At 40.9% G+C, this 131,460-nt stretch overlaps 4 protein-coding genes across 9 annotated transcripts; 2 read left to right on the top strand and 2 right to left on the bottom strand.

Annotated features, from left to right (window-relative positions):
• Positions 1 to 337: 337 nt before the first annotated feature.
• On the bottom strand, positions 338 to 35,520 carry ets1 (v-ets avian erythroblastosis virus E26 oncogene homolog 1). 2 transcript variants are annotated; one of them, XM_004543946.3, is made up of 10 exons: positions 35,448 to 35,520; positions 33,720 to 33,796; positions 30,128 to 30,275; positions 11,210 to 11,329; positions 10,431 to 10,631; positions 10,068 to 10,145; positions 9,342 to 9,590; positions 7,414 to 7,674; positions 3,676 to 3,794; positions 338 to 3,495 (listed from the first exon to the last, which is right to left on the bottom strand). In XM_004543946.3, exons 2-10 carry the CDS (start codon positions 33,786 to 33,788, stop codon positions 3,280 to 3,282), a joined length of 1,461 nt encoding a protein of 486 aa, XP_004544003.1. In that variant the 5' UTR covers positions 33,789 to 33,796; positions 35,448 to 35,520; the 3' UTR covers positions 338 to 3,279. The 2 variants fall into 2 exon arrangements, with proteins under 2 accessions (XP_004544003.1, XP_004544005.1); XM_004543948.4 differs by lacking the exons at positions 30,128 to 30,275; positions 33,720 to 33,796; positions 35,448 to 35,520 and adding an exon at positions 22,105 to 22,495.
• A 12,026-nt stretch (positions 35,521 to 47,546) lies between these two features.
• fli1 (Fli-1 proto-oncogene, ETS transcription factor) lies at positions 47,547 to 77,854 on the top strand. Of its 5 annotated transcripts, none has more exons than XM_004543943.6 (10): positions 47,547 to 47,749; positions 49,448 to 49,534; positions 58,470 to 58,681; positions 59,409 to 59,560; positions 60,423 to 60,626; positions 67,177 to 67,245; positions 72,978 to 73,037; positions 73,436 to 73,495; positions 74,337 to 74,384; positions 74,539 to 77,854. In XM_004543943.6, the coding sequence occupies exons 2-10, from the start codon at positions 49,496 to 49,498 to the stop codon at positions 75,066 to 75,068; spliced, it is 1,374 nt and encodes a 457-aa protein (XP_004544000.1). In that variant the 5' UTR covers positions 47,547 to 47,749; positions 49,448 to 49,495; the 3' UTR covers positions 75,069 to 77,854. The 5 variants fall into 5 exon arrangements, with proteins under 5 accessions (XP_004544000.1, XP_004543999.1, XP_004544002.1 ...); XM_004543942.6 differs by having other exon boundaries at positions 47,548 to 47,749; positions 59,406 to 59,560; XM_004543945.5 differs by lacking the exons at positions 47,547 to 47,749; positions 49,448 to 49,534 and adding an exon at positions 53,563 to 53,794.
• A 2,221-nt stretch (positions 77,855 to 80,075) lies between these two features.
• kcnj1a.1 (potassium inwardly rectifying channel subfamily J member 1a, tandem duplicate 1) lies at positions 80,076 to 83,718 on the bottom strand. Its single transcript, XM_004543941.3, has 2 exons — positions 83,626 to 83,718; positions 80,076 to 82,006 (listed from the first exon to the last, which is right to left on the bottom strand). The coding sequence occupies exon 2, from the start codon at positions 81,966 to 81,968 to the stop codon at positions 80,847 to 80,849; it is 1,122 nt and encodes a 373-aa protein (XP_004543998.1). The 5' UTR covers positions 81,969 to 82,006; positions 83,626 to 83,718; the 3' UTR covers positions 80,076 to 80,846.
• A 7,718-nt stretch (positions 83,719 to 91,436) lies between these two features.
• On the top strand, positions 91,437 to 115,155 carry kcnj5 (potassium inwardly rectifying channel subfamily J member 5). The gene is made up of 4 exons (XM_004543938.3): positions 91,437 to 91,711; positions 101,565 to 101,644; positions 103,769 to 104,642; positions 113,007 to 115,155. Exons 2-4 carry the CDS (start codon positions 101,582 to 101,584, stop codon positions 113,390 to 113,392), a joined length of 1,323 nt encoding a protein of 440 aa, XP_004543995.1. The 5' UTR covers positions 91,437 to 91,711; positions 101,565 to 101,581; the 3' UTR covers positions 113,393 to 115,155.
• The last annotated feature ends 16,305 nt before the right edge of the window (positions 115,156 to 131,460 follow it).

A 131,460-nucleotide genomic window follows, 5' to 3' on the forward strand; every position in this document is an offset into this window, starting at 1 on the left:
TCTGGAAATGCAAACAGCAATATTAATAACACTATGATTCAATTTCATCATTTAGTTGTTGTTTGCTGTTCAAGAACAGTATTGAAGCCAAAGTATGAATATAGGGAGCTGTAAAGAGACTCTGCAAATCAAAGCACGTTACTTATATACATACAATATTTCCATATATTTTATTTTCAATAATGGCATGTAATCCCTACATTTCCCATCCATACTCTCATTGAACTGTGACAAAAATCTATATTTAAACTATATAGAAAAGTGAAGAAAATCACTAAGTAGGCAGATGGTTAACCTTTCATGTGAACTTTCACAATAAAAACACCACACACAGTGATAAAATCTTTCTTCACATATATTTTATAACATTTTGAAGTACATTAAGTACATTTTGGAAATAGAAGCTACAGTTTATAAAACCTTTCCAGCAGAAATCATTGATGGGCCAGCATCAGCCTTTTTACCTCTAGCAGACAGGTCTATTTTCTATATAAAAAATGAATTCAAAAACAAAAACAAAAAGAAATTAGCTACATTATTTTGTCCTGCGCTACCTTTAAATTCCCATGAAAGCACCAGCTGTCTGCATCTCGTCTTTTATAAAATATAAATTATTGAAAAATATTCAAATGCTTGTGAACTAAATACAATAAAAATGATCTCATAACAAAAATACAAAGACACTATAAAATATACAAAAAAACATCCAAAATAACAAGTTTTCCTTCTGAATCCATTCCGAGATATGCATATGCCACAAAATATTGTTAGGTGTACACTTGCCTGACTAGGTTTCATTAATACATAAGACCTGCAGTAGACTGTAGACTCTGACATTTAACAACAGTATAATTTCCTGACAAAGTAAATGTCAAAATATTAACATTTTAGGTAACAGAAATGTTTTCTCCGAGCACATTGATCTTATGAAGCCAACCATACTAACATTATGACGTTTGTGTTGGGAGGAAAAAAGAAAACATTTTTTTAATACAAACAGATAAAAAATAAGTCTTTTAAGCTCACTTTAATACAGAACACTGACATCAGAAAAATACCTGAACAATACCAAAGAAAAAAGAAAAAAAAAGAGAGAAAGAAGATTTTCAAAACACTGGTGTGAACATATGCAATAAAGGAATGAACATACAGTGCAGCTTATTCCTGAACCAACTGTTTAACTTCCAATTCTTTATCTTGGATAAGGAAACACTAAGCCAGTGCTGAATAACAATGGACAAGCTTGTTACCAGTTACACAGTATGAACGTATACATCATCTCTTACCTAAACTCAGCCGGTATCCAAAATCAAAAATGAAAAGAAAAAAAAAAAAACATCAGCAAAGACGTTACTCTTTGTCCTTAAGCTGTGTGCTTTCTGACGTATTAACAAAAGATAAAAGACGACATTTCACGAATACGTGAGAGGTTTCTGGTCCCCATCTCCTAACGTTGTGGGTGCACCGTGGCCAAAGACCTCACATGGGCTTTGGTTATTATTCCTGCTTTGTCTTTTGCTTATTTGTGTAATCTGGGTCTCAGTAAAGCATTATGAAACAGAATCTGTACAAATAGACATCTCAGAAGCTATTTTCATCCATATGGGTAACTTTCAGCTACTGTAAACAATAACATTGTATTCTAATATAATACTCAACTTTGGCATTTCCCATAAGGCTAGTGTACAGCCACTGTTCCCACTGTTTGGGAGGAAACTGTTGCCAATTTGCTTGTAACCAGTCATTCATTTCTGAACTGAATGTAGATAAGTTGCAAAAGAATGTAAAATTGAAATGGAAGCCTCTGCCATCCGTCCTATATTTCTCAAGCAAGTTAACTTGCATCACTTGTATCAACCTGTCGTCATCAGACATCACGAGAGATCACCTACATTATCCACATCACCCATCACCTTCATCTATCCTCTAAAGTTTCAGATTCTCTATAGTCAACATTTATAGTCAGTTTTCCTATTACCTGACCTGCTTTCCTACACTGTACCTTCACACTATACTACCCTTCCTTATGGCCAAAACGTACAACACATTTGAAAGAGAATTATGCAAGATAACATCAGCAAACCAACTTGCAATTTTACTCTCTAGGCAATTAATATGGAAACGTGTCTAAAAGTAAGCTTACATGGGCAGTGAAATGAAATTATGCATTTAATCTGCACATGAAACAGCTCCTCTTACTCCTGAATTTCCCCATATAAGATTGTCTACAGTTTGCTAATACTGGTGGTATATGCAAAAAAAAAAAAAAAATGCACGACTTTCAGTCACAATATGCGTCTCTAACGAGGTGGCAAACATGTACATAAAGGTGAACGTGTCAGTTTCAAAAGCAACGGCTACTTTCAGTTGTCTTTCAGACACTCTTGCTATGAGTAACCTCACCAGGTCTTCACACTCTACAAAGCAAGGGGCCAGTGTCTATAGTGTTGTCTGATAACGCATCAGCACATTTCAGTTGAAAGTTCCTTGAGAACAGACGAGTAAAACTTGGCATCTAATGTTTGGTTCCACTGTAATACCGTCACTGAGAACAATGTGAAAAAATACCCTTTACAACACTTATCCAGAAGATGTACAGCGACTGTTTTGAGAAATCGGCATTAGTATGGTGGCACAAGCATAAACAGCAATTTAAACCAGACACTTTTTTTTCCCTTTTGTTTTTTTTTTTGGTCCTAGCTGAAAAAAGTCTGTCACTGCCAAAGGGAAAAACAGTAAGCATGTATGCAAGTATGAGATTATACCTTCCTCAGTTCAGTTCAGGTTTTTTTGGCAACCGTTTTCTTAGCAGGAACTTTCCGCTTCGTTTAGCCCAACATTTTTATTGTCTCTCTCTCTCTCTCAGTTCTCCCCCACTTTGCTACTTAGTCAGAACAGAACCTGAAATCTACCCGGTAACGCTTTGTCTGCTTTGAGCTGCTAAATGACACCAGTATAAGTCACTCATACACACATACACACATGCGTGCACACACACGCACCTCAAATGCAACAGGGTAAGAATACAGGTTTTAGGCTTCTGCCTTCGGTTTTAAAATTATGGTCTGAGAGACAGGAGCTCAAAGTTGACAAAGACCACAGTTATTTGTTTAAAAAAAACAGCAAAAAAAACCCAAAAACCAAAACAAAACATTTTTGGTCCCCAAAATAATTGGTTTACCAATTCTATTAAACAGTTAAGACCACTTTATGAGCCTCAGTCCAAGTGACTCCTTAACTTTTTGTCTTCACTTCCTTTTTTATTCTTTCATATCTGATTCACTCGTCCGTATCAGGCTTTACATCCAACATTGCATGCAGCTCCTCGGGAGTGTACCCCAGCAGGCTTTTCAAGTCACAGACAAAGCGGTAGACATAGCGTTTCCCAGATGTCTTGTGGATGATATTCTTGTCATAGTAGTAACGCAGGCCACGGCTCAGCTTCTCATAATTCATCTTAGGCTTGTTTTTTCTTTTGCCCCACCTTCGAGCAACCTGAAAAAGCACAGTGAACAAGCCTGTCAAGATGTGCCAGAAACATTAGAATACATACTTTTGTTGAAACTTGCAATTAATTGAGCTACATGGAACAAGCAGCCATCTTGTTCATCTGGCTAACTACTTAAGACCTCCCAGCACGTGTGCTAGATGACCAGTGGGGTCGCAACCTCTCACCTCATCTGGGTCAGAAAGCTTGAACTCCCAGCCGTCGCCTGTCCAGCTGATGAAGGACTGGCAAGACTTGTCGGTCAGTAGCTCCAGAAGAAACTGCCACAGCTGGATGGGGCCACTGCCTGCAGAGCAGATGGGGGTGGAGGGGGAGAAGGTATTCGTTTAAGAAGAAGAGCTATACACACTGAGAGGACACATTGTTGTTTGTGCAGATGCCAGTTGCTGTGGGGATTGATTGAGGTGAGGCTAAGTTCAGAGCAAAAGAGCTCCTGTTGTTGGAAAATGCTCCCAAGTCCCATAGTCTGCTCAACATTTTATCGAACTAAACTAGTATATTTCACATAACAATACGCCGAATCTAGGAGATATATTCCCATCAGTCCATGTGCTATGCAGAATGCGTTGAGGAACAGCACTGTCTGTACAATGTCCTGTCTGTGATAAAAGTCACGGCCAGAAGAAGCACGACACTAAGTACTTATGCTATATATGAAAAGTGTTACATATTCATGCTAATTATTCACTTAATTTGAAAAGAGGAACAAAGTAAAGCTTCTAATCTGGGTCAGACTGAAGTACAGCAGTGGAACTAAATGTCGTCCCAAGCACAGAAGTCCCATTCATCATGTATTCCCTTGTCTGCCAGTTGCCCTGTGCAGTATGTGAATTTAGAGTGAGAGGCTGTGTCTGCAAGAGTTCCACACTGATGAAATCACTATTTTAAAAATAAGAAGGGCTGCATTTAGGCTTCAGCAGCACATCTACTGTACTTGAATAGAGTCTGTTTTAAGAAAGAGAGCAGTTGCCAAGTTCAATGCAAAGTTAAGAGGGTGCATTTTTCCAAGAGTAACATTAAATGAATAAACTAGTAAAACATCATTTCAATGTCAGAGCAAAAAGTGTATTAGAGTTCATGGAAAAAAAAAAGGAGGGAAAGCAGAACAAAGGCGATAAAAAAAAAGCCTGGTTTTGTCTCTGAACTAGATTCACTGCAGTGCACTTTGATCGTGTGGTTTTTTTTTTGTTTGTTTTTTTTTTTTCAGCATACACATGAACCCACCCACTTTTGAGGCTTGCGTGTTGAAATCACACCTGCCAGTGCAGCACACCGCCTAAGCAAAACTGGAGCTAAGCAAAAGTCACCTCTCTCGAGTGCCTCAGAAAACCAAACGTAGCCTTTTTGTAACAAAAACAAAAGCGTTCAGGGAAACAGACGTGTGGGTTGAACAACTCGAAATTTAGAGCCCTCTAAGGCCTTGCAGGGACTGAAGAAGAAGGTGCATGACAGCAGCCATTCCGAGTTTGGAAAATAAGTGGCTCCGCAACATCGGGTGTCACTCATACAGAAAGCTTTGACTCGTGTTCCTGCTGCAGTAACTGTGAGCCCACATAAGGGTAATACCAGAATCTCGTGCTTTCACGCCACAATGTAGGCAACCCTTTTTAAAATATGTTAAAATCTTTTCACAATGGGGCTCACTGAACAAGCATAAGATTGGGGCTCGTCTTCATAACGATAAGTATTGAATCCATGGCAATATGAGTCTAAAACCTATATGGCTATTTAAAGGACGATAATTCAAAGGTGTGGATAAAAAATTTTAAAGGCGAGACCAGCTAATATTGACTGGCGAATTACTATTTTTTACAACGTTGCAATGCAAAAGCCCTCTGTGTGTACGAGCAAATACATGCAATAGTGAGACAGAGAGCGAAATATCATGAGCCAAAATGAGAGTTCGCTATGTTGTAAGGTGGCCTGATGTTATTGCAGACAGAGGTGTAAATGATGAATTGTCGCAGGAAACCACGCAGATGGCAACTGGAGCCTTATCTCCCTGCAGCCTTATCAGGTCCCCTGTCCTCGTTACAAGTGTCACCTGTCACCCCGTGACTTAAACAGGAAGTCGAGCAAGAGCAAGCTGTCGAGCTGTCATAAACACTGTTTTGGAATTGTACAAGAGGTTGTTTCTTTATTTTGAGGGATTTCTTTTTTCCAGATAGAGGTCTCTTTCTCTCTCTTGCTCCCCCGATCCTTTTTTTTCTTCTTCTGTTTTTATTCACCCACCCACACATGCACATGGGCAAACACAAAAATGCTTCCATCTTTGAAAGACCACAACTCTCTTTGCACTACTCTTTAAAATAGCAGGGTCCAGAGCGGCAGTTAGAAGTTTTTGGTTGTTGTTTTTTGTCTTAAAAACTGGAGTGTTGTGGCATTATTACCTTCATGGTTATAGTTTCATAGTCAAAACAAGTCTCTTCTCACATTAGGCCGAAAGCAGCTGCCATGCTTTCCTTACAAGTACACAATTTGGAGTTGAAACATGCAGTACATAAAAAGACAGATTATGAAACTATGCAACTATGACTCGTTTATAATATGTTTACGCCGCGACTGCTTGCAGCCAGTTTGCATTGCCTCTGCTGGTTTAGCGTGCAGGGAGAAAACAGATTTAGATCATTCTAGAGATGCTCTGTGCCTTGGTCTAATCCATTTGGTTATAAATTCATAACTATGTCGTTCCAACATTTCATAAATGACTTATTGTTCTAAAAGTGGCTCTTGAACTAATGACCATACAGCTGACCAATTAACTTGTGCATACCAACTTTGGGGCACTCTGCAGAGATCTGATGTATGCATTGTTTGTGACGTTGGAAAATATGCTTGGATTTCCCCCTTTTTCCAATACTGGCAGTCTTACTGCCATGTGACTGTAATTTAAACAAGACCGAAAAGGTCCCAAACACTCTGTGAAGAGTCGATTCAGCGTCAGCGTTCAACTGTGTCAGTGTTCAGCTGTGTTTACAGTTCAGCTTTAAACTAGAATAACTTGAATTAAACCCCTTTGCAGGGATTTGACTTTTCTCTTCGTATGTTTGGCAATTGACATTAAAAGACAGCTAACTTGAGGCCAAAAAAACAGAGCTATTTATGTCATCTTTCTTGATTCAAATTAACTTAAAAGTTGTATTTATGGCTCAGTGCTGATAAACGGTTAAGAAGTAGCAACAGCAGCAGTTGGGTTTCTTTTTTTTGCACCCTTTTGAAACTAAAAGTCATGCCAGATGCTAAAATAGTGCATTTGCTGCACAAGAGCCTTTAAAATATCTCTCCATCTTACTGAACTTGAAGAACATACATAAAGGAGCTTTTTCAGCATGCATGAGTGAGAAGATGCCTCATGAGATGAAGAGATAATTTTACTCTGCTCTGGTGTTATGTGCAGGGGCAGGCATAATTTCTAAGTTTCACGAGCGTTGCTAGGACGACCTGGAAAAAATAGGTTGAGATGCGGGCTGCCGATAAGAAGAAGGTAGATGAGAAGACAGAAAAGAAGAAGAGAAAAAAAAAGCGAGAGAAAAAGAAGTGAAGTAAAAGGAGGCATGAGTAAAATCTGTTTTATTTCCTGTGATGTGCATAACTTGGGTTGCCTGGGTAAAAGGTGTGCTTTTTTTCCCTTCTTTGGTCTAAAAGTGTTGCATTCAGGCACCACAAGATTTGGCACTTTTGCAGAGCATCAACAAGTTTGTTACACCACATTATACACTGCATTTTGTGCCCTACAGAAGTGTTTATATTAAAATTATATTCACAGAAATCAACAATCGGACTGGTTTTCCATAAACGTCTACCGTTTGCATGCACGCGATCAGAAAAAATACATATAGACCAATATTACTCTTTTACTGTAATGACTGCATATAAATATAAAGTGTGATTTCTAGACATCTTACCTGTGTATCCTGCCAGTGCTGCTGCTGGGATGACGGGTTTGTCCTTGCTGAGGTCTGAGCGCTCCCTCACATAGTCTTTAAAGGTGCCCTTGGGCTTGTGGCCATGCAAGGCAGCGGGGTAGTCTTCTGAGTCAAAGCTGTCATAAGACGGTACCCGCTGCAGGCTGCTAAATGAAGACTGGCTGCTCCAGGACTGGGTCAGTCGGTCGCAGCTCTCATAGCTGTCAATGCTCTCAAACGAGTCCTGGCCACCAAGCTTACCTGGAAGGGAAAGGGCGAAAAAAAATTTAAAAATTGGCAAGAAAGCCATTGTTATGTAGGTAGAAACTCTAAACTCACATTACTGTGATTTCAAACTCTGACATTGTTTGTGGACAAGTTATATGATATTAAAATTTTAGCATTTAGGCCAGTTTGATGATGGCAAAAATCTTAAGATGATTCCCGTCAATGTTGCATTGATGTTGGCATTGCACATTAGTGATTACTCAGTTTTATAGCATTATTCAATTTGTCACAGTCACACACAGGCTATGTTTTTTTAGTCATCCCAAAATGAACCAAGTCTACCACAGCCTGATGGAAAGTGACTTTGGACTTTCGGTAAGAGCCAAAGTTGAACCGATGGAAAAGAAATAAGTGCACTCGCTATATGACACAGATAGATTCTATGACAAATCACTATTACCTCCAAAACTGTCGGATGGCGAAACTTGAACAATAGCAAATAACTCTGAATTAATTGCGAAAACCTTGCTGAGATTTGACAAAAGGGACATTAGCCACACCTTAGAAGTAAATTGTTTTGCTCCTCACTAAGCTATAGCTTATTGCTCTGTACAGTGCCACGTCCCTCCATTTCACACCTCATTTCACTTTCACAACCAGCATTTGGGTTTGATTTTAAATGGAAGACATTCACAGAAATTGCCCTGCTATTTTTGGCCTTGATGACGATAAGAGGAGTCTTTCAGTGGTAAGCCATTAACAAATGACAGATAATGCCATGCCGCTATTGATGCTGAAATCTTCAACTGGTAAAATTGGAGCCACATGTGGATATCAATTGTGCTACAAGATACTTTCCCACGTCGGGAGAGCACAGTTCAATGCGCAAACACTTGGTATGTGTGATGCATGGGGATTGGATCTCAAGCTTTGCAGGCAAATGCTTAAAGCACTGGATGGAGGACTCGTATGGTTTACATGGCACTTGCTAATAATTTATACAGCTGGGGATTTGGGAGAAGAAAAACCCTAGCTTTATGGGTAACGGTCTAAATCATACCGCTAATTCCTCTGTTGTAAACTATTGCTGGGAGAGAAAACAAGCTCGAGCATTCAGAAAAGCAAACAGTTTCATGAGAAAACCCCACGCTAACTGAGGATGACACCTCTATCTCCTTACCCAGAACCCTAAGGTTGCGCCGAAGAAAGGAGGCCAAGAAAAACAAGAAAGAGAAAAAAAATACCTTTTTTTTTAAGGTTACACCACTTGAACAGTTTTACATAAGGGACATGCGGCAAGAACAGAACACATTGTGGCTTTGGTTCGTGTATCGCTCTGACAAAAACAATAGAGTTTTTTTTTCCCCAACCCAGTCTAGAGTGTACAAGTCGGGTTTGCTTGAACCACAAGCCAACCAGAAGGCCTGCTTTTCTTCTCTTCTAATACTTGCACACTGATGTGGCATGACAAGATTCTGGTAGCTTCAGCACAATCACACGCAGGCAGACACCCATAGAAACCTTCAACTTTTACATGCATTCAGACAAACTCAAGCAAGTGCATGTGGTAAGCAGGTAATTAGAGCAAACCTTCTGAGTAAAATGTAAATGCACCACATTTTCACTGCAAAGCTAGTCCCACATTCTTTAATGTCTCCTCAAATCTCAGCCACATACTTATGCATTGTACGATCGCTCACCTCTGCTGAGGCGTCCCACGCACATGTTGTCAGGTGACACCACCTCTTGCTTGACAGAAAAGTAGTCTCCCGGCATGCCGTTGAGGGCCGTGTCCCGGAGGATGACCGCAGCAGGGTATTCACTCTCATATTTGAGGGTCAGCAGTTCTTCTGAGCTGATGGGATGAAGTGTCTGGTAGGACTCTGTGATGAAGCCGGGCTCTGAGTATTCAGAAGGAGGGACACACTGAGCGTGCTCAACACCATAGCCTGGAGCAAACAAAGGGAAATGAGTGTAGATAGAAAGCAGAGAAGGAAGGCAAGCAAGGAGCAACACAGAGGAGGAAGATCGATCTTAAAAGGAGTGGAGTCATTATCCCTCTTGTGCTGAGCCGCCACCGAAGTTCTCGGCACGTGAATAGTCCAAAAGAAAATATAGCCCTGAGCACACGGGAACAATTTTGTAGATTTTCAGCAAGACATATTGATTGAAGCTAAACTCAGCAAAAAATTCACAGTGATGCCACTGTACGTGTGGTCACTATTCATCTACAGCTGCAAAGATGTACTGAGGATCTATATCTAGGAAATAAATCCAAGAAAAAAAATGTGTGTGGGGGGATTATTTGCTAACGCTAACCAACTTGCCACACTGAACCACCTTATCTACTTCCTCTATTTGGATTCCCTTTCATATTTTAATATTTGTTTTCTTATGCTATCAGATTGACTGTGATGAATACTTACTGACAAAGTAGTCTGAGGTAAAGCGGGATTCCTGGAAGTTAGAGTTGAGTCCATTCATGGGGTAATGCTTTGTATCCTCTTCATGAAAAATAGATGGAGAATGAGAATCAGTGACCTCATCATTGATTTTATGTATCGTGTAACTGCATCCTGCTCTATCAAAAATTAATGATCTGAGCTAAATCGTGTCTTCCTGTTTGGCTCCTGTTACAAGAGCAAATACCAACAGTCCTAAACTGGAGTAAGCAGTGATGTCAGCCTGTGTAGTGAGAGCTTTCTTATTTGACTCGCATCACAAAACTGAGACTTTTAAATCTCTTAAACTCATCTGATAATCAGAGGATAACCATCTTACGCCGTTACCTTTTTGAAGCATTTCCAAATGCTCCCAAAGGATGTCGCCCACAAAGTCAGGCGCCAAGTCCAAGAATCGCTCCTTCCCCATCGCACACAGGCTGGCTCCGTTGATGCCAAACTTGTCAAAATCGACGTTCTTCAGACTGAATTCGTTCACGGTCCACGTTAGCCACTCGGCCACGTGCTTTTCTGTCCACAGTCTAGGATCTGCACAGGATTGCAAAGAGTGGCAGTTACTGTTAAACGTCGACAACACCATCCAGACACATTTACTCAAATATTCAGGTCAGCTTGTGAATGATACAACAGGACAGATTCTCATTTTTTGCAGTCTGAGCTGGAGCCAACTTTCACTTAATAACCTACAGCAAAGTGGGAAGCTGAAGTGACTGTAAACCACAGTTGTAATGAAAAGCTAAAAAAAAATCATAATTTGCAGATCACATGGGTTGCTGTAATTGCTTCAGTTTTCAATGCCATCTCTTTGCTGTCTGTCTCTGTGTCTCAATTCTTGGGATGTTGCAGTCAGTCAGTCTGCCTGGACTGAATATATATAATGCAACGCCATTTCTGGAACAACTGGGCGTTTCCTTTTCAGTCAGTCTTTCTAAGAGGTGCTTTCTCAGAATCCTCTGAAGAAAGCCGAAATGTGAAAGAACTGCAGATGTGTGCGCCTGATATGTGACACACTGAGGTATTCTTAGAGGGCTGGTGCTGCAATTTGAGTTTTCAAATGAAAACATTAACAGGAACTAATGACAGCAAAAAGCAGCTGGCAGTCTTACCTTTGGGAATACCCAGTCGCTGCTGTTCCTTTGTGAAGCCACTAAAGGTAGCCTTCAAAGCCTGGGACATCATCTCTTTACTTCCTGGAGTTAGCAGGGGGACATCTCCACACTCGGGATCTGCAAATCACAAAGAAGAATATTTATTTTGAGTAACACCAGCATCTGTTAGACTTGAAATCCAAATGACTAATATTACATGCTCCTTTCACTCCTATTGACAACTGAGGCTGCGGCAGTGCATCCTGTATTATATTTCATGCCGATAAAGCTCGCTGAATGGAAAATTTAATTGAGACAAAGAGGTGGCGGGAAGAGTCCTGTGAATGTGCGCTTCGGTTAGACATTGACACAGTTACGTGCGCGTGCATCCACGTCCACACAAACACAGCAAACATTTATATCTACCGTGATCAACAACATGGTTCAACAATTACATTCCGTCTAGACAGACACTGTCTCCATATCGGCTCCAATCTATTGAAACAAGGACTGTCACAGCTTTGGCTCGAACCTGTTTAAAAAGTAAGGGAGAGCCATGTCACTGTGTGTATACTGTGTTGGTAAACCCCACATTTATTATCTTCTACCTGTACATCCTGGGTGGGAGAGTGGTCAGTGGCCAGTGCTGCCCATCAGCGACACTATCACCTCTGCTAGCCCTCCTACCACGTCGCCCCGACACAGTGGGCCTACTGTCACAGGACCCAGCGCGGGGTCAAGCATTCTCACAGGTCAAGGGTCGAGGGATGAGGTGATGATGTCACCGCGGCTGCTGGCGAGTGACTTGGAAAGTCGGGGGTGGCCCGTCTCGAGGGGATTCAGTTACACACTAGGGTTACTGTTCTCGGCTCACAGCCAGTGGGCAACCAGTGGGACACAGAGCTCCCTTTGATGGCTTTAAACAGTGCCTGATGACTCGCACTCATCTAATTAGATTTACTGGGCTGCAGAAGTATGGCGATAAGGGGGCAAAACAGAGGATATGATGAGGAGGAGAGAAGGGGAAAGACCCTCTGGCCTCTAATATAAAAACAGACTAGTTAAAAAAACAAAAACAAAAAAAACCCCAGCAACCTAGGCTCAACTTGTAAACAGCCACAAAAAAAGGAACCTAGAGTTTCAGTTAGGGCATATTTTATCGTTTAAATCTCCAAACCGTCCACACACATTTGCACAGCACACAATTACATCTGTTATTGTCTGTTACTGTGCAGTAAAGCTTAATGTCACTTTCTCGTGTACTCAACTTTTGGGGGGGGGGGGCAACGTGCATACGGCAAAACTTAAAAACACAGCAGGTCAGCTTAGGTCTCAAGTAGGTTAACATGCAAACACATAAAAAAATCAAAGAGTCAGCCAGGTCTTGATTTTGGTGGTGAGTCTATTTCTTTAGATCATTTTTTTCTTTGTCCATTACATGCAATTTCAAATCATTAATCCTAGATCACAGAAAGGCTTGTCTTCAGGGCAAACAAGCTGTGAGGAGTGGGTGTGTCACACTTGCAGCACCGCCATGTGTCAAACCCAGATGTTCTGGCATCTCCACTGGCTGGTGTTTTATCTGCCAGCAGTATACTAGAGCAACATACAGTTCATGCTTGTTTTCACCACTGACGTCGCGACCTTGTCTGGAATGCACAGCAGCTTACCCCCCCGTCCCTACTTCGCCCATGTAACCAATGTCTGTCTGGCTGTTTGTAAAATTAGGTTTCCCAGTTTCTGTTTTTTCGGTCTTTAGGTCGTTTTTTTTCCCCCTTTTCTTCCCCCTCTCAAGCTTTTTTGCAGCAGACTGGAGAAAAAAGACAGAGGAGCTCTTTGCTTCTTCCTGTGATTCAATTTGGGCTGTAATAATATAGTCTGAACAAACAGAATGTAACCATTTCAGTCAGAAGTGAAGGTAAAAGGTTGAAGAGTTGAGAACAGCCATTGTTTTACAGTCTCACACAAAAACCCAGTTTAACTACTGTCAGACATGGCTCACACATCAAAATAAAGCTGGTTTCTCTATTTGACAAAAAAAAAAAAGACTGCAAGGTTGTCTAAGTTTCTACTGAGCTCGTTTTGCTTTTAAGTAGTGTTGGTAATGCAGAGAGGTACATGTTGCAAATGGCTGCAAACTGAGATGTGACCGGGGCTCAGACAGTCTGTGCTTTGATGTGAAAGCAAAGGCAAAATGTGGCAGTTTATTTAAGCTGGCTCAAGTGGAGTTTGTCTGCACTTTCAAACCGCTTACACCCCTCCCTCCACACCGCTTTTATCAACCCATCCGCACCGCGTACTTGCCCACACAGACTTGAACCCACTTTAGCACTAAATCTTCCATCAAAGACACTTAACACTACAGTGCATGAGAACTAACATTAGACACTAGAGAGAGTAAAAAGAAAAATGTGAACCCCGTCTACAAAGCATATCATTATTGGGTTGTTTTAATACTTCTTGAAATCCTGCTCAGGCTCTAATTCAAACCACAAACACAATTTAAAAAAAAGAAGAAGGTTGACTGTCAGGTGACAGTCAAATAGTGTGTTTTGTGTACATACACTACTTTGTTGTAAATTTTTCTTTTTGATCTGAGCTGATCTCCTAAAAACATGATGCAGAATGTTCAGCAAGGCTGAAAGGAGAACGCTAAACGTAACAGTGAAGTGATAATAGAGCAGTCTCCATGGTGAATGATCCATATGAAAGTTATCTGCGGCAGTGCTAATGTACAATGTGCATCCATTAGCGAGAGAGGCGAGCTTGGATCTAGACAGTCTCGAGTAAATGATGAAGTCCTGATACGATTTCAATGCCTGCGAGCCCCATTAGATAGAGAACGGTCAGTATGTACTGAGAGCTAGAGCATCCACTAGTCATCACTTTCCACATTAGACTGTGTGGGTCTGTCCGCAAAATGAGTCCCATCCACTTAGCTCATGAAATGTGGGAATGGATGTAAATCACAGGCAACATTATGGCATTTCACTGACAAGTATCTGACTTAAAAGAAGAGAAAAAAAGAAAAAGAGCTTCTGCAGCAAAATGTACAAAATGAAACCAATTTTACTAATGAGGTAAAAACCATATTAAGTTCATCTATGCTAAGAATCACTGACGAATTGAGACTGATGTTTAGTCTAGATTACAGTAAAAGGTATTGATTAGCCACTCTCCTCTTGCCATGAAATGAGTAATGGACAAGCTACTGAGTGCGACGACGATATTTCCCCCAGGGGTTCTCGCTGAGGCTGTTCCACCTTTACTGCTCTGCCCTTGTGAGCAAGGCCCAACCCAACTTTAGACAGAGGTACTTCTTTGGCACCTCAGGCTGTTAAAGTGACTCACATAAACACACATATACATATACACACCAAATTAGTGGCCGTCTTTGCCTGTGCGCCAGAGCGTGGGTGTGAAATTGGGATTTTCACAGCCAGGGCCAAAGTCTATTGGGCTGGAATAGGCACGGATGGGCAGGGCGGGACAGGGCTGGGGAAGATAGCAAGAAAGCATCTTGGGTGGGTGATGGGTGACTGAGTTGGGTGAGGGGTGGGCAAAAAAAAAAAAAAGAGCGAGAGAGAGAGAGCGAAACCAATGAATGGGAGGTTTCATAAAGCTCCCTCTCTTCTCCTTGTCTGTGGCATGACATCACAGTGGGATCGGTGCCATCTCCCAGCCTCTGGCGGAGAGTCAGTTCATTCATAAAGCCTGGACTGCTGCCTCTGCTCCGAATGATGCAATGATACAACAGAGCAGGCAACCAGACCCAACAAATAAGGGACAATATGCTTTCTATCATGCGATTGAGCTATAAATAGGCCTATAGTTTATGAGTGGGTGTGTGTTGGTGTGAGGAAGCAAGATCGGACTGTGAATAAAAAAATAAGGACAAGATCTGAAAGGTTAAATCAAAGCTGGGCTTTTGATAGCCTTTGTCAATAGCAAGGAGCCAGTACTTAGGACGGCATAGCCGTTTATTTATATCAGATTGTGGCAATTTGGGTATCCCGCTATTCGCACATCTTAGCACATTGGGGGGGGGACGTCTTTATAAAGATCTGCATAAGTCCATTTCCTGTGGCTGAGTTGCCACTTCCTGTGGGAGGTGAGGTGAATTGAGGGTTCGGGTGAGGGTTAAAACATTTCATAACAACCACTATGGGCTTATACCCTTCTTGATTATCCCTACATGCACACACGTACATATTAAACAGGATTACGGCAAGCTGTGAGGAAAAAAAACAGGAGCTCCTGGTTAATAGTTAAGAGCTTATAATTAGTTCTTCAAGGCAGACCAGCCCACAGCTGACCAGAGGTGACAGGAGTATGTGAGAACGCCTTTGATGGAGATACATATCTAGACCCCCGGTCTGCAAAAGCAGGGTCATAAACTCGGCTGGTATGAAGGGGACCCATTCAGCACCACAGAGTGATAAAGTGGTGACTGAAGGCTGCAGTGGAGCAAAAGGAGAAGAACGGGGTGGCGGTCTGGTTTTAAGAGGGCTGCTTGTTCAGTCAGCCAGACTGTTTAAATTTCCATCTCAATGCCAAGAAACCAGGAATTGAAGTGTATGCAAGGCGATGAAGCCGGCCAGACCGGCAGCAGACCTTAGCATGCTTCGAAGCAGGACAACGTCAGGCTGAAGTCCTCCCACGCGCAAACCAGTACAATCCCACCATCACAGGCAGCAGTGCTGAATAACTAGTTTTATTCTTAGATCTTCACCACTGCCTTCTGGCTGCCCTCCTGAAACACAAGCCTGTGGTGGTGTAAAGCTGCTGTACGGGACAAGCCTAGTATTGCTGACATCTGTCTTTGGCCATGAAAATAGAGTTGCCCAGGATCATCACCACCACAGACACACTGGCTACTGAAGCAGACAATAAGTCAGACTAATACCCCATAGCTGCCTTTCTGTCTTTCTTTCCTCCACTCCCTCCTTCTCTGAAATCATATTAGCCCATGATGTGAAAGTGCATTAACGCTACTGTTTATGCTATGGCCTCGGTGCTTGATATGACATTCACTTTGATCCACGCCATCACCAAGAGACACTTAACATTATTTTTCTTTTTTCTTTTTTTTTGCTAAAAGCTTGTTAGAAATTCTGTCCTAGAAAAATAAAAAATAAAAAAATAAAGAGCTTTCAGCAGGATTTGGCTCCTTGCTGCAACTTTAACTGGCTAAAAGCTGCACTGGTCTGTCTTTAACAGTGTGAAAAGGTCTGTTTTTACTTACTTAGTCCAATAAGATCAGTTCATCTTGTTTTATGCATCAGTGCATAGTGGAGAAAAAAAAAAAAGGGGGGGGGGGGGGGGGGTGACAGGGAAGTGCTACAGTCCAGAGTGCAGGTGGCGCTAGCCTAGCCATGTCCAGGCTCCATTGCTGTTATAAACAGACATGGGATGCTCTGGAGGAACTGTTTAGGCGTTAAACCAAACACACGACATATCTGACAAACAGTTTACTTTCTGTGTTGCATTTTTTCCACAAAACATGGTGCCTGCCCCATTTTTAGTCCAAATTGATACATTCTGCAATCGGGTTCCTGATACACGCACGATTCATGTGGGACAGTATAAAGATGCACGTTCACACACTTGGATGGAGCCGTCTGCAACACAACCATGCTTACGGTTTGCAACATGTATGCTTGTAACGGTTGGGTCCAATTAGACATCATACATATACACATATAAAAAGACTGTTGCTTGTTAGACGGCGAACTTTGGGCGGCAGATGGATACTTCATAAATAAATTCTCCCAAGACCGCCATGTTTTCATGTTGCATGCCTCGCATTCCACCTCTGTTTTACAATCGCCAATGTGCTTCTCACAGCTTTCTTGTTTTCCTCTAATGCGACCAAAAATGACTCGCGGTCTGAGTGGCAAAATGGTCTCAGCTCAAGAAGATGAATCGCTCTTCTATTTTGGGCTCCGTGTCAGCTCCGCAGCTAATAGGAGCGTAAAACATCTGGCCACATCTTTCTTCCTTTATCTTTTTTATAAAGATATGCACGCTTTTCACGATGCTGTGAAACTTCTCAGGTTTGGCTGACTGTACTGATTGAAAGATTTAAACTAGGATTTTGATAGCTGGAAAGTTACAACTCAGGGTTTTGCAATACGAGATGGAAGTGATTTCAAAAAACATGAGACTAACGTTGCAGTTGTGTAAACTGGTGCTCGAAATGTCTTATCTCACTCTCTTTAGTTCTCTCTCTTAAACACACACTCACATAGACAAGCATACATAGACAGGGTGTGACTCATTTAGTCAAAGGATGACTGGACGTACGGGGATATCGTGCTGCTTCATTTGACAATGTGACTGGTCATGATTAGAGCAATGACCAGATCTTGTAAAATTCCTGCTGGTGATTCAAAATGTGGTCACAGTTACCTTGAAACCACACATAAAACAAATACACGTTGCAGAGCAACAAAGAAGTGTCTGCAATAAGAACTTACGTGAAGCAAAAATAACAATGGTCTACACTCCCAATTTCTACGACAAAATAACAGTGATGAAATGTTTAATACAAAAAAAAAAGTACTCTAACTAACACAGCCCATAAAACACACACTCTGGACATATGTCTTCCATTTGACTGTGTCGCTCATTACAGGCATCGCAGAATCATACTTAAACGCCAAGCAAACACCACCCCTCTCTGTCATCTGTTGCTTTGGCGGGCTGGTCGATCTACATACATCTGACGCTGTGGGTCTGATATGGGCACACTCGGTGGCTGTGCCCCATTTGCTCACCTGATTACAAAAGCAGCATGCTATGCACACCAACTCCGAAAACAGGTGTTGTGAAGCAAGCATAGACAAAAGAGAAGAAAGTGAGCACAATGTAGAGCACACGCCGAGCAAAATAAGTTATCCGACTTCGTTGTGGACAGCCGAACATCTGCACTGAAACAAACCGACTACCTTTAAAGACAGTGGACTGATCCCCAAAGCAGGCGTGTTCCTAAACCGGCCAAGTTTCCATTTTATTATAGGAAACACAGCTACTAAATGTGGAAATATAAAACAGAAACTCTGTGAAAAAAAAGATTTTCACGACAATGTAGAGATCCGTGGGCAGTTGTTGAAGGCCTTTCTGGACAGTGAAAAGCTAGTCAGGGTTCCCCGTCATACTAGTAATGAGGGGCAGAGGACTGTGATAGCTGTAAGCTAATCAACACCGGCGCATAGCCAGTGGCGTGTGGTGTAGCAGGCGTCTAGTCCCATGACTCAGGGATTACAAACTAGGAATGACTGGGGATGGGACAAAGTGCATTCACCGGGAACTCACTACAGTATATACCACATCAAGGGCATGAGAGAAACTCATGTGGCCAACAGAAAGACATTGAAACAGAGGGAGAAAGGGAAAGGAGGGGGGAAGAATGCTAGTGGAGGAATTGAGTCAGTGGGTGGGTGAATGACTGAAAAGAGTAACAAAAAATGCTTGTTAATGCTTTCTGTTCCTCTCTCCTTTGCTTTGGTTGTCGGTGTTTTTATGTAATGCAAATAAAATCAGAAGCTGCGAGAAAGGCATTCTAGCCTTTGTGATCTCTTTTGCTTTTATAGCCATTTACTGTAGCCTCATTGGCCACACCTTGGTAGCTCCTCAACCCCTTACTCACCATATGCTTATTATTTAGTCGACTGCTGTCTGTGGCGCTAGCACGCCTTTTTTATGACTAAGCTTTATAAGCAAATATTAAGGTGTGTAGTCACGAGGGAAGCATCAAGAAAGACCCACGCACCATAACGGTTTTATGTTTCTATGGGCAACGCAACAGATGTAGGAACCAGTGAATGGTTGGCTGACTGGATGCGGGAATAACCCATTTAATGAAACAAAGTGGCACCACTGTGCAACACTGAAAAGAAAGAAAGAAAGAAAGAAAGAAAGAAAGAAAGAAAGAAAGAAAGAAAGAAAGAAAGAAAGAAAGAGTCATTGTGAAAGCCAAATTGTCACAGGGAGTCCCATTGAGCAAACTGATATCTGTTGCCCTCTAGGGACAGTCGAATCCCATTCAAATGAAACCTCATGTTAAGTAGGTGAGGCTGGACTAAAGTTTTGATCTCACAAACTAGATAGTTCGACACGCCAGACATCAGAAGAAAAACTGACCCGTTTGCTCTGTTTGGCCCAGTTCATTGACAGACCACATCAAGAGAAGCACAGATCACCCAAACAGTGTTTGCACAGCTGCTAGCCAGCCACGCACACTCAAACACTGGCATATATTACACTGTGCTACTCAAGCAGTGCTGTCACAAACGCACTAAAGAAAGAAAGAAAAAAAAAAAAACTTATGTAACTCCCTTATTCCTGACTCAAGCTACTACTCCTCTCCACAGTGCACCAACATGAGAGGAACCATGAAAGAGAAAGTAGGTGAAGTCCTTCTATGAGTCTACTGTTTTTGCCATGGCCTGTATGTGCTTGTGCATCTGCTGCCTTTTTTAAAGTGTGGATTTGGATGCCATATAAGGTCTCTCGGAAGAAACGTCAGAACTGCCAGTTACAACAAAGTGCAGCATTTTTGATCAGATAAACCTGAACCTTGCCAAAGCTATTTCTATGCTTCTATGCATACCACCCAGCAGGGCATATTCACAAAACATTCCTGTCTTTCACTGAACCTCGACCTTCAGGCCTGGCAGAGACATAAACAAAACAGGGACTGCTCATTCAGGTCTAAAAACTGTATTGTAAATAATTAACTCTGTTGAATATTAAATCCATCACTGGGCAGCCATAATAAATGTTTCTCAAATGTACTACAATGCGCCTGGTGAGGTAATGTTCTACACTATCTTTCAAATTAGTCTCTGTAGAAGTTTCCTCGTGGCTAGAGAGTGCTTTCAGCAACAACAACCCCACCGGCTGGGTCACAACAAAGTAAGCTTGGGGTGCTTCGAAGTGAATCCCATAACAGTGAAGTAAGCAGTGTTATTTTGGGTTTACCTCTGCGCGAATGACTTTTAAAGAGTTACCTCTGCTGTCACTTCCGTCAAAAAAAGAAAACAAACAAAAGAGCAAGGTGGGCTAGAAACCACTTAAGACTGTTAGCAGGGTGTGCATGCATGTGCAGTGTGTGACTGCAGGTGTTATTCAAAACAATGCCATAGACCTGACGGGGCTAAAGCTGAGCTGCCATCACCACTTGCTGCAGAGGTGCTTCTCACAGTAACAGTCCAAGAACTTGACCTGTGTGGACTACTTTCTTTCAGTAAGCTGTAAGCAAAGGGCAAGTGCAACTTGGTCATGCCTTTAAATTTGTTATTTCTTATCAGGCTGAAGAACAGCCTTGGCCATTGGTAGTACATCTATCTTGCGACTATGGTAACACCAAGAAGTAAACAAGAACAGTGTGCGTGAGTGTGTGCGTATATGCATGCGAGAGGGAGGTGAAGAAAGGATGTGTTTGTGTGAAGTTGTGAACTGCTCCTTGGCAGGCTTGGCTTGACCTGAGTGCACCCAACTTAGCGTAAGTAGGAGCGAGAGTTGCGAAATGCTTTTGCAAGATTGTGCTACGCTTTGGCAACAATTCTGCAGCTGTCAGCAGAATTTGCGACTTTTGTGTGATGTGCATGTATGAATCTATGCTCTGCAGGTATTGACAGCAGGGAGAAGGCGGTTAATGTGGTGAGTCACAGCCCCTTAGTGGGTCAGCACTAGCAATTAGTATCAGATTTCCATGATGCATCACTGCTGCTTGCTACTCTGCTAATAGGTTCTCTGCACCTGAACTGCAAAAGCACAGGGGGATTGGTTAATGTAAAAAGCTGCTGAATGCAAATCCTGCAAACGTGCCACCATATGCTATGAAAAAAAAAGATAAAGAGAGAAGTGAAACCACGCAAAGGTTTAAACCCCAACACGAAAACAGCTTACAGTTGCGGCCTCCCCTGCCTGCGCCCTGGACTACCCCTGGAGCGATCCAAAGGGTTCTGGGCAGTGGAGTTAAGAGAGAGGCAAGCCTCAGCACTGCAGATTCATCACCTCAGCCTGCCTCTCCTGATTTCTGGAAAGTCAGTTTCAGCCACTAAAGGAGGAGGTGGTGGGGAGGGAGGCAGAGAAGAAAGGGAGAAAGAGGAGGCAGTTTGGTTGGTGGGTGAGGGGAGGGGAGGGGGTTATTAGGCACCACTGCCTGTCTCCCATGCCGGCTGGGCAATATGCCTTGGATTTCTCCAGCATGGCATGGAATATATGGGTCAGTGTTAGGTGAGATCAAAGCAGGATTAGAGAGATAGGGTTACCATCTGTACAAAAAGAGGAAATGTGGCAAAACTTAACTCGGATAGCTGTTCATGCTTGAGATCATCAGAGAACTGTCATAAAACATACAGCGTGTCTTAAAGTGGCAGCTACACACATGCATAAACAGTAAAAGTCACACTGCTGTTTGCATGTACTAGTAAAAATTGCCAATGCTATGCAAAGCAGCATGCTTTGTGATGACTGATCATAAATGTAAAAAGTCCAGTGTCCTAACTTTTTTTTCATATTAGCACATCATCACATCTGAAACAGTCACACCTGTCAGAGCCGGATTTCTAGCAATACGGAGCACACACACACGCACGCATGCATGTATGCATACAGTACAGTCTATTGCAAGACTCTAGACCCTCAGGCATGATTTCATCTTTCTCAAGTCTTGCCTGTAGAGTCCAATATTGAGCAACCAGCAGCGCCTTCATCAAAGAAATGCGTTCAGGACGTTATGTCCCTCTCTCAGCTCATCTACTTGTTCTCGAGAATTAGCAGCGTGCTTTACTGTGAGCGTAATCCGGAGACAGCCGCTTGTGTTACAAAGAAACATTGAGGAGTAATGTACAGTAAGTCTCGTGTTAGCTGTCAAAGCGCTCAGAAGAGTTGAGATTACTCACCGTCCATTTTTTCAGCCTTTATGATTGTTAACGTCGGTTTCATATCGACAGCTGCCGTCATGATCATCAGATCAGCGTGAATTAATAACGCCGCCTCCCTCTTTAATTCTAACACCTCCAAAAGCGCAATATATTTCAAAGGAAAAAAAAAATCTTCTCCTCCTCCTCTGGCGTCCCGATCAGTTCTTGGTTTTGTAAAAAAATATATATTTATATATATATATAATATTCTCCTCTCACACTAAAAAAAAGAAATGGAAAAGAAAGAAACGATTCAGATTCTTTTACTCCTAACTTATCTTTCTCCCTCTCCGGTACACACACTCCCTCTTTTCCTCGTTCTTTCTTACTCACTCACTCACACACTCACTCACTTACTCCCTCCTCTGTATCTGTGGCTATGGGCGTTGCATTTGTGAAGAACCAGAGTGCGACGACAGAGAAGGGGGCGGTGACTGGGAATAACTTGCTAGCTGATTCACAATTCAATTACAAGGACCCCCCCACCCCCACCCCCCACCCCACACCCACCTCTTCCCTCTAGACACCCCCCCCCACACACACACACACACACACCAGCTCATGTGAAAGCTGTTACCTGTGACCCCGAGCAGCCTACATACGTCATCGTACGCACTCGGCGCCTTGCTCTTGATGTTGAGAAACACGCTGGTGATTTGATGATGAACATTTTAAATATGTAAACACATATTTTTAAGAGAGAATAACGGAAAAAAAACGTCTTTATCACCTAATTTAGCATGCCAAACCATTAGGAATGAATTAATGTTGATCTATGAATCAGAGTCTGAGTTATTAAATCAGAGTTATTAAATAACTGTGTGGAAATAGTATTTCTACTAAAATCTCAAAACAAATAAGCTATATAGCTGAGATGAAGTTACTAAGAGCTAAAAGAACCTGGACTGTCTCTGTCCTATATATTCTGTGGGTCCAGGCATCCTCATAACTTGTAACTCACCCTCATAAACACCTCAGAGTATTTCCTGTTCAGGTTGCAGAGATCAATAAAAGTCAGCCACGTCTGTGTTCTTTATGCTGCTGCAGCACAGTCATAACAAAGTTTGTCTTTACAAACAGTTGCCCTATTAACCTTTATTGAAAATGAAGATATAAAAATAAAATAAAAATAAGGCACAAAAGTAATGCGAGGTTTAGTTGTCTGGATGTTTAAATCGATCTGCATTACCGAGACCGTCAATGAAAATCTAGTTTGGGAAATGCAAACTGCTTTTTCTTTAGTTTTCTGCTCGCTTTTTTTTTTTTTTATCTGCCAATAATCAGGAACAATGACCATGCCTCACTGGAAATTGAATCACGTATTTGTTCTGCTGCTGAAAAAGAATAAAGACAAAAGAAAGACTGGGCTTTTGCCACAGTAGGACTCCACTCTTCACAAGCTACTACCATCAAGGAGCACCTCCCATGGCAACAGAAGCTGTAATAACAGATGATTCATTTTTAAACCAGGTTTTGTAAGAAATTTAAAATGCAAATAATTTTCTTTAGGGCACATATCCCACAGCCAGCCCCATCGTAAGAAACCTAGTTAGAATGAATCAATGGTACATCCTATGATGCACATCCACACGATACATCTGCATGTCTTGTACACTTGTACGTCTAAATGGGACGATGTGGGAGGAGGCTGGGGAGCCAGGGATATTGATCATGCATGGATTTTTTTCAACTGGTGGTACTTCACCGACTCCATTAGCAGCCCTGGATCGGGTTTCATTGCCCTGATAGGAGCCTCATCTGTGAGGAGTGCTGGTGGGTTCTGCGGTGAGAAAAGCTGAGGGAGGGGGGCTTTAAAGTAGAGGGGGTGATGGAGGAGAAGAATGGAGGAAGAAACAGTAGCTCTCCAGCAGTCAGCACGTCGGTCTCTCAAACGCTCTGACTGAACCTCTTTGTCTTCTGTTAATGAACTCCCTTGTATCTGCTCTTAAAAGGACAGCCTGGGTCCTTTTGTGCCTAAGGGCAGCCATTTAGAGTTTAATGGTGTTGCTGACTAATATCTGGGCTGGTGACACTCTGGATGATTTTCACTTTGTTCCTGTCCATCTCTATTGATTTACATATTTTGTTAATATTTCATTTGATTTTAGTGATGAAACGTGCATACTAATTGGTAAACTAATATCTTAATAATAATCCTGTTAAAAAGTGATTACAAAAGCTCTTGAAATTCTTGGCTCCACTATGCATCTGAATATATTTATATTATGTTAGTACATTGTTGAGCTGTTTCTCAGAGCAGTGGCCATTGCCTGGTGTACAATGACCCTTAAAAGCAAGGCGAACAGCACTCTGACATGAGGAAAGGTTAAATGCTAAACAATCAGCTTCTCATCATCAGTCGTACAAGCTTATTATAACACAGTTTTGAACAATCTGAATTCCATAAGCAACTGCTAAAACAATTGTGTCATTTTCTTTTTAGCAATAAACATGAAACGATCGTCTCATGCATGTACAGTACCCCCAGGACACATGTCCTAGATCAAACAAGTTTTGGTTGCAGTGTCTCTTTTTCTTCACCTGGCAAATGCTGTTTCCATGGTTTTGACAGTTAGCTGCCTTCACTCATTTGTGTTGCTGTATAGCACCCCCGGCAAAAACAGCCTTCTCTCTCTCTCCTCGCTGCTGCTTGCTGTCAGTCTCTTACTGGCACATCTGTGCTTTCTGCCTGTCTATAATCCTCAGATGTAACCGTTGCACCTGCTACTTTTCACAGAGTTAACTGAAAGGTTATTTGATTTAGAGCAATCCATACAGCTGTCAAGTGATATTTGTCTTTGATGGCGGCACCCTCGCAGTAGTTGCAGGAGCCTTGGATGCTCTGAGGCTTTACAAACGCGAAGCCTTAAAAGATGACTGGGATAAAATCCCAAAGTCCCAGAGAATGTCTATGATCTGATGGGTATGGTATTTGCGTGAATAGAAGCCATTTAGCATGTAATCAGTCAGTCATTTATTTACAGCCACTCAAGCACACACACACACACATATGGGACACGCACACACACACACAGGGCAGACAGTCAAACAGTAAAACAGTGGGGTCCTTGTGGCTTCTGTCTAACAGCTCAGTCTCAGCTCTATCTGTGGTGGATGCTGTCTGAAGGTGCCACAGGCTGGATGCACTCCTGCTGAGATCAGAGGGTTAGCTGGGACAGGAGTGCTGTGTCCCTGTATGTGTGAGTCTGTCTCTGCTCATAGATGTCTACTGTGCTTGTGCACATCTCTTTCTTATGCCTCGCATTCCAAAATCTTTTTCTTCCCGAATGTGTTTGTGCGCGTGCATGTGTTTTTGTGTGTATGTGTGTGCGCACACGCCACTAAATTGTGTGGATGTAAAGTGCACTGGGAAAGTAGCAGGGCCTCCCTGAACAAAGGCTCAGCTCTTTTCTGAACAATTAGCTCCGCTAAAAAGGACATCTCTTCCTCCATTAGCGGCACCACGTGCCCCCCATCACTCCATTGTGCAGATAATTCAATTATCCCCACCCCCCTCCGCGTCTCTTTGCCTCCCAGACCTCCCTTTACTTGTCTTGCGTTCTTCTCCCTCCCTCCCTCCTCTCCATTATTAGCACAGTCTCGCAGTCTGCTAGTCCTCACAGCTAAAGGGATCATACATCAGTGTTACTCTATGTTTCATATGAAAAATGAAGGTTGTGTATCATAGTAAATAGCAACGCCCAAAGGAATGATCCACTCAGTTAAGAAACAAGCAGTTGTTGGATTCTTTTTTTTTTCCTTTGGTTAATTGTTGTATAAATTCAGTTTATATTAAAATGCTAAAGTGAGCAACTGACCATTAACTATTACAAAGAGGACTTGACTCAACAACCAACGCAAATTACGGGATACAGTTAGAGGAATTCACTTTTACCGCTACTGGTAAAGTACGCTCATTGTTATTAAAAGCTCTGCATATTGCTATGCTCACGACATAAACATTAAAACAATGGGAGGTCTATCACAGGATTCATTAAAGCACCACCTTTCCTGGTGAGCTGGCATCTGTTGCATCATCACCCCCGTCAGTGATTGCATGTCTTTCAGAACTGCATGTTCTCCTACTGAAGTGGTTTGTAATTAGTCACTGCGCTATCAAGAGGAACTTACCACACGAACACTTCCTAGAAATATGGCCTGTAGAACTCTGGGAAAGGGAAGTTTAAAAAATGATTGGTACTTAAAAGCAGAGCGTTTCCAAAAAGAGAATAAATAAATAAAATTACAACACTAACAGAGAAGAAAGCAATCATTTTTCAATCAGGGTACAATGCCAAAAGCTGTAGGTGAAAAGGGGAAAAATGCATTTCTGACGATCTCAAGTGATATTTTTAAAAAGCATTGGAGAAAATGGCTCATCAAAGGAGAAGAAGCAAAAAAATAATTTCAAGATTTCAGTTAACCAAAGCAGAACTTTGAATTATGGGATAGAGATTCCAGAGTGGCTCTATTGTAAACCGTGTCTCAGAAGCCTAATGTGGAAACTCATTCAAACGGTTCAGACATCTAAAAATAAAACTACAAATGTGCAGTGTAGTAGAAGCAGATGAACTCTTCACTATTTTTATTGACTTGCATTTCTTGCTTTAGCTCTATCACCATGCCATGCGCTTCAAATGTGCACAGTTGTGTAGCCCATTCCCCCGCAGTTGTCTGCCGCTTTTCCGTGTTTCCACTCTTGTTTTGTTTTATTGTTAGAGGGGGAAGTGTGCGCTGGCCTGATTAGTATCAATGTTTCCTCCTTTCCCATAACCCTCCAGACCCCCGCAGGCTGCCTGTTTACTTTTAGAAAATAAAAAATGGGCCTTCGCCCGTGAGGACGTGCCCCTCATCAGAGGCGAACCCCCCCCAACTCCACTCAAGGCCCCACATCTTAGATCCTCCTCCCCTCATCTCTTCTCCTCCCACCACTGCAGTCCCACTTCTGTGACTTCTCTTTTTCCCTATCCATATTCTCTCCTAAAATTGTACTCCACCCCCCCCCCCACCCCCCCACCCCCAATTCCCCTCTTGCAACTGTCCAGCTGTCAAATCACATCATATAAAACACAGGCCAATGGTCTCTGAGTGCCAGATCACAGCTGTGTCTGCGTGTACTAAATGGGAGTGCATGTTTAAATGTACAGTGAACTCAGGAGAGCCTGGGAGTGAATGTATGTGTGTGTGCGCCTCCCTGTATGTGTGTGTGTGTGCCTGTTTCACTGAATGGAAGGATGCTGTAATACAATACACACAAGAGTGCAGGGTGTGAATTTAATGAATGAATACGCGAGTGTGTATCACTCCAGGATGTTGGTGGAGCGTGTTTGCATGTGTGTGATTTCTGTGCCTGGATTTTGGTGAGATTGTGCAGAAATGCACCCTCACTCTTTTATTAGCACACACACACACACACACACAGACACACACACACACACACACACACACACACACACACACACACACACACACACACACACACACACACACACACACACGCATACTTAACTCACACATGCACATAAAGTGAATTTCCTCAGTGGGCGTTTGCAACAGATCCTTTGGTGTGAGTGTTGGAGAGTATAGAGTAGAGCTGGGTTAGTGTAAACATTACCATGTCATGGCTGTTGTCAGGAAGCAGTGTGTGTGACATTGGGCTCAGGGCCAAGCATGTAACATCCTAAATCCCTGCCTCACATCTGCTCTGTATCTTTTCTTTCTCACAGTAACACGTTTCATTTTAAACACACCCAGTCCATTCACAAGGGGAAAAATAGTGACTTCAGTTGCAAAATCAGGCTCTAACCACCTTAAAAGACACACAAAATATTTCATCCCAAATATCCAAGACAGACATGACATGTTTGTGTTTATATTTATAGCGCCAATGGATTTGTTACATGAATATACATAAAGAGGGGGGTTTACAGATGTGAAAAAATAACAGAATTTAAAACTGGCAAAACCTCAGTGGTCTGAAAAAGAACAAGTATGCGTTCAAATACGAGAAATCTCTAAAGCTCTGCTTGCACAGCACCAGAAACTTAAAATTGTTTGCACCTGTATTTCTAAGTCTACACAAATCGTTTGCGGGTATTCAGAATTTGCAAATGTGAAATTATTAAGAGAAGTTTCTCTTTGTTTTTTTCAGTTTGAAAGAAATGAGTCAAATCAACGGCTCGGGGTGTGGAGACTGTGTCAGAGATTATTGAGCAGCTTTTTGAGGTTAACGGCAACTCATAACAGCGTATGGTGGTAGGACAGAAACCAAAGCAGTTCTTATGACATTGCTGTTAAGAGCTAAATGACTCTAACCGCATCTCCAGGTGGCTCAAATGCTCTGAGACCTGCGGTCTCCATGGATTTTGGAGACGAGAACGAGAAAAGAAAAAAAAAAAAGAAGGTCAGCACTCGGTCATTTTTTTCCACTTAGCAATGTTTATGTCAATGGTTTAGCGCTGGGAGGAATGAAGTGAGTGCTCCAAAAGAGTGTGTCTCTGTAACAAACATCAGCAAATCCCATCAAATCCTGACTCCCTCTTGTACTGGCGTATGCAAGCATATGCACACACACACACGTACAAACACACACACACATACTCTCTCTCTCTCTCTCTCTCTCTCTCTCACACACACACACACACACACAAACACACACACACACACACACACACAAGCACTTAGCCCCCCTCCACCTCTCCAGAGACCAAACCAGAGGCTTGGGAAAAAGATGGCCGCCCTTTGGCCCCCTGTCTTGCCCCTGCATCCAGCTCAGGGAGGTGACGGAAGAAAGCCTGTGCCCCCCAGCACCCCTATCTTACTCCCGTGGCGTGTGTCCCAGTCCAACAGCATCAATCACTTTTGAGAAGTAGAAGAGGCCAGAGTCAAACGCAGGCAAATGCACTGGGAGGAATGTTCCAGTTTAAAATAAAACTAATTTGAAAAACAATGAACGAAAAAAAAAAACCTAGAAAGAGAGGGCTGTTAGAAGAAAAATGAAGAGCATTTGCCCCCAGAAACAGAGTGGGAGGAAGATAGAGAACGTAAGAGAGGGGGGTATGAGGGTATCTGGTAAAGGCATTGCCCTCAGGGTCAGCATCACCAACATCCCCCGTGCAGCAGACGCAGAACAACAGGCCAAGTTGAGACTCTGCACGCGTGCATGTGTGTGTGTGTATGTCCTTAAATGTGTGCAATACTGAAGTTGTGGAAACATAAATCTGTTCCACTTTGGGGTCTCTATTAATAGGAGCAACGCATGTCCACAGTGTAAATCATCACATTTTACTTTTGAAAGCTTGGTTTAAGGTTAGGTTGCGGGTTAGGGAAGATGACAATCAGGTTAGACCCTTGTCCTGAGCTCCCCTTTTCCCCATCTAGCATACAGCAGGGACTTTTTTCACATAACTGGAAATACTCAGTTTTATTTAAGCATTGATGCCTCCTTCATAGAGCCTATGCAGGCAGCTAAGCACAAGATGTCCACTCAGCTTGGTGTGAATTTTCCAGACAATTACCTTCACTATTCTGTACCTGGAAGATGATAAGTTAAAGGCTGTCAGCTCTGACTGAAACAGGCATCGGGGTTTGACATTCATGGTGACAATACATGTGTTAAAATAGCTTTATTGTGTTATAACAACAAAATGAGCAAGATTTGGTGTGCCACGATCGAAGAGATGAATCCATTTAGCATACAAACTCTTTTGGTTGCTCTTTGTTGTTGTAGTGCCGAATCACATACAAGAAGGAATAAAAAGGAGGCAAATTGTAATCTCTATTTTCTGACAGATTACCACTTCTGCATCTTGTGGTTTCATACAAGCTATGACAATGTTTCTATCAAGCAACTAAGGGTCTATTAGGAACATTAACATTTGATTGTAAAAGGTTAACTTGATCAAAACGCTATCACAATTAAAAATTGTTAAATTATGGGTCCTGGTTGAGAATCAGTTCATAAATACTACATACACTTGACATCAGACTGATGATTTCTTACCTGTAGGGCACATTTCACGTCCGTCCGGAACCTCCTGCAGGGGTATATCGTGAGGGTAAAGGGGCTGTGATGGGTAATACTGCTGATGAGGGTGAACCACACCTGGGTGCTGGGTCTGTGGGCCCATTGCCACACCTCCACTCTGCCTCTGGAGACAAAATGAACAATGGAGACAAAATTTAATTTGTAATCATTTATCCACAAGATGACAAACAGAATGTGCAGTTGCATGCATTCTCTGCATGCAACTGCTCATTCTTTCTTAAAAGAAATCTTTTTAAAAATCACCCAAACTTCACAAACGAGGGATGGGGACTTTTTATTTGATAAACATTAAATAAATCAGTTAGCAACACAAAATGTGGTATGGACTTAGTTTATGCCTCTAACATTAAGTTATACAGTCTTCCTAATTGGGATTTTGGTTATAGTGAGCTCAGATAGCATAGCTAATGAGGATGTATGTGGAAAATGCTCCTTTTAAAACTTCTGTAGTGTGTGAGTGTTAGAATAAAAGATATGGTCAGGGTTTAAAATCACCCAAAATCACTTGAACCCTTGAAGAACAAGAGGAAAAGCCTGTTGGTTAGTGTGCCTTTCCATTGAATAATTATGCAGCTAAATTTGATGTGTTAACCAATGAAAAATGTTAACGTATGAGCTTATCAATATAGCTGTCCGGTGGCTTTGTCCCAGAGTGTAACCTTGTATTTTGGAAACATTTTTTCATTGTACTCACATACAGATAACCCCTGCAGCTAAATTTGACTCATTCAGTTTATCTTTGCTCTGTTGTTTTATCCTGCTTATCGCAGAACTGTTCACGTAAGAGGCTGCACTGGGGGGGAAGTCTAAAGTCAGCACTTGGCAGCAGGGCTAAAGAGATATAAAATTCTTTGAGGAAACAAGAGACAGTGGCGAAGAAGATAGCCATTTTTAGTAAATCAAAATCTAACTTTGACCACTCATGAAAAACATCAGGAAATAGCATTCTTTAAAACTGGCGTTTTTCTCACAGGCACATGACGGCTTATATAACTGGATATATAATTGGATATAACTACAGCATCCTATGATTTATGTCACATGTGTAAGTGACAGCCCCAGCAGACAGAGTGACTGGCAATCTGATAAGCAGCTCCTGTTTAAGCACTGCACCATTTATCAGTAGCTATCTAGTTTTATGGATGACTAACATGACCAAAGAATCGAGGAGGCCAGTTTACAAGGTTCTTGAGAGATTTGCATTTTCTATCAAGTCAGTCAGCAAAGGAGGGAAAGTTAGATAGGGAAGAAGGGAGCCACATGGAGGATTTATGGAGTAGACAGGCTGTCGCAGATACCAATGCAGATACCATCGACACCATAATATTCAGCTCATTCAGCTCATGTAGAACAACTTTAAATGTCGGGGTCAGCCTATATTTGGAGGAGCCTGCCTTTATAATGCATGCTTTTATATGGCCTACCTGTTATTTTAGGGACTAAAGTATTGGGAAATCTAATAGAAGTTTAGGGTCAAGTAATTTCTCAGGGGGACGACTACTGTCGACTACTGTAAATGAAAATTCATATATTTTGGATGTGGGGCTTGCAATGCTCACCATTTTTGAGTATAAGTATTAGCAGCATCCTGTTTGTTTTAATAATCTATGTGAAGCACATTGAGTTTATGTGTAGTGGAATGTGTGAAAATTACATTTTTTTTCAAAACATTATACCTATTAATCAGTGAGAGCATGACATGCTTACTGTTGTTGCAGAACTGAATAGTCTTTGGTGTATAGGACTTCAGCATTCTTATATAGCATGTATGTGACGCAGTTAGATGTATTTTTGTGTTTGGCCTCACTCCAGTAATCCAGTTAGACCATTCCATGTACAGAAAGGCATAACTTTAGAATATTGCAACATATTTTGCAATATGGTGAAGAAATCTTACAGTGCACATGTAAAAACAACTGAAACGCCCACTGTTACAAGACGCTACATTTGTGTCACAATCAAACATATGCGCACAAACACATACTCAATTACCACCGAGTGGTTTTAAGAGGAAAGCCCTTGTCTATTGCTAGCAAACCAGGCAGATTTAATTAAACATACCTTTGTGTTACTTGAAATGTGGTCTATAAGGGTTCTTAATATACTTAATACAAATGATGTGTTGTTAACAGGTTATAATTTTTTGCACTTTTGCTTTTCTGCAAAGACAAAATGTAAAGTTCCAAAAATAGCCGTGTCTGAAATCATACATCCATATGTCCACGCAAACAACTTGGAGTGCAAGAAAAGTGAGTTGCAAATTTAGATCCAAAATCTAAATTTGCAACTCATTTTTGAGTAAAACAATGAGTTTTCTTTGTACATTGTGGAGGTAATGAGTGATTCTGGGTACAGCCCCTGCAACCTGCTGCTGTTCACTCCATCCTTCATGTCTGGGGTTCTTTCATTGTGTTCATTATTTGCGTGAAAAAGATATGTAAAGAAAAGGATTAATTCAATGCATTACAAAAGGTAAGGTTACAAATGAAACTATTTGCATTTGTATCAATTTCATTTTCAACAAGCTGTGTGATTCTTTGAGTTTTTCTTTTTCTTTTTGCAGCTGTTTTCTGAATACTGCCTTTGTGAAATACATAGAACTTAGATATTGTCTTAAAGAGAGAAAAAAATATCAGAGCCTTTGCTTTTTGCTGATAATTTATGTAAATTCAAGAGAATAAAGCTACCGAGGTGACATGGGCTCACCTTTTGACCAAGCTGCCCTTGTATACAGTAGTCTCAATTTCAAAGGCAAGCCCCACCACCTGAGCCAATTAGGAAACAGGGAGAGGCATCATTCTGTGTTTTGTATTAGAACGGGGTGGGGTTGCCATTTGCATGTAACCTCAGTCTATTATCCTAATGTGCTGGCGCTCTGCATACAAATGGAGCCATTTATTTTGCAGCACACTGGCCTTCACCCTTCAAATGCTCACCTGACAGGAATCCCAATGTTCCCAGCAACTGTCTCTGACTTTGTATTCAGCACTACCATTTGGAAAGTGTTAAGGGTTCTTGCAAACACACTGCTGCAAAGCACAGTGCGGGTGGCTCAGCTGAGAAAAGTGCTGGTCTGCTGGGGTTGCCTGACTCCAGTTTGATTGGTTAGTGCCAAGGCTGGAGGCCTAGGTCTCATTATTTACAATATTACTTGCTAAAGAGAAGTACACAGTGCAGGCTTGTTGTGCAACACAGAGGAGCTCGAAAGGGCAATTTCACAGCCGTGTAGAGAATTGTCTTGTTCAACAGCTCTGTTTCCTAACTTTTGATGAAATCATGAGGAACAGCATGTACAGATACAGGCGCTTTTACTGCAAACCCTGGTGGAGTGAACTGAAAAAGAAATAGAGTATCCTCCTGTAAGGTGATGGAATCCAGAGTTGCTAATACACTGACAAGAACACCACTCTAATGCTCCTGCACACATTCCTGCACTGAGCAGTTTGCACACACACACAAACGCTCATTCGCTCACACTCGTGGACGGCTGTGTGGTAGGTAGCCGAGGCAGTCTTAACACAGAGATAATTTACGAGGGAGGTCTTACCAGTGTGCCCAGACGGTCACAGGGGTGAAGGGCTGGGTAGGAAGAAACTGGATCCATGTAGTAACTCATCACGGACACTGTGGACAGGAGAAGCAGGGCCTGCTGAAGGGATCAATGTACAAACAGTGCAGGCAGAGAGAGGCAGCCTATCCGTCACACGCTGTCTACACTTTGTGTGTGCAGGTCCGTGGTATATGTGCATGTATGCATAGGTGTGTGAGAGAGGAAAAGCTGGGAGAGGGAAGGGGGTCAAGAAGGAGACAAGATAATACAGGGAAATAGAAATTTGAGCTGTTTTTTTAATAATAATAATAATAATAATAATGGATTGGATTTATATAGCGCTTTTCAAGGCACCCAAAGCGCTTTACAATACCACTATTCATTCACTCTCACATTCATACACTGGTGTAGGCAAGCTACAGTTGTAGCCACAGCTGCCCTGGGGCAGACTGACAGAAGCGAGGCTGCCATATCGCGCCATCGGCCCCTCTGGCCAACACCAGTAGGCAAGTAGGGTAAAGTGTCTTGCCCAGGGACACAACATCCTGTTTTCATGCCATTTTTTACATTTGTTTTTGATTTACAATATATATTTGCGTTACTTTATTTCTATTGACACGTAGTCAATCAATCAACATCTCACATTGCGCTACTTCATGGTTTAAGTCTGACAGGATGTTATTTTTTTAAGAAAATCTTGGTATGTTCTCAACAAAAATGAATTTCAGCTGATGTAAATCCATCCACTAAGGAACATTTCCACCACTTCTTCCACTATCTTCCTCCCTCCCATTACACCAGTCTGCCTCCTCCTTTCATCTACCTCGCTTCTTCCTCCTCTTCTCCTTCACCCTCCTTCCTCCTCCTCCTCTCCTTGCCGCCCTCCTCCACGCTTCTGCTTATCACTTAACATTGTTTACTCAAAGCAGCACCAACAAAAGAGACTGAAAAGTGAACTGAAGGACTGCATTAGAGGTGGGTTGTGATATGGGCAGTGTTGTGTTTCATACAGGTCTCATCTTCGTCACATTCATATGTTAAGCAATTTGGCATTTCTAGTCTGTGGCAGCTGCTGACAGAAAGATGTGCAGCCGCTCAATGCTTGCAGATGTTCGGCATATCAAAAATAAATAAATAAATAAATTTAAAAAAAGATTCAAATGCTTTTATTCCCGTAGAAAGAAAAAAATAGCACAAAGTGAATAATTACTTCTGTCAATCAAACGCATGCCTTACTTTTAGCCGTTCAAGTCTCTCTGATTTATTGAGAAAAAGGCAAAAAATCAATAAAAAAAATCAATAAATCACTGCTAGATAAAACATTCATATAGGTCTAACTCCACATTTAGTCATATGAAGAGATGCTATTTATATATGAAGCTACATTTCGGAGCTCTGTTAGAAATCAGTTTAAAGCCCGTTAATTGAAGGCAATTAGCAATCCTGAAGTTTCTCTTGTTCAGAGAAAATAAAATAAAACAAAAACGTGAAGGCAACTTTTTATGCGCAAAATAAGTAACGGTGGAACAGGTCGGAAACAACGCGTCATGCATTCGGAAGAATTCCTGACGGGAAAAAACTAAAACTTTAAAGCCAACACTTTCCCTCTCGTGGATCAAAGGAGCGACGAGCGCAGATAATAACAGCGTCTTCTTATTCTACCACTGACCTGTAAGAAGATGCAGAAAGAAAAGAAGAAGAAAAAAACAACAACTTTGCACTTACCGACTGCGGTGTTTAAAAGTTTCCTGTGAGCGCTGGACAGCTGAGTGTGACAGCTGAGCGGTGGACTGCAGAGATGCTGTACCTGCCTCGCAGCGAATCCCACGGAGGAAGAAATGATATGCACACTTTTAGTCCCTCCCTCAGTCCTACGGTGATCCTCTCCAAATCCAATTTTTCCTCTGTATGTAGTCTTTGGACTTCACATGTGGTTCACATGCAGCCACAGTAGGTGTAAACTTGTAGAGAACCTGTGCTGCCATGTGTAGCTTTTCCTCTATTTTCAGTCAGCTTGTGTTTCAAAAGATTATAATATCTATATTCTCTTTCAGTAAATATAACAGTGTCATTTTTTTTTAGCTAAATTAGATTTAGGTTTGTTTATTTCCTTTTTCTTTTGGTTTGTTTGTTCCTCTTCCTCCATCAGAGTCATGACAGGGAGGAAACAGCAGGGAGGCAAAAAACAAAGGTTTTGACTATCATTGCAACTGTTGACTTTCCTGTGATGTTGTCCTCTGACACCGTTGTTTGTCTGACATGCAATTTTTTCTCTCTCTCTCTCTCTCTTTAAAACAAGGATCTCAGATGTCTGAGCATGTGTGTCAAGCAGCAATTTTACATTCTTGTATTATCGTAACCTGGCACAGTATCCCAGACTTCTTAGATCTGGCATCGGCTGAAATTACCTTTTAAAGGAAACTGTGGCTGTTAGATCAGTTTGTCTTAGCAGAAAGCACCTGCATATTTATTTACTGTACATCACTGACCATCATATCATCCTCCAACCTTTAACTGCAAGCGTCGGCCGGTGCATGCGGGACACTGATTAAAGCAGTGGTAGGAACACTGACTGCTCTTCTGCGAAATGAGAAGCCCCCCACTACAAGGCAAAATCTACATCCACATGTTCTGATAGAGGATAGTGATAAGTAATCGAGATTGGGCAGTGTTATCTGTCTATTTGCTTATTCATTGCTGCATTTGTTTGCTTATTTCCACGCTGAAAACTCACAAGCTTTCCACAGCATTGCTCCCTAACAGCACCCCCCCCCCCCCCCCCCCCCACACACACACACACACACACACACATACTGCTTCTTCTCCCCTCTTCTCTCTCTCTATCAGCTCAGCACTCAACACTTGCGAGGCATCTGAAACACCTTGTGGCTCCATGATAATAGCGTGACCTCAGTGCCGCATTTGTTTGAATTAGAAAGTGCACGGTCCAAACCTCCTGACAACCACTGCTCTTACCAGTAAATCTTAAGTCTGGGGGGTAAAGAGGTGTGTGTGTCTGTGTATGAGTGAGTGAAGAGCTGTGGGGATGTGGGGTGGGGGTCAAGTCCAAGGTGAGAGGCGTGAAAAAGTACCATAAGGGGCTTTCTCAAGACCTCATCTGAATCCCTTGGCGTTCTCAGGGCCTCAGCACTCTGGGCCCCCAGGGGACACAGATGGGCAACACGTCGAGGGCAAAAGGCGAGGGTATGACTTATTGCCATGTGGAGAGAAAAAGCACGAGACGCGCCCCTGTGATGAAACCAAATTGAATAAAAGCGGGGGTGAATGAGATCCAGATCTTCAGCCGATGCCCTGGCAATGCTGTTTCAATTAGCCGGCTCACCAGTTCAAAGGCGAGGCCCCAGATACACTTCTGCTCTGCATGAAGCTACTATCATCGCTTTGCCCCTTGCCTTTCACCTCCCCATTACGGTGCCATCTTTTTCCGCTCAGAGCCTCAGCCCGTCTGCTGGCTTTGCTCATGTTTTACATTAAACAGATAGTGAACGGCTTGCCATCGCAGTCGGTGAAAACCATCAGTCAAACAACCTGCAGGATTTTACGACCTTTACAATCACTCTCTTGGTTTGAACTGCATCTGCATCAGCTCTGAATTAAACTTATGTTGGGTTATTTTTACCAGAAGAACAACATTTAATACATTTTTTTCTTGTTTTTATTTTATCTAAAACCATGTGAACTTAAGGTCATGACAGCATTATGCACAGCCCATATTGAAACACAACCTCTTATATAAAATATGCTAATATTTATACTGAAATTACACAGTTCTCAAGCATCACTTTAAACTACGTTTTTCCTTTTAGTTACGATACATAGGAATATTCATCATCCTTCTTGTTTTCTTGATGGTTTCCTGTCAGCTCACTGCTCAAGCGCTGCAGCCGTTTGTCCTCCACTGGTATCCCACATCTTGTTGAGCAGCTCCAGACTGAATCCTTTTGTCTCATTTTCTCGTTTTGGATCTTCCAAAGATAGCACTGACAGGTGATATTAATGGTCTTTTATTAGCATCGTCCTGATTGCTACAGATTTTTTGGAAGCGCAAGATAAAAAGAGCGAGGGAGGAGAACAAAAAAAGAAGGAGAGAGACAGAGAGAGAGGGAGAATATGGAAGTCCTCCACCCACCACTTCTCACAGGAGATCGCCTCTCTTTGATAGCCTGCCCGAATCTGTTCCCCCCATAGAAACTGCCCTGCAGATGTTGTTGCTGTATGTCGACTACAAAGAAGGAGCCCTTTATGAGAGGAACATCTATTTTGGGCCTCAGCGTTTCCGAGTTGTGGTGCTCAGCGAGAGAAGTGCAGGCCTAATCTTTCTGCTGTTGAAAACTCTGTTTTATTCTCTGCCCATGATATTTTTAGATTAAAGCGCAGTTCTAATGAATAAAGCAAGAATGTAATGTTTTATGACAGTATCAATATGCCATCACTGTGGTGGACTTGGGCCTAGAACAGCCTACGTTGCTATTGGCATCAGCAGACAGAAAAAGGGGTGGGGTGGAGGGGGGGGGGGGGGGGGGGGGGGGCACATGGGACAGTAACCTCAGTGAAATCACAAATGTGGAGAAGCCTTTGTTTCGGGCCTGACTATACTCGTTTAGAAGTGCTTGTGGCTCAGATTTTCATCTTCAGCCACAGAACCGTGTCTTTGTTGCACTGTTGACTGCGAGGCAAAGGTCTCGGGGGCAATATTAGCTCTTGATATTATTTTTAATTAAGGCACCAATCCTTCAGCCAAGTTGTCCAAACAGTTCTAAATAGGCTCTGTAAATCAGACAAACATCCTCAATATTTGATGGGTTGAGAGTGTGCACTATAGCCTCCAGATGGTTTGTGTTTCTCAAGCGTTTCACGAGGGATGGTACGGGACAGCAATCTTCTGTTCGAGTGTGCCTCTTGACAGAGCAAGTTCCTCCAAATCACATGCTGAGTCGCTGGACTTCTGCCTAGGTCTTCTCTCTCTCTCCCTCTCATGCTCTCTTTCCCCACTGGTCTTCTGACTCCACTGTGTGTGGATTTATTAGTAAGCTATGTGTGTGCACGAACTGTAGCTCTTGCTTTTTTGCCAGTCAATACTTTGTTTAATTAATTCCAAGACAAACTGATTCGTGCTGAAGCTAACACTATGAATTTTGGCTTTTACACCCCCCCCCCCCCCAAAAAAAAAGGCCAGCACAGCTCGCGATATCAGGATATCAAGCAGTTGTGTGTGTCATAGTCAAAGCTGTTCAAAGCTAATGCATTCTTTGATAAGTGTAAATGTAATGGTGCTTAGGAAAAACAAATCAAAACACTGATGTTCTACACTAAAAGAAAAAAAAAAGATGGGAGTAGAGTAAGATGAAAGGCAAGCAGTCTGAAGATGTAGGGAGAGGACTAGATGCACAGTCCAACTTTCACTGGTTGATAAGCTGCTGGCCTGGCGCCAAAATCCCCATCCCCACACCCCTCAAACACACACATACTCACACACGCATGTTCAAACACCCCACCCAGTGGTGAGCACTGACCCTCACCACCCTCACAACCACCACCACTCCAGTGGCGTCTCCAGCTCGCTATCCCTCTTCATTAGTGTCCCAGAACGAGATGCTTGTCATGTAATTAACAGAGGTTTTCTGAATGCCTGCGTAACGCACGCTCTCATTAGGAAAGCGGAAAAAAAAAAGGCTGGAGCGAGAGAGGAGAGGTGGGGAGGCAGGCCTGGGAGGCACGTAGAGGGAGAGCAATCGGGGAGACAGATGGGGAGAGAGACGGACAGAAGGACAGGGAGTACATGGGGGGGAAATAACGTGCTTAGAGCAGCAAGAAAAACAGTGACTTACATGTCGAGGGGCAAGGTTTCTGACTTTCCGCGTGCCAGCTAGGGACACAACTGACAATTACTGGGGTCTGGACTAAATTATAACGACTTACCTCAGTCAACTGCTATTCTCGTTAATATTCAAAAAGTCTTCTAGAGGTCGTTTAAGCCAAGCCCTCCTCGGTTTTCTCTCAGGGTCATCGTATTTAAATGTGATGTAAAACGAAACAGATAAGTCAAGTATGAATAATGAGTATAAGTGTAAAGGGAAAGTTACCATAGCTGTTGAAAAACATGTAATTGTGCTTATGTTTGAATGACTATTGGCTCTGGTGACCTGTCCTCGGTCTCTATGATAGCTAAGATAGGCTCCAGCCCACTTATTAGTCAAAAGAAACAAATGAATACTGCTGTATATTTCCCAGCACCTAATTTAGCAGAAGTCTGGAGAAAGTCTCTAAAGTATAAAATGTTATGATTCTTGTTGAAGCCATATCAGGTATGAAGCAAAATTGTACATGTACCTGGCCAGAGAGGCTTATACACTGAACCATTCAGAGATGTACTGAAGGGCCAAATCACTGAGACCTTTATGAACTAATCAAAGGATTTTAAAGGTAATTCTTTATTGAACTGGGAGCCAATGAAATGTCCTCAGTACTGGGGTAATATGTTCAAATTTCCATGTATGACTGACTCTGCTTCATTCTAAATATGCCGGCAATCCATGGACCAAGAGCCAGGCTGAGAAAAGAATGCTCTAACTTTTGACACATATTTTTCTAAGTGACAAAAAGCTGTTCTGGTGACTTTATTAACATGATCATCAAAACAAAAATCACCGCCCATGCTTCCTTACTGTTTTAGAAATAATTGTGATATATATGAAAAAATATTTCTGTCTTGGCTAAAGGTCTAAAACGTTTCTAGTCATCCAGCAGTTAGTGTCATCAGCGGAGTTTATAGATCTTGAGAGCAAAATAATAGGTACAACTGTATATCATCTGCATAAGAGTGAAAGGAGATGTTTTTATATATTACAGTACCAAGCAATAGCTTGTAAAAGTTAAAGAGCAATGAACGAAGAGAAGACCCTTGAGGAACACCTGTTTTATTTGCGCAGTTCTAAAACTACTTATTGAAACATAAAAACCGCTGCCCTTTAGGTATGAAAGCGGTCGAGAACCTGACTGAATCATGAAGCCTTTGAATTAAAATGTCAAGATCAGCAGAGTCGAAGGCAACAGTGAGATCAAGCAGAAGTCAGAATGAAACTCTGTGAATCACTGTTGCTCTTCAGGTCACTGATGACTTTGGTAAGAGCTGTTCCAGTTCTATGATTTGTTACGAAACCATACTGGTATTTATACATACTGTCAGTTCAAAAATATTTCTTCTATATTTTAAAAACTTTTTCTTTTTTTTAAATTTGGCAGAGGAAATAACGATTAGAAATATATCTGTAATTATTAATTACCACTGGATCAAAGTGTATGATCACAGCACAGTTACAAGAACCAGGAAAATTGCCTGTCTGTAAAAAATTTAATGATAATATTTATTACTAATGTTATTAATGATTATCTTAATATGAGAACGTGGGTTGGAATTTGGTGCTCAGTGCTACCAGAAATAAACACAGAGAGATTACACGATTTTCATCCGATAACTTGAGATTTGCACATTTGTCCTGAGCTGTTTATGAGTGCAACACTATGCATTGTATATTAGTGTATATCAAGGCAAAGCAACCCAATCAGGGATATGGGACCATTAACCAGCTTCCATCTGATTTAAGAGGAAAGCTGTGACATTAAAAGCCTCATATTATGCTGTATCATAGTGCTGCGTTACAATGGGCAAGGCTGTGAAGCCATGTTAAGGGTCATGATGGCTGTCAAAGTGTCTCTGAAATGTTGTCTCTGAAATGCTATTTTACGTGTGTGACTAAGCACATGTAAAACAGCATGGGCTTAGTCACCAAAGGAAATGTCATGTTGTAGATAACCACTTTGTTAATCTGCTTCCATCTGTTAGGTAACTGAGTCTGCAAATCTACCTTTGTATTTTGTGGCCACTTTTTGACCACAAAATCCTCATTAGAGTCTTAATACTGATAATAATGCAGCCACTAGTAGCATTTCTGTTCAGCATATATTTAGCCAGTGATGGGCTGTGGAGTAACCTGCAGAGGAGGGGTTATCAGGGTGATGAGAGCAAAGAAAGAGCTGCTTTTCAGTGGCTCGTTTTCAAGGGGTTCTGTGCTGTTTTCAGTCCTTCCCTGAATGTGTGATGTAAATCAGAAACACAGGTGTCATTAATTCTCTCAGTTAAAACAAAACTTGCTAATTGCACCAAGTTCCTTGTATGCCACAGGTAAGCAATGGTTTGATCCCAGCCAATTTCACTTGACTATTTCCAGAACCAAAGAGAGTTTTACAGGGAAGTCTTTCATCTCAATCGGGGTCGTCTCTCATCCACTTTCACTCTTTCAGTCCTGCACACTTAGTCTCTCTCTCTATCTGAGGCCTCTTATTCTCTGACCCACTGCTTTTCACAGCTGTCTTGCAGGTTGGTGTTTCTTTGTTTCTACCATTTCCAACTGCCAGACGCCACCGCTCACCCTCACCTCACTCATTCCTACTCCTACTCCCACTTCCAACTCTTACTGTGCAGAAAAAGGGGGCTATTTTTAGAGCACCGTTGACGGTTTAAGGATTTCCATATTGTGCCCTGGATTTTAAGTGAGGAAACAGACTGTTTCTCTTTTTGCCCCCCTTCACTTCCATTCATTTCCTTCTCTGCATCCTCTCGTTCCCTCCCAGTTACCCCTCTCTGCAAAACGCCCTTGAACCAACACACTTTCTTTTTCTCTCGCCCTCTCTGTAACCGATTGTCAACATTAACACCATTACCGCTCTCTCACCTCTCTCCTCACACCTACACCGTTCTCTCGTTTTCTCGTCTTGGTTTGTGCTCTTCCTAGCAGTGAGCTTTTTTTTCCTCTGCATGTAAACTGGGCCTGTCATCTTCAGACTTCTCAAGCCACTCTGCTGTCTGTATGTTGAGTGAAGACACTTTCAGAATTAATACTAGCTTCTTGTATGCGCCAGTTTTGCCACGTTGTGAAGGATTTTAGCTAAAACTACAAACTAGATACAAGAATACACCTCAGTTCACCTACCTAGAAACCTCTGGAAACCTGTGTAACATCAGGGACTAGCATGGCAGTGCTAGCAAGGCAGAAATACTGGTTGTGTAGTTGACCTTCTGGTATTTTTTTTTTAATTTATTATTTTTTTTGGCAAATCTTAAATCAAATCTTTGTGATTGATACAGAAAAAGTTTCAAACACAAGCCTGCCTCTGCTCGTGTGTGGAGCTCTCCTCTCCTCGCACTTGTTTCACGGCTCAACTCTGCCCTCTGTAGTGTCTCCGAAATGTAGCCACAGTAACCTGTGTTTTTGTCCCCTTTTTCTTTTTTAGCTGTAGCAAGACACAAGCCACAAGTCTGTTTGGATTTCAATCAAAAAGAAAAAAAGAGTCCAATTTTAGTGAAACTAATGTGAAATTTTAAAAAATGCATAAATCTGCACTTTCTCAGAGATTACCTGACACCCAACTTGAATGCCATCGTAGTGCTGGCATAGCCACCTACTGATTCTGCGCCTCTCACCAGCTGTCTCAAATAGCCCTCTCCATATGTTAACGCTTTACGCCCCAGATACCCACGATGACAGCGTCGCTCTGTCTCTTTAAGACTTACATGGAATGCTGTGGTTTTGCCTAGGCGTTTGGGGTAGTGCCCTCACCGACACGTAAACACAACCCTGAAAGTAGCTCTGACTCATTCTCCATGCGTCCTATTTCATTCTTAGATGCTTCTTCTGGCTTTTCTGTCAGTGTGAGGATTTTCCCCGTGCCTTCACTCTGCTTCTCTCCTAATATTTAGAATGAAACGACCTGGAAACGACATTATCGATACATAATACACTCATGGGTTATTTTATTTATTTTTGATTCTACGTGGTTGTTTGTGTCATGGCTGGAAAAGGAGGAGACTGTTGTTATCTTTGGATTCAATAACCCCACAAGTTCTGTTTTTAAAGTTTCAAATAGTCCAGAACAGGAATGTCTTATCTTGCAGATGTCAATATCTCTTTTTTATCTGTGCTAACACACTTATATAAAATGCTGCCTTTAGATAAAAGACATTTAAAAGAAAATCAATGTGAAAAAAGTTATTAAGACAGGAATAGATGCTGTTTCAATAACAAATCACATCAGTTTACTTAGAAGATTTCGCCCTTCCTATCTCCTATGATGAGCAACTGTACCAGAGTGATCAAGAAGCCGTCACAAACTTGAGCTACAGAGCCCCCAAGTGGTAAGAGTTTGCACTGCCGTCCCTTGTAAATAGGATCAATAGGCAGGCTCCCTTTATTAGATCCAGATTTGACCGTCTGAAGCCACAGATGAATGATTTTTGTAGTCTGGTGAGCAGCCCACATCGAGTTCAGCCTGTCAGACATGTCTGGGGGGACGTGGGGGAGGAACGAGAGAGACTTGGGCCTCAAAGCATTGAGAATGAGGGACAGGGGTAAACCCTAAACCTGAGAGCTCAGCTCAGACTAGCAGCCTTCCAGGGAACAACACTTTTCTTATTGAGCTAGTGGGCCAGACCCAAATGAGAGGTGACAGCATATTCATTTCACTCAGTGTTTTTCTTTAAGGGGTTTTTAAAATGCTGCTGAATGATGAGTGGTCACAGGATTTATAGTTCAGGGGATGATTTAGGCTTTCTAAATGGCACTGCTTTCCTCCTGCTCTCACTCTCCCAACTGTTTTTTTTTTTCCACAGGAGCAGTCATTTTCTGGGGCTTTATTTCAGCCTCGTGTTGTTCGTGTAGGGATGACTCCCCCCTTGGCAAGTGAGACTGATTTAAAATGTAAAGCGAGCACCTTGGTTTCCCATGTCCTGTCTGGACTATAGAGGCAGGGTGTGCCAACACTTACGGCTGAACTGGCATGGGATAGGTGGTCTGGAAGACCAGTGTGTATGAGGTTGTGAATTCAGACCAATTTGTGGTGTTGGGGAAAGCAATTATGTGGACAAGGTGTCTCACAAAAAGACACCGACCACTCTTCTTTTGATTAAAGACATACCAGAACACACTGTGTGAAGTGGCAGCGTGCGTTTTGTCTCAACACCCCTCCCAAGCTCTGGTCTCAGCATTATTCCCGGGAGCGAAAATACCAAGACTGAACAGGTGGGGGTCAAATAGTTGAAGTATCAGTGCTTTTCTCCGGACCTGACGAAGGGGAAACACATTAAGAGACATCGGGAGGTCGTTGATTTATAGGGACGCTATTACCTTCATAAATGCTTGGCTCATAAAATGACTGCTTTGCTTTAATTTAATACTTCCCCTCTCTAATTATCACTACACACACGTGCACAGAAGTGGGCTGCTGTCTGCTATGGACCTACAGAATGCAGCTTTGTGATTGTTTCTTTGTTGTTTTCTCTCCACACTCTGGTGCTGGTTTAGTGTCTTTGCCCTTGCAAGCAGCTGAAAAGAAACTTTTACTTTCTCCTTCCTTCAGCTTGTTTTATTCGAGAATTCAGAGAGGGTAGATGGTTGAAGTCTTCCCAAAAGAACCTCATCTGTCACTTTTTACATTTTGCCATCTCCTTGCTGTTGTTCAGCGTACTCACACACACACAGGCATACACACACATACACAAGATACATATAGTGGCTTTCACTCTTTTGAACATGAGCCCAGTGCAAAAGCACCGTTCCACGTCTGGATCATAAGTGCCTGGGAGCTTGCGTGAAAACATTTGAGGTTCTGCCCTGCCTTCCCTGGTGCCACACTGCCATTTTCTCTCTCCCCCAGGAGCTACAAAAGAAAGGTTTGGATTGGACCAATAATCTCCATCTTCAGATCATCTCTCAGTAGCCTCTTCAGCTAAATAAATAACTCATTACAGTTCAGAGCGAGGAGCTTCATTTACTCTGAGCGATGCAATCACAGATGTCTGCAGGTTTGCCCGCATCATCTCAAATAAAAGTGTTTCTGTTGTGAATCCCAAGAGAAGAGGCGCTCTCAAATGTTAACATAGCAGTGCAGAGCGAGGACTAGCAGTCGACTGCTTGTGGCAAAACTGCTGATGGCAGATTGCTCGGCACCGGCGGCAGAGAGGGGTTACGTCTGCTTGCTTAAGCACACAATGAGATTCTGTTTGCAACATTAGGGCTTAGATGCTAAACAATATTAAAACAAGACACATAAAGCTGCCAGCATGTTTGCCTGGACCATTAGCAGGAGGCATAATGAGCCACATTACACATTTACTATCAGTCTCAGGGAAACCCCCCCAAAAAAACAACAACAGTGAAAAGTGCAAGATAGCGCAACACTATAGGTGTAAAACTGTCCCCCAGTGTTAATATATGACAACTTCTGTTTCCTGTTGTTCACAAAAATTAGATTTCAGTAAATATGGGAGGCATTCAGTGTTGATTTGAGAGTGAACAAAAATAAATAAAAGCCTGGGCTTTCTTTGGACTGAGACAGCTGGATGTTAATAAAACCCTGCACTGTGCAGCATATAGATGAACATATACTCTGTCTTCGTTGTTGTTGTTGTTGTTGTTTTTTGTCTATTTCTTTTGTAAAACTGTAGTAGCTGCTGTTCAAATGTGTTAGAAAAGTCTTCTGCTGTACCCTGAGGAAGGCAACAAAGCAGGCGCATGAATGCCATTTTTCAGTAAAAAGGATGTTGGGATTTCCGCCAATTGTTTCATGCTGGGAACACTATTATCAGCGTTGTTGTTCTTAATCACTGCATTAGGAAACGGTGCAACAAACAGAAGGTCTAGCCGGTGATGAAAGACGACCTTTTTACCAGATGACCCCATCACTGTAAAAGAATGAGTGAAGGCGCTCGGTAGGCCATATCTTAGCGTTTTAAGACTGTTTTCGGACGCCTGTCATTAAAGACATGTGTCAGAAAAAAACATAAATGTATTTATTTTCTTGACCTCGTTTTATAGCCTGAAGCAATCCCATCACAAAAGTAGGCTATGGAGGCGGACATTACAGCTCTGCTCTGACAAGTATGTAAGTATGTTACAAAGTATGAGAGGTCTTAAAAAAGCCGCATCAGATCCAACATTTCACACTCATTTTAAGCATATCTTATAGGCTCTCGCACGCAACAAGTTACAACCAACTTCTCTGTTTCACTTTGGTTGCCCTGCGTGAAATAGCAACCTTGATGAGGCTATAAAATGCTATGGTTGGGCGACTTTCCTCACCGTGAATTGCCCCCACACCCTTTGGAGGACTACGAGTCGAAGATGAGGGCAGAGACGTGAAGGAAATGAATTTAGTGAAGCGAGTGGGGTCAGAAGCAGGAAAAGGAACTCGTTTTGCTGTTTTATTCCTGCGGGGACTGTCACCGTGAGGACAGAGAGGAACATGAACGGAAAAGCTACTCCTGAGAGATAATTGATTATTAATATTAGCATCAGTATTAATAACTGGAGGGGGTGCTTGTTTGCGTGGCAGAGGGAGATTTCCTCACTAAGTCAGTTTCTTGTGGATAACACTTTTAGGCTTGCTCAGTATCTGTCATATAAATTGCTTTATGTTTTAATTACACCCACGAACGAACTTTGTTTACAACTTTATTCTGGATAGGTAACAACAAGTTTGTTGAACACAAAAGGTGGCTCTGGTTTCTTTTTGAAGTTTGCCCAATGTGCCATCTGTCTGATATTTGCCTGCTCGTTGTAATAAATAATAAAGCTGTTCAAAATATCTTTTTTTTTTGCACTTAAAAAATATATCGACACTTTCTTTCAACAGGCTTTATAAATCACCTTTATGACGCTCTTTCCCTCTCTCTGCTTCTCCCTTATTTCATGGTTCAGTGGCCTCACACCGCCGGGCGAGGGGAGGTTTTTCTCTCTCTGCTCATTGGTCGCGGCTTTTCAATCTCTCTAACATTTCCATTCATACAGCCGGCGCTCCTTTTTGCCCCTTTCAAAATAACTCACTGTCATCATCATTCGGAAAACGGTTTTGCCTGGACGGGACTAATTATTTAAAATTGGGGGAGTGATTAGCTGCAATCGGAAAAAGGAAAGCAAGAAAGAGAGATCAAGCGTCTGGCACAACAACGACAGGTGAGTGAGGAAAAATAATCCTCAAAATACGGAGTCGTGTAAACTGTGCACAGCGTGGGTGAGAATGCGGGAGGATAATAAATCACTTCTGCTTGTTTTATTGCTTTTATTGATGCCCAGTCACGTCGTAAACGGATGTAGAGTTTGCACCTCGAGCGAGAGTGGACGTTTCGGAATGACTCCAAAAGTGAAATGAAACTGCAGCAGCTACATCTTAATAGTTGCGCTAATCTTCGTGTATCGTTGCATCAGACTTTTATTTTTCCCACTTAAGGGTCGAATTATATCGAAAAGCAATAACCTGATAATCTTTTGTCAAGCCACTTCTTCACAGTCTAACTTTGGGGAAGGTAAGACAAACAAAATGGAATGCGTATTAGCCGAAAATCAGTTGGCTCTCGTTTGTGATGGATAACAGCAAGGTAAGATGCTTAAAATGTAACACTAGAGGGGTCCCGGCCCACGGGGCTGTCTCGGAGGAAGGTTCACGCCGTTATTCACCAGTCCTCCTCTGCCTAATTGGCTGCAGATGCGGTATCCTATGGTCTTTTTACCGCGTAGAAATTGGATGCATTTGGGGAACTTTATGAGGCGAGCTCTGCTTTTGCCCGAAGGAATCGAAAGAAAAAAAACAAACTTCAAAATAAAGGGATTTAAAACCGTGCCACGTTCATGTATAATGCACTCTTCCTTGGTCAATTTATCACGACGCACGAAAAAGAGACTCGAAATTGCGCTGCACATAGAGAGAGCTTGTGTTGCTGTGACTCTCTGGTATAAACATGTTTTTTTTTTCTTGGATTTTTTGACAGGTGTTTTCTACAAGATGCCAAAGGCTCGTGGTCTGGAGTCAGCATCAAAAATAAAAATGTGTACAGCAGGGGGAAAAAAATCGATTATCAAAATATGGCCACGACTGCATGCTTCTAATCATGACACATCGCAGCATAGCTGCTGAACAGGACGACGATGTCCCGTACGCCTTGTTAAAATATGTTAAGCTTTAATGGTGCGTCCTGCAAGTCCATATACATTTATTTGCTTTATCACGTAGCACAAGAGCCATTTCTGGTGCCGTGTGCCGTTGCCTTCCTAATAATTGCAGAGGGAGGGAATGGACTAAAAAACACCGTCCTCTAAGTGCCCTTTCACCCTAGACTTTGTAAGCTGCACTTATTAAAGCGAAAAGTGTTTCAATATGTGGTAAGCTTTAGGGGGAAAACGTGATGGGGGTTGGGATGGGGCCCTCCTTTTTCTTTTTTCTTTTTTCTGCCCAACTCCTATTGGGCGACATGAAGTAATTCATCCATGTTAGCAGTAGGTCAGTGGTGTAATTTCCGTCTAATGGTGTTTCTGAATGTCAGCTATGGACAGCGGTAATTAAAAGGTACCCGTATCTAATACCGCTGACCACTGGTGAAAAAAAAATGAGAGCTTTATGAATGAATCCAGCCATTATGCGTGGAGTCTGACGTGCACGGGGGCCATTAAGCAAATTTGACTTTCTCTTTATTTTGGTGGAAGTGGTAACCCATGTGTGCACTACGCCGGACTTCTCAAAACACGTGAAAACACGCGGTACTCTGTGGATGTTTGCAGTTCAGCAAGTGTAAATAACGTTTAAATGAAATAATAAAATCAATAAATAATGGTGAAAGAAATCTCGATAATTGTTTGTCTTCTTTTCCTTTTTCTCAGGGCCCATTGGACACTGAGCACCCTTGGGCCTGTCTCTGTCAAGTAGACATGTTTCAAACTGTCCCTGACACGTCGTCTTACGTCAAGGTAAGACACCACCGTCTCTTGGATCAGGTAATGTTTGAGGGACAATTTGGGGTCCTTTCATTGAAGACTGCGCACAGTGAAATGATACTGAATGTTAAAACCTTTAGCAAACCACTGTCTTTATTTGTATTTAAAACCAGTGTTTCTACCCCCGCCTGTTGCCAAAATGGGCTTTTTTTATGCTGATTTTATGCGCCTGTTGAAATTTTTAAATGCTACTTCTTTTTTGTATTATTTTCTAAGTCTGACACCTGTAGCCTGAGTACCTACCGGGGGGCATTTTATTTTTCTTCGCGTGGAAAAAGCCTACATGTTTACACTGTCAAGTCAGTGCTGAAGTGTGGATCTGTGGTCTGTGTGATTTACCAAACTCGACTCAACTTTTTTTCCCTCTTTACTCCAAAAATGCTGCTATTACGGGTCATAAACATGTCTGACGTCACGAACTTCTCTCTCCCTCTCTCTCTCTGAGTCTCTCTTTCTCTTGGTCCTAAAAATGTAAATAAAGCAAACAGCGCACATCTGGTTTTCACATAAACCTGCATCACGTCACACATGGCTCGGCGTGACTACCTGCAACTGCTACAGCCGCATGTCTGTGGCTGAAACCATTAAGTGTTTCTCTTTATTGCTACGTGTGTGTGTGTGTGTGTGTGTGTGTGTGTGTGTGTGTGTGTGTGTGTTTTCATCCAGGAACGGCGTTTGTGCCACTGCTGAGAGATCCTGCGTTTCGGGGCTCAGAACAATTCCGGATTTGTTGTGAAAGAGTTAAATAGCAGGGAATGTTTAAGGAGAAAATACGCATTTAAAAGAGTCTTTCTGCTCCCTCAGAAAAAAAATTAAAATTAAATTTTTTTTATATATATATATATAGAAGAGGGAGTGAGACAGAGGAGATCAGTGAGGGAGAAAAGTTGATATCGGGAGTTAACTTTCAATTTTGCTCGCCTCTTATAGTTTGCAGCCCGGGTTGCTTACGTTTGCTTTAATCCCAGTCTTTGTTGAATGACAGTTACTATTCTCCTGTTTGGGTTGAGGGTTAGCCTGTGCCTTTTTTTTCTTTTTTTCTTTTTTTTGCGTGCAAGTCCAGCACTCACTGGCTCACTCGCACTCAAAGAGATGTTGGTCTGAATGTGGCACGCCTCAATAGAAAATTTAAAAAGAAATATTCCCCATTCAAGCGGATCCACGGCCAAGCATTTGGTTTTGTTTGGTTAAGGCCAGGCGAGACTGGAACTCTCCAATAAAAATAAATCTCAAATTAATTATGGCCTAGAGCGAGGGGCCAGACAGTTCGTGCTTATATGTGCTGCAGACTCCACTTTTTGCCCTCAGTATTTTGACTCGAGCTGTCTTTTAGCCCCAGAGAAGGAATGATCTGAATACAAGTCTGCATTCTAATAAGCAGCAACCCCAACAGACTCGCATGGACCGGGACTATTTCTTCGCTGAAATAACACTCTGAGAACAGTTGTGTTTCTCACAACACTCAGTGGCCCGCTTTACGTATTTCCCACTTCAAGAATAGCCAAAGGTGCACACCATTGGGCAAAGAGTAGCGAACTCGTGTTTAAAAATTGTTAAAGAATAATCTTATATATATATCACTCCATTATATATATATATATATATATATATATATATATATATATATATATATATATATATATATATATATATATATATATATATATATATATATATATATATATATAATGGAGTGATATATATTTATCACTCCTTTCACAGACTGTTTGTCTTCGCCCCATAACCATATTACTCAATTGAACTCATTAACTAACTGTAAATCAGATTTACATAAGACAAATCTCAGCAGATCCTTCTATAAGCTAAAGAAAAAGAATGGGCCTAACAATTGAAAAGCTGCAGAACATAAACTCACCATAGTGTCCGCCCACCTCTGGCTCGTTGCCCCAGCGGAGAGACAGAGGAGCTACTGGCTCGTGGTGTAAGAAGAAATGTCTGGCTGTCTAGTTCCAGCGTCAAGCCAGATGTTCTGTGGTTCGCTGTGTAAACCAACTTGCATTTGTTTATTGGCCTTCCAAAATGTTTGTTACCACAGTATTCATTATGATCTATGTAGATTCTGCCACCACCAACCCCCCAGTCTTCTTGATAAATCAGAGTGGCAGGTAGGTTATGGCCTTGAATCAGAAGGACATGTTAACTTCCAAAATCACATATTTTCTTTTCTTTAAGCAGGAGGGGGGGGGGGGGGGGGGGGGGTTGCATCATTTGATAATGTCCTGGAAATTTGCAGCTCTGTTTCCAAAGATATTTCGTTTATTTATGTTACCTAAACTGATTTTGGCACCACAGCGGGATGAGTGTATTTTTATTAATGGAAAGTGACATAAATCCAAAGATGCACATCACACACTGGTGGGATGGAGTGTTTGAAGAGATCTGTTTCTTTATTGCTGATCATAAAACCTTATAGTAAGTCACTTGCTCAAGGTCGCAGCTTAAGTACTTCTTTAATTTCCCCCCTTTATCACCAGTCTCCCAACAACAAAAAATTGAAAACCTTAGACTTTGGAATGTATAAGAATAACAAAAAACAACCCAAGCCAGTCACTGAAGAGTTAAACAAGGTGTCTCCCTTAATTACACGAGTCTGAACTGGCCTCAGGCAGGAGAAGCCTTGACCCTTAGCAGGATCCAGATGTGGTGGTCCCAAGGGTGGGGGCCCACAGCTTCACCAGACCCCCAAGCCGAGAGCAGACAGGCCGGCCCTGCTGCCAGTCTTCGCTGGCAGCAGCTCCCAGCTTCTTTTTTGTGCACACTGAGGCCAATCCTCAAAGCGAAACCACCCCTCAAAATCACAAGAATATTCATAATCATTATTATCTTAATTACACTGTAACCAGGTGCATTCAGTTTAGCAAAGAAAGTCTCTCATTTTATTTTATTTTGTACTCAGACTCCTGCAATTGCGGAACCTTGGTTAAGGTGAACATTTTAAAGGCTTCTAAAGTTAGTTACCCGTTTTGTTGGATGTAAATGTGTCCCGTCTTTCAGAATTACCAAATGTAGTGTTATTAGTCTGGTCATATTCAGACCTGGTTACTCGTCTAGCATGTGCCTGAAATTGGGTCTAAATTGATGAGGAGGAATTTCGTGGGGTAAAAGAAGAGGAAATATATGTGGGGGTGGGGATCTGGGGTTTCTTTTTTAGACTTAAGCAAACATGGAGTAAAACAGAAAGTTTGAAGTTTAAAAAGCTATGATTAAATTGACAAAAACGTAAATATATCGAATAATAATAATAATCCTTTTTAGTGGGCTTATGTTGATGCATTCTGAGCTTCATCCTTTTAGCCCTGTGCTGAACAGCAGACGCACACGTGTAGCCCAGACCCTTAGATTATAGTGCGGTTGGAGCTAAATGCTTGGATTTTATTAATGGTGTCTCAGGGAAAAAAGAAATCCACAAAAGGCTTCATAGAAAAAAAAAAGAGTTTACAACAATTCCTCTCAGAGGTGTTCAGGTTGCTCTCCTTATTTGATTTAGAGCTACATCGAACCTAGTCAGATGTGTCCAACATCTGTCTAGGTTCAAAGACAATGTTTATTTAATGTATCACTTTAACTATGTATATAATAAACATTATTTTATTTTTTATTTTTTTTAAAGAGAGAATAGGCTGATTCATAGAGAATCGGAGGTAGTGGCCAGATGTAAGTCTGAAGTGTAGGCGTTAACCAAAAGCGCTCTAAAACATGCAATCGCATAACTTAGATTGTCCGGCGACAGTAAAACCTCTTTCCACAAAATCTCAGTCAAATATGAGCAGGAATAATTCATAAGCCGGAGAAATAGTAAACCATTCCACACCATCTGTGGCATTACTGGGAAAGCAAAACACACAACACAATTTTACTGCAGGCTACACAGCAATGGCTGTGCACAACGCAGGCAGCCATCCTGTAAATATTTCCGACCAGAAAAACATAACAGCGGAGCGAACACTCAATTGTTTTCCCTGCTTATCTCTCTGGGACAGTATCCTGCTTTTTTGAAGGCAGGGCTTTTGGTGACACACAGCTTCCTTCTCAACCTTCTCAACAGTGGTGACTTCACTTCCCAAATTTAGAGGAAAGAAAAAACGCAATCCGGTAAAAGTGTCTCTTTCTCTCCGCCACATACCGGGGACTGGAATTAATTCAGGAGCGTGTCATGTTTGGGGTATCGTCCGGGTCCGCTGAAAATTGCGCAAAATGGACGGAACTATTAAGGTAAGGGTGGAGAACGGGGTGTATGAGTTTGTGGGAGACTGCTTTTTTTCGAAGTTGCGCCTCCTTTTTTTTAAGCAATGGTTTGAAATACTCCTCTGTGTCGTCTGTGAGCTGGGATCTCCAGTCAGGCAAAGATGAGCGGCTTTTTTCTGTCGGTCTGAAAGCGGGTAACCCGATTTCCTTCTTCTTTCTTTGAAAGTATCCTTCTCGCTTTTTGTATATACATATATTTAAATATATATTATCTGACTGGTTGCGAGGGCACTGCTGTGGTGTGGATTCGAGGCTAAATCAGAGATCACCCTTTGGATTTGGGGGACCGAGCGCATAATTACGCGCGTCTGGAAAGGCACAAAGGAGCGATGAATTGTTTCATACAAACCCATGTAGACTGTACTTTCCTGTAGTCATAAGTAATACTTGTGTTCAGCGATTTGGTTTTGTCTGGACAGCGGGGGCTGAGCAATAGCCATGACTGGATGTACCGCTGGATAGATGTGTCGAGCTGCGCAACAGTGGTGTGGCACATCGCCCAGCTCGGTACGAAGATCTCGTCTAGGTTAAAAACTCTGACGGCTTAGAATTTACCACAAAAGAAGAAGAATCACATTCCTCCCTGTATTTCTGTTGGTTGTTGTTTCTGTTATCCCCTCCGCTGCCGGACAGGGAGATTTGTGAAAGTGTAAGGAAGCCTGTCATACGGTTACTTCACACAGTAACTGCACGGTTTGCGACACTTTAAACCGCAAACCTTCACAACGATACCTTGGCTTGCTCCTCGTGCAGTTACACAACTATTTTGAAATGGTGCTGCTGCTGGTTGAGCGCTGGTCTACATTAACACTGGCTACCGGCCCCCCCATCAGTCAAATTCCAGATGCATTATGGCTGAAGCCACCAGATGTTGAATGGCAAAGTCCCTATTAAGTTCACCCTGCAACGCGTTTAGTTAACAAGTGTGAGCTGGGAAGAATGAAGCATCTGTATTCACTCTTATTGTTGCAAGAAAACCTAATGCGATTTATTTTTCTTTCGGAAATTTAAAGTAGCTAGTTTGTGGCGGCTGGGTGTGGTGTGAGTTTTGGAAGAGTGTAAACGTTGGCCAGACAAAAAAAAAATGTCAGTCTACATATAGCCTTAAATCGCTCATCGCCCACAGCGCTGTGATTGTTTTGTAGCGCACTTGAAGTAAATTACCCCCCACGGCTGCAAGAGGACATGACTATATCAGCCTGGGTTGTCTAACAAAGTAAGAAGCTGCATTACAATTAATGCAATCATAATTGAATCCTTTTGGTGTAAACGACTGGCTGCTACTTGCATTCATGCTCGCTAAAGAAAGGAAGGACTCTCTAGCCATGAGAGCTTCCTGTTCTACACAATCTTTTCCTGACAGGTTTCCTCTTCCTCCTTAAACAAAAGACAGGAATGCCCCCCTCCCTCTCCGTGGGTGGCTCCTGGTAGATGGCTGTGTGTGAACGCCAAACAGATACACGTGTAGTCTGGATGTGGAGTTATTCCACGCAGTATCCAGCCAGCTCCCAGACACGTAGTGACGCATTTGCGGAGATAGACTTGGCTGATGTAAACAGAACAGAGGTTGCTCCCAGCAGGTGTCACACTCACACAATGGTCATAATGGTGCGGGCTGATCCACAACTGAGCTATGATTTATTTGATGTTTTTCCCCTTTGTCTGGTTACTGCGGAGAGCTATAGTGAAAAAAGCAGAAAGCATGCTTTGGGGAATTGACTTTAAAGGATTAATTTAAAAAAAATCTTTACATTTCAGGAAGTTTCTGGAGATTTGTGTGTGTGTGATTATAATTTTTCAGGAGAAGTTCCTCTTTGGTGCTTAACACATTTTCAACTTATCTTAGGACGATTTTAGGCAGACAAAGAGTGTGTAATCGGCTGCCTGTAGCTCTCACTGGTAGTATGTGTGTGTTCCTAATTGGCTCTGTTCTCTCATCCTTTCAGCTTCTTCTGCGAGAGTGCTGTACCCCTATCTAAAACAAAACAAAACGAATAAAAATAAAGAGTACTCCAATCCTGATGGGCACACACCACTTGCCAATCATTGCTCCAATTGTGCAGCCTGATATGTCATTGTAAATATAACGTGCAACAGTCATAGTAGTTAACAAACCCTTTATCAGGCTGCAATGAGACATTCCCTCACTCTCTTACACTTTATCATCCACAAACTAGCTGCTGTGCTCTGCTCAGATAATGTGTCTTGCTGCCAGTGTTCAGACTATGACAGATCCACTGATGAAAATCGCTGGAAAGTCTAATTCTGGCAGACGGTTAAGAGGGTCAGCTTTTCCTTTTTTTCTTCTTCTTCTTCTTCTTCTTTTTTTTTAATCCACCCATTAACCTGAAGAGTCGTATATTACAAAATCCCTAGTTTGGTCTACAGTTGCCATAGCCCGTAGACCTGACGTTTCCTCAACGTTTAAAGGAACACCATCATTGAGGCTTGCTAATCCAAATCATCACAGCGTTAAACACAAAACTATATATTCCAGTTTGCGAAAAGCCCGTAAAGCTCCGGTTTATTTGCCACAACCATGCACCGTAAATCATTTTTTATCTATGTTTTGCATCCAGTTCTGTAAACACAACCAACACAGAGGCAACAGATGGTGCTAAATGGCACATACAAATGTTAACATTTTTTTCCACTGCAGTGAGTATCAGACACTATCAAACATCTCTTCTGATCATTGGATAAGTTTTATGTAACATATCATTTTTCACTGCAGTAATAAGAAAAGCACCAATACAACAGACACCCCGATTGTTATTACTGAAGTTCTAGAGAAGGTTGGGACATTAGGTCCCTTATTAAGCTCTCAAACTGTAGCTGATGAGAGAGTCTTCTCACCTTTTTTCTCTTTTTTTCATTGTTGTATTTAACCTCCTAGAACCTGGCGTCCACATATGTGGACATCACATTTTGGGTTGTCTAGACCAAAATCCTACATTCTGATATCCACTCACGAGGACATTTTACTGCCTCTGTTTTATCAAAATTCAAAACGAATGTCTTCATATGTGGCTCTCAATTTTCTTAGAAACAAAAATCAGGTATACAAAAAAAATCTGGTGATTCTTTATCAGGTCCCAATCGTCCAAATAGCAAAGAGAAATTAAAAATGCATGCCATGAAAGAGTTCGGGTCTTAGGAGGTTAATGCATGTGCATACATGCATTTTATATATTAGTTAGTTATGCCATTGCACCAAGAGAAATGTGTCCTACAAAAAGAAAGTGCACTGAAATGAGGGCAAGTGAAAACTTTCCACTCACATGAAATGCCTTAGAAGTGAATAGAAGTGAAGTTATGTGAGATCTTGAGGATTTCACTTTCATAAAAGCAACATTTTTGAGAATGCAACGGCTGCATGTTGGAAATATTGATCAATGAATATCAAGTAGCATTTTTTCCCCCCGAGGCAGATATCTGGCATGTTGGAATGAAATAATTCAGTCCTTGGGGATTAGACACGTCTCAGTCTAAGCTGTGCCATCACATCCTATCAGATCCAGATGCGCATCAGATCTAGGCCCGATCCTCAGAGGCATATGGCTGTAATGATTTCACTTTAAACTTTAGTTTTATTGTTTTGTTTTTCTTTCATTGTATTTGTTTGTTTTATTCTTGTCCACAAAGATAAATGGAAAAACGAATATAAAACTCATTCCATTCCTGTTAACATGTATACACATTCTGAGCACAGATCTGACTTGGTGACGTTGTCTTTCTCTGCTCCCTGTCAGACACAAACCGGTGACATCTTCATGTTAAAATGTGACCAGCAAACTCCATAATCCAGTCTTTACTTCCAAGACATTACATGAGGAGCATGTTGAAGCCGCATAGCGTTTCAGAGTTTGTTTTCTTTAATAAACTTACATTGCTCCAGCTGAGTCAAAGTAGAGGGGGGGTCACTGGAGCCGTGACCCAAATGCTTCTGTTGAGTCTTCTGCTGTGGGGAGAAGCCCAGCACCAGACAGGGTAGCCACACCAGGGCCTGACAGGGGGAATTTCAGGGTGCAGTGAAATTACAAAGATGGCGATAAGAAAAAAATAATTACAGCCCAGGAATAAGGATTATTAGATTAGGATGCTGTTAACTGTTAGTTAGAAGACCTTTTTATTTTTTATTTTTGTCGTTTTATATGGGAGCCACTAGGTGACCGCTGCTGGCCGTGTGTTTTGATTAATATTATTGTCATTATTGATGTTACTACACCAGAAGGCCCTGTGGCATCCTATCTGCATCTCCCCTACTCCACTGTGGGCATGATTGAAGTCCTCGTAACATCAACAGGAAGCTACAGCCACTACTCCTGTAAACACAAACCGCCGAGGATGCCAGACAGCGATATGACCCATAACTGCACATAATTACTGTAAACAAAAAATACACTAGAGATTCGAAATTTGACATCACAAGTTTCTGGATAGTGTCAACTAAGAAATTTGAGTTGTATTTGTTCGTGTCAAGCATTCGCTTTGATGCATGTGAAGCCAGAAGAGAAAGATATTTAGTGTTGTGCAAAATTGGGATGCTATAAAGAATAAACCCTACTATAACACCTCTACAGCTCACAAGCATTAAAGAATTTTGAAAGAAATACCAAGGATTTGTTATTTTCACCTCCAGGAGGCGCTATCAGTGGTGAGTGAAGACCAGTCCTTATTTGAGCCTCCCTACGCTGCTGCTGCCCCTCTACCCAAAACAGATATGACTGCATCTGGCACACAGGACTACGGCCAGACCCACAAAATCAACCCCTTACCCCCACAACAGGAGTGGATCAACCAGCCAGTGAGGGTCAACGTCAAAAGAGAATATGAGCACATGAACGGATCCAGGTAATGACATGACAGCCACACCCTGTGGCATGCATTGTTTAGTAGAGATGAGTTTTTATGCACTTTTATCAGACATGCAAGTGGGTGATGAATTAAAAAGCAAAATTGACACAATGAGTTTCAGTTAGGCGTGGCTTTGGCTTTCATTCTCCAAGTCTCTCAAGCTCTCCTGGTAAGATGCAGTACCATTCACTGTTAGGTGTTTTTTAACTGTGTTGAGATGTGGTGAGTGCATTTCCTCAAACCATCCAGTAACTCCTTGCTCCAGATGGCCAGGGCTATTGTCATCGTAGAAGAGACCCCTCCCTTCATAATAGAAATGTTTCGGCGTAGGATAAACATGATCTCTCAGATAAACGCTGTATTTATTTTCAGTGCCCCTTCCCTCTAATGGTACATGTGGACCCAAACCATGGCACATTATGCTGCTATGTGGATCAAACAGATCCACACTCATTGCAGATTTTCAGGTTTTGCTTCTAATTTGTCACCCATTTGTATGACACTTCTGCTGCTGTTGTCATTTGTCATTCAGCGGGTCGTTTCTTTACCACAGCTAACCTTCACGTTTCACATCTAATCTTTGATATGCTTGGCTCAGAATATCTCGTGCCAAAGTCAATGGCTGGAAAGGAAATTCAACAACACCCAGTTTATCTGCTGATAATATTTTTACAACTTACTTGGTGTGCATGTGTGTGTGTGTGCATGCATGTTTGTGCAGCAGGGAGTCTCCAGTGGACTGCAGTGTGGGTAAATGTAATAAGCTGGTGGGGGGTAATGATACATCTCAGATGAACTATGGAAACTACATGGATGAGAAGAACGCCCCTCCCCCCAACATGACCACCAATGAACGGAGAGTCATTGTACCTGCAGGTAAGAACAGATGTGTATAGTTAGGAAAAATTAATCAGGACATAAGAACAAAATTGATTACTATTGTTAGATGGCAGTCACTTGCCTGTTCTGGTATGATGTCACTAATGCTGAGGCACAATCTAATGAACCTAAGTAGATATTTATTTTTTTTACTATACCCTTTGTTTGAACACTTAGTTTAAGAAATTTGTCTTTCACTCAAAGTCCAAACAAAAGGCGTTTCAGTACATTTCAGAATGGCAAACAGTGTGCCAAAAAACAAGAAATCCAGATTATTTAATTAAAACTGAATGCAGACTTGGTAAATTATTCATTTTTTAGTGTTTAGCTGATGCCAAAGGCCACTCATCTATTAACCTAATAGGAGCTCACTTGGATGCCACTCCTTAACCACAAAGTGGCAAGTTTGGGGTTTGGTTTCCAAATTGGCTGTGCTGTGTATCAGGCATGGGTCAAGTAACATTTGCAAATACTGAGTTTTCTTTGGTATCACAAAGTTCAGTAAATTTAATGATGAGATTCAAAAACGAATACTATTCTATGATAGGTGACTGAACTAGGAATCTGCTCTGTTTTCATTTTACTTAATAAAGTAAAAGCAATATTTAGTATTCTGTCTAAACCACACAAACTGAAGTCTGTTCACCTCAGCATTATTATATGAAGCTAAATCACAGCAACAGTTGCCTGAAGGCACTTTATATTGTGAGGTAAAGAGCCTGCAATAATACAAAGAAAATAGAAACTGCCTTCAGTTTGTTTATTACTCCTCCTCCCTTTAACTTAGAGATATGTCTTTCCTGAAGTCTGCCCGTAACAGTCAGTAAAACCAGTCTCCTTCCCTTCTGTCGTCCTGCAGACCCATCACTGTGGTCCCAGGACCATGTGCGCCAGTGGCTAGAGTGGGCCATCAAGGAGTATGGCTTGTTAGAGATTGATACGGCAATGTTTCAAAACACGGACGGCAAAGAGCTCTGCAAGATGAGCAAAGATGACTTTCTACGGCTCACCACCATGTACAACGCAGAAGTGCTTCTCTCTCATCTCAATTATCTCAGGGAAAGTAAGTAAACTTTGGTAATTACTTGACGGGTCTCTGGAACAAATATAGGAGTGCAACAAAAAGTGTTTAACAGTTGAAAACAGAAGATAAAAAATAAATCGGAAAGTATTAAACACAGTGAAAAGTCAGCAATGCCATGCTGCACTTCGTTTTCATTACTTTCCTTGTTTGTGCCTAAACCTGCATCACCATCCACGTTTGCCAAAGGGTGAAAGTCATTTAGTTTTTTTTCTTCTTCTTTTTGATTCAAAGTGTGAATGAAAATGACCTCGTTTGCTCAGCATGAAAGAAAAAAAGGAATGTCACCTTTTTTCATTCGCACTATGCTTGCATTACTAAATAAACAATGAAATTACTAATTTCTCTACGATAGCTAACACGTCTAAAGCACAGCATAGAAACCCAAAGGGTTTCTTTTCCCCTCTCCAGATAACCATCATCAACCTCCCCCACTACACTTTTATACCGCATGGCCCACAGAAAGATGAAGCCCAGGTGCATTGCCTCAGGAATCACGCTAGGCTTGTATGTCCAGAGCAAAGAAAAGAAAGTTGATCTGCAATTTGCAATGGTGGCAGCTAAATTTGAGCCCCTTACCTTTGAAGAATATCTCGCCGTAATCCCCGCTTCATATGTTTCTGTGAGGAAGCGAAGCCAATTTTCTGATGCGGTATGCAAATGACATTTTAATATAAAGTGTAACATCTGGTGAGGCTCTGGTTTGAATACATGCAGCGTGGTGTCGAGTTCGAATGCTAAATATCAGCCGTGTGCTATAAAAATTAGCAAACGAGTGGCGCGATTGGTCTGTCCCCATCTTTAAAAAGTTTGGATACTGTAGAATAGTTAGAGCTGCTTGCGCCGTGGCTGCAGAATATCACGGCAGCACACTGGGTGGAGTGACTGATGGCTTGACTAAATTTAACATTACTCTCAAAAAATTGCGATGGGCCTCAATGTGATGTAATGGGAACTGTATTTTGTGGGTGTCAACAGTTTTCTCTATGCACTGCGTCTGGGCAGGGAGAGATGCTTGTCATGAGTATAACAGCCTCATTGTGCAGCGGTGCAGCGGGTGGATCTGTCTGACCGCCACTGGGCACACTTCGCAGAGCAGTTTTCATTATGGCCAATGGCTGTGGGACTTAGCCACGGCTTAGGCGTGCTGCATCACGATTTTGCCCCATTTTTCTTTCTTTCTTTCTTTCTTTCTTTTGTGTGCTTTGGAGACAGAAAAGATGTCTTGGGAATCCTCTCCACTTGCCAGCTGAAATTGCTTTGTATTAATTCCTAACAATCAGCGAAATGGACGCTCCCTTTCCTGAGCTGAGTAACCCGTTTTAGGGCAGCTCGCGGACGATGCAAGCGGGGTGAAGTGCTGATACTGTACCTGCATTACACATACAAAATTTTCTGTCTATTACAAATGTGATACAAATATCCAAAGCAGATCAGGCACTGAACACACTTTAGCCTACCAGCTTTCTGTTGCAAAGCGCCTACCATGTCCTATTGCACAGTTTTTCATCTTATGTGGGACTTGCACAGATTTTACAGCTAGTGCTGCCTAAATCAAAAAGAGTATTTCCAGTTGTGAGACCATCTCCTGCCACGTGCCACGTATGAAAACATCAGATGGCATCCTGATTCTCTTGATACTGTCCGGAGCTCAAGTGTGAAAACAGTTTGTGAGCAAAGGAAAGGGGTCAAGGCTTTATGACGACCCTCACGGGGTGATAATTTAGAAATGAAAGGCTTTCTCTCGTCTCCCCCCACAGCACAAACAAACACAATCAGAGACTAGGAGTAACCCTGTCCAGAAAATAGACCTCTGTTTTCACTCACAAGAGCTGGAGCTGGGACTAGTTTCCAGGAGGCAGAGAAACAAAGAGAAAAGGGGAAAGGCTCAAGCAAGCCCTGGAAGTATTAGTGATTACAGGTCATGTGATCTGATTCACTGAATCTTTTCATTATCACCCCCCATCCTACACCCAAAAAAAAATAAAAAATAAAAAATAGATGGTCCAGAGGGATACTGCAATCATTTCGTACACATCTGTGTGCACCATATGTGTGATTGGTTCTGTTTATTGAACCTCTGATTAACATTCCTCAGAGTCATTAGACCCTGTATGTACACTTGGTGAAGGGCGGGAGACGCACTTCCACACCCTACAGCCATACCATAATAAAACATTCCTGCCACGTCACACACACAGAAATACCGCTCAGACATCCATACTGGCGCAACCGCTGGCACAACCTGAACATCTGTCTGGCTTCCCAGCTGCTTACAGTAACAAGGGTAGTTGCCCGTGCAACTTGTTGTTGGTCACTTATCCAGATTTTCATAAGTGATGGCCGCCCACACCCCAATGTGCTTTCAATTTGGGGCGCAATTTGAGAATTTGTTCAAATTAGTCTGTCAGGGAGGGGACTGCTGACTGTTTGCTTTATCGCACCCATGTAGGTCGGTTTGATACCACATGTGCTGGAAACGGAGCAGAGCAGCAAACCTCAGACAAGGAGAGACTGTATCTTCTGACACATAGAGATGCGAGGCGGAGAGAGAAGGGAGGAAGAGGGGGGAGAATTCAAAAACGAGCAGAGGGACTGGGGAGACAGAACAATCCAAAGAAGCATGTGAAGGAACATAATAGTAGGAGTTAAGAAATATGTCACTGACAGATTGGGTTGTTGCTTCAGGACAAAAACAGGAGTGTGTGTAAGCAAGAAAGGCAGTTATAGAAAGGGAGTGCAAAATTTAAAAAAAGAAGAAAGAAAAAAATTTGGTGGCTGAACTATTCCTTTTTGTTTTTTTGCGAAGAGTGTGGAAATGGTCCGAGATGGTCATGATTGAGTGCCATTGGAGAATAGCAACAGTTCTGTTTCCCAGCTGTCGCCGTTGCTTGTGTGTCTGGATGGATTTACAGCGAGGGAGTCCAGAAGGAGAGAGAGAGAGAGCGAAAGAGAGGAGAGAGAGAGAGAGTGATAAGTCTGGGCTTCTGCACTGCTGCTGCTCGCTCGAGAGTGGGGGACATTCTCGAGCCCTCAATAGTTTATACAGACCATAAACATCTGGGCTCGCAGGCTGAGTAGGGAAAAAGGAGCTCTGGAGAACTCTCTCTCTCTCACACACACACTCTCTCTCTCTCTCTCTCTGTCTTTCACTCCTCTTTCTCCCCTCAAAACATTTTTATTGAGCTCCCCTTGCATTAGTTCTTTCTATTGGCAGATTATCACTGGTGCAGAGGGGCTCAGCAGGCTGGCTCTGCGCCTTTTGCCGTTTGCTGTCTGCTGTTAGCCACCATTACAGTGCAGTCTGCGGCTGCTCACTCAACTGCTGGGGTTCGGCCACTTATGAGCTTCGCAGGAATTTATGTCTATATCACATTAGCATAAGTGGAAGTGGATAATAAGCAGTTGCTATTCGTGTAAACACTGAGATGAGCCTAGCTGTAATTGAAGCGAGATGTAGATAATAATTGTAAGTTTCCAGTTAAGAATACTGATGTCAGCCAGTTCTGCATATCTCGTTTTATAGTCCTGTTTTTAACATTAATGCTAATTGTTTTAAGTGATTTATATTTTTCCCATCATATCTTGGACTGGTAACTGCATGATTGCAGTTAGGAACAGCATATAAACTGTGGTCAGGATATTGTTAAAGCTAAGAATAGTGATTAAACATTTCTGAACATTTCACCTCTCACTTGTCCAATCAGATAGGAGAGCACTGGGTCCAGATCTCTCTAACATTTCTAAATGGATAATTTGATGTTTGCGCCCATTTCACGCAACAAACTATCAGATATGTGAAGGTGTGTGGAGGGAGACAGGGTTGGATTGATATGTTATAGCTATTTTTGGCCCTTTTTTATGACTATAAATACCTTCAAGCGGAGTCTGTCTAAAAGTGTTGACCATTAACCAATAAACACTTTCACGTTAATACATAATGGAACATTTATAACCATTCTCTGGATCATTGGCAGGATGGGATGTAATCTTGGTGTCAACTTCACATAGTTTGACCTTTTTTCCACCAACAAGTCTAATCTAGTACTAGTCCCAATTATTTTCACTCAAAAAGGACTGATGCTGCTCGGCCCAAAGCTGAACACCCTGATTTCAGTGGCTACAACCCAAAGATTGCATCCACCATGATCTTCTAATGGAAAACATTTAACATTTTGCTATTTGGCTCTGAAAGGGCATCACTGCAGAACTGGCTCCACATGAGCACTGGTCCCAGAACTGGAACTATGTTGATGGAAAAGAGGCACTTGTTAGTCTATCAATTCATAACAGCCTCCACATAAAAAAAAAACCTTTGTCTGTACAACAATACTTGTGCATTTGATACTACCTGTTTTACCAGGGGTTTAATAAAGAACCTGTATAACTCTTCAGTTGGCAGACTGGTTTGGTAGCTTGAGGCGGTCTCGAAGTGTGGGCAGGAACTTCAATCTGTGCCCAACACAAATGTAATTTAATGAGAAGAGTGTTTTCTTTTTCTTTCAGTTACTTGCGAACAGTGCCATCATGAAAGGAGGGTCATAAGTTAAAAAAACAATTCCAATACTTTGTAGCGGAAGACTCAGAAATGCCTCATATGAAATATGAAGCCAAGCAGCAGCGTTATCCAGTACAACTAAATGGGTTTGCCTAAACTTATGTGCCCCCCTTTATGTGGCAAGGTGCCTAAAACAGGGTGACTGGGGACCCTGAGTTTGTTGACAAAGCTTAGACCACATGTTGAGGCAATGGTATCGTATAGCTATACAGAATAAACAGTACAGGGGGCTTGCCAGAGGTCCTACACGGCGCTGTACAAGGCTTTAGAAATATCGATCAATGTTACGTGCACGTCAGGCGGCGCTTTCGTGAAACCAAACAGTCATACGAAGGAGAGAAAAGAAAACTGTTTGCGGGTGTTATGTAATCTTACAGAGTCTGAAGCAGATGTGATTGGAAAGGGAGAGCAAGAGAATGAGGGTCTCAAAGCTTGAACACTGGCCAGTCCTCCCACTGCGCTGTCAGATTACCGGGATGTGTTTGTTTTCGAAGAGAGGAAGAGGCCATCCAAATAAATAGGCAGCCCAGCCAAGGCTCCCTTCACCAAAACTGTCAGCTGTGGTGTTTCTCTAGCTCGCTCTCACTCGCTCACTCAACCCTCCACTCGCTCTCACTCTCTCCCATACAGCAGTCCCAAATTTCTCTGTGGGATGGTTTGAGGTTTTCTTAGCAATGCTGCCTGTTTGCCTGTCTGGGTCAGACCACATATGTGGCACACAGTAGGAAAGGGGTTAACAACCCCTTCCTCCTTCCTCCATCCCCTCTCTGTTCCTCGTTCTCTTACACCCTCTCCCTCATTCCAGAAGTCGGTGCTTCGGAGGCTCGTTTGCCCCTGTGAGCTTACGCTCTGCGTGTGGAATTATTTTTGTATGGGGGAGCTGCGTTTGATTGCCATGCAGGGACCCTTCCTCATACAATGGCTCCCCTGTTCTGAGTCCCCCATCCTTCTAAACTAGACCCAGAGCCTTGGGGGTGCCGTGGAGTATAGGTGGAACTGGGAGGGGTGGGGACATTTGGAGGGTTAGAATACATTTGTGGAGCACCCCACATTACCCCACAGCCACCTCTCCCCCCTTAAAAAAACAGACCCCTAGTCTGCCACTATGAGGCCCCAACCCACCACCAGCAGCACAGCACGTTAGTCGAGGACCTTGCATCGAAACTTTCACAGACTTTCTGGATTTTTCTTTTTCCATTTGTACTTTAGCTCATTTCTCAGATTTCTCTGCACCACCCCACCAGAAAAGGTACGGTCCCTACTCAGCAACTTGCTGTTGCTGGCTCAGTGCTATATCTTGTCTACACTCTCCATGTAGTAACTGCTCTCGTGTTTTCTCTGTGCATTTTTGGGTCTGTTTTTCCACTCACTGATTTATGCCTGGGGGCAGCTAAAATTAAGAGAGCATTTTGGTGCCGCCCAGGGTGCCTGTGTAAGTGGAGGAATGCAGTGCAGAGTTCTGCTCCATAAGGTGAAATGAACAGGCAGCCATACAAGGACTCTTAACTCACTGTCTTGCTTTATTCAGGGGCAGTGGTTCCAGTTAAAATGTTGACATACTACAGGGCTTCCTCACCACTATTCAAAGGACAGACTGTGTGCTGGGTTTGCTTTATTCGAGAATAGAGTTCTTTGTCATTAATTAGCTTTCCTCTTAAAAAAAATAATAATTTAAGAGCAAAAGGTACAGAAGTGATCCAATGAAAATGGCTTCAGTGGCATGCCATAGGTATCGAGCTGGACCTTCTACTGCCACCTGCTGGGAGTATTAGAAATTTGAGCTTTTTGTCACTCATACAAAAAACCTCTCATAGCAAATGCAGCAAATTTCAGTTCAAATGAAATATATTCTGCATGTATTCCTCAAGATACTTTATTCTAAAGTAAACACTTTATAAAGCAATGAAGACTCTTTAATTGTTTAAAAAATCCAACAAAATTAATCTCACCATGCTCTCTTCTGTCTCATTGCAGGTAGCTCATCATTATCCTACAATACAACATCTCACACAGATCCATCACCACGGCTGGCTGCCAAAGAGGGTAGGGAAGTTTAGAAATTTTCTCTGCATTTCTCTCCACATATTTAGAGTTGTTTTAAATGCTGTATACAGACTGAACAAGGTGGGAATGGTGCAACCAAAGCTAAAGGTGATCATGTATGGCAAAAATATAAAATACCCAAACCTTCAGGCTTCGCATGAAGAAAACCACACACATGTGAGAACAAACGCTACTTAACAAAAAGGAAGCACAATGCAGCCACCGATTGTTTCTGATGAAGCTCTGGGCAAGTACACCTTTTGTTTTGAGTCAGGCTGCTATTGCTATTCAGGACTACTACCTGAACCCAAAGAATAAAGGCATGTTAACAATAAAACAAAAGCAGAGTGCTGATGAGTTCTTTCCATAGCAGTGGGAGCATGAACAGACTGTAAATGTAGTAATTATGGAAAGAATCTATGTGACTGAAGCTGTTTACTGGAAGGACGGGCAGCACAGACAGGTGCCCGAGCAACAATGTGCTTGGTAAACATGACAGAAAGGGGCTGATTGGCTGCTTTAGACTAGACTAGAGGGGAAATAGGGGTTACATGTGTGAGTCTCTGATGAGTGAAATAGTGGCAGAAATCATGATAAGAGGTTAAGGGGACACTACACATAAAATATGCTATTGTAAGACAGTGTCCAGCAGCACTGAGACCCTTTGACTAATATATGTAGATATATATAAATATATATATAGCTTTTAATGAAAATCAAATGATAGTAGCCATTTTCAGCTATTTTATGTAAAACGTAGGCTTTAACATAAACTGTTAGCTGGTTTTATTAAGAGATTTAATGGTTAAGGAACCAATGTCTGATTAAAAACAATAGTGAAAATGGCTTTTTAAAGAAAAATGTTACCATACAAGCAGCTTGGTGTTCTCCACATCTTAATCTGGCCAAAATTTAAAGGACACAATGAACTAATTGAATTAGCGATACATTTTTAATAAAGCAGAAGAGGAGCGGTCAGAGGGACCAGCTCTAGTGTGCTAAGCCGAGAACAATGCCCCAAGCAGCTCAGGATGACGGTCCTTTTCCTCCCGATACCTTTTTCACCCTACAAACACTGGTGTGCTGACATGGTTCAGACAGGCGATAGCTTCGTATCTGTTTAGAAAAAAAAAGAAAAAACTACACATCCTTCACATAGGCTATATGGTGTCACCACCAGAGTCGAGAGCAAAGACTGCAATAACAATGATAGCCTTGCTAACAGGATGAGAGGCCCCATCAAGGCAGCAGCAGAGGAAATGCTAGGTCTGATAAGTGTCAGAGAATGCTCTCTGCCTCTCGCTCTATCTGCCCCATTGGTGGGAATTCCAGGCCACGTAGTGGTTCTCGCCCAGCTTCATACTAATAGGCCATTGGGCAGGCCAGATAAGATTCTGCTCGGTCACCCCCCGACCTTGGTCTTCCTGATTCTCAGCTCCAGGTATTTGGACTGGCAGGAATAGAGGGTCACTCCCATCAGCAGCATTTCCCTTTCTCAAGAGGTGATTTCTATTAAGTGCTCCTGTAACACTGCCTTCCTCTAACTGTGGCCTAAAACTCTGGCCTTAAATAGAACACTTGTAGCATTTAAAACATGCTAACTTTTCCAAATAAAGGAAATACGACAGTATTTTTGCTCGCACAAGTGTTACTTTCGTGCAGAGTTTCTGCTTCGGCAATAAAAGATGCGTTGCTTCAGGAGAAGCCTTTATCAGCGTTTGCTCAGATCAGCACTGCCAGATGTTCCACTTCATATTGCCTTTTGAGAGCAGTCAAATACCATACAGGCTCTTTGGGGTAGAGTAAGCACGAGCATACAGCAGGAGACAACCCTTAATCTGCCCCAGACTCTGCGGTGTAAAATGCAATGTTATGAATAAAAGAGAGCATATAAAACACGGAATGCAGCAGCTATGAAAGGACTCGTGCGCGCCGATGTGTGTGTGTGTCTTTCTCAAAGTCTGCGTCTGCTATGTGCCTGCTGATCGGCTTGTAAGTATGGGTTTCCTGCATACCTTACTAGTGTGATATATATATATATATATATATATATATATATATATATATATATATATATATATATATATATATACAAATATTATACTATGCCTATGCCTTTGCATATTTTTTGGACGTGGACTGCATTATTCATGAGTGTAAGAGTTATAGGGCGTTGCTGGGAATTAGACATCATGTCGTTGTTACAAGTAAACACCTACACTTCTACTTGTAAACTACTTTTTTTCCCCCAGATTGATTTTTTTGTTTTTGTTTTTTTTTTCTCTTTTGTGGTTTCTGATCTATTAGCACAGCAATAAAATGTCAAAATGTTCTAAAAGCATTCATATCCTCCCCTGCCATGTTGAGGAAAGATGATTCACCTTTTGAAAAACATTTCCTCTGGTGCCAAGTCAAAGGCAAAAACAGCTTGAAATGCTTCATTACGTACACAAACCATCTCAGATTTGTGTTTTTTCAAATGCTCACCTTGCTCTGTGCTAAATATAATGTAAGATAAACTGCGGACTTGGAAGTGAAAACGTTTAATGTTAAGAGTGTTGCGAAGATGTTCCCCCCTTTTTTTTTTCTTTGATGGTTTTCTGTTCCAGTGCACCCACTGTCTCCTCGCTGTGTCTAACTCCTGTACTTTGCCATCATTCTCCTCCTCTTATGGCTCCTTGCTCACACAGATGGCTTTTAAAGCACCTGTATTATGGGTATTAAAAAAGTTTACCCTGTCTGGGTTTCTCTCCTTGGCTCGGACCCTGGGTTAAAAACAGTCCACAGCTCCACTCTCTCTTTTTCTCCACTCATTCTCTATCCCGCTCCCGTTGCTCAGTTGCTCTTTCTCTCCTAGCCTACTTGCTGTCTTTCTTCTTCCCTCTGTGTCTCTCTCTCTTTCTCTCTCTCTCTGTCTAGCACTTGGGCCTTGTTTTGACTAACTGGTCCTGCAGTTGAAGTCTCCCAGGAGCGTGCACCACACCCGAGACCAGAGTGGAAACTGGCTCAAGTCGCAGTCAGAGCGAGGCCTGGAAAAATGAAGGCGGGAGAAGGGGGTGGGTGGTGAGGGGTGAGGCGGTTCTGTGTGTGCACAGTCGAGTCTACGTTTGTGTGGTTGCCCCCCCCCAAACCGCTGTGCATTGTGATTCTTCCTCCTGCATGTTCACTTTCACTCAATCAATGAAGCTAAACCTTAATGCACAGTAGTGGTGAAAATTGTATTTGCTGAGATTTTTCTTTGGCCAGAGAAAATTGTTTTGGTGGCAGATGCTACCAACCAGCCAAGGTGTCTTAAGGCAGAAAACACACCCAAATAACACAGCTTCCCCTCTTCTTCTTCCACAGCTAACAGTAGCTGAGTTTGCAGCCATTGTTTTCTTTCCAGATTCCAAAGTTGTGTTTTGTCTGACTCTTTTTTTCATCATTTTTCTGTCCTGATTTTCTTCTTCACTTCTTTCTCTTCTGTACCTTTTTTGTGCTTTTATACCCTGACCGTAATTTGTCTGCTTCTCAGTACGTCTTTCTGCGATTTCCTCACTTCCACTCTCATCTCTCTCGTTCATCTGTGCCTCTCCCCCACCATCTCCTAAACCCCTTCTGCACGTAGATGGAGGTAACCCCGTCGTGTTTTTTCGGGGTGGTGGTGGTGGTGGAGGGACTGGCGGTGAGTAGAGGGGAAAAAAGGGCCAGTAAAACAAAGAGAGGTTGTCTGCAGGCGAAGCAGGCAGGAAACGCAAGTCTCTCAGGACTCTCCCCCAGTCACTGCTCCTTGGCTATCCTGCCAGCCCACACCAGATTGAACCTGACAGCCCCGTTGAGCCACAGCAGCCCGCTTGTTATTTATCCCTCCTCTCCTTCTTTTTGTCTTTCTCTCCTCATATACTGTCTTTTCTTTTATTCATTTGATCGTTTTCCAAATTCTTTTCTCGTTGCAAGCTCATATATGTTTCGCTTCATGCATCTGCCGTTGTTAACTCTGCAGGGGACACAGAGACAGGGACAACCTCTCTTGTTTGCAGATTGTAACGAGTCCTTTGCTGAAGCGTTTAAGGTTAAAAGTTGATATGATAGAACTTAGCGAAGAGAACAAGAGGTTCAACATGAATATAAAATGTGTTTAAAAAGAAAAATAACTAGAACCAGCCAAACTTGGGAAACGTTGTTTTTTTCGTTCTAGTGAGATTAAGTTGTGCTCAGATGAAATAATCATTTGATGTGGAATGTGTCATCATTATTTATTATAAGGAAAACACCGATGCTAATATATTCTTGTCCACTGGAGGGCAGTGCCGCACAGTGTGTAGAAATGTCTGTCCGTGTAGTGAAGCGAATGATGCACAATTTGATGTCACTGGATGTTTTCTTTCTTGGTTTCGTTTGGTTTTTTCCCACTTGGACTATATGAGGTAATATGGGTCAAGATGCTATACCCAAAACACATTTTTAAAAAAGCCAGGCACACTTACAATAATTGATAATGTGTGATTTTTTTCCCCATAACTGAAATCTACAGACTTAGAAAAACACAGGAAATTACACTAAAATGAATTTAATAGTTTTATGTTTTTAATGACTGATATCTTGCAAGGATCTGATGAAATGGAAATGGAAGTAAATTTCCCATTACTTGTCAGACAAATCTAAGTAAAAGTTAACAAAGTCACAGTTTAATGTCATCAGCTCTATACAAGCATGAAGAGAGATGAAACTGTGTTCAGTTGTTTTCACTTTAATCAGCATAGGAATCGTCTCAGATCTTTACAAAAACCAGCACACGATAACCTTTCAAACATATCTGGTCTTAAAAAGTATCAATTCAGCATCTGATTTATCAAACAAGACAACTAAAGACTCGTCCCTCACTGATGGGAAATAGAATTGCCTCTTGACCTTCTAGCAGCTTGCTACTTCAAATCCCTTGTCATCGCCATTGCACCATCTCTATCTGCTGCCCTCTGGGAGCAACGCTGCCGACAAAAAAAAGAAAAAGTTGGCCGATCACGATAACACCGTTGAGCGCTACTCAGCATAAAGCACGTCTGGCCTCATCATATTTTCCCCTCGTGTTCTGACAATTGTTTGAACTGTTTTACTCCATAATAATACAAACCATCAAGGGTGCTGGCCAGGTGCACTCTGAGTATACAAGGGTGTTCACTGCCAGAGGAACGACACAGCCTCTGTTTTATCTGTTTGTGTCAGAGTGATTGATTGTTACTGGAAGCTGTCCAGCTTCACACTCGGTTAGTTGGAACCACAGACACACACACACAGCAGGTAGAGCCCATGGAAACCGGGCCAGTTTGGCTGTTTGTCAAGGTTTCGTGAAAGCCGCATGTGTGGGAAGAGAGGATGATAGTGGATATCATGCACATGTATTGTCTTTGTGTGTGTCTCTGTTGTACGTTAATTTGCATCAGTCCCTTTCATTTGTGGTCGGGGTGTTGCAAGCTCTTTAACCAACTGTATTCTCTGTAAAAGATTGTGCCATCTACATTTTAACCACCACAGCAAGCCAAACAAAACCACATTTCCATGTCCAGATATCCTGTGAAGAACATTTTAACGATGTTTTGATGGATTTATTAATGCCCTAACTGTTGGCCAGCTGTAATTGTTAGGATTGGCTTGTGCACCGTGGCATTTTATGAATTGTACTTAGCATGTTTAAAAAAACAGTAACTGTTTTCCTATTGAAACTTTGTCTGTCCTTTTGTCTTTGTTGTTGTTAGACCCTTCATATGATGCTGTACGGCGGACAGGCTGGTCCAACAACATGCACAGTGGCAAAGGTGAGGGCACACAAATCACCAATAATGTCTTTAGTTTTTTCACTGAACAGTAATGGTAAGTATGAGTGGAGCAACTTACTGAGCAGGGGCATGATTCGTGACAAACCCAATCATTTGTTATGGGGTGGAGGTTAAATAGTTTTCAGATACCCTTTAATGCAACTCTGCAGCATGCGAGCAGCCCTTCCAGAATCCACAGAGAGTCTAGACATGTGGGACAGCCTCCTAAAGATTACACTCGGCCAAAAGAAGCCACTCATACCACCAGCTACTGCCTTATTTACTTTGGACCACTGCTGGCATTCCTTTAAGATGTGTATATTGGTTATCTGCAGAGCACCCCTACTGATGTTTTCTGTGTCTCTCTTGTCCCTCACTTATTCCATTTCTCTCTGCAGGCTCGCCAGTGGTTACTCAAAATGTGACCAAGTCCACTGAGCAACCCAGAGCTCAGCCAGGTACTGGCTTACGTGGTGTCTTTCTTGACCTACTTAGTATAAGCACACACTCAAATCCGAGTCATACCAGCTTGTCTGTTGTGCCGCTTGTTCTGACAGATCTTTCTTTTAGTCTTTCTGTTAACAGTCGAGACAGTGAAGCATAATCACTTTGTGTTTATCATAGCATTATCTATTCTAAGATCCTGGTATTTTGTGTTTGTTTACTCGACTGATTCTGCTAAAGCTTCTCTTTAAATCCTCCAGCCTTAAGCAAAGTGTTTACTGACACTTACCAACAAGTGTAGTTGCCTCTTCTACTTGCTTTATTATTTGACAGACTTCAGCGTGTAATACTAATTTGTTTTGTCAGTGTTACTGTTAGTTGTGTTTACTTCATTTCAAATGTAATGACATGAAAAGAGCTATAAAAAGTGAAATTGTATCGATTCATCCAAATCCACCTATTTGAATGGTCGATTCATTTGTTATGGATATAGGATAGATACTTTAGAGTATCTACAGACTAAGTTCAGCGTGTCATGCACTATGACAATTATTTGAAGTTGAAAGGTGTATTTTATTGTATCAACTAATAATTGTGGAAAGTAAATATCATAACGATTTATTTGTCATTGAAATGTGTTTAGAATTTGCAAATTAATGATGAATCATTTCATAAATCATGAAACACAATTTATGGTATGGGTAATGGTATCAGCAGTACTGGCCCTGTATTTACTTGGTTTTACTTGATACCAAGTAAATTTTGGAGATAACCCAAAGAATCTGCAGTATCGCACAGCACTAATTGCCATAATACTAGTTGTGATGACTCACAAAGCTCTCCTTTTGCCCACAGACCCTTACCAGGTTCTGGGTCCCACCAGTAGTCGTTTAGCCAACCCAGGTAAGTCTCTCACCATAACCAGGTTTTCAATTCAGCAGCTGTAAAAACACACTTTCTCCAAAACCTTTGAACAGCATTGTTAGTATCCAACTGAGCTTCCAGATGGATGAGAAAGCAACCATGCCTGAACGTTTGCTCTTGTGTTTTCCAATAGGCTCAGGTCAGATCCAGCTGTGGCAGTTCCTCCTGGAGCTCTTGTCTGACAGTGCCAATGCGGGCTGCATCACTTGGGAGGGCACCAATGGCGAGTTCAAGATGACAGATCCAGATGAGGTGGCACGACGCTGGGGTGAGCGCAAGAGCAAGCCCAACATGAACTACGATAAGCTGAGCCGTGCACTGCGCTACTACTATGACAAAAACATCATGACCAAAGTGCACGGCAAACGCTATGCCTACAAGTTCGACTTCCATGGCATCGCTCAGGCGCTGCAACCGCACCCGACCGAGTCTTCTATGTACAAATACCCCTCGGACCTAGCCTATGTGCCTTCCTACCACACCCACCAGCAGAAGGTCAACTTTGTATCCCCGCACCCTCCATCCATGCCAGTCACCTCCTCCAATTTCTTTGGACCCACTGCTCAGTACTGGAGCTCGCCCACTGCAGGCCTCTACCCCAACCCAAATGTTCCTCGCCATCCTAACACGCATGTGCCATCCCACCTGGGTAGTTATTATTAAAACCACCCTTTCTGATCATCCACCACCCCTTGAACCTCCCCTGGCCCACGCCATTTGCTGACATGCACTCTCAATGACGCCAAACCAATGAAGACTGAACTGACAGAGGTATTTTGTCCTCTGAAGAAATTTGATCCAAAATGAAGGATGATCAAATTAAAGGAAATTTTTTTGTATGATTATATAAACAACTGGATATTAAGGTCCAAAAAATGGAATACTACTTACCTTTAAATGACTACCAAGTTTGTTTGTTTGTTTTTTTTATGATTTATGGACATTTATCTGAGTTTCATGTGCCTTTTCCTTCCTCCTGAAAGCTGCACCTACAGTAGCTGCAAGTGGGTGTTCAAGAAGCTTCCTAAACCAAAGCCTGAAGACAGAAGATAACCCGCAAGTCTTTCTGCCTCATCTTCCCTTTACAGTACCAGACATGGGCCTATTACTTATGGGTCTCAAAAAGCATCCTTCTCAGTATGTACCTTGTCCTGTAAAGCATCTGCCTTTTCATTCATCTAAAGCCTTGACAGGATTTCTTATTCCCACTACATCTAACCTTCTGTTTTGACTGTCTATGTTTTTTTGTTCTGTTAATCTGCATGTTTTCATGTGTGTGTGTGTGTGCATGTGGAGAGTCTTCTGGAATTCTCTGGACAAGAAGGAGCTCTCATTGAGGTGGACTTTTCTCAGCACTGAATAAAATTTGGCAACTGGAATATGCCATTCACTATGCCATTTAACTTATCCTCCAAACTGGAAGGCTAGAGAAGAGTTGAATGCAGTTAAGAGGGAAGCGCTGTATGTTTTTGCTGATTTGGGTCAATTCAGTTGCTTAAAATGTTTTCTTGTGAGTTGTTTGCGGCGTTTGAGCTAGGCTAAGTGTTGACTCGATTGTGCCAGGAAAGCTGAGTCAAGATATAATTGCAGTAATTTGTTACAATAATTCAACGTAGGTCAGATGTTTTCACTCGGGGCCACACATTAGGCTATTAAATGTTTGCAGAGTCTTCGCATTTTTCAACCGTGCCATTTCCAGATGTGTTGTCGCTCGACCGTGTCAGTATTAATGTGAATGTCTTCTGGTTTGTGAATTTTTTTAAAAAAGGGATACCCTTTGGCAAAAATCTAAATTTGTCAGAAGTATTCATTTTTATTTTTAAACGTTTGATGAAAAAAAAGTAATTCCTTCACACTTGAGATCATGGATATAGAACACGAACGTGCCTTTTTGCAGATGTGGTCATGTTGACGTGTTGATGTTATCAACTGCCATTTGGTGGCTATTTATTTTCTATCCAAAATTGTCTTAAATGTTCTTCTATTTTGAATATGTGCTGTCCTGAAAATCCTGCCATGCTTTAACTGCTGATTTTGTATTTTTTTTTTTTTTTTACCATATTTTGTCTATTCATTAAAGATGAGACAGCACTTCATCTTAAAGTGCACGCAATGAATTATCACACCACAAATCTGACAATTTTGGACTTTGAAATGGACTCTGACAGTAAAAGCTGCCGTGGTGTCTCTTTACTCTTTCTAGGCCAGTCACGACCATATAGGTCAGCACAGTAGATGTGGCTATGCATCAAGTCATGTTAATAGACAGTTAAGTTGCATTTTTTTTTTTTCACCAGGGCTGGATCCTAATTTGAGAGTAACATGTGTGTCTGAATGTTAGTTTCTCACTGATCGTAAAGCCCAGCTAAATGCACATGAATCTCAAGTCAGGATTTCATTACCACAATGTAAGAAGACATATCCATCTTCATGTGTTCAAAGCTGTTAATATCGGAAGTATTCCTTTAGCGTAACTGAGAATGGACACTTGAATATAAATTACCTGGGAACTTTATCAAAGAACAAATCCGATAAAGTATGACGAGACGAAGCAAAGAAATCCTCAGATTCGCAAGCGCTGTGCGTTTGTCAGACCTATTTTTTATTATTTTATAAGCATCAGTCAACTAGGCATTAAAGCAACTTACTGTATAAATTATGCAGAGTTATTTTCATATGTGACACAGTATTAAAAAAGTCAAGAAAATTAATACACGAGTTGACCTCGGTCAAAAATGCAAAACTTTTAAGTCCATTTCTGCTAGGTGGTTTGTTAAGCTTTTTAAGCGTTTTTATATCTGTACATTTGGGCAATACATTTTACCTTTTTGTTTTTTTTTGGTTTCTCTTTATTGTTATTATTTCTCAAGTTAGTTATAAAATCCTAAGTGCCATTAGGTGTAAACTATATTTTTGTGTATTCCCAAAACCATGAATGCCGCTTGAATGATAACCCGATGGCCGGGGATTCCTTTACTATATATGCAACGTGTGATCATGATGCCTTGTTTCCATGGCCAATCACTTTTCTTGCCAAATGACAGAGTTTCAGGTATTTTATGCAAAATAATACTAACAGTATTAATATCCACGATTAATTTCTTTTGACGATTTATAACATTCAGTGAGCAAATTGAAAGGAGAATATGATTTGTAGTATAAAGAAATTTTTCTAATGCACCCTGACTATTCATGTTTCACAAGCATTATCAATGAAAAGGGATCTCTGCTACTTCATATATGCAATGTATTTTGGATATCAAATATGTATATATATATATATATATATATATTTATATATATAAATATATATATATATAGTGTATGTTTTACAATTAACCAATGTATTATTGTTATTATTGTCATTCCTGCAATGTATGAAGTAATACCTTTTGAAAAAGGGCTTTTGTATAGGAAAATGTGACAAAATAAATATTTTTACCTCTCAATTAATGCCCTGTTGCCTTTCTGTGGTTTCACCAAAAAGTGAGTGCTAATAAAAACAAAGACTCAAAGAAACCGTATCTCTAAAAGCACAGTAGTGTAATCTTGACAGTAGCTTGCATAATTACACAATACATCTCCGTTTTGAGTTTGAATTTTTTTTAAATATATTTTGCAGAGATGCATCTGAGTTTCATGCGCCTTCTTCATCCTCTTGAAAGATGCACCTAGAATTGCAACTATTTACACACATTTCTTCCTATAGGTCAAAGTTAATGTGTTTATATTTGTTTGTCGTGGTGAAATCTAATCATTTGTGCGTGCAGATGCAAAACTCCTTAGTTTTAATTAGGTCAGAGCAGTGTGAGACTTCTATGTGTCTTCATGGGTTTTCTGAAGGCAGCCTAAAATAATGTTTTTGGCAGTTAGCATCTGTGCATGCTGTCTGTGTCAAACAGCAGCTATGTGGGAGCATGTGGGAGCATACTGGCTAAAATGTATATAATGGAGGCGACCGTGGCTCAGGGTATTGGGAAGCTCATCTGTAACTGGAAGGTTGCCGGTTCGATCCCCCTTGTCCTGGTCGTTGTGTACTTGGGCAAGACACTTCACCTACAGCCTACTGGTGATGGCCAGAGGGACCGATGGCACGATATGGCAGCCTTGCTTCTGTCAGTCTGCCCCAGGGCAGCTGTGGCTACAACTATAGCTTACCTCCATCAGTGTGTGAATATGAGAGTGAATGAATAGTGGAATTGTAAAGTGCTTTGAGTGCCTAGAAAAGCGCTATATAAATACAATCCATTATTATTATTATTATTATTATTATTATAACAGGGAAAGAGAATCACCATCGGTGTTGGTCAAGTTACTTGAAAAAAGTAATCAGTAACTAATTACTGATTACGTCCCCCAAAAAGTAATCCTGTTACTTTACTGATTACTTATTTTCAAAAGTAATTAATTACTTAGTTACTTTTTAAAAACACAATTTACAACCTGAATAGGTAATAAAGCGATAGATCTTTCAGCCCAATTCTACTTTTTCTGCATAATCCATCATATAAAATGTAATCAAATGAAAAAGTCTCTTTTTAAAACTTGTTTTATTTTTTTTAATCTTTTAACTTTATTCATCAAGCAAACATTAAATTATATGCAACATTCTCTGACTGGAAGAAATTTGTTTGACATTTAAACCTATTTTCTGCACATTCCAGCACATAAAATAAAAATATTTTTCAAATAAATACAATTGAAACACAGCAGAAAATAAATAAAATCAAAGACTCAGCGGTCCTGTTGCTCTATTTTCACCTGTATGGCAGGCAGATGTTTGCTCTGGTGCAGGTGTGCTGCAGCGGTCAGTGGAAGAATCTGCGAGTTTGTCTGTGAATTTCCCATTAGCGTACTCGGTGCTTGCTCAGAAGTAAAAAGAAGTTTTCTTCCCACGCAGTGAACAGCGGACGTTAATGTTTTTGTCACTTTTTACGGAATCAAACTCTAAGTAAGGTCAGTACTTCCACGCTTTAAACGCTGCACGCTCATACTCTCTCCTGCACTCGATATATTATCCATTGTTGATCTGCACACAGCTGTTGCCACAAACGTCGCACTCGCTTACGTCATTGTCATGAGACACTCTCGCAAAAAAAATCACAGTTTTAGTAACGCAGTAACGCAGTGTGCTTACGGGAAAGTAACAGTAATCTAAATACTGTTTTTGCAATAGTAATCCCTTACTTTACTCGTTATGTGTTACTGCCCATCACAGACATTTTTTTTTAATTGAAATATCATTCTGGAGCATGTACCATCTTTATTTTTTTCTAGTAATTTCACTTATTGATTTGCAACATCATGTTCAGACTTTTACATGAGAGCATATGCCTGGGAACAGAGAGCTGCTCTGGGGTCTACCTTAATAATGAACTCTATGTGGTGCTGTTTCTCCAAATAGTGAATTTTGGTTTCATGTTCTGACCCTGAAATCTAAATAATGGTTTTGTAAGCTCCCAGCTGTCATCTCGTGAATTCTTACGCTAGTTTGTCTTTTCCTTCCTGTTTGATGTCACAACTTTACACTGTGTACAGCTAAAACAGCCACAGTAGAGGTTGGCACCAGTCACAGTATGTGCTTTGACCTTTTGTGATCACAAGTCCTTGTAAGGAGCTTTGATTCCTTCAGATGGACAGTAGAAACAGTAATATGGCACAAACACTGTATTGGTTGAAAATCTTTTTTATTGATATCAACATTTTCTCCCTGAGAGAGAATACAAAAAGACTTTACAAACACAAATGCATACTGTACTCAGTGCTGCACGCTTGTTTTCTGTGAACTTTGTTCACTTCATTTAAAAAATACAAACAAACAAACAAACAAACAAACAAACAGAACAGACACGAAACTATATAAACTAGTGTTGAAAAGACTTGCGCCAGTACCCAACCATTTGCCTGTACCTCAGAATCTGAATAGTATTCCAGTGTTTCAAGTTCATGTGTCAATTCTTCTACACGTTATGGCAGTACTTAAAGAAAACTTAAACTTTGGTGTTTTCTCACCAAAGGCAACAACGTTGCTTCTTCAATACAGTTTTACACATTGGTTTGTTTTTCTTCATGTCCATGCTCTATGAACCTGAGGTGAGGCAAGTGGTAAAACAGAAGAGCTTTTCTTCATTTAAAGCAGGAGCATACTTTGTTCCTGCATTGAAGCGTGTTGTATAACCAGGCCTCCCTTTTTGAAAACAGGCTTATGGTCAGCAGACAGTGGCAGGTGTGGTTTTATATCTAAATAGTTCACAATAATGCTATGGAATTGATGGTGGCTTAAAAACACACACACACACACACACACACACACACACACACACACACACACACACACACACACACACACACACAAAAGAAGTGCAAGTAAGCAGATTTTTTACTTCATATCTAAATGCTACACAATGTGCTGCCATTTCTATTTGTGTTGCTTTCCACCTCTTACATTTTGGTGGCATCTTGGGACTCAGTGATTTCTATCACCTCAAAGCCAGGATTGTCTTGTCCTTCTCTGGAGTGGTGATGATGACCCTTGATATTGTGGAAACAATAGGCGCAGTGTGCAGTGGCTACTGGCACCACTTTGGAGAAGTTGGAGAAATCGACTCTGTATTTGTTATCCCTGCTCCTTGAGATGACGGGCAAGAAGCTGTAGCCCCACATAATTTCCCGAGGAATATAGGAGGTCCGCACTTGACAAGAAGCACTTGTGGACTCCGCTGTGCCGTCCAGGAAGACGACCAGCTCAAAGTCTTGATTGTGGAGTGTGTCAACTGCAACCTCGAAGAAGGGGCTGCTTTTGTCGATTATGTGATGGAGAGTGAGAGGACAAATAAAGAAGAGGTTGTCCTTCCCAGCATCCACCATAAAATCAATGTTCACCTGATCCATGATTATCGTCTCTCCATCTTGTGTGGTTGTCGTTCTCAGGAGCTTACCGTAGATCTGGCTGCCGATCATCAGACTCTTACGTAGGTTGGCCACTCTGATTGAAAGGCAAAGATAGTCATTTCTGGGGCTAATCACAGCCATTGGACTAAATGAGATGGTTTTAGCTCTCTTTTTAGGTAAAGAGATCTTGGCCATTATAAGACCACACATGAAGCAATTAATAATTGCTCCGAGGACTGACTGGATAGTGACAAGAGCAACAGCACCCGGGCAGTGAGGTGTGAGTGCTCGTACACCGTACCCAATAGTGGTCTGTGTTTCAAGGGAGTAGAGATATGCTGTGGTGAGTCCTGCAACACCCCAAACACACGGAGTGTGATCTGGTGAGGGGTTTTGCCAGGTCAGATCTCCATTATTACGCACAATCCAGTACCACAGCAGACCGAAAATGAACCAGGTGAGGGTGTGAGTTGCAGTGAAATTGAAGAAAACGAACCGCCACCGGGCCTCCACCAAGGTGGTCCAGAAATCTGCCAGGAAGGCAAAGTGTTTGCTGTACTTGACGTTTCCATATTCAATGTTGCAGCGGCCATCTTTGGTCACTAGCCTGGTCCTGTGATTTCTTCTTTCATCCAGATACTTCCTGATTCTTGTGCCTATGGATCCACACATTTTGTTTTTTGTTTTGTTTTGTTTCACGAGCCAGCAGCCTAAAATACAATAAAATAGGAAATGATGTAACGTGGATATGCACAACATGTAAATACGTAATAGCAAATCATTAAACAGTCTCTAGACCAAAGATGCTACGATAATGACAAAAAAATATTGAGAAAAAGAAATATGCTCTGCACTCGTTATAATGAAGAAGAATATAAAACTGACTAATAATTGCTTAGTTTCCTTAATATTGACAAAAAGATATTTTTACCACACAATTTGAGTTCTATATTCAATTTGAAACATAAAAAATAATGAAATAACATAATTGTAAATGAATAAAACAATCATTCTTGAACTTTAAGAGGCAGATTTTATATTTTATTTCAGGGCATTTTCTACTTTTTGATACCCTGTTGAAAGATTTTACTCCTTGCCCCATGATTAGCTGAGTCTCACTGTAAACTCCCTATGCACAGCCTCAAATGTTCCAAGCTTCCCTGTCCCACAGTAAATTTAATCATCACTGAATGCCTGTAATCCTAAATGCAGCGCTGCAGTGGAGTCCTGACATTAATGAGAAACAAAAGTTTCCACTGAAGCATAACATGTAAGTGTTCCAAATAAACCAAATAATTCGGGAACTTTGGTCCTACGCAAGTGTCTAAACACAAGGATCATCTTTGTTTGCTGAGTTTCAATGTAGCATAACTTAACGTGGCATTAAAATAATTTGAGCAAACCCAGCCAGAAGGGGAACAGCTCACAGGCATAACAATCTTTGACTTTATTCAAGCTTTTAGTTCTCTCATAAGTCTGGTGCTTGATGGATGGTAGCTGGCAGTGTTGGCTGTACAGAGGTTTCCAAATAAGTATGGCCTCTGTTCTTGCCAAGCCATGCAAACAGCCATTTGGATCATGCTGTGCTTGTTAGCAAGTGTGAAGTAGGACAAAAAAGTCAGTACAGCGAATTTATTTTTTTGTTTGCAGTCCTCAAAGCTCAAATCGTGACATTTTGCCAAAAGAAATCTGATAATTACACGCTGTTGCTTGTTGGCAAGCTTTAATGCTTTTAGAAGCAAACGTAGTCATTTTGCACCTAATCATTAGATCACCATGTTGTCATGCTGTAACAAGATATGTGCTGAAGTAATTTCAAATTATATAGGCTTTTTAATTGCAGATATGATAAGTACAAAAAAACAGGTAGAATCACAATTGAAAACGTGACATAGAAGAGAACTCTTGATATGCGTCCTCATAGCTTTAAATGTACATTAAAACTGCTTGAAGTTTAACATTTAAAGCATAGTATATTAGAAGTTTAGTATATTCAAAGTTTAAATGTAATTCATGTTTGTAAAGCAGTACATGTACATTTCTGTATTTTATTTTTTCTGTAGTAAAAATTTAGTTCATGGATTTTTTTTTTGATTGAGCAATTGTTGCTGTGACTGAAATGCTGTAGCAAAAACACTTTCTTAAAGCTACACATAAAAAAATCACGACTGGTATGTTATGTATGTTTTTTGTCTAATATGTACATTGCTGTGGTAGAAACAAACCAAAAACAGGTCACGAGTGAAGTAACCTTGTTAAACTTCCTTGAAGTAAAAATGTACATGTGAAAATTCATACTTTAAAATAAAAGGCCTGAAGCCAAACTCACCGAAGTGAAAAGTTCACGTCGAAAAGTCAGTTTCGTCTCTGTCTTTCTTGCTTCCAGCTGATTGGGACAGTTTAGGCGTGTCCCTCTCTTGTGCTTGCTGATCTGTACCTGAGTGGCTTTATATCGTCCTGTCTCAATGTGCTGGAATCACCCAGGTGATGTTTACGCCCACAGACACATCAAGTGTCCCCACCCCCATCCCCACTTCTGACTCAAAACATACACATGACCAAGCATCCTAAGACACACACCCATGCACATGCTTCCCAAGTTAGAAGAAATACGGTTTATTTCATACATGCTTGGCACCTAGAGCCACCCTGACCTCTGTGCATCACACTTTGTGCCTATTGTGGTGTCAGAGTTCCTCTGAATTCACAGTTTGTTGGTTCTTTTTTGCGGCTTTCGTGCAGTTGCCCTCACATTTCGATATTGTGTGGTGTTGACACCACACGTTTCGTGTTCTGGATGCTGATGACGAAACAGACTGTGTTGCATTATTTACTGTAAACTCTATACACACATAATATTATTGACAGTTTGGGAGGAAAACTTTTCTTTTCTCTTTTTTTTTTGGACAGTGAGACCATTTTCTGTGTCTGAAGTTTTTTAACAGGTATGTTGTCCATTTAACAAGTAGCGTGTATATTTCACAATTAACTCATGCACTTTACCAAAAATGACCGCTACAAAAATATGAAATGCACACTGCATGCGTAGTGCTAGCACTGTCAATAAAACATCTGCACTCACACTGTTCACAATTCTGAGTTATCATTCTCTAAGCAAAAAACACTTTCCCCTCTTTACTGTTGTGGTAAACCGTTCCATTGTGGTGGAATACAGCAATAAGTGCAACACGTGCATTGCACTGCACCATTAGGTGTGGTGCAAATGCTGCAAGGTCAGCGGTCAGTCAGGAATCAAATGATTTCATCATTCTAAATGCAAAGGGATGATTTGCCCTCATTCTGCAAGTACTGCAGGGTCTTTTTTCTACTTTTACAACTAATTATGGGGTACATGCTACATCACTGTACCAGCATGCATTAAAATGCTTAAAGATATTATGCTTTACATTTGAGCCAAAAGTTCATACACAAATTTAGTCTCTGCTGCAGTCTCAAGTGACAAACTCAAACTTTGCCATGTCGGCTGATTTTGTTATTTTCTTCTTCTTTCTTTTGAATGGCACAAAATTATCACAGTGCTCTAGTTACTGGTCAGCTTTGTGGCTATTTGTCTCACAGTAAAAGAAAACAATGCCAGTTCCTGTCCAGCTTAACTAAAACATTTAGCTGACCAGTGCTTGTTTCTGGATCACTTTTGGAACAAAAGGTTTGAAGTCATTCAGTTTGTGTCTTTGATTTGATCTGTTTGTTGCAGAGTCAGCACATAGAGCCAGACAACCATTCACTTTCACACCGACAGTGTGGAGTTAGGATTGGCTATAAATTTATGATAATGAACCCCACGCATGTCTTTAGACTGTAGGTAGGAATCTGGAGTATCTGGAGACAAGCTTTGCAGACTGGATTTGAATCCAGGATGTTTGTACTGAGAGGCAACAGTGGTACCACAGAAACACCATGCTGCTCAGTACGGCAAAACATTTATACTGTATTTAAACATATAAAGAAAAGAGTTTTGCGCAGTAGTGTGGATGGAGATCTGACTTTATTTCTTTATTATTTAGATGATAAAGATGAAGTTACAAAGCTTCCTATAAAAAAGTTAAAGTCCATCTAACTATTTCAGCTGGTTTCCCCCTAAAGTTATGTTATGTGTCAGTCCAAGGCCATCATTGTCAAAAAGTGTTGACCTCCTGCTCCTCTAATGGGTGCTGTGCTAAAAAAAAAAAAAAAAAGCCTATAGGGAAAAAACTGTCACTTTTTGTTCTTACATCTCTGGTGGTACAAGGATTTAGAGAATTTCAAATCTCTGGTGCCTTTTGGTGGCATGATATGAAATATATAAGTGAAACATTTATTATGCAGGTTTAGAGACACCTTCTCCTCTAGCAATGCTGTACCACCACTGCACAGCAGAAAGTGGCCTTCATAACACAGGAGTCTTTCTTTTTATTGGTCTCATATCACCCTTTGGAATACAAAAAGAAATCAAGGCCAATGAACAGTTGTACAGTTTTATTTTTCAGTGGGGTGATATTTTAGCATTTTGGTGTCATTTCACATTATACAGTATTTTATTTGTTTTTATTCCTCGCAAGCCTTTGTGCGATTGCAGAGTGGTGAGGTGAGAAAAAAAACAACTTTGAATGAGAGAAGTGATTTAAGCTTATAAAAAAAGGGGTTTTGTATTTTATTTCCTCTTCACTGAGTTAATTGTTTTCATCTACTAATGCAAGCTGAAGTCCTTTGAATTGTGGGAGGGAAACAGTAAGGCAAGAACATATGAGAAAAGGAAGTCGAGGGAAAAACTGCGTATGGTATCCGATCCCTGTGAACAGATCAAATAATGCCATACCTAAGACACGAGCTTCGATTTCGTACACATTTCTCAGCAATAGGATTAGTGAGGCCTACTGAGAACAAGAACCGAATATTGTTTTTGAAGAGACAATGTTCAGTTCATCCTTACTAGTTGTCCACTTGCCTGAATGATTTCCTTGCTCTATACTACAAATTCTAAATGTTCAAAACAGCAAAAGTTTACACCACTGCAGTACTTGGTGTCCTGTTCTTCAGGTCTTGAGCTAGGACTCTTCCGGTAATAACCATACTTGCTCTGAATTCAACTGAAAACTCTAAATATAAACTATAAACACTCCTAAAAAAAAACCCCATTTGGTTTTATTTTCATCATAATGAAAAATGCTGTTTGTGGTGTTTCAGTCTGTCAATGTGACATATCAAGAAATCAAGAGAGATCCCAAGAAATGTATAAGATTTCTCTTTAGCGTGAGAATACACTAACAAACAAGTGTTGCATAAGATAATGGAAGATTGTGGAAGGAAGCAAGCCAACAAAAACTCTTTAAATAGTTTTGTTATGTCAGTCCATGCATGTAGCGCAGACAGAAACAGATACTAAAATGCAATCTATTTAGCCTCTTCAATCGGAGACTAAATGTGAAAAGCTTTTATGACAACAAATATTTCCCCAAAACTTAGATTCTAATATTCCAGTTCAGAGGCCATAGTAGTCTGGTTTTAAGGATCTTTCTGTTTGCAAATGCTAAACTTCTTACAGAAGAGCAATATAGGAATTATTGCCTGCTATACCCATTATCACCACATAGTGTCACTGTGTCAGGGCAGTGCAGTGGTGTCTATAAAAGGATCATTCACTTTCTCTTCACCCAGTTAAAAGTGTAAAACAACAAAACAGGATTTATGATTTGAACAGTCATGGATGCAAAAGACTACATTTAAAGATGTTCTAACGGTGTTGATACATTGTGATACAATTACAGCAGTTTGCTTCTATAGTGAAATATTACAGCACAACTCCAATTTTAAAATGTAAAATGTAAAATATAAATAACAGACTGCAGGGATTTACAAATCCCATAAACCCATATATCTTGTTTTTTCAGCAGAACATAGAAGCACATGACATGTTAAAACTGTGACTTTTATGGAAAATACTAGCTTAATTTGAGTTTAATGGCAACAACACATCTAAAAAAAATGGAACGGGGGAGACAAAAAGGCTGTAAAAAGAAACAAGTGGGGCAACATTTGACAAATAATTAGGTTAACTGGGTATAAAAAATCTTAGAGAGCCAGAGTTTGTCAAAAGGAAAGATGGGCAAAGATGCACAAAGCCACAAAAAAAAATTAGAGTCATGTTCTTTAATTTAAAACTGCAAATACAGTGAAAATCTCATAGTACACAGAATCTGGAGAAAACTGTGGGCAAGCAACAAGGCTGAAAATCAACAGTGGATGCCCGTGATCTTCGGGTCCTCGGACGACACAGCATTAAATTCAGGCATGGAAATCACTGCATGGGCTCAGGAACAGTTCCAGAAATCAGTGTCTGTGAACATAGTTCAGGGTACCATCCACAAAATTCAGGGTACAGTTCTGTCATGTAAAGAAGAAGCCATATGTGAACATATGAATGCCATCACCCTCTCTGGGCCAAAACTAATTTAAAATGGAATTAGTGGAAAACTGCTCTGTGGTTGAACAGGTTGAAATTTGAAATTCTTTTCTGGAAAACATGGACATTGTGTCCTCCAGAATAAAGAGGAGTGGGACCAGCACTCACTTCAAAAGCCTGCATCTCTGGTGGTAGAAAGGAGAATTAGCTTGCATGGAATTGGCAGCTTGAACATCAGGAAAGGCTGCAACAGTGCAGAAAGGCACATATATGTTATAGCATAGCATATGCCCATCAAGATGGCCTTGAAATGAGAGCAACACTACAATTCAATACAACATGACCCATTTTTTTCCTTAAAATGGTTCATTTTCTTAGTTCAAGCATTTGATATGTTGTCTATGTTCCGTTAAGGATAAAATATGTAAGGTTTTCAGATCATTACACTTTGTTTTTATTTTCATTTTCCCCTGCACCCCAACTCTTTTTGGAATTGTGGTTGTAATTCTAAAAAGTCACTGACTGCTATTATGTTGCCAATAAAAATAATAGGATCAATGCGCCTTTAGGAAGCAGTCCAAGCTTTGTTCACACATAAAACAAGAGCAGTGGGCTGACTTAAGCTTCACATTTATATTATTTACAATTTAATACTAAATGATTTAATACCAAAAGTTTGCTTGCCTTTAAAAATTGTATATAACTAAAAACAATTCACTGACAGTTACTGCACCTAAATATTTCTTTATAAAATGATGTGAGCTAGAGAACTAGACAATGTTGAGTAAGTAGGACAAATTGTTTGATAATTTACACATTACTGATACCAAGCATATCTTTCTTCTCCATGCAGTGACTGGTTTGTCATAATATGAAATTCCAACCTACAGCTTTGCCCCTAGGTTTTGTAGTGCAAAATTAAAAAAACAAACAAACAAAAAACACTTGTTTCAAGTATAGATATATAACATAGATGGAAGTATAAGGTCATGTTAGTCTTTGAATTCAGGTGTTCCCAGTCCCATTGCCCTGCCGTTCACTTTGTCTTTTCAGACATTTGTGACATTGTGTGGATTGTTCTAAAGAGCTCACTGAATTCAAGCCGGGTACTATAATAGAATACCAGCATCAACTGTAAGCAGTATTATTGCAGAATGGAACTGTTTACGAACCGCAGAAACTCAGTCATGTGGGGTTGCAGAGTGGTTAGACACATCGCTGAAAGTTGCTGAAACAGCTGAAACCTCCTCTGGCATTAACATTAGCATGAAACCTGTACTATGGGAGCTTCATATCATGGGTTTCCATGGCCGAGCAGCTCCTGGAGGTGTAATTTCCATTTGGCCATACAGTGTATGAGACTATAGCAGTAAAAATCATAGCAGCTTCAAACTTCAGAAATCCTGCTAAGATAAGATAACCTTTATTAGTCCCACACGTGGGAAACTATTCAGTGCTCTGTATTATGCCCTCCTACTATATTTTTTTCCCGGCTGGCCTCTGATTTTTCATTCCCACTGTGTTCTGGGTTGATGGTAACAATGCACTTCATCGTTGTGCCATAAGCTCTGACAAGAGGATCAATCAGAGCTAATGAAGCCTAGGAGGAGGTGAGAGAAGTGTAAGAGGGACAGCGCCGAAGGGGGACTTGGTGGGAATGTGAGGATGGAGGCGGGTGTGGCGGTGCCAAGGATGCAGTGAGGGGGATTAAGAAAAATGGCACTTCCACCAGTTCTTTTCCATTTCCTCACTTCCTGTGGAATAACACACACCGTTATCTGTGGACCACAATCTGCTGACCTATGATACTATCATTACATTGCAGAGAAATGGGCATTGCCAACATTTCTACATCGTACATTTCCCTTTTGCAATCTCTGCTATTTGTAAAGATTTAAACCACAGCTTACCCAGTGCTTGCTATCCTCATATATTTTTCATTTTGTAGGAAGGAAATCAAGAATAACTGCATTGAAAAGAGGAGATACCATATGGAAATTTCTGCACTGATGGATATTAAATCAGACTGGAAGCATACATGACACTTAACAACATTTGTATTATGCTTCTTTATCCTGCAGTTCACCTTAGCAGGATAACCATTTCATGCTTCTAATGGATTATTTATTACAGGAACAACAAAGAGCCTATTATACTGCACACCCCTTAAGCATCATACAAATGGGTGTACAATATACACAGGTTTCCTTCAAGCACTTGTAATAGCAAAATGTGCTAGGAAGCTTTATTAATGTATGATGTGTGGTTAATGTGATATGTGTAGAGTCAACTGCAGGGATTTCTCCACAGCATGACATGGAGAAGTAATAAGGTGGAAGGGGGTTCAAGCTTTGATCAGTCGTGTAACCTCAGGAGGGGAAATAATTAAACATGCCCCAGATCTGAACAACTCAAAGCCACGCGGGGCTCATCCACAGCCGGGATCGGCACAGCTGTTGCTGAAGGACCTGAATTATTACAATTAAAATCACCAACATTTCATTATTACCGTCGAGCTTAGCGCCGCTAACCCTGAGTACGGTCCAGAACTCATAACCCTCGGCCAAATCCCAAGTTCCTCATTATTACAGCTTCGCTCATTGATGTCCCATAATCCGCTGTCATCGCTTCCCCAGTCGGTGAATCCTGGGAAACAGAAACAAGAGTCTATCCTGGTGACAGGAAGTGGTGGGTGGGGGGTGATGTGCAGAAAAAAAAAAAGGGGGGGGGGGGGGGGGGGGGCTGCAGAGTCATAAATATCCTCCCAAACTCAGTGTAGGATGTACGAGATGAGCCTTTCTGGTAATAGCTGCTTCTGTTGCTCCTCCCCTACTTATCATCATCTCCTTATCTTTCTTTCTCTCTGCTCTCATTTTCATCTTTCGCCGTCTGTTAAGTGGAGAGCGCACATTCAGTTTTCTGTATGTCATGCTAATAACATCTCAGTGTCAAGCATCCACCTCTCTGCCCGCAGCCTGATGGGTATCATATTTTGTGTACATATTACCCTGGTAACAAAATTTGAAATATGATCAATGAATATCTACATGGATGTATTTGAATAAACTCCACACTGATCATTGCCCCATGAGCTCAGTGACCATCAGCATGGCTGATGTGACTGCATAAGACTATAGTTTCAGTTTGTTTATACAGGCATCCTTTATTCTACGTTAGGTGCTAGTGTGTGACTTGAAAACTGAACTTCTAGGTCCAAAGGGTCCTTTTCACTCTTTTTAGCACCTCCTTCACCTCTGTCTCGTATGTTTTGGTTCTTTTTTCCCTTTTCAGCTCTTATTTGTCTTGCTCCAGCTATTTTTTGTATGAGATCTCTTTTCACTGTTTCTACTTTTTTATGACTCTCTCAACCCCTCAGGGTGTTTTTTCAACTGCAGTTCTAGAGCAATTGATTATACCACACTACTGTACATGACTGCTCTTTCCCTGTCTGCAGCCAAACACACACACACACATACACCACCCTCATCTGACTTTGCCTCCCTCTCACTGTACTTGACTTTTCTGAGTCTATTTCTCTCTGCCTATGCAGCAGATAAAAAAGGAACCATGTGGTAGATGTATACACATACACACACACTGAAACTGATGCTCAGTGCAAACAGGCATAAACACATACACTCCAATAAAGGACAAATCCCGAGAGACGGAGAGTACAATCTCAGTCGAAGTGAGAAGACAGGAACAGGAAAAATAGACAGGAAAAAAAAACACATGCATATTAACATCCTTCCCATCTCCTCTCGCATCCACTCTACCTCTAGCTCTCTCTCTCTCACTCCCTCTTTCCCTCACACACAAGCACAGACAGACCCCCCTCTCACACAGGAGTAGATAGAGAGTGGTGAAGAGCAGAAGGAGCTGGGTGGCAGGAGGGAGGCAGGAGGGCTGTTGTTTATTGAACAAAGCCAGGAAAGGAGCGTGCAGTCCTGGGAAGAAGAGCCGCTGTGAAATGCCTCGAAGGGAGCCCGCCAGCTACTCCTGCAGAGACCTGAAGGTAAGCGTCGTTCACCGCCGATGGAGGAGGGAAAAAAAAGCAGAGGAAGAGACAGGGAGAGGAAGGCAAAAGAGGAGAGGGGAGGTTTTTAAAGCCATTGATGCATGATACGACCGTGGCACCTCGTCCAAGCTGTCTTCTCTCAGTTTGACTGCGAATGGCATAGCATGACAGCATTATTTGTTTGAGAATTGACAAATAAAAAAAGTGTGCATTACTACAAGGAGAAATCCAAAACTGTGAGAATCCAATATCCACTATTTAGAAACAGCGAATGCAATGGCCGATTGAAAGAGAACATGTAAGCTAATTCAAGAGGAAGAGACCGGGAAAAGAAAAATGTTTATGGTACTTCAGCAATAACCTTTATCACCACATCTTGCACTCCCCCCCCTTTACCCCCACCCCAATCCTATGTCACTGCAGTGATATATAGATCATCACTATGCATCCCCTCATTGCAGGGGGCAGGGTAATCAAAAAGGCATTGAATATCTCTGACGCAAGCAGAGAAAAGCCTGTCAACGCTTCTACTGTTTGTGCCTATTTGGGCTCCGTGCTGTAGTTCTCTCAGTACAATGCAGGAGTTTTACAAGCGCAGCAGCGAACCTAAAGTGAACGTGCATCTGTGTGTTACTGTAAGTGTGACTGTGCGCGCGTGTGTGTAGAGGAGGGGGTCTCGCACGTCCAACATGCAGCGCAGCATGTTTGGGCTTTGCATGTTTCTTTTTTTACATTCTATAAAAGTTGGAGATGAAGCAAAGGACACTGGGTCATGATAGCTGCTGGTATGAATATTGCAGACTGCATCAAAAGTGTTAAGAGAAAATAATTCCTCTTTTCTGGCCTGGAGATTATACAGCTGCTCGCTTTAATGTCTCATGCACCCCACTTTTTTTCCCCAACCTCCCTTACTGTATGGCGGACTCTCTGGGAGACACATCTCAAGAGTTGCTGCTGTAAAACTTTGATGACATTGCAGCGGGCTTAATGGTCACATTAATTGATCTCTAAAGCTCCTGTCTGTCCTGGTATCGTCTCATCAAGGCACATCGGGAAGACGGTGTCAAGGCAATGTGCAGACTCGATCATGATTTTTTAATGTGGAGGAATACTAAAGCCGATGCTCTGATCATTAACCACATTTTTACACATCACTCAAACTCAAACCCAGAAAAAGGGAAAGCCCGGGGTGATATCCTAATGCCGAAATTTGCAACAAAAACCTGCTTATTTGCCACACTCGATGTTACTTTTAATCACTGCAATTCACCGTGACCCTTCTCGCATCTGCTTGAACAGTGATTTGCTATTTCAAGGCTGCAGATGGAAAGTGTGAACTGCTGTGATGTAATGCTTTTTGATAGATAGGCCTTTGACCTCATAGGGCTATCATTGCAACTGTAATTCATGGCTGTGCACCTCATTTCCCCCTCCTACTAAGCCCGTGTTCAGATCTCCCTAACAAGTGGACAAAACAGGGCAAAGGGCAGGAATAATGCTCAGCAGGATCTAAAGAGACTCTCAAAAGACAAGACAGTGTGAATAATTAATTGGATGTGTTTATTTTGTTAAGACTGTGTGTCTCAAGGGGATGGGGAGAAAACCACATCCGCGATTCTCTAATACCACAGTGGCACATTTGTGTCAAGAGATTAGCCAGCCGTGAAGATTTTGTCTGTCTTTCTTTTGCTTTTTGCATCTTTTCTTTTCTTTTTTTTTTTAGTATCACACACCCTGGAAAATGTGCATCCATCTCCGAGTGCAGCTCAGAATTACAGTATCTTATTTTTTTATAGATCTACATAAAGATGCCTTGTTTATGCAGCCCTACTGAACTAGTTGCCATCTATAAATTCTCCTTCAGTTTTAGCTTGTGCTCTTGATAAACTACTGTCTATAATTCAAAGCCCCGCCACTCTGTGAGCTGTACATGCAAGCAATCTGATGCTTGTGTTACTTGCAAGAGACAGATGTGCTGAATACAATTTCTTAAATAATCTAGTCTTTCCCTCAGGAAGATCAATCACTCTGTTTATGTGCTCGTAAATCTGCAACCAATGGAAATCGGTGCTTGTCCACTGTATGTTAAAGTGGCACCTACAATGCTTATGTAGCAGATTTATAACATGGCACACTCTCTGCTTCTGCCACAACTTCACAGAGCGTGCGTTTTCTCTATAGTCTCATCACACATAAAGTTGATAGAGTGCATGAGACTGCTGCTGCTGCTGCTCCAGCCTACACACAACACAAATAAACCTTCACCCTGTGTTTGGTAATGAGATGACTGCTTCAGGGATCACTGCTTTGTGTCATGGTTGTCTTTTTGTCCAGCACACCTATACTAACATAAAAAACATTAAAGCATGTCTACACTTCTACATATACCTAGGGTTACCCATCATGAATGGGAAAAAAACAGCTTTAGGGATCTTGTAGCTTGATGCAGTGTTGTTCTGTACGTGGGTAATTGCCAAGAAATCTTTTAAAAATTGTTGGATGTTTCAGGACACTTTGCTCTGAACATCCCTCAGTGAGCTTTCTAGTAACATATGCTGTCCAGGTGGTGTGAGAGGATTAAAAACTAATGCTGCAAAGCTACCTCTTTAACAACAGGACTGTAAAATGTACTCTGTCACTGGCTACATTTTAAAAAATGTGAAAAATTGTCACATTTGCAGGTTAAGTGGACATGTTCATGATGGGCCGCGCTCCTTTCTGTTAGCAGCAGGTTATTGCTTGCACTATCCTTTATTTACTATGTTAAGGGAGAATGCTTACACTATGCACATGGCTGCCTTTGTCAGGCATTGCAGTCTGTAGGAGATGTGCATTGATGTCTCATATCCAGTGGATAACATTTCAAGCCAGGCCAGTTAGCTAAATCACACAAGGGCAATTGCATTGTGGGACATTTACATGGTGCATGTACTTGTAAATATCTGTCTTCAGACATGCTGGCAGAATTGGATGTTGTTTAGTTTGAAATGCACCAGTCTGCTATTTTGTTTGGCCAGTATAACAAATGCCCATCAATATCATTTGCAGACACAATGACAGCTTGACTAAATTCGATCCATATTGTGTAACCATGTTTTTTTCCTTTCTCTTTTCGTAAGAACAATGCGCATTAATCAGCATTGTGATAAATACAGCTTTTTATACAGAAGAGCACATACTGCTGATGCACATACTTAATTTTGAGCACTCGAAAAAAAATTACAATAATAACGTCAAAAAGGATGAAAATGTAAATACACCTCGGATCTGTTCTATCGGATCAGAGTGATTTTTATCAGGTTTTATGCACGGGATGTGAGCATCCATCACCAAGAGGAAGATGATGGATCTGCAAAGTCTCCGTACATTTACCATTCATTAGCAGAGATGCAAGAGCAACGTGCTGCACGGTTAAGGCCTATGGAGTGACACCATGTTCTTTTTTAATTTGACATCTTTTGAAAGAATGTTTTCAAGATTGCTCTGCTTTTTTGCTTCGACACCAACTTGCTTCACATTTATGCAGATTGGACTCACTCACAGCATGTCATCTGCTGTCAGAAACAGAGGTTTGAGCTTTCCGCTGAAGGACACGTCAGCAAAAAACTGAGCAGAGACCTTGTTACTCTGCTGCTATACCCAACATACCGGAATAAGGTTTGGGTTTGTTTTGTTTTTTGTTTTTTAACATGCAACTGACAGACCCTAATCTCATTTCATTCTGACTTAGTATGTGCTGACTATGGAGAAGGAGCATCCTCAAAGGGACAAGCACGGGGACACAGTGAAGCATGTTATGAATTCTGATCCAGATCATGACCTTTGGCTCTTCCACCATTCTCCATGTGCTGCCCGGCTCTGCAGCCCCACCCCTACCATGCTTGTGGCCTCACTTCACCTCATCTTCCCCTCCTGTTCTGTCCTCTACAGTTAGATGAGGCAGAGGATTAATAAGCGAGTACACTAAGACTGATTTTGGATGCAGAGAATTTGTATCAGTGGGTCCAATTTATAGACTGCACAGAAGAAGTTAGGGGGTGTTAGGGAGCATATCCACCTCTCTGCCTCACACATCTCACTTCTGTTTCCATCACGTCTCTCACACTTCAGGCCAGCATGGTTGAAGAGGGTGCGATTTGGCTCCAGTAGGTGTTGGGTTTTAATCCCATCGACTGCCACGTCAGCAGCAATGTGAAATGGCCATCACTTTTTCTTTTGTAAAGGTGCTCATCTTAGTGGAAGACTGACATTTTTGGCTTTGGTGAATTTTTTGTAAAAACTGTACAGTAGTGAAAAGACTCAATCAAGGAAGGTGTGATGCAAAGGATGTGTGTGTGAGAGAGTGGGATGAATCATTAGGAAAATTATTTCTCCAGTGTGAATGGAATGTCTTGGTGCAGCAGTGTCACTCCGGAGAAGGTCATTCGAAGGAAGGGCACAACTGGATACACTCAGCTCACTATCGGGCATAATGGGAAAATGGTACATGGTAAGTTGGTAAGTTCGTGTGTGTGCGTGTGTGTGTTTGCAGAGCCTGGAGACAAACTAGCTGGGGACATTTTTAGTCATTTGACCTGCCCGACCTCAAAGTGTCATAAGTGAGCAGAGATAGGGATGAAGCCATGTTATTTTATGGGCCAGTCTTAGCCTTGGATAATCATGACAGGTCCAGTAACCATGACTGAAGGGAGGAGTGGAGAAGCGTGGACAGTCAAGCAAATACAAAGCTCTTGTGCTCCTGTAGAAAGACTCTACCAGTGCAGATATCTTTACCATGCAGGGACTGGTAAACCTAAATCTAGCTGACGTCTTAATGTCTTAAGATAATCCTAAAAACATCTTCACAAAATTAGCAACATCTGCCTTTCTTCTCTTTTTATTCTATTTTTTCTTATTCTTCATCCTCAGCCTGTGTTTTTATTTATTTTTCTCACTATCAGCACCATTTGTCTTTCTTTTTTTGATGAAACAACAGAAAACACTCATCCATGAGCTCAAAATCTATGGATGAGATCCTCCAATAGTCCTGTTTTTACCGTTGAACTAAGGGATACTGCTGTGTTTGCTGCAAATCTTGCTGCCATTTGTAACCCTGTCATGCTCAGCAGAAAGGTCAATGAGGAATGGTGAAATGAAGCACCACTGTCAGGTAAAAGTCTAGTGTGAAGTCACTAAAAATGCATGCTGTTTTATTTGTATTAAAAATACTGCAGATTTTATCTTTTATTTTGGATCCTGAAAGTTATTCCTGACTGGGGCGAGCGTCAGCATTTCCAAAATAAGCACAATTGCAAAGCTTTCAGACAGGAAATAAGGAAAGCACAATCGATAATCTCCACATAATGTGAAATAAAGAAGAAATTGGGGGATTACTGAACCAAACAGTTGATCAAGTAAGAATTATAATTCAGGATTGGATCTGATTCAAGGGCTTTATTTGCATGTTGGTGATTAGTATTGATGTGAACCTCTCTTAGCTCAGTTACAAGCTCGCTCTTACTTCACAAAGCTGACAATACAAGTTTCTGAAGTTCAGGAAAATATAGGAAATTAAATCACAAAGCAAATTCTATTCAGTACCAGTCAGCCCCTGAGGGGAAATTATAGTGCTTGCTACAGGTTAGACGGAGAACAAAGCACATTTTGCTGCGCTCTGTATGGATAATTGTTTATAGCATGCGGTGTCAGCAAATAAGGGAAATATATGTAGTGTAGATATCCCTTAGGAGGCAAGTTGCCTGGTTTACTAGTACCTCTTGGCTTTAAACACAATAGATGAGTGCTCTTGTTATCAGGACACAAACACAATTCAACCAAAGCATCCTGTCACTCTTCGGGTAACAAGATAAATGCTTGTTACCCTCTTAAAGCACTGAGATAAAACACCCCAGCTGGTATCCATTTCGAACACTTCTCATTCGGGCTTGTTGAATCTGCAACTGCGAGCAGACACTGCAATTACAGCCTTTCTGAAAGCGCACACGGGTCTGGAGTTCACAAATCTCTGGGGAATCATATTTAATTCATGGGAGAACCTAAAAAAAACGAGTCAGAAAGTGAGACCTTGCAACCCCTGCAATGTATTCAGCAAGTTATGCTGAAAGCTTTGTGCGCACCTCTGCTGTCTGTCTGTCTGTCTGTCTGTGTTTTCTCTGCTCAGATGCCTGTCACGTCACTCTGCCCTTTGCTTTGGACGAACATTGTCAACACTACATTCCTGTGTGGATCTGGTTTGTGACGTGGTCCTCTCACTTCCCCTGTGCTCGCTTTTGTATTCCCTCCCCTCGTTTGTCAGTGATCAAATAAAGTAACATCAAAGACAGATGGCAAAGAAATGTCAGGTGTTGTTAAGGTCAAGAACGAGCCACAAAGGTAATTTACTGTTCCTTTGCTTGGTTACTTTCAAGGCCCCGTGTATCCCTTGTTCTTTGAGCAAATTAAAAGTATCTGATTTTCAAATAACACCCAGGGGCTCTATAAATTAATTGCCTCTTTTGGGGCTCCAAAGGTGTAGTAAGATTGCTTCCAAAACTAGGGCTTCATCTGAAACCCCACATACACACCACTTCCCTCTAAAATTATAGTAGTGGCAGTAATTAAATCCCACATCATTCAGGAGACGTTCAAAGTGTTCCCTTTCTACTTTCCCTGTCACTTTGGACCTCACACAACAGATGTTTAAAAATACCTGTTTTGTAATACAACTCAACAGCAGAGGAAAAGCTCTTTAAAACCGCATCACACTGCACCGGAGGCTGTCACAGCACATCACCTACTGGCTTCAGTTGTGCTAAAAACAACCACAAAGAAAATATGTATGCTCATTTTATATTGGAATGAATGTAAAGGGAAGGAAACAGCTGAAGGTGCTTATTTCTCTGCCACTAACTGATTAAGAGAATAATCATTAAATTTAATGGGCAGGATGATGAATAGAGTGAAAGCAGTGTTCGGGGTTTTTTGTTGTTGTTGTTTCGTTTTTTATCGAGAGAGCGGTGTGTGCGAGTGGGTACACACAGTCACAAGAACTGGCAACGATGGCGATGAGGAGCCTGCTCTTTGGGAAAATGACATCATTAAAATAAAAATGTGCAGCTGAGCCTCATCATCCAGGCAAATTGGTCAGCATTGGGCACTGGGTCACCTCCAGCGTGATGAGGTCAGCTAATCCCTTACTTAGGTCTTGTTTGGTGGTTATAGTCAAATATTTAATATTTACTTCATGAGTCTGAACTGGAAATAAAATTAAGCGAGCACATCAGGGTTGTTCAGGTGCTGACTTTTGCCCTCACGTCCTCCATTTGTGTGCATTATTTTGTGCATGAAATGATGCACAAATGATTTGCTTTGTCAAACCTAGTTTACAAGAAACTGAATTCATGGAAATGCTCAGCCTCACAGCTGATATCCTCAGTGTGGTTAGGTTTATGTAACAAATGCTCACATCCTGTCTTGTGATTCAGTCTTGACCTCAAATGTTCCCTGCGCTGTGTATACCAAAACATAACCGTGAAAAAATATTCATGCTTGACTTGCTACATGCAGATAGTGCATTGCCAGTACAGTTATTGGTAAAACATGCAAACTACACTGTCAGCAAACATTTTGGCACGTTCAGTGCTCTAGTTTGGCAGTGTGCTGTGTTCATTAACTAGCAGCGTGCGGCCATGATGCTAGCTCTTCTTGGCGGTGATCACCTACAGCAGTTTTTTGAGCTAAATACTAATAAATACATATGGCTGTGTTCTCACTGATTAAAGCTCAACTCAATGTCATTCAAGAAACCAGTTTGAGGTGACTGGAGTTTTGTGGCACCAGAAGATGGGTGCACTGTGGTCATAAAGGGATAACAGGATCAGCAACAATACTCAGATGGGCTGCATTACTTAACTGGTACAACTAGACGCATTTTCTAATTTTGATGACATAATTGGGACCTGTGTGGTCTTCTGCTGCTGTAGCCAATCTGCTTCATGTTGTGCATTCAGAGACGCTCTTCTCCATAACTTAATTGTAATGAGTGTTTGGTTTGTTTGTTTTTTTGCTTTGTTTTTCAGTTGTTGTTGTCTCCCTGTCAGCATTTGGTCATTCTCCACTGACCTCTACTATCAGCAAGACATTTTATGCCAGTGAACTGCCACTAACTGGATATTTTATGTGTTTTACTGACCAATATAAAAACAAAAAGGTCAGGAAAAATGGGAAAAATCCTAGCAGGTCAGCAGCTGTCTCACGTTCAGATTCACATAAATCACCTTTCTTCCTCATTTCTGACACAGTTAGAACTTTAGCTGAATGTCTGGGCCATGTCTGCATTCCTAAATACATTGAGCTGCTGTCTTGTGATTTGTTGGTTAGATATTTGGGTTAACAAGCAGTTAAACAGGGGTAAAAAATAAAGACATTTTGTGCCTTTATATTTTGAATATCTTTTGTTTTCTTCAAAAATAAGCTTACTTTTGCTTCTACGCAGCAAAGTCAAGCTGCCATAACAGTAATTTCCCCCCACAAGTACATCCCTGGAAATGCCTACATGAAAGAAATCTTTATATAGACTTTTGAAAAAATATATTGCAACAATTACAACTGCAATGGCTTGACCTTTTTTAACCTTATAGCTTTCTGTGATCTCTTAATATACCATCTGGCAAACCCTGACATAATGACAAATTCATGCGATTTCAAAGCCATTCATCCATTTTCTGCTTATCTGAGTTCTGGTCTTGGAGAAGCAGTCTGAGCAGAGACACACCTTCTTTCTATGCAGCCACAGGCCAGATGAGACATGAGCTCCTAAGTGTATCCTCTTCAGGCCAAGTGTTTTGGGTGCTCAAAACACCTCGCCTTAAGAAGTGTCCAGGAAGCGTGCTGTTGCCCAAATTGTCTTCTTTCAATGTGCCATCTCTATTCTGAGTACTTCCTGAATTACTGAGATCCAAGAGTGAACCTAGAAACCATTTGAAGTTTGTTTTATTGAGTCTATTTTGTAAAACAGTGCACTTTCATGGGTGATGTTATTCTTTCATTTTCTACCTATATGTTGTAGGCGTGGTTTAATTCAGTTTTAATTAGATTTTATTTATATAGTGCCAAACCACAACAACAGTTGTCTCAAGGTACTTTATGTTGCAAGGTAAAGACCCTGCCAGAGATTAATAATAACTAATGATTAAATTCAGAATGGTGTAAAAACACAGTTAGTGGGGGGAAGAAAAAAAAGAGTGAAGAAGAAACAACAAATCAACACTCACTCAACTCACCTCTCATTCTCACCAGTCCACCTCTTAATTTCAAGCTGGACCCTCATCCCTCCTTTGAACCAGGCCTGAGATACTTTATTGGTGCAACAACTCCTTCCCAGTCTGGAACCTACCATTTTTTTTTAGCTTAAAACCACTGCCTCAGATCTGGAGGTGCTAAGGAAAACTGCCGCAGTGTAAGCTGGAGGTCAACAATCCACAAAAAGCAGAGTCGAGATCCTGTGAACATAAACCAGACAGCTTTAAACCACTGGCTGCGCCTACAAATCCTGTCTGCAAAAGTTATGACCAACATATTTTCCAAAGCACCCAAATCTTGCTACAGTTGCACACGGACCAAATCAGCTTCAGTAATGGATGCAACTAAATGCAATGTGTTCACGCAATACCTGTATCTGTTATGCAATACCTAGGGGTTGAAATGTAAAAAGCCTGAGATTGTACCTACAATGCAGTATGTACTCTTTCAGTAACATAGCTATGACCTTTTATTGTTTGTCGCATTGGTTTATTTAAAAAAAAACAAATGACCATTCTGGAAATATGTTTAGTATAACAAATCCCATGAAGCACTTTTTCATTTTCGACAGGTTAGCTCCAGCTGAGGATGGCAGGAGATTCCCGAGTCCTAATGGACCACAACATGGAGATAGGCGTCACCCCTGCACAGGTATTCGCACAGTACACACACTGTATTTTGCCCAATCTGTATTACTTTATATTTAAACAACTGGGAGAGATTAACTGTGAAATACTAGAGAAACTATATGAGAGAGTGGAGGTGAGACCTCGTTTTTGGGAAAGCAGGGGTAGAAAAATAGATGAGAGATATATAGAGAGAAGATAAGAATGAATAATATGGAAAGCTCTGACATTGAAAACAAAGCATTGTGGAAAGCATTATGGAAATGCTTAAGAACTTAAGAATTTATCTACCCTATAAAGTAGATATGCTGTAGAATTATTGAATAGATAAAATAAGTACTATGAACATGAATTAAGGCTACCAAAGTGTAATTTTTTTAGTAGTTTAAATAAGTGTTTAATTCAGTTTACCTGGCAGTGAAGATAATGACCAAAAAAACAGCCATCCCAAATAACTAGTGGAGTTGTTATCCATCCTGAATTCCCAAGCTGATTGAAACTTATGCAGCTTACTCAACCTTGTCTGGCGAGGCTCAGTGAGAGAAAACTCCCAGTACTTACTAGTGCCAAACAGAGACAGCTAATGAATTTGTTTTAAGGGCCATCACCCCCAGGGACAGTATTGACTACAAAGGCTGGAGTTTGGGCAGCACTAGCTGTGATGTCTTCATCTATCACTCAATTAACCCAGCTCAAAGAGTGGAAATGAAAAGGCCTGTTTTGGCTGTCTTTCATTGAAAACCTCTGTAGTAGCGTTTAACAACTCGAGAAAACACGGCCATACGTCAAGTCATCTTGTCAGTAGAGAAGAAACGCTTAAAGCATTACCTTAAAAAGCGGTGTGCCGACTGCATTCTGCATGACTGTTTGATGCATTTTCCCTGACTATGGTCTGTAATAAGGAACCGCATTGACATTTAGTGAACGCACGGTCATCAAGCCACTAATTGCAATGCAGATCAATAAGAATAGTCTTTCAATTCTTCTTTTTCAAAATGGTCCTTAAAAACTGATTACATTAAATCTATATCTAGAAAATCAATAGTATATAGATGTGACCTAGCACAGCTGCAGTTAAAAAGCAGCTGACACAGTAAAACGATTTGAAAATTAAAATAAAAATCCGGCAGGTTTTATTTTTCAGGCATTACAATCAAAGGCACCAAAAAGGACACTGTTTGTGGCTCACACTGTGCTGTTCTCCAACTAAACTACGATAATGATCATCCCTATGATGGATGCAACTTCCCTGTTGATGAACGTGTGGCTGTGGGGAGAAATGGTTTGCAGGTGTAAGATTAGCAGAAAGAGACACAATCGTTGTCTCGTCTTGACACAATCATTTCATTTACCAACTGAGATCTGACAGCGTCAATGTCTCAATAAAGAGTCCCTGTGCTTTTCTGAAAGGTCCCTTAAAACATTGTCTTTGGTGTATGTTGGTCTTTTATGTATTTATTTGTGTAAGAGGGAGGCCAAAAAAACATTTTTTTTTCCAAATCATGTTTGAATTTATAGCTACATTGTGAAGCATTGCCTTTTCTAACCATAAATAAACTCAACAAAATATGATATTATAATATGATATTATAATAATGCCTACAAGTGTAAGGTGATTCTTTAGTTATACATCAGTTTTTTTAGGGTCTTTTAAAGGGTCTTTTAAAGGATGGTGGTAGATCTGTTCTTATCCGAGGTTGCAAATGTTCCATAGAGTGCAAAAGAACACAAGGGACAGGGAGGAAGGCAGGGCACAGTTGTGGAGCCAGATTGCCTCGCTGGAGCTGGGCCAACATAGACAAAGGCTTGAGTGTCCTTGTGTTCTTGTTGTGTCCTTACTCTCTGTTTCTTTTTTGCCCTCTGTGTATACATAGACATCTACAAAGTGACTTTGTAACGGCTCTTAATTTGATTTGCCTCGCTTATCTTCTCTCCCTCACCTCTAGTGTGGCTTAGCAAAACCTGATAGAAAATCCCATACTGCAGTGATAGTTAACACATACATCTTCCAGCACACTATGCCTAACAAATTCTTCAGAGCAAATCAATGCGGGTAAAATATCTCTCTAATTCTGTCTTTTCATGCCTAATTTCTTTGACCGTTTTTCTTTTCCTTACTTTAGCACTCTGTCTTTTTTCTTTCACATAGGTGAAGAAGCTTCCCAAACATTTGAGGGAGCCTCAGATCTCTACAGAGCGAACCCACCTGATAGCCGACCCAGTGAAGAAGCCACGTCAGCGCTACGTGCAAAAGGATGGTAAATGCAACGTTCATCATGGAAACGTGCAAGAGACCTACCGTTACCTCAGTGACTTGTTCACTACGCTGGTGGACCTACGCTGGCGTCTTAGTTTCTTTATTTTCACACTGGTCTATGTAGTCAACTGGCTCTTCTTTGGGTTTCTTTGGTGGCTGATCGCACTCATCCGTGGGGATCTAGTGCATGGTGACGAGGAGGGCTGGACCCCCTGTGTGGAGAACCTTAATAGTTTTGTCTCAGCCTTCCTCTTCTCCATTGAAACGGAGACCACCATTGGGTATGGTTATCGTGTAATTACCGAAAAATGCCCTGAAGGTATTATACTACTTTTGGTGCAGGCCATCTTGGGTTCCATTGTCAATGCCATGATGGTGGGCTGCATGTTTGTTAAGATTTCACAGCCAAAGAACCGTGCTGAGACCCTCATGTTCTCACACAACGCTGTCATATCGGTGCGAGATAACAAGATGTGCCTGATGTTTCGGGTGGGCGACCTGAGGAACTCTCACATTGTGGAGGCATCGATTCGAGCAAAGCTGATCCGCTCACAGCAGACCAAAGAGGGGGAGTTCATCCCGCTCAACCAGACTGACATCAACATTGGCTTTGACACAGGGGATGACCGGCTGTTCTTGGTCTCACCACTCATCATCTCTCATGAAATAAATGAGAAGAGCCCCTTCTGGGAAATGTCCCTGGCGCAAATGGAAAAGGAGGAGTTCGAGATTGTGGTTATTCTTGAGGGAATGGTGGAGGCCACAGGTATGAAGGGGGTAAGATTATCAGGAAGGGGTAAAGGAAGTATGGGAGGGCATACAAATGAGGATAAGTCAATAAAAAAAGCGATGAGGAAATGTTGCAAGCAGTGAGCTAGGATGGATTAATGGATGGAGAGGCGAAAGAGGAAAGGTGAGCCTGCCAGTAAGCGCTGCTTACTGGAAATGATGGAAAGACAGAGATACTAATTAAAACCTAATAATAATGCATTAAAAAATAGAAGACATTTTTTTATATCTTTCCTATTCTATATATCTTTCCTATTCTATATATCTTTCCTATTCTATATGGGTCAGTTTAGAGTCAATAAATTGTTTGAAATGTATATTTTCTTAATTCCACAACAGTTGTTGACTGTTCTTTTATTTAATCTTTAACTGCAAAACTAAATATTTCTTCCTTCAACCGAGGCAGACAAATAAACTCTAAAACCTCTTTACAAATGTTTATCTGTACCGGCATCTCTACTGTTGCTACTTCAAAGTTTTGCCTTTGATACTGTTTATTTTCAATTCAATGAAGCGTACCTACCTGCAATGTTGGCGTGTGTTTTTGGTAAAAACCAAGCAGTCCTGAAAAGTGCTGCAGGCTGGTTACATTAATGGCGCAGAGATGACCAGGTGTATCTGTAAAGTTCCAGAAAGTATTTCCCAGCATAAAACTGCAGTCAAGACCACAAGTTCAACACAAGTCATTTGTCAATCTAACTTGTTCCTGTGGCTAAATCAAGTATTGTTTATATGCCTAACCTGCATTTTTTTAATGGCCTTTGTTGAAGGACTTATTACAATATACTCATTTTAAATTAATTGAATTATACATGCTACTAATTTACTTTACTGGATTGCATCATACTTCACATGAGTAAAGGAGACACACAGTGATTAGCGGTCTGATGATGCCACAGTTGGCTTTTTGAAAATTCTAACAAACCATCAAATGACCTAATATGACCAGACACAGCTTTGCATTCGTGTGAACATTTCTGCTCTATTTCATCTTATTTATTTATTTATTTCCTTTTTCCTGCAAAGCACCAGCAGTCATCCCACTTCCTGCTCACACTGCTTGATACTTGACTCAGGCATTAAATCACCTTTCGCTTCACCGGCAGAGACCATGGCATCATGCAGGGGTTATGTCGTCACTGTCCTTGACCGCTAGGCAACAAACTAATCTGACCATCCACCAGCCCTCCCCCACTTCCTTTTTTGTATGTGAGACTTTCATTCTGTGCGTGAGAAAGAACACAGTGACAGACAGAAAGCTACCTCAGGCCCAGGCTTTACGTGTCGTTAATAAAAAGTCATTAATAAACAAAATATCCTGCGTACGACCTCACGTGGATGTCGTCACGTATATTTTGGAAGCGATACATACGTGGGTGGTGAAACTGGCTTCATGCTCTCGCAGCCATTACTTGTTAGCTGTGTAGCCTGTGGTGTGCAGCATAATGGTGAGTAAGGCTCTGGAAATCACTTACAAGAGGTGCTTCCACATTATTTGTTTGTTGTTGTTTTTTGTTTTTTTAAAAAAAAGCAAAACACAAACATGACATATTAAACCAAATTTTGCTTTTCAAGTGTAATTGCAATAACAAAGCGGCTCTCTGAAATAAAAGCAGCTTATGATACACTTCACAGTTAGTCAACTTAAAATCGTGGGAAAATGTCACGATACAATAACCGAGTCTAATGAGTATAAGATGAGTAAAATTATGCAATCATGTTCACACTTTTTATTCCAAATTTAAATTGGAGTTTAAAATAAAGTTTAAACTGAATGAGATTCTTACACAAGACTTTGGATCACTTTAGCTGATGCAACAAAAGCTATCAATTTCATATTTAATTGAAAGCAAGGAATGGTTTTACTTTAATAAAAACAAACAAAAAAATAGGCCACCCCTGCTTCCCTCACTCCCTTTTCTATAAAGTCTTAATGGGAATTACTTATTAATACTTATTATTATTATTATTAGTAGTAGTAGTAGTAGTAGTAGTAGTACTTATTAGTACTTATTAATACTTTTTTAATAATACTATTTAATAAAAATAATAAAACCTTTTTTAAAAAGTTTTATGACACCTATTTGAAAATTCCAAAGTGGTAATGTTGTGATTTGATTGAAAAACTTTCCTACATATCCATAGATGTAGATACTAACGAGCCTGTTAAATGCTATATAAGTGATAAGTGCTTATGGAGAAGTCCAGCACAACAGGATAGTCTTTCTCCCACATAAAATGAGGTCATCGCACCAGCTATTTTGCTGCAAAGAGCAGAGATCCAAACTTCCCTGGTCAACAGCACAAACACCTCTGCCCTGTTGTAAAGGGGGGACAATGAGGTACAATCAAGTTTTTATGAAAGTACGCCATATGTAGGCAAATAACATTGCCGTGCAGTCAGCTATGAGAAGAGCACACAGAGACTGTGTGCAAAGTGCAAATAAATGATTCAGTCTTCTTTCATTAATTGGCATGCAGACTCAAACATGCAATCCATATTGTATTAACTCAATTAACAAATATCCATCTATCTTTCTCAAAATAGCCATACCCGACATGAGAATACTGGTGCCTTGGTTTGAGCTTTTATGCTGCAACACAGCATGAGAGAGAAGTCATTCAATGATTGCAAACAGCAATTTGCTGACCCTCCTTTGCAGTGGAGGTTTTAGTTATCTTAATAACAATAATAATGATGTAAAATTCGTCTTTCTTTTTTTCTTTTTTTTCCTTTTTCTTTTACAAAATGTTGTGGTGTAACAAACAGGACGCTGTTGGTGTCTTGACTGATTTTGGGAAAATATCCCTTTACAAAGTTGCACTTTTGAGGAAAGTCTCTTCTCAATTACATCACAGTCCAGTGCAATTCAATAATCCATTTTGGAGGGTGGCTTCTTTAATGAGAATCAAAACACTGGAATGAATCCTGTGGCCAAGAATTATGGAAATGTGGGGCAACATTTATTAAAAACATGGGAGCAAATTGTATTACATGTGCATGCACTACGTTTTATGCACTCAATTTAGTAAAGTGTGCCTTGCTTGTAATTTCCTCATTGGCTGCACTCTGGCTGTGACTTTGAGTCAGACTCTAGATTTAAGATGTACGGTCACAGTAAAAAGAAAGTACACCCTCTTTAAATTCTAAAGTTTTACATATTGGGATATGATAAGAAATAATAACAGTGCCTTAGATGAACTGCAAAGCAGGAAATATATATTACACAGTTTATTCAAACAAAACAATGGCCAAAATTCTGAAACACTTTAATATAAAAGGTACACCCTTGATGTTTCCATATAAACTCAGAGAATAAGTAGCAGCTAGATGCTCCTAATTAAATGCACTTGATAAAGTGATCATCAGCAAGTGTGTACCTAAAAGGTAGAGCTTTAGGTATTTGTCAGGTCTGAAACACTCAGTTTAAAACAATGTTTGGAGGAAACACATTCAATTGAGTTAGATTTTCCTTATATAGCACCAAATTAAAACAACAGTGGCCTCAAGGCGATTCAGATTGTAAGGTAATGGCCCTGCGACAATACAGCAATGATCCTAAATCTAGTCAATTTGGCATAAAGTTGATCATCTCCTGTGAGAAAGATCATTCACAAGTGGAAAGCATTCAAGACAGCTGCCAATCTTCCCAAGAGTAGATATCCCAATAAATTAATTCCAAGGTCAGATTGTGCAAGGCTCAAAGAAACTGAAAAAAGAAGAGCAAGTTGTTTGGATATAATGCATAGCACCATGTTGGTAAAAACCAAACACAACATATCCACACGTACACCTTATACCAACTGTAATGCATGGTGGTGTAGGGCTAATGATATGGGCTTTTTTTGCATTCATAGTCCCTGAGCACCTTGCAGTCATTGAGTAGACCATGAACTGTACTGCATACCGAAGTATTTTAGAGGTAAATGTGAGTCAGTCTGTCCTACAGTGAAAGCTTGCCCCAAACTGAGTGATGCAACAGGACAATGAACCCAAGTAGAAAGAATCAAACAGAATGGCTGAAAAAGAAAAGACCTAAACCTGACTGAAATCCTGTGGCAGGAACTTAAGAAAGCTGAGCATAAATGCAGGCCCACAAACCTTGATGAACTGATACACCTTTATAAAGAAGAGTGGGTCAAAACTCCTCCACAGCTATGTAAGAGATAAAGTCATACAGCATCTTCACTCACAAAACGCTCACTGCGGTACTTTAAAACAATAAAGCCACTAGAGGTTTGTTGTCAGCAACATACAGCAGATGCAGTTTTGATGTTTTATATTAGGAAACTAAAACTGTACGTGACCATGCTTCATTCTATTTAGTACTTGCTGTGATGGATGCCCAGTCATATACACTATGTTGCTAACAACAAACTTTGCTGTCATTATGAGAAGTGTTTCTAAACTGAACTGAACATAGTATGTTTGTCCCCTGTGTCCTTCACAATATTTATATATAAAATAAACCCTCTTTTATGCCAGTTCTCAGAATACAGAAAGAATATTGCATCATCATCATTGTTGCTTGTGAAAACAACGGTGTCTGCACTGCTGTTTTTTGTTTTATACTTTGCAAGAAAATTCATAAAACCGATATCTGCAGCAGGACCCACAAATATGATTTCAAATGGTGAAAAGAGAGACAAATGAAAAGAAAAAAAGTGAATATGACTGTAGGCTGCCAGAATTAATATAAAGCAAACAATCTTTTCAAACACTGAGATGGGGCCATTAAAGTTTAATACAAACAATAACTAAGCTTAGAATGACATTTCAGGAGTCATTACTTATTTATTTTTTTATTTAGTTAGTTGGTTGGTTTTCATTGTTTATGTTTATTTGTTTGTTTGTTTGGTCATCATTTGTGATTCTTTGATAGAGGCTGATTCTTGATTTACAATACAAAGCCTGCAGCCTATGTATCAGCAGTTAAGTTCATTAGAGCATGTTTAATAGCAGATTTTCAGATTGAAGAAGGATGGTCGATTGTCTCGAGGTTTTTGCCTCGGCCCACAAACAAAAAGTAGAAAGAAAGTCACAAGATAAGCCCTCAGCATCTTTGTTCATCAGAGGACACGTGTGTACTGACAGGAACCCTTGAGGGCAAAAACAAAAGAGTCAAGACACATGGTCAAGTTACAACCTTCAACTTGACCTTTACAATTTAACTTTTTTGATGATACTGTTTATATGGTTTATCCGTTAGCAAGATTACTACAACTATTTGCATGATGGACACATTGGTAGTAAACAAAATCACCTAGAAGAGACTAATACATTATGTGTCAATGATGTTCTAGGCTCTATCACTGTCACTTACTGTAAGGATATGTCAAGTTCAACAAATCGTTTCCACCTGGATTTCAAGTCATGGTATGCTCACAGGTCATGATCTTTTTCCATGACGGCAGTTTTCCATGGTAGCCTTTTTCCTTTGGAAAAGAATCTGTTCCATTTTCCAGCAGGCATGATACCATGAGACTTAAAGTTGCACCTCCAAATGGAAACCAATGAAATATATGGTTTCCATTTGGAAAATCTTTTTTTTTAAATTCACCCTGATTACTACATTTGTGCGGCATTGTTTTGGAGGAAATGTACTCGTTGCACTCACTGTATGGATGAAACAAATCTGAGTCCTCTTTACAAGCTGTAGAAATCTCCAGATACTGCTTCTGCAGAAGTGACCAAATTATCCTAAAAGAAACATCAGTTGTTTTTTTTACTGTATATTTATAATGTATCACAATGAAATTTACAATAACAATCTACACATGGCTATCAGGAGGGTCTTTGTTTATTAAAATGGCTAATAAACAAGGGGGGGGGGGGGGGGAGTACTATCTGATCACAACAATAGGGACTAAATTAATTCATTAGCAAAATACTGTAATTATATCTGTGAAGTCTCTATCTTCCACGAGGCCAATATAAAGTCAAATATTGTTTTGTGACAGTCATGACAAAGCCTGTGCACCACTACATGCCAACAGGAGAAGGTACTAAGGATCTTCATTGAACAGCTTAATGGATTTAGACTACTAAACTAGGGCTTTAAAACAAACACATCAAATACTATTTCAACAACCTTAAAATACACTATAGAATCTCTTGTCATTAGGAACTGAAAGATGCTATATTTCACAAGTTAAATGTGGAAAGTAGGCCACTCATATCCAGAGGGAAAGCTGAAGAAAATGTGCAAAAGCCTCTCCTCTCACACTAGATACCATATCAGTTTCATCCCATGCTTGATGTTTTTGGGGATGTTACATACATACAGATTATTTATTTCAAAGGTTATCGATGGAAAGTCAGATGTTTGCAGTTTAAAGTGATATACAGCTACATATCGAGCGTGTGAATGATTGCTCCAGCTTGGAAAGTTGTGGCAGTGATTATTTTGTGGCTATTTTAAAAGCTGTAAGTCTTATTAGCTAATTGACGCAGACTTTTCAAAGCTGCTGATATAAAAACAGACAGAATACTGAGAAGTGGGAAAACTTACTTTGCTGTCAGAAGTTTATATGCATTCACTGTGGGCACGAATGCCATGGTAATTTGGGGTTTTAATGATTTCTTTGAACTGTTCTTTGTTCCTGGGTGGAATGATTGTACAGCACACATCTTTATTGAAAAACAAATTGCGTGGACAGGTTTCCATACAATTTGGAATTCTTTGTTCCATGCAAGGACAAAAGCACATCCATACAGACCCAAATCTATACAAACACTTGAAGGTTATATAATGCCTTTTAACTTGATAAGCCTTAGGCATATTGAGTAAACAACTGCAGATTCCAAGAGCAGTATTTCAAACAAATCTATGTAAATATAAGTTATTTGGGTATGGCACCCCTTTGCCAAGACGTAAAAGAAGAGCCAAACTGTCACAAAGAAATGGTTAGGATGTTCATAAGCCCAACTGAGCCCAACTTTATATGATTAAATATTGAAATGCTTCATTTTAAAATTGCTTTAAAGTTATCAATGAGGAGGTATGGTGAAATACTGTTTTATTATTTTTTCCTCAATAAAAAAAATGCAGTGGTTTCTGATGCTAGCTGCTATTTAGCTTTAGGTCATATTTAATTTATTAACAAGAACGTATTAACTGCACCACTAACTTTCTGCAGCTCACATTTTTAAGGCTATTTCACACCAGCTACCTACACTGGAAGAAAAACACAGTTATAACTAATGACAACGATAGCAAGAGTTCGACTTAGGTTAGCCAGTTTTCTCAGCCCTACAAATGATATGTAAACATGAGCAGACATTTGCACTTGTCATAAAATAAAACATGCAAAGGGACTTTTACAGTTGCACTGCTTCAGAAGCTGTGCCACACATCCACCATGTATAATAACAAGACCATGTATGTAGCTCATCAAAAAGGAATGCTATTTAGTTGGAGATTAAGTATCGGAATTTCACGAGTCGGACCACGCCTCCATACTGCTCCTTCTGGTTCTCATCTATATAGGTTCCCCCAGTCCTACAAGCTGTTCAATCTTGTTTACGTGCCCTACCGTCCCTCCCCTTTTCAATTCTTCCTCTTCAGTCCCCTTCGAGGCCTTCCCCAAACCACAGCTCAATTCATGTCCAAGCCATTCGCCTTTACCTACTAAAACGCTGTCAAACATAAAATGAGGACGTTATTTATATATTGTTAGTGTTACCAGTTACACTTTTGCAAGCAGAAATGCTGTTATAAAATATATTGTGAATGCTGCCTCCCAAGTCTTATACTTACACCAAGCTTTTATTGTTGCTATTTGAGTAACACACCTGTGTTAAGCCACAGTGTTAAACCATACTTTAATACTTTACTGAGCAAAAGCTACAAACATGCAATTAACATGTGCCTTTAGCATTTAAATGAATCAATGCGTAGTTGTTTTGCCTTTTGACTATCAAAGCATGTGCACACACAATATTGGCATGTGACGTGTACTATTTTTATTCAGATTTGCTTACTATTAAAACACAACTAATGGAATATATACAGTCTTTTTTATGTGTAAACTCAACAAACTAGCCAAATACTTCAGTGTTTAAAAAAATACTCTAGTTATATGATTGGAGACTGATGATAGGAGTGTAGAGAAAACAGTATGCACGTCTTTGCTGTTCTTTTGTAACCATGAATAATTAACTGATGCTCTTTCTCCCTATGCCTCTTTCTATGTCATTGTGTGCTTACCTATCCACTCTGGTTGTGTGTGTTTGGCTCTCTGGTTTCTCATGTATGGACCCCTCGGACTGTCGTGTGTGCTCTTTGATTTTGTGTGAATGTTTGTGTGTGTACATACACCTGTCTTTACCTTTTGGCAGGGATGACGTGTCAGGCAAGAAGTTCGTACCTGGACACTGAGGTCCTGTGGGGTTACCGCTTCACTCCAGTGCTATCCTTAGAGAAGGGCTTCTACGAGGTAGATTACAATAATTTCCACGATGTCTATGAGACCAACACACCCACCTGCAGCGCCAAGGAGATGGCGGCTAAACTTCGCGAGGAGCCGTTATTGCCACAGCTTTCCCTCCTCAGCCCTGAACCCAAAATGCATACGTTTGACCCCCTAAACCGACTGTCACAGCAGGATCCACTGAGCCAAGATGAGGAGATTGAAGAGAGGGTTTCAGGGGGTGACAGAGGGGAGACCAATGGCTCAGCCGCTGCTTTAGAGGAGCTCCCACTTGCTGACAGACTGTCTGACTGATGGGTTTGACAGCTAAAAGCCCAGAAAACTTTGGATAAAGACATATGACATTATATGGTTTCATTTGGTCAATGGCCGGCTTGGTCCTTTGCAGCACTCAGAGATAAAAGACATATCTCCCACCACCAACTCATGCAATATTCCTCTACTAGAGTGTCAATCTATAGTATAGATTGGTTTTGTAGACAAATAGTCCACATACAGAGAAACACATGTACAGTATCTATATCTACACTTACAGGTGGGGGGGTTCAGATTGTGTTTTTATATACAATAATGACCACTTACTGCTATAACTCTGACAGTTCAAGTTGTATAATGTAAACTTGAGCGGAAACTGGTAGCCATGACAGCTTACCATGGGCTTATTATGAATCCAGTATTCTCATTTTAGAGTGTGTTAATTCAGCTTCGTTAAAGCATAATCTCATAACTCAGCTCGTGTGTCTGACTGCAGCTTCTGTGTGGTAATGGAACCTTGTTATCTGCAATTTTTTTGATTTAATATAGGAGATTATTATCCTTTCTCTGTCACTGTTGTTCTTCTGCGTCAGAAATCTCACTCACCTAGAAGGAAAGAGTCTTCAAGTATGCACAAACAAATAAGAACATTATGAAGGCAATGTGTGCCGGCAACCACAATCCAGTGTTATTTTCTTTGATCGCACTTTTTCTCACGTCTGTGCTGTCTCTCGTTATAGATGTCTAATTCTGTCCTCGACACACTGGGAGCCTTGACCCAAAACAAACCAGCTAGTACCTCATTTTCTACCCATTTTCAGGTTTTTAAACTAAGAATAACAACAAGGCAAATGCTGGCAAAACTGCATAAATGTGCTACGGTATGGTTGGTTAAAGATTTAATTCACCTGTCCACTGCAGCAAATGAAGCTTTCATTTCAAGCCCCTGGTACATAAAGCACAATTTCTTTATAAAGGGGACTCCACACTGACCTACCCTACCCTCCCACCTAGCCACCGCCACTGGCTAATGCATGTCAGTTCTAGTTAAAACTAACATCCAGATATAGCTTTCAACACTTATATGTAATGTTCAAGCTCAAATCCTATTTGAAATGCTCTTGATTTTTATATATGACAATTTCAAATGCTCCTCAAGCAAAATGTAATATTCCATGTATCCTTTTTATGTTTTTTTTTTGTTTGTTTTAAAAGCTTACAGATAATCAACCTTGATATTTTCAGCTGCATTAAAGCTAAATATACTAAAGATATAAACAGGATGTCTTATTTCGTGACTTTAGCATCTGGCTAACTTATTGCTGTTCTTTTTTTCCCCCTTTGAAGGTCACCCTCAGCTTTTGCCCTATAATCTGGCACTTTTTTAGTGAGCACACACATTCAGTCTGCAAATTCACCACCATCACACAAGCCCTAGATGTTTCACATTATATACTTTATGGTCCTTTAAACTTTAGACTTGTCCTTGAAGGTCACTTGAGCTTGCATGGATGAGGTAACAGGAAAAACAGGGTATTTTCTAGTCAGCCAAATTATACATTAATTAATTCTACATTCATTCTACAGTATACTGTCACATGATGTGCAATTTTAAAATCACCAAAAGAAAACCCCCCATTTTTTGGGTAATTTCTTTTATTTAATTTGATGCCTTTTTTTAAAAATGATTTTCACTATGACATTTTGGCACCTTAGTATATTTATCATTCAAGTGAGGTCATTTTTTTCATTCCTTGAATGTCATCTGTTTTCTGTGTGTTCTTGTGGGAATAAACATAATATGGCCGAAAGAACAACATGTTCCTTTTAGATAATCTGCACATGCACAAACAAGTGTATGGGAGTCTATGAATGTGTAGGCATTTCGCACATGACGTTGCGACTGAGGATTTAAAAGTACCTTGATGTGGAGTGACTCTGAACTCTATCAGCTGATGTGTGATAAAATGACACATTTAACTCAAGTGGCTCTGGGTGAAACGACTGCGCCTCGTACACATGCTACCTGAAAACTGGATTAGCTGTGCATCAAATCATGAGAAGGGAACTTTAGCAACCAGCAATTATGAGTGCAGAACAATCTCGTCTTGCATTTAAGCTTGAGGCAAGGAAAACAAATGTGGGAAGATTAGAGCAACTTTGTTTCCACCACACACCCCCTGCCCCTACCGCACGCCTGAATTTCAAAAAATGGATTAACATTACTGTGGCTGCTAGAACCTTCAGGACTTAAACAGTTTCCTTGAGTCAGCTTTGTGTTTTCTGTGACTACGATTGAATTTGCATGCACAACAGCCAGCAGACTGATTAAGAAAGGCACCGCAGCTATTAACTACCAACAGAGAAAACACTGCAGAAGTCACAGGGGTAATGACATTTCAAAGAGTACAACCAGTTAGGAAAATGAAACATGGTGTTACATTCAGTGGCCAGCGTGCCATAGAAATTCAGTGAATCACAGCAATGTGCTGTCAAGGCTATTCTTGTCCAAGCTATTAAATGTGGAAGTTGAATTGCCAGCAAGCTGACAGACCCTGATTCAAATCTGAATAATGTACGATGATGAATATAATGCATCCATTCAGTGGTGCATTGAAATAGATACCCAAGGCAGGTGCATGGGGATGAGCGTGTGTGTGTGTGTGTGTGTGTGTGTGTGTGTGTGTGTGTGTGTGTGTGTGTGTGTGTGTGTGTGTGTGTGTGTGTGTGTTTGCGAGAAAGAGAGAGAGAAAGAGGAGACAGACAAGACTGCACAGTCATGACAACCTCGTGCCTACAATGACACATGCAAACAAAACAACACACAAAATGTTCTTTTATTATTTTGCCAAGTTGCACATGCTATTTCTGCCAAAAGGAAATCAAAGACAGGTACATTTCTAAAGATAAAGATGAATGGCACCACTTCAAGACACTAACTATTGTTCGTCTGCTTAAGACGCCTAGCTAAAATGCTCCCCCTTCTGTTAAATTATGCATGTATTGAATGAAGAAGAAAGCACGTTGGCCATTAACATCTCAGTAGTCAGAATAAAGCATCCTGCATGAGGGAAAGAATCACAGTCCCTGAGAGACAGCAGGCGGGGATGACTTCTGCAGTTGTTTGAGTTTTTTCCATATTCTTTTTCTGTCCATCATGTTTTGTTTTGCAAACAAGCTGACCCTGTCAAACATCTCCCACCGAGAACAAACACGGACAAACTGACAGAGCCGAGTAAAGCGAGCAAATACTTTATGCCCGTGCTGATTTCAGACGTTTCTTTCTTTCAGAACCCATCCAGAGACTAAAGGACAAGCTCCTAAACCCCATTGTCCCATTTTTAGCAACTATGTCTCCCTGCTGCAATTATATCTTATTAAGCATTCAAATCTCGTCTTACATGATACTGTAATGACTCCCCTCGTTTCATTCCCTTGAAGCTCCCACTGGTAAAAGACGGGTTCGTGTCACTTATATCTTTTCTCTCCCTCTTTGTCTCTGTCTTTCGTGAAAGGCTGCAATTTAACTCCTTCGCTTGCGTGTGCTACACACATCAGCAGAAGGCACTTTTGCACACACAGCTGTGCACGTGGTCTGCTGGGTTTCCTGGGAATCTTTCCCTGCAGTGTTAGTCAGAACAGAAGCTGAAATCCTCTTGAATCCAGCAGTGAACGTGTTAGAAAACGTTATGTAATGCAGCTTCAGATGGAGGAAAGGAACCAATTGCACTTTACGCGGTGACGTAATTCAGTCTGCTGTTTGTTCATGATGAAAATTTGTCTGCTGCAAGTCAGTTATACAGTCTGTGGTTCAAGTAGTTGCAAATCCACATAAAAAAGTTTTCTGAACTTCATAAAGCAGCTATGTTGTTCTTAGAGCACAAATATGCTGCAACCCTTGTGTTAAGGACAGCATCATCACCACACACTCCACCGTTAAGTCAACACAAAAACTTTTAAAGATGTATAAAAAGAGAAAATCGATAGCACTGCGAGTTGAGGAATGATCTTTTTCCCGAGTTTTGAATGATACAGACAGATGGAGGCACAGAGTGAGACAGAGAAACCTTTGCCTTTTCCAGCCAGTAGACAGAGGTCTACCCTTTGATGTCGATGGCAGCCTTTGATGAGGATTTCTATGGCTGTAGAGTGTGGCTGCAGATTGAGCTCCCTCAAATTTACCTGCTAAGAAAAACAGACAACCAGGAAGAACCAAACATACTGAAGGAACTAGTCAGTGTTAAAGTTAATAAAGCATTAGTACAACACTAAGAATCCAAAAAATTCATGCTGATAAGATTTTGTGGTAAGGTAAATATGAAGCGATAGCCAGCACCTGGCTGACAAAGTTTTCTAATGCAGAAAATCTTTCAGAATAATTGGGTGAAGTTTTTTTTTTTATGGTGGGCTACTGTTTTTGCTCATAGCTCACATTATGTCGATGACATTCTAATTCTGTATAATTCTAAACAGTAAAGCTAAGATGAACAAACTATGTCTAGCTACTTCCTGTTGGAGAACTCAACGTTAAGGCTCAAAAGGGGAGGGGTTAGGGGGAATCGACCTGCGACAGCAGTACTGTTCATATGTCGCTATAATAAACCAAGGGATCTCCATTTCTGTCTGTTTCACGCTTGAGTGGTTGTCTCATTTTTGGGGTCATCTCCCTGTTGCTAAGCAACATCATTAGAGGGACTGGGACCTGATAAAGATGTCACCAGTTCTGATCACATAGTTCATAAATTACCAGACTGTGACTGTGACCGTACATCTAATGATGCCAAAATGCCTGTGATAGTGAGCACTGCACTAGTTTTTCCAAACCATAGAAGAGAAACCATAAAAGAAAATTCAAAGGATTGCTTCATGTTGGAAACTTCTGGAGCATTTTTGTTCCTAATGCCCTGTGAGCCAATTCTATCACTCAAGGCCTTGTTTTAAACACCATTGTACAAACCAATGGAGCATACACTGTTGGATTAATTAACAGTAACCTTTTAGCGTCATTGTCAGACATTGCTTCTACATTAATACTGCAGTGATACACGAACAGAACTTAGACTTACTGTATGTGTGGGAGAGAAGCCTTAGAAAAGTGTAACCACTTTGCAAGCTTATCCTGATAGTGGAAATAAGAGCAATGCCGCAAACCTTGAGATGCTTAAGATTTTTAACAAAACAGGCAGATTATCTGAGAGGTTTCTTTACTTTGATGCTTTCCAGGTGGTACTGCATGGTGGAAAAAAATGTACTTTTCTGGATTCACAATTTTTAACAAGATCCCCAACAGCACTGTTGTAATGCAAGCCCAAACCATGACAGAGCCTCCACAATGTTTTACAGATGGGTGTAAACACTCCTTGACCTCCACTGTACATACTAATATTTGAACCAAGGTTTTTAGGTTCAAATCACTGTATAAGATCTGTTGCCACTGATTTTAACCAACGTCTTGTGTAATCTGGCATACGTTTTCCTTCCTTACGAATGGCTTGTTCACAGCCACCATTTTCTATGAGGCTTCAGTGAGCAGTAGATGGATCAACTGAGGGGCCAGATGCATCTATGTCAGGTGTTTGCTGATTATTTGTCCTTATTTCTGAAGTTCATGACTTTAGATACTGTTCATCTGCAATAGATCTTTTTTAGTTAGGCCTGTCACCTTTTCTTTTGTCATTCATTTACTCAAAATATTTAACGGCGCACTGCACTGAATGAATCACGGGTCATTGTTAGGTCACTTATGAAAATAAAATTAAAAAATTGGAAAGTGGCAAGATACAAGCCATCAGAAATCCAGGGAACTGTTCCTTGAGACCAATTTTAAAAAGTCACAAGAAAGAGTGGCTCCTTGGAAGAAAAATATAAAGGAACTCGAGTGTCTCAAGACTTTCCTGGAGTACTGTCTAGTCTCTTCAGAGTATTTTTTTTACAACTTCTAACTTTGTGAACTATATTTTTATTCAGTTATGACATAGAACCTGTTTTTCTCTCTTATCTCAATATCACAGTGGTAAGTATAGGAAAAATGGTGTGGAACTGATGCTTGCTTTTGAACTCTTGGTGGATTTAAGCCCACTTGAGAAGCTTTGAATGAGTAGGAGAAAGGCGAGAGAAAGTGTGTGAGATATCCCACGTCAGTGATAGAGATAACATCAATACTTCCACACAATGGCTTCAAATGAATGCATGGGTTGTCTTTCTCTGAGAACTCGGCTACCAAGAAGCACTTTGTTTTAAAAGGATATCAAGCCTTAAAAAAAGCCCTTTTTTTGACTTCAAGCAGTCATGTTTAAAGTAGTAGGCTGACTGCCATTCACGTGAAACCTCTTTGTGTGTTGTGAAAGCAAATAAGAGAAGACAATAAAAACAGATAGCAAATTAGTGACAAACAGTGTTTGATTAAATTCCTAAACCAATGAAGAAGCCTCCTCCTGTGAATCATACAGATTAAATTACAGCAAGCTTATTCATGTGTCCAATACTCCGTACATTATGCAGCAACAAAACAAAGTGTGATTTTACCTGAGAAAATAGTAACATTGCAAGAGCGCAAGAGTGCAAAAAGTTTGTGTGCTCTCAATAAAGATGGCACTGTGTGTCAAAGACTTGCAGTGCTGGAAAAACAAGCACTGCAAATCGTAAAATAATGCTTGACTGTATAATGCACAGTTCACCAGCATCTGAAAGAGGCAACTGTGGGAAACCGAATTACCTCATGCAGAGATGAGCTTGTATTCTAAATTTATCTTTCTATTTCTCTCTCCCTCGTTCTTTCTCTCGCTCTCTTTATCCATTGCTCCTGCTCATTGAGTTGGTAACCTTCATGATTCCTCTCCCTCCTACGCAGCAAAACAGTACTAGAACAGGAAAGAGAGCTGTCCAGTTTTTGCCTGCCTGTAGATGATTGCTTATATGTTTTGGCTGATGCAGAAGATTGCAACAAAATTTTCAATTACCAGATTAGCACTAGAAAGTTCTGCTTAATGCTTTTCCTTAAGGACTGTATCACAAATATGCAACTCAACCAGCTGACAGTGTGAGAGTGTGCTGGGCAAATCCTTGCCTCTTATAAAACATGCTCATTTATTACTCACACCACCAAATAACATCACTTGTGTAGTGCAAAGTCACTTCAGCTGTGGGTTGGTTTCGGTTTAGGAGAGAAACATCAAATATTTATAGATGTGACAAAACCAAGCTGCAGCAAATTGTACTAAACTGAAGCATTTTCAACCGGGCCTATTGTCTCCTTTGGGTCCTGGCATTAACATGCATCTGTGAACTGCTCTGTCATATATCTCTTCACGCATAAGCCAGCCACCCTCTGTGAGTCACACTATAATCACATCAAGCATATACCTCACCACACATCCTTTGCTCCTGTTTCACATGTGCTGACAGAATGCCACTCAGAGCGCACCGCTGAGGGAAACGCTGCGTACATCTTAGTCCTTTTGTGCAAACTAAGCCAATGAGTCTCAAAGACTCTTGAAGTCCCAGAAGCTTTATGCATCTTCGACACGTGCTTCCTTGTCACTGCATGTCCTCCCTCCAGCCAAGCTACTTGTTTTGCCTGTGACCTTTTAACAGATTCCCTTGGCATCACTGAGGCCTGCAGTCATTTGCAGTGTGCACTGTCATAGGCAGCATAGTAAACGTTTCCAAAAGGGTCATAAACTGTATGTCAACCATCAGAGGTGATTTTCTTTTCTTTTCTTTTTTTACACAAACTGTGCTGTCATGCCAAAATACTTTAGGGGTGAAGAATTTGTTAAATGCCTCACCCACCAAACACACACTCGCATGCTGTATGCGATTTGTTTGTTTGCCCTTCAGCATTGGATTAGGACTATATTTAGCCCAATGAAGTATGCTAATGAGCACCTAGTTTCTGGAAGGCATATCTGACAGCTTCCACCACACTCTGCCAAATCCAGAATCTTTATCACTGTTCTTTTTTCTTTTCTTTTCTTTTTTTGTTCTTCACTCGTCTTGTTGTTAAAATGCTTAAGCATTTGCATGAGATAAGGTTGACATGGGTGCACAGGGTGGCAGGATGTTTATTGGTTGGTGAAATTCATCTTAATTTGACAGACAGCAGACCTCCCCTGTGAAAGAAAACCAGTGGCCAGTGGCTGGTATCCCCATCTGCCAGTGTCAGGGGCTGGGTGCTCGGGTGTGTACTGGCTTACTCCCAGCGGCTCCATAGCGGGACCCAGGCCCACAGGCTCTGTCGGGTGTCCTTGGGTCTCAGGTCTCCGTGGCCGGAGCTCGGTCTGCTCTGACATAGCCAGCTCCCAGCAGGGCCTGGATGTCGGTGGGGTGGTGGGGCCTGGGTCTTCACTGTTGTTTATGCATATGTTGGTTGTTGCTGATGTTTCTTTGCTGTTTTCTTTTATTTTCTCAGCAAGTGTTGAAGCAGATTCGCAGTGTTTGTTTCTGTTAACTTTCTCACCAGCTTCACATTCTTACTTATTTTTTCTTTTCTGCCCTTCAATCTTTTCTGTTGTGGCTGTAATAACCCAAAATTTAAAAAAAATCCTCATAAAGTTCTGATAAAATACGACTATCGAGTGGATCATTATAGCAGGTGCCTTAATACTGCACTTGTGAAAGTAAATCTGTTTGGCATGTTTTGGCCTTAAGACAACAATTCTGATTGCTACACTGTTGGACAGGACAGGAGGAAAGAAAACTGTTGCGTAACTGTGCTTTCTCAGATAGCAGTTAGAACTGTGACCCCTGTCCAGCCAGAGCTGAGTAGCCTGGTGAATCACACACACACACACGTGTACCTTTTTATATTAATTTTGCGATCTAAATTAGCTTGTCAGGTCATGTTATCCACCAGTAGACAAAAGTAACACTGCAGCCTTCACCAAACCCAAATTATTTTTCAGTTTCATTTTAAAAAATAAATGATCAGGCTAATTTTGCTATCTAGACTAACAGATACACTCAAAAAAGCAAGGACAATCATCAACCCGACAAACATCATTGATTTAAATCTTATATTGATGTGAAGTGTTGTTTGAGGGAAGAAATAAAGCACTGCTTACTGTTTCTAATTAAGCAGCACTCGGTTTTCTTGAAATCAATGGAAGTTATTTTCAGGAAGCTTTTAAACCACATGTATTGATTTTTGTAGCCATCTGCACTGATATTAGAAGACACATTTTGGGAAATGTAAACTATTAAAAGTCTAGGAAAAACTACAAAAACGAGCAGCAAACACCTTTTCTATGTTACAATGATTAATTAACCATTTACCAAAACCATGCTGTATATGTTGAAACAGTTATGTGGACAAGTAAATCTATAGCATGTGCAAATTCTGAAAACTGTCTTTTATCCGTAGGTTTGTAATTTTGAAGCTATAATTGATTGACTTGTCTGGGAAAATATTAGTAAATTGGATTCATCACACTCTCCCTTACAAATAATGAAATACCAAGTTACTAGTTTTTGTTTGTTCGTTTGTTTTACACCACAGAATACATCCAGATATGTTACATTTTAAAGCTTAACGCAATTTACCAACTCGTTTAACAAATAAACCTTCACCACGAGACGCTTTGGGATTTCTGTGGTTTTACAGATTGCTCTTCGCTGCAGGCAGTGATATCTGGGTATTGATTCTTGATGGACGCAGTCTGACAACTTTAAAAATCTCCATGGCGGTGCAGTGCAATTTATATTCCTGAACCTTAACCGGGATGGATCAAATTTATGTTTTAAAGCTCTTAAAAATCCTCACTGGTCATTTCCCCGTGGCTCAGCAGATTAAGGCGGATGTTGGCTCATCAAGACATGGTGCTCGAAGTTTTCATCATTTGCATAATAAAACCTCATCCCTCGTATCTCATGTGCACGCACTCCACATCACCTAATCAAGCAGATATCCCATGATAGCAGACTTTCGATGGCTCTCAGGAGATGATGAATAATGTTTAGTAAATCCTTCAGTCCACTGATGTGCCTCTTATTAACGTGCTACTAAACTGTGATGGGCTGTGAAATCAGCTTCTTGTGATACTATAATGGGCTGCTGTTTTGATTAACCTCTCTACTGCTGATGAGTCAAGGTGCAATATGATTTAAAGTTTTCTTGTAGAATCGCTATTTTAACTATAAAGCTGGTGGTTGGTCATTTTGAATTCATGTTAACCTGATTTTCATCATTGCATCCATTCACAGCATATTTATCTGCACAATCAAATTCAGATTTGAAAACATTAAAGAAAACTGTGAGAAACGGCAAATATGCATTAAACCTCTTATTTGTTATTGTCCTACTGCAATGATCATATGTTTGTATGCCTGAATGATGCCAATTTGGAACGCATGCCATTTTTACATACATAAATGAACATAACTGTCCACATAACATTCTCATGTCTGTCACATTTTAAGAATGGGCATGTTTTTATTCCTGATCGGGCATGCCGTTATGCCTCTATACCATTAACTGAGGCTGAAAGATGGTCAAAATACATTCAGAGAAAGGGCAGTTTCTCTGACATTTGAATGCTACATGCAAAGAACCATGATTGACATAAAAGGTGGGTGTGGCCATTCATTCCATGAAATATCACCTTGCCTTACCAAGTATTTGTCATTTCTGTGTAAGGCAGGAAGGAACCCATAGGTGCAGGACTTACAGGTAAAACTAAACTTAAATGCACCTTTGTTGCTGAATTATCGAATACATTTACCAAGGAAGTCACAAGGAACCTAGACTGAGATATACTTAACAGACAGAACACAGCCAGAGGACAAAGGAGAGCACAACAAGGAACAGAGGGAAATGCAGCCAATTTATACACACAGGGAATCAGGGCAGAGAGGTAACACCTGGGGAACAAGGCTGGACATATTCTGACTGACAAGACACAAAGCAAAACTCAACATGACGCAAACAGGACAAATGACTATTAGAATAAAACAGGAAACAGACAGAAATCACGGTCACATTGAAAACACAGGCACACTCAGACTGACTAAATACAGTGAACGGATAACAAACAAGAAAACTTCCAAACATGCCCAAAACTCAAAACACTGGCATGACAGTACTACATTGCCTTTTCCATCATTTCAATCTTAATTTCTATTCTTGCCATCAAAAGCCTCTATCGTTGATATCAATATGAGGGTCAAAGTGTCTGACCTAAAGCAAAATGTTGAAAGTTGTGTCGTCTTTTAGTATCCACGTAAATGTGCAGTTTTCAGAATTGATACAAATTTAGCAATTCCGATTCCATTATTGATATCACTTATCAGTGTGATTCCTTTTCGATCTGCTCACTGATTCTCATTGGGATCTCACTGGCTCCGCTTTGAAATGAATGAGGGTCGCCACCATCACTAGGCAGCATATCAAAGACATCACATTTGTGCAAATTAATTGCATGTCGTGAGGTGAAATGCTTGTGCATGATGGAAGTATTTCCTCTCTTTGTTGTGATGTTGGGGTCATTACTCAAAAAAAGCAATGTATTATATATAATACAGGGAAAACCTTTCTTACAATTAATGCAGTACTATCTCCCAGGAAAAAGTAATTGATTACACTACTCGTTGCATTACCTGGCACGCACTGTCTCATAATTACCATCTAAAATATAAACCTATACTACAGTCCCACACACCAACAGAAACCTGTGCAGAAGTTAGGTTGGTGCACATCTGACAACCCTATTTGACAGCTGTTAGAATTTATATAATGGCAAAAATCAGTCAGCTAAGTAAAGAGAAATGACAGTTCATCATTAATTTAAAAGCTGAAGTTTTAAAACTTTGAATGTGTCCCCAAGTGTAGTTGCAGAAACCATGAAGCGCTACGACAAAACTCATATGAGGACTGCACCTGGAAAGGAAGACCAAGAATCTCCTCTGCTGCTGAGGATGAATTCGATCGCATCACCAGCCTCAGAAATCACATGTTAACAGCACCTCAGATTATAGCCCAGATGAATGCCACAGTTCCAACACATCTCTGTATCAACTGATCAGAGGAGACTGCGCAAATGAGGCTTTTATGGTCAAATGTCTAGGAATGGACACTGGACCAATGAAAATCTGTACTTTGGTCTGAGCAGTCTAAATTTGAGGTTTTTGGTTCCAACCGCTGTCTCTTTGTGCAATGTGGAAAAGGTGAATGGATGGTCTCTAAATGCATGGTTCCCACCATGGAGCACGGAGGAGGTGTGATGGTGTGGGGGCGCTTTGCTGGTGACACTGTTAGGGATTTATTCAAAACTGAAGGCACACTGAACCACCATGGCTACCACAGCAGTGACATGCTCATCATTTCCAGCACTGCCATCCCATCCCATCAGAATTTGGTTTCTGCTTGTTTAAAAAAATAAAATAAAGATAATACTAATTATTATTGGATGACCTTTGGAGGTGCTGATTAATCAGGGTTTGTTACCTTTTGACAGAGCTAGCCATGTCTTCTCTGCATCTTCCGTTTTTGTTAAAGCTGTCTCTTAACTCTTGACAAGAAATGTGTCAAAGTATTAATTTAGATATTAAACTCTAAACACAAAATTCACTATGGTTTGTCTTTGCGTGTGTTCGTCTTTGTGTGTTTCCATTTCTAGCCATTGCAGATGTGTGGCACCCATGGCTGCCAGCACTGTTCTTGCTGGTGTTTGCATGTGTGTACTGGTGTTTGTTTGTGCATGTCTGTTTTTTGTGAGGACTCAGCTGTAAAAGGTTTTAATTAGGATTGGATGGCTTCATGCATTATTGTTAGTTATCACAGTGGCAGATCTCCAGTGGGAAAAGGTTCCCTAAATTAGACATGGACAACTGGGTGGGGGGTAGTTATTTGTTTTTGTTTTTTCTTTAATATTTCTGCCATCATTATATTTATTCATCAAAGACAATAGGTCTCATATTTATCTCTGTTGTTATGCTGTATAGTGTGGACTTATGTTAGGTGTTAAGTTGTGTTTTTGCTGTTTAACTAGATTTAAAAACTAATCTCTCTCACAAATGCCTTTAATTGCTTTAGCTTGTGTCCTCCATGGCGGTGGCATTCAGAATGATGACAAAGCAACAATCGCTTCACATGATTTGGTAGTTTGAAAAACACTAATGTGCCATCTGACAGATGTCTTTTGATGGCTTCTGTTAATGTCATTCTAAATCCACGCATATTCCCACTGGGTAGATGTTACGGGTGAAGGAGATGTCAGCCATCTGCAGTGTGACAGCGTAATCAGGACAATGTCATATGACTTGATGAGTTCCTATGAGACCCTGGTGACACGTACTGTGCAGTGCTGTACTGTGAAAAGCAGCTTCTATAAGGAACAGAGAAATGAAATGTTTAAATGAAATGTTTCCGCCTGTGTTTTCTTTATTTAGATCACAGTTGTTTTTTATGCTTGTACTTATTTGTCTGTTAGTGCTTTTCTTTTTCTCTCAGCAAGTGTTGTTTTTAAAGTATGGTACTAAAATTACTGCCAACCACAGTGTATAATCGTGGCGCTTTCAACAGCAATCAACATGAAACCCATTCATAAATAGTTTAAACAAGTACTCAGTATTATGACATAAATCTCTTCCCGTGGGTTTGTGTTTGTAAACTGTTTCTTAGCTGATCAGAGACTCGACTAGACACTTCCCTGCTGGCACAGACAGAATCACCAAATAACTGTCTCGTCTCCTTCCAGCTGAAAAGGTAATATTCTTCATCAGAGCAGTCTGTTTTGCTCAGCGTGCCAGATCTAAATGGCTGAAATTCCTGCCCACTTACAGCAGTTATGTGAGCTGCTTTGGCTAAGATCAGCTGTGCAAGAAATACAAATTCCCAGCCAGTTTTTTCAGATGTTTCTTTCACTGACTACAAAAATTGTACCAGGTTTTTTAAACATGACATCTACATGCACCAAATGATTAATAACCTACCAGAGAGGCAACACCAGTTATTATCACTGATTCTCATTAAAACACCAAAGATTTCCAATTGACCCTTAAATTGAGTGCAACAACTTATTGGCCTCACTGACTGATATCGGTGACGATACAATGCATACATGCATATTTACATATATATTGAAAACAGATTTCAACTTGTCATCTTGTGGCCTACGTCTGGATGTCGCTGTGAAAATGATGTGGATTTGATGTGGATTTGATGTAAGATTTACTGCCTTGTGGTACCAATGTTTTATTCTCCTTTTAGGGTATGGTATGAGAGTAAAGGAAGGGAAAGGGTGGTTGTGGAAATGATGCAGATGAGAGGCCTAATTTAGAAAACATCTCCAAGCCCATAATCTGTGAGGACTGGCCTGCACTGCCCACCTTGCGGTTTCAGCCTCAAGTGTTCCTGCATCCTATTATGACACATGCTGAGGCCTCAACTTGAGTAAGAGGTGGCAAAGAGATTATGCTGGGTGAGTATTAAAAATTTCATATACTGGCCTTAAGCCCGTTTTCCCTTCTTTTCTGGGGAACCTGTGGTGCTTGAGATGAGGATGATTACTTGCAGTAAGGCAATTTTCTTTCTTCTCTTTTTTCTCTTCTTAAAACATAAAAGCCTGAATACAGTTTCCCCTAATGGAAGGTACATTTTATCCGCTTGTGTGTGCTTGAGAAAATGTGAAAAATGCAAATTAACTAAAATATTAGGTAAAAGTTGGGGGGAGAGATGTTTCAGAAGGAACTATTGTGTAAAGTGTCTACTGGCAATCACAGTGAGTCTTGTGTGGCTCCCTGTGCACAGTGTGGCACGCTCCTATTTCAGAGTAACTGTCAGTCTCTTGCCTTTACTCTGACAGCTGTGTTTGAGATGTGTCCAAATGTTTGAACAATGAATTTGATAGCTGAAAGTACCTGTTTCGTGTGTGTGTGTGTGTGTGTGTGTGTGTGTGTGTGTGTGTGTGTGTGTGTGTGTGTGTGTGTGTGTGTGTGTGTAAAGATAATTTACAACTTGGATACCTTCCAACAAACATGCTACCAAAGTTGAGCTGTAGTGCTGAACAGTCTAACTCTCTGTGACACCATCATTATCTGGACTGGAGCTTTAACTCATTCACTTTTTCTACACCAATCACCCTCTAACAAAGTTAGACAGCCACCTTTTGATGTGAGGCTAGCAGAATAAAATACGGCCCTGTGGCTGAGTTTTTATTAGCCAGCGTTTTCATTTAGCAAGCTGAACGTGGATAGCCTGTCTAATAGCTCTGATTCCACCCTTCACTCCACCCAAATCTCACACACCTCACCAGTTGATAGTCAATATATACTTTCCCTATTTTCATCTACTGCCTGGTTTTACCGTAGTATGTCTTATTACACCCTGAGCCCTTCTCTCTGTCTCTCCCAGTAGTGTGTTCTTTCTGCGACAGCTGTCAGTCAAATGCAGACAGATGGCAGTTTATATTGAGCCAGAAATATGGGAGTGAAATTGTGCATCACTGCCAATTCTTCCCATCAGTTACACTTGGTTTCCTCTAAATGCATCCTATAGCTATATAAACCTGGAAAGTAACTGAGACGGAGAAAAAGAAAATGCATTTGAAGTAAGAAGAACACAACTCTTTTTTTCTGTCAGTCTAACACAGTTGCAAATGTATGCAACACCAATATTAATCCTGAATATTATGCACTAATCCTCTGTTATTTACTGCAAAGTATAAGATGATCAAACACGCTGCCTTAAGATAATACATTTTAAACATCTTTCTCATCTGAAGACTTCAAATGAACGTGTTGGCAATATTTAGTTGAACCCAAGCATAAAATTGAAATTCATGTTTGCCTTCTGCAGTAATCATTTCAGGCCTACCTGCTAGAGGACAGTCTAGGAAAATACCTTACTTATCCTTTCTGCTTTGTATACACTGGCTGATTTTTACAGCACTGACTGTGCCAAGGCTAGAATGCTGGGGGAAAGTAAACTAGGACACTGCTGTAATACACACTGGCAGGCATCTGAGCTGTTTGATAGATAAAAGGGAAAGAAACATATAGAACAAAACAAATGGCACAGAAGAAGAAATGACGCAGATAGCATGAGCCGATGTGCTCATCATTTCCAACACTGCTCACACAACGAGTCAGGCTGTAGAACTGGTGCTGGGTTACTATTACTAATAACAGCCTGTCCTCATTTGTGGAGCAGTATGGAAAAAAAGTTTTGTAATGTTGTTTGAAGACAATACATGTACAGCATTCACTGTTATTTTGGAATAATTATTTAGAGGTCTAGAGGAAACTTTGGGTTTTTGCAATTTTCTCCACTTTAGACGTCAAATGCAAATGCTCTTGGACATGTATCAGTTGCTTTCATACAATTCTCTACCGTCTACAACATTATCATTTGCTTATGTCATGTCAGTCAAAATGAACTATACTTTTGGATGCTGAATAGTCGTTCCCAATAAAACTAATAGCCTTCATTTCATTGCTCGAGTCATCACATACAAAACTGGTGAATTAGTTTTCAAATGCTGTCCAGCAAATGTTATACCTTTTTTATTATTTTTTCCTGGAAATGTCCCCCAAATTGAACAATTTCTCTCAGGTGAACTTCAGCTTTCACTGACAAGGAGGTGTGTGAAGTATTAGTTGTAACCAATGACAAGCCACTTGTTCACAGTCACTCATGGATTAATCCCATGAACCCTCAATTGGCAAGCATATATGAACCGAGCAGGACATAGTGTGTACCATTTCTACAAGGTCAGCATTGTGGAAGAGGGGTGAGGATGCGGGGGGGGGGGCAAAACAGCAGAGGGAAAAGACAGCAAAAACATAGGCAGATCCCTAATGAAATTAGGGCAACACTTGTCGACCATGTTGTCAATTACGGCCTCACAATGGATGATGCTGCAAACAAATGTTGGAAGAACACTGTGAAATCAATCAGTCAAACATTTCGTAGGGAGAACAGGTATGTATAGTATTGGACAGTAATCCAACATCTCATAATATCTCATGTTTAGTGTACATTACTGTAATTTTACTGTACACGACTGTACAAAAAGTGTATAGTGCTGTCTTGAGCATTTTCAGGTAGTGTCACTGAGTTCTGACCTTTTTTTGCATTGGAAAACACTGAAAGAATACTGTACACTGTCATAATGGAAACGTGACAAAGCCACTTGACTATCTTGTTCATCAAGATGGTGTCAACACTTCTCATTTTGATGACACTGGCAGTTTCATTGACGTGAATACTTGCTTTTAGATAGATAGACAGACAGACAGACAGACAGACAGACAGACAGATAGATAGATAGATAGATAGATAGATAGATAGATAGATAGATAGATAGATAGATAGATAGATAGATAGATAGATAGATAGATAGATAGATAGATAGATAGATAGATAGATAGATAGATAGATAGATAGATAGATAGATAGATAGATAGATAGATAGATAGATAGAAGAAGCTTCATGGTGAGACCTGGTGGGGCCTGTTTCCTTATAATTACATAAGACATTAAACATATAAAAGATCTGCAGCTGATCGCAGGTGCTGTTCACTAGAACTCTCAATATGAGGACCAAAGACATGCAAGTGAGGGGACCATATGTCAGGCTGAAAAAATAAAATAAACCTTTTAGAGTCAGAACATAAAATCTGCAATTATACCCTGCATACCTGAGTGTCTCTGTGAGCGTGAATACATCCAAGTCCAAGCTAATTAATTGGGGCAGGGACCAAGGGAAAGAGTATCTCCAGCTGCTCCTCACCAGCTCGGTGCCCCTGGGTTAACTCAGTCCTGTGAGACCAGTGCATACACATGCACACACTAGTCACACATACTCACACAAGATCTTATGTACCGTATAACAAGAGAAAAAGAGAAAGTCCCAGAGGAAAGCCATTTAGGGGAGCCTAAATGACAGTTTAAAAGAATGTCATCAACTTCACACTAATTCCTCTTTAAAATGTCCTCATATATATTATATTTTTCATTGTTTTTCAAAAACAAATTAAGAACGTGGATTAAAATTTTGCTTCTTTCTTCTTTCTCCCTAATGAAAAGAAACTATTGCAAACTTTGGTTTCATCGTGGTCTAATGCAAATGATCTTCTTTTTGCATTAATTCAACAGAATATTTATATCAGAG

Source organism: Maylandia zebra, linkage group LG14 (assembly GCF_041146795.1).
Source record: "Maylandia zebra isolate NMK-2024a linkage group LG14, Mzebra_GT3a, whole genome shotgun sequence".
Classification (NCBI taxonomy): Eukaryota; Metazoa; Chordata; class Actinopteri; order Cichliformes; family Cichlidae; genus Maylandia; species Maylandia zebra.

Bases quoted from the DNA above. Each gene is read 5' to 3' on its own strand.
- ets1 (XM_004543946.3), bottom strand. From the start codon at position 33,788: ATGAGTTACTACATGGATCCAGTTTCTTCCTACCCAGCCCTTCACCCC. The intron at 7,675-9,341 runs GTGAGCGATCGT...TTTCCCTTCCAG, and splicing joins CGTGGGACGCCTCAGCAGAG to GTAAGCTTGGTGGCCAGGAC. The intron at 3,795-7,413 runs GTAAGATGTCTA...TCTGCTCTGCAG, and splicing joins AGCACTGGCAGGATACACAG to GCAGTGGCCCCATCCAGCTG.
- fli1 (XM_004543942.6), top strand. From the start codon at position 49,496: ATGTTTCAAACTGTCCCTGACACGTCGTCTTACGTCAAG. The intron at 58,682-59,405 runs GTAATGACATGA...ATGTTTGTGCAG, and splicing joins GAGCACATGAACGGATCCAG to CAGGGAGTCTCCAGTGGACT. The intron at 67,246-72,977 runs GTAGGGAAGTTT...TGTTGTTGTTAG, and splicing joins ACGGCTGGCTGCCAAAGAGG to ACCCTTCATATGATGCTGTA.
- kcnj1a.1 (XM_004543941.3), bottom strand. From the start codon at position 81,968: ATGTGTGGATCCATAGGCACAAGAATCAGGAAGTATCTGGATGAAAGA.
- kcnj5 (XM_004543938.3), top strand. From the start codon at position 101,582: ATGGCAGGAGATTCCCGAGTCCTAATGGACCACAACATGGAGATAGGC. The intron at 101,645-103,768 runs GTATTCGCACAG...TCTTTCACATAG, and splicing joins TAGGCGTCACCCCTGCACAG to GTGAAGAAGCTTCCCAAACA. The intron at 104,643-113,006 runs GTATGAAGGGGG...ACCTTTTGGCAG, and splicing joins GGGAATGGTGGAGGCCACAG to GGATGACGTGTCAGGCAAGA.